The following is a 117,341-nucleotide window of genomic DNA, read 5'->3' on the forward strand; positions in this document are numbered from 1 at the left end:
TTTTTGACACTGCAGACCTCATCACGACTTGGGGATGTCCCAAGGGAGGCAGAGGGGACCGTGTAATAAGAAGGAATTTGTGTGTGTAGCGCAGAGTGTGTTTGAGCATGCACATGTCTGTCTGTGTGTTTCTTATAATATGACCACATAAACCCGTTGCCCCATTTTGGGTTCAAATTGAAGGCACTTGACTCAGACGAAGGAACCTTACCAAATGAGACAATGGTACTAATGACTTAAAAATGTTCAACATCGGAAAGCAGAGAATGAATGTAATGGAAAGCAAATGTCTCAAATGAGCTGAGTAAGTTGAAGCTGGAATAGGTTTATAAGTGTCACAGACAAGAACGGACACAGGACTCAATAGCATACGTTTCTCAGTTTTTATTGAAAAGAGAGGGAGAGTAAGGCTTGCTTGCTTGATCCAAGGACTGACGGAAAACGGGAGCGAGCGAGGCGTGAGTGACACTTCCGTGTCGGACGAAGACAGGCGGGAATGGTAAGTCGTTTGGCCGGGGCTGGAGATCAGAGGTGATGTCGAGTTCGTAATCGGGGTCGTAGGCAGGAGGGAGGCAGGAGGCAGGCAGGAAACAAAGCAAAATGGGTCAGGTAACAGGGGCAGGCAGAACGTGCGTAGTCAGGTCCAGAAATGTATCAAAAACGAAGATCAGACAGGATAAAGGTATAGCAGGAACGGAGTCAGACGGGAGTGCTCACTGAGTGGAATACAACAGCTCGCAACGATCTGACAAAGACTGAGAGAAAGCCGGGGGTTTAAAAAGGGAATGTCCACCAATCAGCTGGGTGGGCTGTTGGCGCCAATCAAGCCGCCGCAGGTGCACCAGATTGGCAATCACGACAGAACCCCCCCTCAAGGGACAGCTCCAGAAGTCCATGAAAAAAGACAAAAATAATCCAACAGGCAAAAAAAAGTAAAAGTAATCCAACAGACAAAAAAGGAAAAAGAAATCCATCAGACAAAAAAATTAATCCACTCCTCGGAACAGACTGAAGCTCCATTAGCATCAGGAGGAGAAGCAGAAGCAGGACCAGGTGGAGACAGCATCGACGAGCGGGCGGCCCTAGGACGACCTCGGCGAGGAGCAGGCTGGTCAGGATGCTGGCGATGGAACTCCGTGATGAGAGAGCGGTCCAGAATTTGTCGGGCGGGGATCCATGAGCGCTCCTCCGGACCGTATCCCTCCCAGTCCACCAGGTACTGGAAGCCCCTTCCCCTTCGACGAGAGCGGAGATGGCGTCGCACCGTGTAAATGGGGTCACCATCCAGAAAGCGCGGGGCCGGAGGAGGAGGAGTTTCAGGTACCAACGGACTCTGGCGGACAGGCTTGATCTGGCACACGTGAGAGGTAGGGTGGACCCTCATGGTACCAGGCAGGTGAAGTCTAACCACAGTGGGACTGATGACTATTTCCACCGGGAAGGGGCCCAGGAATCGCCGAGGCAGCTTCTTCGATTCCACCCGAAGCGGAAGGTCCTTGGATGACAGCCATACCTGTTGCCCCACCTGGTACACCGGAGCAGGAACCCTCCTACGGTTGGCCCCTTTGGAGTAGGTTTCGACCGCCCACAGAAAAGTAGCGCGTGCCCGGGCTCAGGTGCGGCGACAGCGCCGGGCATTAGCAAACACCGAAGGGCAGAAGACATCACCCTCCTGGCTGGGGAACAGGAGCCATATACGCACTGGAAGGGGGACATGCCAGTGGACGAGCTGATCAGGGAGTTATGGGCGTACTCCACCCACACCAACTGTCGTGCCCAAGAGAGAGGCTTCCTGGAGGCCATACAACGAAGCGCTGTTTCCAATTCTTGATTCAGCCGCTCGGACTGACCATTGGACTGCGTGTGAAAACCAGAGGAGAGGCTGACCGAAGCCCCCAGAAGACGGCGAAACTCCTTCCAAAAGCTATAGGCGAATTGAGGACCTCGGTCGGAAACGATGTCCTTAGGTATCCCATGGAGCCGGAAGACGTGTGACTGGACCGCCTGAGCTGTTTCCTTAGCGGAAGGGAGCTTGGGGAGCGCCACAAAGTGTACCATCTTACTGAAGCGGTCCACGATTGTCAGGACGGTCGACATCCCTTCCGAGGCAGGCAGTCCAGTTAAATAGTCCATGGAGATGTGGGACCAGGGGCTATTGGGAACCGATAGGGGGTTGTAGCAGACCAGCAGGGGGTCGTTTAGCCGCCTTGTTTCTAGCACAGGTTTGGCAAGCCCCGACGTACTCCTGAAAGTTTTAAAATAGCACAATGCCCCGACTGAAGTAGTGAAGTCAGAAGGGTCCTAATTCATTAGAACTGTGGAACGATTAAGTAAAAAGTTAAGCAAATGCAATAATGTGGCATTTCTTGCCGAAAAAAGGAAGTTATGGAAAGGAAAAACATAAATAGGAAATTAATAAATTGAGAAACTTTGCTTTTGTAATGTCATCGATTAAATCAATTAGGGATCAATGAAATGAAAACCTGAAAGTAGTATTTCTGCATTAATGTTACTTTGCCTTTGAAAATGTAGATCACCAAAAAGTAGAAATTTTGGCTCAAGAAGAAACCGCGCTGCAAAACTAGTTTGTGAAAAATAACTGTAACTGGGCCACAAATGAACGGAGCACAGCCTTTCATCAATCTCTGGGTTATCCATCCATCCATCCATATCTGCACCACTTATCCTCAGTGCTGGGGTGCTGGAGCCCATCCCAGCCATCTTCGGGCAGTGGGCAGGGGACACCCTGAACTGGTTGCCAGCCAGTCGCAAGGCACACAGAGACAGACAATTCACTCGTTCATTCACACCTAGGGACAATTTGAACCGGTCAATTAAACTGACCTGCATGTTTTTGGAATGTGGGAGGAAACCGGAGTGCCCGGAGGAAACACATGCAAACACTGGGAGAACATGCAAACTGCACACAGGAAGGTTCGATCTTATGACCTCAGGACTGTGCCGCGGACGCACTAACCACTCATCCGCCATGCTGCTCTCTGGGTTATTTTGTGAGTTATTTAAATAAAATAGTAACATCTTTTTGGGGTAGTTGTAAACAAGAGACATTTTTTCTTAGTGCTGCTTCAGACAGAATAACCCAGATATTTTTTTTTTTCACAACACGTCCCACATATGTTTTTTGAATTTATATTTTAAATCAGTTTATTTGGGGGAAAGGATAATGTAACCCAATTTTGGGTTTTGTTAAGTACAAAATGACTAAACTAACAGATTTGAGGTTTTGTTCCTGCAAAAAAAAATCCAGAAAGGTAGATTGAATTAACCCAAGCACTGGATTAATCCACCCCAATTACTTATCCAACTGCTTTTACAGTGTACTCTCCAGCATGACAAGCATGAGACGAACATTTGGAATAGTATAGGATAAGTACAGAAAACATAAAAAGATAAATTCTGTATGGAAAAGGTGTTCATTCATTTCAGTGTGATTCCTTTTCATCGAAAATGTGGACTTCTGGGAAAAGGGGGGAGTTTATTCGCCCCTTTTTAAAGTGTGATTTTGTGGTGAAATGTGGACATATTGAAGTTTAAAAATTAATAAACATAGCATGGCATGGCAGAAATTGGAAAAATTAGGCTGCCTAATTTGACCACCCGCTGAGCGTCTGCCGCTGCTCTTTTTTTCCTCTAATTCCCTTGCCTCTGTCTTTGTTTTGCCTGCAGATAAAAATCTCCAGGCCGGGGGAGAGGAAACAGAGACAAGCGAGGAACTCCCATCTTTTGGTAAGGTATGACTTTATCCTCAGCCTCATCCCACTCTGGTGGTTGGCGGCGCTGGCCCCGCTGTTCTCTTAGGGAATGTTGACAGTCCACACATGTAAGGGAGCAAGATTGAAGACGATGGAGGGGGGACGGAGGGGAAAAAAATGACTTCACCGCTGTGTCTGGACTGCCCCCTTTTCCCCCCTCAGCCTCTCTCTGTCTCCTAACTTTTTATTCCTCCCTCCTCCCTTCTTCTAAATGATTCGGGAAGAGAGTGAAGGAGCATTCGGAGCGGAGAGCGTCACAGAGGAGTGGCTTGGGTCGGCGCAGCCAGACCAAAGGGAAGCATAGGGACTGAAAAGGATGGAGTTTGCCGGCAGGTTTGTTGAGATTTAGGAAGAAAAAAAGGGGCATGAGGTTTCCATCTGGTGGGGAGACACTAAGGAAGCAGCGGATTGAGGACGAAGCCATGCTTTTAAGGAACGTTGCACTGAGCTTTCAGGACGCAAATTCCAGCGCTTTTAAAAGATCACAAAATCCTCAAGCATTAGGTAAAAATTTCATTTTGTGGATTTTGGGGGGGATGTGGTACACTCTGAAAGAATGTAGCTATTTGAAATAAGAATTGTTTTACTTGGTGTGCAAATATGAAAATATGACATTTCTGTTTGAAGCTGGAAATGTTCTTTTCTGATAAGTGAAATTGGTATTCTTTAACGTTGAGTTGAATACGGAAGGATTAGTTCAAAATCATCAAGTCTTTCACAGGCATGTAATTCAACATGGATTTGTAATTTCTAACTTGTTTTGGGGTTTGGCTAAAATAGAAAAAGAATGATATTTAAAATGTGTATCTATTGCAAATTGCAGATAATTTTGGTGGTGTATATTTTATTCATCAAATTTTTAAAAATTAATTCACGAATTGAATTGTAAACTAATATTTAAACTAAGATGAATTTACAGTATTTTTGACACATATTTTTCACACATAACTGGCACATTAAATCGAGACACAATAAGAATTACAGAATACTCCTGTAGAACTGTTGAGCTCAATATATACTTAAGGTACATATCAATGCCAAGCTGCAAGGATTGATCATTCGATCTACATCACTTATCAAAATCGCAGAACATTGTATTCAATGGGAATCGAACCCGAATAGTGACAGTGAGTGTTGACACTAACACTAAACCACAACTAATACAGATAACATATAAAAAGGCATTAGAGCTTATTCTGTTGCCACACTATTTTTAGCTAGCAACATTTTTACATAGTGCATTCTGATAACATACGACAAGGCAATGGAGCTTATCTTACTATCACACTAGTATTACTCGCAGTCCCAGGAGAACTGATTTGCATGGTGCATTCTTATAGGTTAAACGGTCTCTCCACTTCTTCAGCTGTACGTCAATAACCTCTCATGTATACATACGTAAAAAGGCTTCTATAGTATTTTGTTGAAAGACTTTCTTTTTCCTACATTCGCTAAGATTTGTTGTTGAAAAAGTGGTGAGACTGTTTAACCTATAAGAATGCACCATGTAAATCAGTTCTCCTGGCACTGCGAGTAATACTAGTGTGATAGTAAGATAAGCTCCATTGCCTTATCGTATGTTATCTATTACACCGGTGGTCTAATGGTAATGTGTTGGCGTTCTTACCGTCACTTTTCGGGTTTAAAATTCGTTGCATACAAAGTTTTGCATCTTAGGTCAGTAAACTTTATTGATTTGATCAATTATTGCACAATCATTGCTCAAATCCAGTGATATACAGTAAAATCTTGTATGAAAAACCTATAATTACTGTATACATTTTCAATCTCACCCAGCGTATTCTGTGGCGTGTATGGCGCACCGGTTATAAGGCGCACTTACAAATTTCTGGCCAAATAGGGTTTCTTTTATTTGCACTTTATAGTCCTCAAAATATAGTACTCTAAAAGATGAGTATTTGGTTTATTTTACCAATTCGTTTAATTTTTGCTTGTGTGAAGTATTAATGAAACAATTGTTGTCTTGTGCATAGGACAAGTTGATCTCCCGTGATTCCTCCTCAACCTCCGCAAAGAGAGCTTCCTCGGTGCTAGTTACAATGTGGTGGCCAATGTCCACGTTTACCTGGACTTGCTGCTTTCTGGTCTTGTGCGTTCTGGATGAACAAATCGCGGGTCAAAGTCATGATCGCCCAACCCGCCCCGTGACATCCTCATCGTGGGCCGGCAACTTGTCGGAGACTGCCGAGAGGAAAGTGGCGCGCCTGGGTGTGGCCTTCAAGCGAAACGTGCGCCAGCTCCGTGACAAAAGCACCTGCCTGGACTTGGTCTTCTTGGTGGACGAGTCGTCCAGCGTGGGGGCCGGTAACTTTGGTAGCGAACTGCGTTTCGTGCGCAAGATGCTCTCCGATTTCCCTGTGACGGCAGAGAAGACGCGCGTGGCCCTCGTCACCTTCTCTTCCAAGAACCACGTGGTGACTCGGGTGGACTACATTACTGCAACCAAGCCTCACCAGCACAAGTGCTCCCTCTTCAACAAGGAGATTCCGTCTATCAATTACAGAGGAGGAGGCACTTATACCAAAGGAGCCTTCCAGCGAGCTGCGGTGAGTTAAAAAAAACAGGGTAAGGAAAAATATATGGTATAATACCAAAGGTTGCATAGCAACTGTTGAATCAGTTCTCATTAGAACTCCAGTGGTCCTGTTTGCAGGGGTCAAGCAGCTAATTAACCACCACCGTTTAAATGGTTTGTGGCCGCCTGCAGGTACTTGGCACAAGAGGCCAGCAAAGCACTACCATTGTTTGAATGAAACTCCTCAGCTCACTTCAATCATGGTCCTTGGTGACAACATGCCACACAAAGGTGGACCAAGGTGGAATGTGTAGTTTGAGGTGTCCCTATAAAGTTGAAAGTAGATTATTATCTATGAGGTATGTGTTAACGATGCCCAACTGAGTTCAAAGAGCCTTTATACATATTTTTGCAATACGCTTATCAGTTTTCATCTTACTCTTAGCAATGCTGTTCAGGACGCACAACACATTTTATGTAGAAGGAAAGATGGCTGAGGTTGCGAAGTTGGAGATTGAGTTTTACTCATCATCTCAGCTTTTTGTTAGTGTAGCACGAAAATAGTAAAAGTAAGAATAGGTCTGTTTTGAATACAGTACCGACGCCAAACAAACCCCCCCCCAAAAGATGAAAAGAGAGTTTATTTGAGCGTCTCTAAGAAATTCACTTACTTGCACGCGCTTTATGAATGAGCTGACTGAGGCTGCCATCGTGACTTACAAGATGGCAGGAGCGAGTTACAAAGTTTCAAATGTCATACAGCATTTTTTAAGGTAGTTCAAATGTACTTTTTAGCAGCAATGTCATCAAACCACATTTTTGTTGTGTTCACTCTCATGCCAGAATACTGGCTGAGGTGTAAAACCGCCCTAATGTTTTTGGAATTCTGGTTGCAAAGACTCTATGTCATACGAGTTTTGTGAAAATTTAAAACAATTGTATTATCTTGTCAAGGTCCTAAACTATGTTCTATAAAAATATTGAAACAGCCAAAGACTGTATTCCAAGATATTCTACTGGCATTTATCTTATAATTTATCTATGATTTTTATTAGATTATATGGTAATTGTCAACTTTGTAAAACCCTTGGGAATCTTGCTTGGCAATTAATAATAGGTGGATTGGTGTAAGGTTCCCGAGATGCAGACAAACCTATTGATGTTTTTGAGAAAAAGGTCAGTTACTGTATCATGTTTTGCTCCACTTTGTAAACCATTTTCACCAAATTTCATACCAACTATATCACACAAAATTGTTCTGATGTAGTCTTTTTCTTCCTCAACATCAACAAGATTTCTGTCATAGTTTACAATATGCACAGTTTACAGTATGCCACTTGTGACTTTAGCCTCAGCCTTTGATCATTATTATTAGGTTTGGTACCTGATTACCAAAAAGGTGTCAAGCTGTATTCCTTTTTTCTTCTCGTGTTGCCATCTTGTGAATTCGCCCTGTTCTCTTGGTTCAAAGGTTAGGCTGTTTTCGTTTTGTTGATTTGGGCTGGCTGAAACCCCCCACTGTGCACGCACGCATTTGCACACGTGTTGAAGTGGACATATGGCCTGGTTCATCTGTCAAGTCCACTCGTCCCAGCTGTGTAAGTAACTTGTCTTGGTGCTATGAAGCTGGTGGTTTATAAACACCTCATGCCTCAGTCTGCCTTCACTCAACCTTCACTCATCTTTTTTATCTCAGATAGCCAATGAATATACCAATACACGTTGTTCACTTTGTTGTCTTTGCCCTGGATTGCCCCATTTTTGCAACGATTAGCCTTAGACCATATCCATTTAGCTAACAGCTTGGCCCTCAGGACAGTTCTCAACTAAACTAGGCTGCTTAAGTCAAATGCTGATAAGAGACTCCTGGCCTATGTCCAGCTCCTAAAAACCACAACAACACCCAATGCAATTGGGGAAGAAACCCTTCTAGGGGGTTGAGTGGAGGGGTATTGTTACAGTATTCACAAAGTCTCATCGATTCAAAAACTGTAATAACTCCCCAATCGATTCACTTATTCAATACATTTTGTTGAGCAAGACTCTGGTTTTTCATGTGGTGAGTGTTGGCTGTTCTTGGAACAGTGATGACAATAACTGATAATTGCGTAATAATAATAAGACGGCTGTGTTTTATTCCTTTGTCGGCTCTCGGAGGCTGGGATCCATTAAGAGGGAGACATTTTTCCACCGGGCTTGCATGTAAAGACATGATCCTTTAGTCTTCTTCTGTCTTATGTCTCGCTGTTGTCATAGACGGTAAGCGTCGTCAGCATGAATCGTAGTCATGTGTCACTTTTGCCTGCCTCTTTTTTTTCTTGAATTGCTTGTGGAAAGAATGCCGACAGAAAATTAGCAGACAATATAGAGAATACATTTTTCCCCTCACTCGGAAATGTTGACATTTTTCCTCATTTAATGTGCCTTGTGATAGTAAAAATGTGCAGCATCAGTAGTTATTCCTTTTTTTACGTAAGCGTGACGGGAGTCGGCTGTTTTCTCTTCCAGAAAGTGTAACATTTATACGTTGTCTTTTTTTACGGAAAATTAATTGTAAGGTTTTTTTTTTGTGAAGTGCAAAATGAATTCATCCCGAATGTGCATTTCCTTTCTGAAAGCGTAATGTTAAAACATTTTCTTCTTTTTATCAATTGCAACTTCATTAGCCGATATTCTTCTTTAGAAGGTCCTACTGCTGTGTAGCCTTTTTGTCACAGGTGACCTGGGTTGTAATTTTCAAACCGACGTTGGCGACAGTGGAGTGGGAGAGGAAATGGGAAAATATGAGGAAAGGACTGAAGGGGTCAAGAAAGAATGTGATTTTTTCTCAAGCATGTGATGGTTGGGTGGTGTGTAAATCAGGGTCAAAAAACATGCTGCAATTTTTTATTGGCAGATCTGCTTGACTTTGCTAGACAGTTTTTTAACTGGCAGGTGGGAAATTTCAAATTTCCCTGCTCCCACAACAAATGCTTCAATCTAACCTGGAAAACTCTCGGTTCATTGATCACACAAAAATTTTACTGTGCATCTTTCTTTGTGGGTGTAATTAACAGTGCAGTTAAGTGGGAAGTTGTCAACACGTGTCATCAAGTGTGAACCGTCGACTGTAGTAAAAATGGACACCACCTCGCCTGTGTCACGTAATCACTTCAATAAATCCTAACCGGCGCTAAAAATATAAATGGCCAGTGTGGGCCTTGCCAAAGCCTCTGCAGGCCAGGCAAAAAAATGTGACTTTCATTCCAGTGAGTCAGCACAACGTCTCCCATTTCTCCAGTTTCTGTGTTTTCCGTCCAGACTCAAGACGGCTTTAGACACTGACTGCAGTCTGCAAGCTTAAACAAGACTCACAATATTTGCAAGGTCATAGGAAACAGATATGGCAGCAGTTGATCCACAATACCTATAGTTCAAGGTCACATGCTATAAACTTGATTGAAAAAAACATTTCAGGGCTTGTCCTATTTAAAACGGAAAGATTAGAAATCGCAGTAATAATCTCTGTGTAAAATAATATCAACGTGCTATATTTTATATCAAGAAACTATATTTTGCATTAGAATCCTAACTGATTACAGTATTTAGCAGCTCTAACTGTTCTCAAATGTGCCCGATTTTTAGGTGCTTGTATTTTGAGCGTGTTGGGCAAATTTGGCAAACTGCGTAGTAGTTCATTAAAAGGCTGACTATGGCTATTTCTATCGCTGCCGCGATTATCAAAATCTTATTTCCTATATGCGAAGCTCGCCAGAAGGAACTGAATGATGAATCACGTAGCTTCACCAGTTCCTAAGCGCATCCTTTGCATCACATGAAAGCAAGGTGCAGGTCTTTGATCTCACTCCCTCGGGTGAGGCCCGAGTGCGATAACATGATAAGGTCTGCTTCCTGTCTCGCCAAATGCTGCTTCCCGCCATCTTGGCCTGAATCATTTCCTCCCACTCAACCTGTCAAAGCCCCACAGGCTGCTCTCCAGGATTGGGGTGCTTCACCTTGCCGCCATAAAAATCTGGCCATTGAGGGTAGAAATTATCTCAGCGGCCGCGAGCATACACACGACCTCATTGTTTGACAAATGATTGTTACTGTCCTGATGGAAGCAGAATATTTTCCAGAAATTTGGGCCTAGTTTCCAGCCTGGAAGTTTCTCAGACGCAAGGACCCTGAGGTCTCCTCACTCACCACTGTGCAGATAGTTTCCATCTTTTCAGACATTGCATTGCCATGTGTATTTTTTTCCTGGAAACCCTACTGTCACCTCACCGGTCACCCGTGACAACATATAACCCGTACAAAATACATGGTGTCTGGTGTGGATGGTTTCTGTTGATGTTTAAGTAAATTGGCTGTCTAAAGGATTATGATTACCATAACATGTCAGAAAGTCTCTGGAATATGATACCTCACTACTCCAGGCAAAGCACAACTGTTGCCCAGATAAAACTCCTTAACTTACATTAGCTATTTCCTTGCCACAAGGATGCCACCACATGGTGGTTAAGCGCTTATTTCTTTCAAATGAAATATCAATCGAGTTATTATAGTTATTTGGGACACATATGCCAAAAAATGGTGCACTTTTGTCATCACATCACCTAAACAAAGTTTCTTATCACAAAGATGACAACAACTAAGCGCTAATTTTGTTCAAATGAAAAGCCTCAACTCACTTTGACATTGTTCTTAGGCTCTAAAATAACATACGATTTTATTACTTTTATTATTTCTTTTATTTCACATTATTAATAAGGCAATGCTGAGCTGGCCAAGGTTGACTTAACATCTGTAAATTTGATTTATCGAGAGGAGTCGAGCTAGTAGTACTATGTTTACTTCTCTGTGAACTTCTTGTCACATCGTTCTTCACACGATACGCTTTTGCTGAATGCTTTTTCTTCAACTTAAACTGAAGCTTTTTGGATTCAGCTAGCATGTATCTGCGGTGGTACACAGTAAAAGAAACTCAGGTCAGGCACAGATCTGCTCACGGTGAGGTCACCCAAGTACGACACTTGTGAAGGCCTTTGACCCGGAGAACAGGGAAGCCCATTTATCTATTTCAAAGACTATTGACTGTCCTTGGTTAGCGTTGAAGAATGAAAAGTGGAGAAATTCCGTTTCTAGGAGGACATATTTTAAAAACCCGTGAAAATTAGTGGGGATTCCAGTTTTTAGCCTAGACTTAGAATCCAGGCCCGGTGTCACTTACCCAAAGTGTTTTCCTGAGTCTGCTTTAGTCCACAATCATCAGCCACCCAAGCCTTAGTTCTCTGGCAACCTATTCTGCCACTAGACACATATGCAGGCAGCTGATAAATAAAAGGTGTCGAGGTGTCTGGCGCATACACGGTGTGAATGGCGGCCAGGCTTTGAAGGCAAATACTTTGTTGGCAGGGTCAGGGGGTCTCCAAAGGAAGTGGCTGCCTGTCAGTGAATTTGACAGCATGGACTGCCATCCCCAATTGAGTGTGGCTGTCTTGAACAGCATCGCTCAATGAAAATCCGCCAAATTACTTGCCTTCCATAAGTTTGAAAGTCAACTTCCATAAACTCCTGATACCGATCTTGAAGAAATTAATTGAACAGCTTGCAACTATAAGTGTGATTTATGCAAAAATATTACAAGGTTGCTTAGTAACTCGTTCAGACTCCTCGGAATGTTTAAATCAAAAGCAGCGCCATTAGAGGGTTGCGTGTTGATGTTTGTGTCAGTGAAAGTGTAGAGTAGAGCAGATAGCATGTCAAAATAAGCACTCTCACTTCCGAAATAAGCAAGGGGAGGAGGGACGGGGGGTTTCTCAACGGATGTGGTTGGATTGCTATTGCAGGCTTTTGTTGTTTTTATTGGATGCTGGATTTGGTGGATGCAAATAAAAAGGAAAAAAATGAATAAAAAAAAGTCCACAAGTCACTGGACTCTGTAGGAAGTTTTTACTGCATATCTTTGTCTCCAAATCACATACAAAGATATGTGGTAGTTGTCACCAGCTCGCTATCACACTCTTGGACTCGTGCCAACACAGCTAACAAGAGTTACTTTTCCTGCATCATCTCAAAGAATACACTGGAAGTCAAGAGATTATATATTACAAAACCATGCATGCTCTTCCTTTCATCTTCTTTTTACGCCAATTGATTTTTGTAATCATAACATAACTGCACCGTATTCGTGCCGCAGTTTTTGGTGGTTTGAAGTCTAGGAAATGTATATTTTTCAATAATATTCTTTAAAAAAAGAACAAGTCAACAAAAGTATATATATAAAGTACATCAATATATGGTTCCTCTTTTAAAATAGGTTGTATGTTTGAGATACATTTTCATTTCAGTTTTTGGGGGATAGTTTAAAATGAATTGAAATTACATTACAACTGTTCCACCTGCTTTTGGCAAGTCTAATATCTAGTCTGCATTGCTCCAACACTTAGGAGGAAGAATAGGAAAATTCACATACTTGAAATTTTTAGTCATTACCTTTGTTTATTGCTGATGTGGACTATGTATATTTACCCAATGCAACATCTACAGCAGCCTGGTCTTTATTTTTTTCTTCACGCTGAGGTTTTTGAGTTTTTACTTGCTGTATGCAGGTTTCAGATCAAAGGATGTTGTAATTGTGGCCTGTGTAGTCCTTTGAGACTGTTTGTGATTAAGGGCTATACAAATACATGTGACGTGATTTGACCCTGGTACAAATAGGATGCCACATTTGTTTTTGACATGAGTTGAGACACCAAATTGTGGGATGCGCCAGGGTTCGTGGCAGTTGCTTCGGCTAGAATGCTTATCCAGGTGCCACGTCTCCCTGAACAGAGTAATCCAGACTTCTTCAGTCACCAAAACAACAATGCACTAGTTTGTTCTGATGGCAAGCACATGGACGCCTGCCTATACTCCTCGAATAAAATTTTCAAAGACAGAGAGATTCCTCACTTTACGGTTATTCTTCTATTTGGCACTTGAAATAAACTCCAGCTGTCGTCACTGCTTTTGCTTATGATATACTTATTTTCTTCTGAGAGAAAATGAACAAGCTGCATTCAGCACAATAATTTTGTTTTAAACATCTTCATGTTTAATAGCAGTTTATTTTGACATTTTATGCACCGCTACCACCCGGCCTTGTTCCCCCAAAAGCTTCAGCACGACCAGCTGCCCTCCTTTTCTTTTCTCGGTCCCTCAATTTGCGGCCACTGTAATTACGCTTGTGCTGCCAGAGGCCACTTGATGTTTTTTGCCAATTAGACAAGAAAGCAGTGCTTTTTGTCGCCCCCCTGACACACCCTTTGTGTTCTTTCCTATGATTGGACCCATGTGAAAAGCAACTACCGTAATTTCCAGACAACTGAGCGCTCTTAATTAAAACTCATGCTCAAGTTAAACAAAGAAACTCAATATTGTCTTTGAATAAGTCGCACTGGAATGCTTAAACTACCATAAAGATTCACGTCCATGTTTTACATTCTAAGCCCAGCGCACACCTAGCGTCAACCAGGTTAAGAATTTGGCATTGATGTTTTTGACTGCAGAACGCCAACCGCGGCGAGCCCCGCACACCTGCCACCGCTTTCACCTGCGTCATTTTCTGTAGTATTCTGAGTCGTTTATGTCTTGTGTTTTGGGATAAGGTGACCATTCAAGATGGTGATTACGAAGAAGAGCACATATTTACTACTGCAGCGAAAGAAAACGTGAATGAGAGGCGCTTTGTGTAAAAAGCCTTATATTTCTAGTTCACAGTGCCAGATTGCAACATAGATGTGTCTCTTTGTTGTTATGTGTGCTTTCAGTGATAATGGACCAAATTGCATTCACTTGTTATGGTTTCTTGAGGATTATCGAAACTTGAGCGACCTAACATCGACCCCATTGATGGATAACTTCCAGTGATGTTAAATTCGGATGTATAAATTGAGGATTTGATTTGGTTTAAAAAGTTGACGTATCGTGATAATGTTGTAAATATTGAATAAAATACTGTTAAACCTCCAATTTTGCTCCTGTTATGTATCATAGCAACAATGATGGCACAAGCATGGACTAATTTCTCTCAAAGGTTATCATAAATGTTTACACATTATTTAGAGCTCAGTCGTCGGAAAAGAGAAGCTTACAGTTTTTCTCAATGCCACCACAATAAAATTAGTATAAGCCGCACGGTGCGTCTTTTTTCAAGCCTTAGTGTTAAATATGTAACACAACTGTAGCGGCTTGTAGTCCTAAATTAACGGTACACATATCAGTGATTATTTTCTCTTCCTTCTTGTGAAAGTTATGGAAGAATGTTAAGCGTAATACTGAATATCATACAGTGATTTAATTACGGTTCAAAGTTTTCTTAACCGCCTGGGTTGTCAGGGCACCACTGAGGACGCAACTATGGACAGCTTTCTCAAATGTTGATGGTTCATGGCCTGTTTTGGGGTCGTGGCAAAGTCTATTCCATCGATGTTTTTTGCCCAGTTCTTTTTCTGCCTTCCTCTCCTCTGGCCCCTTTGGACCGTTATTGCCAAGAGATTTTTAAATTAATCTCTTCAATTCACTTTGACATGGTTCATTATTAACTGAATAGTGGCAGAGCTCTTTGGACAAAGCGTAAGCCCTCAACTCGCTTCAAAATTAAACTCTGTTTTAGTTGAATGTGGTTCTTTGCCACCAAGATGCTACTACATCTATTTATAGCAATGACTTTGTTCAATTCAAACATTTTCTTCTTATTTGAAAGCCGCTCCCAAAGTGGAGCAAGATGGTAAAGTTTTTATACAGAGAATCCTTCAAGGTGCTGTCTGGAATTTAAAAATGTTCTACCTATTGACACCATTTATGGCTTGAATAATCATTGCAGTCTCTGTCAAGCTGAGGGGCTTGCAAATACATGAATTTCTTAGGTGCGCTTAAATAAACTCTTGTTTTTTCATCTTCTTTGAGGTTTGGGTTGGTTTTGGGTTGGCATTTGGACTGTTTTTGAAAGTCCTTTTTTACTTTCACCGTCTTCATGCTACACTAACAGAAAACCGCGAGCACGATTATTAAATCCTTCATTGCCTGCCTACCCCCCGCCCCCCTGCTTTTTTATGTGTTGTGAGTCCTGAACAGCTCTGATACATGTAGGATAAAAGCAGATAGGCACAGTGGAAATATATATATATATATATATATATATATATATATATAGGCTCTTTGAACTCAGTTGGGCATTGTTAACACATACTTAATAGAGGAAATATTTACCTTCAAATTTCTAGGGACGCCTCAAACGACACACACCACCTTTAACTCACATTCACAAGATGGTTTACAAACACATTTTTTGAAGCAAACCACAGTTCAAAGAGGCATTGCTCCTTGGCACCAAGTGACCAAAAGATGGTACCCCTTAACTATTTTGCTCAAAAGAAAACACCTCAATTCTCTTCAACATAGTCCTTTCACGTCTAGATCAGTCGTCTTCAGTTGTTGGGCATCTTTCAGTCACAACCCTTCTGAATGTTTATTAGGACATTGGCCAGTTCGCAAGGGAATGTGAGCCCGTCGTACCCCTGAAAATAAAGGGTTCACTGAATTGGACATCCTGTCTAATTGTATGTGGTGGATTGTAAGTGCAGGGCTAAAGTTAGCTTGGGAAGCGTATCTGCGTCTGCCCAGTATTTTGAGGCGGTTTTCCACCGCCACTGGTGAGCAGCTGCCTTGTCTGTCAAAGAAATCATCCCAGATTTGGGACTCTCTCAGTTTGTCTCACCCATTGCTTCTGCTGAGGTGGGAATTTAAAGCAGCCTACAACTGAGGGTTGCTTTTAGTGGTCATATGTGACGTAGGGTGATATTTACTCCACTCCTGCTCCTATCACCAAAACCTGGCCTCTCTGCTTATATAAAGAGAAGTTTGTGTATAAAATCTAGCCACACTGCTTGTCAAACTAAATCTAGCATATCCATAATAGTTTTGGATCATTTATTATGTAATCTTTTTGTTAATATTTATTTTTTGTATTCTGCAAAATGCGCAACAAATATTTTACAAATCTTTTGTTTTAATAGTTTGTTTTATAGTTTTTCATAAAATGTACTGTATTTACTTTACTACAAGGCGCACCGGATAATAATTAAAACTACAGTAAGGGCTGGGGTTGCAAAAAAGATAAAAAAGTACAGTATTTGTGTCTTGATTGGTCAGTGGAAAAATAGCACTAATCACAATTGCATATGAGTGATCATTCTGAACTGAATTCGGAGAAAGGCATGTTTAGAAGTAATTCCGTTTTCATGAAAGGGATAAATAAACCCTTGGCGGCATGTGTCACTTACAGTGCTTAATTTGAGCTGTGAAAAAGTGAAAAAAAAATATAATACAAATTTTAATCACTATGTTTTGACATTTCTCTAACAGATCTGGTACAGTGACTATAAATAGTGTGATAATGAGATAACACCTAATGCCTATTCATTTGTCGTATGTATCTCTCGTGGTCTGGTTGGTAGGATTCGTCGGCACTCTTTGTTTTGGGCGGCTTTATAGCCCCGAAAATACCGTACCTAACAACCTTGATCTCAGTTCAGTTTGTTTAAGTGCTGTTCCTCATTCCTTACCAATGATGGATTGGGTTGAAAATGACTTTATATTTTGTCCTTTAGCAAATCCTGCGTCATTCCCGTGCAAATGCCAGCAAGGTCATATTTCTGATCACCGACGGCTACTCCAACGGTGGAGACCCTCGTCCTGTGGCCGCGGCTCTGAGGGAGCGTGGCGTGGAAATTTTCACATTGGGTATCTGGCAGGGAAACATCCGGGAGCTGCATGACATGGCCTCCCACCCCAAGGACCAGCACTGTTACCTGCTGCACAATTTTGCAGAGTTTGAAGCGCTGGCTCGCCGTGCGCTGCATGAAGGTAAGACAATGGGCCAGTTTAGGTTCCTGTGATATCATCTTTTTTTTGTAGGATGGACTAAAACCGTTTTCCATCATTTTATGACAAAATTCTTCGAACGAGCTGACCAACTTAACATCTGTTGAACCTCTTGACAGAATTTTGGATGGGTTGCACAACTCTTTCCATTTATGTCTTTTAAGGACATTTCATAGGTTTTCTACAATCGCATAATAAGAATCTCTTTTCATTTAAAATAGAGATGGTTAGGAAGTGTTTTGCCTACAAATAGAAACACTCGCATCCACCTAAATCGTGTTTTCTGCACTGTAAGGCATACCGGTTTATAAGGGGTACCCCTTAAAAAATTGTAGCTTGTGAATTTTATTTCATATATAAAAGGCACACCAGAATTAATAATACTGTAAGGGCTAGGGTTGCCCAAAAACAGAATCACGGCTTGGGTGCTTCAGATCCTATTCACTTGACTAGATCACTAGGCATACATATGGCACATGAAAAGGTACTAGGTCTTATCTCATCATCACACTAGTTTTAGTCATGGTACCAAATTGTTGATGAGAAGATTGTCAGAGGTTTATCTATTTATCCCTGAGTAGGATTTTTCATGAGTGTATTTTTGACCAGTAGCAAACGGTTCTTCAAAAAGTCAGCACGTGCAACGCCAGCTCAACCAACACAAACTAAAAAGTATATAATATGAGAGGAGAAATATTAAAAACATGCACAAATATAACTGCCACGTTTTCTTTCTACTGTGTAGTTATGCCACAACTTTCATCTTAGAAATATCTTTGTAGAACTTATGCACCACATTGCCCATTAAAGTTTACAGAAATCTCATAACAGGAAGTTTTTTGTGCAGAATTTTAAGAGGAAAAAAATTTAATCAAATTTGGCAAAAAGACTGTGACATATATGTATAAAACGTGGAAAAGCTGTAAATCTTGAGCCCCAACTTGCGGTCTGTCTGAAGCCCAAGAGTTGGGAGACACGGTCATAAAAGATCAGAGGCAGATGTGGAAAAGGCCGTGAGAACTGAAAAGGCTGCTTCGGCCTTGTCATGAAGTGGGCCAGAAAGCCTCAGTGCACGCTTGGAGGCTTTCAGCTGCATGCTCTATCGCTTGTCACATTAATGGGAAGGAGACATCTTAACATTCGATGTGTTTTAACTTAACACCTCTGTCTTGTTTCCTAAGATCTCCCCACGGGCAGCTACACCTTGGAGGATCTGTCCCAGTGCTCGTCCTTGTGCGAAGCGGGCCACGACTGCTGTGACGTGATGGCCAGCTGCAAGTGTGGCACACACACCGGACGCTATGACTGCATCTGCGAGAAGGGATACTATGGGAAGGGTCTGCAGAATGAGTGCACAGGTATGTCACATAAATATGGGTTTGTCCCCACTGTGCCGCAGTTGTCGCCGGATTTTTCCGTTTAGGTTACTTGATGACTGATTTTTACCTGGGATTGTTCGTGACTGTTACAAGATGCTTTCCAATATAAATTAAACAAACCTCAATGAACCATTTTATTGTTCTCTGCTGTATGTTATGCCAGAGTTCCTTCATTCATTAACGCAGCCAGTTTAGCCCACGTTATGAGGCCCATTGTAAGGATATGATAGAAAAAAGGGGCAATAATTAAAATCTTTATTAGTAGGTGTTGTATTCATTTTGTGGTGTGTGTTTTTTTTTTTCCTTTAGTAAACAGTATTTTTCAGACTGAAAACCGCACCTGTATATAAGCCCTTTATTTAGATAAAAACAAAACTAAAAAGATAAACAAGCTGCACTGGGCTTTGTACAGGCTCTTGAAATCCTTGAAAATGCTTGAAATCTAATGTTGTGTTTTCAAGGATTGAAGTGCTTGAAACTTGGGTTAAGTGCTTGTAAATGCTTGAAATTGTTGCAATATTTCTAAACAATCTGCCTAAAAATGACACCGACACTTCTCTCTGGTGGCTTCATTTTGCCATTGCAGTTCTCATTCCATCTTGTTTAACTCCAGCTGGCGTTAGTACGTCATTGCCCCTTATGTGTAGCATGCCACATCTAAACAGGGCACTATGAAAAAAACGAACGGAATAACTGTCAGATCTTACTGTGTGCGTTTGCTGTTGTGACAGATAGTTACACGATGTAATAGACTGGATATTTAATTATCTTCCAAATATAACAAAACATAAAAGTTTAATCTTTGAAGGTGGTGATCTCTGACTCCCCATTATACGGACTGTTGGTATGCCTGCCAAGAGTCATCTGTTTTGAAGAAGTTTTGTGCTGCTTCAAAATGTTTGCTGTCTTTTAGATGTCAATAGTTATTACACACTGTACTTTTAAAGCCTGCTTCTTACGCAGCAGTGCCAAGTTGCGAAAATGCTGGGGACTTTCAAACTGTGTCCCTAGTTTGTGCATGCGAGCCGTTTTTGAACATGTTGAATACGTGATCCATTCCTGTCAGAAGTGATACAGCAATTTTACGTACACATACTTATTAAACTAAGTGGTTATTGACACACAGGCGACGAAGTGGAGAAACTGTTTACGCGAACAGAATGCACTATGCAAATCAGTGTTGTTGCTGTGCGGATAAAAATAGTGTGATCATGAGATAAAGCGATGTTTATTGATAAGCTCAATCATTGCTAAAATAGGGCATGTTCGTAAGACCTTGTAGTAATGCATACCAATAATTACTGAATGCATTTCTAATTTTATCCACCGTATTCTGTGGTGATTAAGGTGCACCAAGTTGTAAGGCGCACTAACAAATTTTTGGCCATATTGGGGTTTTTAGGCTCACCGTATAGTCCATAAAATACATTTAATACACACACAATGAAAATAACTGATTTACTAATTTAAAATACTTGGGCCTTTACTGTTTTTTTAACTTAATAACAAAGGGCAAACAGTGTGTGAAATAACTCCAAGTCAAAATTGAGCTGAAGTTCTCCTGTCTAAAAGTGTTGTTGCGTACGTCAAGGCTCAGCTTTTTTGACATTCTGAGAAAAACACTGCGGCCAAATTCAATCCTCCCCTTTCTACAGTGTGTTTGTGAGTGCCTGAGCGTGTGTTTGTTTAAGAGCGGCTTTTAGGTGGGTCAGCTGTCTAGACTCTTAAGTTTTTTTTTTTAATGTCTCCCCTTTTTCCCCAAAACGTGCAAGAACATCAATGCTGTCAGTGGGGTTGTAATTATTATTGACGGTGCAATATGTTTGGAAACCTTATCTAAACCTCCACTGTGTATGGCAGAATTGTTTATTGGCCCACCCGAGCCAAGAGAAACAGACACTTGTAAAAAACATTAGTGGAATTCCAGCAGATAAAGACAAAAGGCAAGGCACTTTCTAACAGAATTGCCGGACTTTGACAAACGGGGACTTTGTCACCCCTAGAATTTTTGTGATGGAGAAGACTTGAGAAAGTTCTGTGGGATGTGAGTCAATCAAGGACTGTGACCTCTTCTAGATTCTGTCTGGAATGACAGTTCTGGATTGTGTTTCTGTGGGGTATGGTAAACTCACTCAGTAGCACCCCCTGGATACCTGAGCTCCCGTACATCGATTTAAACCAATTTCACCAATCAAAACATATTAGTACAGGGTTACCACAGATCCTTAAAATATCTTAATAGGCATTTTATTCAGAATTCTAGAAATAAGACCTTGGTTGGCAGTAAAATGTCTTAAATCCAATTTTCGAAAGTCTTGAAAATGTGAACACACAAATCTAATTATTTGTTTGAACTAAAAAGATTATGTAAAAAAGTCATTTTTAATGCCTCATGACAAAAATGCTTCATGAATGTAGCAGAAGAGTTCTATGAAATTTGTAGTTATTTGCCAGTTTTGACTAAGGATCCAAAATGTTTAAACAGCACAAGATGTCACAAAGAGCCCTTACTGTTTATGTAACCACTCCTTAGGTGAACATCCTTTTTTTATTGTTTTCCATGTGTAAAACTTTGGAGAGTGTTATGTTTTTCAGATTGAAAGTTTTTAACTGGACCAAGATTTGATTTAAAAACAAAACAAAAAGACTTTTGTTTAAAATTGACTCCAATTCATGTGGTGTTTTTTTGTTTTGTTTGTTTCAATTGTGTTGTTCTGTCAACTTGGTCTTTAATTTGATTTAAAAAGGCATCAAAAAGTCTTAAAAAGTCTCAAATTTAACTTGCCTTAAGCTTTAGGAACCCTGTAGTGTTTTGGTTTTAACAGGATCCATAAAAAAGTTTAATATCAGAATTTGTGCTGGAGGTCTGCTTCATTGTTGATTTTGGTCACCTGGTTACAATTTTTTGTTGCAAAAATAATTAGCTCCTTAGTCTGAAACTAGTTTCAAAAGCAGTTTAATTGTTGCAAAGTTTGTTTGACGTGTCTTTTATAACATAGGACCTACAACAAAAGTCCCAAGGAACTCTTTATGAAACAGAACTCTAAGAAGGCAAATTCTATGAATAAGGTCCAGTGAAGGTCACGATGCAATTCAGAGCCCACGTTGTTGTTCAAAGCAAACATTTCCAAAATGAGCACTCGTTTTGAACTGTCTCCAAATACCCCCGAGTTTTCCCCAGCCAGCACACAAAATAAAAGTGGCTTTTTATTTTCAGTAATTTACAGTTGGATGCTGTAATAAGTCAAAGATCTGCACCTAAGGAATGGACCTGTTACATAAACAGTAAGGGCTCTCTGTTACATCTCGTGCTGTGTAAACCTTCAAATTCCCCCCACGGCATCAATAACTATAAACTGTCTGGACAGCGTGCCTGTCTCCTTCTAACGTCTTGCTTCTCTGCGGCCAAAACCAAAGCCTCATTTGCGGATCCGTTCTTATTCTTGTGCAGCAGTGAAAAAAACAAATCACGCTGTGAACTTAAGACCTTATTGAGACCAATAATTGAAGTGTTATGGAGAGCTCTCTGTCCTTGTTAAATAACACATACAGGTCTGTAAAAGACTTTATTAGATGATTGATGCAGTTTTTAACTGTTCCTGAGTCAGGGCCAGGTACATGCTCTTGCCCTAGAAAATGTTATGAAAACACATATATATCCATTGTGGCTGAGATTTACATTTGTCAACTGTTTGTCCAAAGAAGGGAGCTGAATCCTTATCTAGAAGTCTCAGTAAAGGTACATCAAGGATTTGTATATCTCAGGGCATATATTAGCTTGTGACTGTATCATTAGTCGCTTTGACTACCTGTTTAAGGTCCAAGACATAGCAGTTGAACAATGGTCCTTGTGGGCCAAATTCACATCTTAGTGTTTTCCCTTCTCCTTCACGCCAGATTTGTTAGCAAGTTCTGCAGAAAACTGTTCAACAATCTTGTCGATATCATCAACTGTGTTTGAAACCGTAGACAAGGGCTTGTACCCCTCTCAAACAGACTCCATTACCTGTGCCTTTTGGAGTTTAAGGTGGACTTTTTTTTCACTCAAGAAAAAGTGTCTATCGAGTATGGTTCAACGTCGAAGATCAGATGATTGAGAACAGACCTCTTTCGATTTCAAAACGTTTATTTACACGGTAGCCTGCGTACACGGTTGGCCTTTTTGTCACTTATTTCCCAGCACACTGCCATTTATAATCAAGCTCACCAGACTGGAGAGCTGCCCATGTTTGTACAGTTGTTTAGCGGTTGGCTTCACTCCCACCGCTGAACCCCAATGTTCCCGTAGTCTGTAATAAGAGAGTGGGATCTGCGTGTTGTCCTTAGGAGTCTGCAAATGCTATCAATGCTCAGAACGTCTTGATTTTCCCCCTCAAAATTGCACTTTATTAAGTTTAGGATGGGAGACAAATTGATCACGCTTATTGAGTCCCTTTCCACAGAAGGTAGGAGGTCATTATGTCAGGCCTGATGATGAATGGCGTGTCGGATCCAATGTATATTCAAGCTGTGTTAACACAAAACAAAACAACGGTTTTGGTCTCTTTGCCGGTCAGTCCCTGGCTTGAATGTGTTTTGCAGGCCAGACTATACACTTTAATTGTGATTTTCCAGTGTCTATTTATGCACATGTTAAGTCTCTGTTCGGAGTGGAACGTCTTTTGCTTGCAACACTCTGGAATTTAGGAGTTGGCTTGATAGAATGTCTGCCGTGAGAGGGTTTGAAGGCTTAGACCACAACCGAGCAGAGTGAGCATGCCTAGGTAGTCAAAAAGACAAAATGTATCAGAACTTCAAAAGGAGTTCACCCTAAATGACTCCTTTGTCCCCCCAACATGATTATTTTCATAGGTATGTCCTTCAACCATTTTAAAGCATCCAGATTTCACTTTGATTGGTGATGTTTAATTATTTCAAATTTGCTGCCAAGGTAGTTTTTTTTTTATTTGGCTACAAAGCTGCTGGACACACTTTTGAATTTCCTTTATAAGTCCTTGCGACTTCATCATTTAGTCTGTTGAAATGAAATGAAATGATTTGCATTTATATAGCACTTTTCAAGTCAATGACTTCCCAAAGCGCTTTACAATGTGCTCCACATTTCCCAATAGCAGCCTTGCAGCCATGTAAGGCGCTAACCTGCTCATTGGGGGCGTTAGGGGTTCAGTGTCTTACCCAAGGACACTTCGACATGTAACACAGACGAGCCGGGAGTTGAACTGGGATCCCTTGATCCCAAGACGAGCGCTCTACCTCCTGAGCTACCCCTGTTGTGGTAGACTTGGCAACCAATTTTTATGCTGATTGGTGATTTTTATTTATGACTTTTGAGTTCTTTATTATTTAAGTCGGTGAAAAAAAATAGTGGTTTCAAACCGGAATAGAGTTGTTTTTTACTGAAGAATAAGGACATTTTTTGTCATGATTACCAATGTGAATCACCTGTGCCCGGTCATCTGGCGCCAACCCCGACGGGCTCTGATTGGCTCCCGTTCCCTATTCAAACCCAGTCCTTTAAGTCCCCTGTTGTCAGTCCGTCTGAGAACCTCTGTGTATACAAGGCAAGCCTTTTTTGACTCCGACTCCCGCCTGTCCCGTTTTTGCTCCCGTTTGTCTCCGACTTAAGACCCGTTTTTTATCCCGACCACGTCTGCTCTCCCGTCCCGGCTTACGACCTGTTTCTGACCCTGACCACGTTTTTGCTCTCCTTTCCTGGCTATCGACCTGTTGTTCCGATCCTGACACCTCCATCGCCCGCGACGGAAGATCCACTTCCGTATCCAGATCACAATCCGATTGCGAGAGCGACTTGCTTCCCGCGTCCAGCGAGCATCGGATCGCGGGCGCTGCCCTTCCTCTTCCTATAAATATAATTGTGAGAAAACGTTACGCCATTGGGTCATCCCTGTGTGCTGGTTGAGACCTTTTTTTCCTAAAATTAAAAGACAAATTTTTTTACATTTCACTTGATTTGAGGCCTTTGTTTTATGTGAAAATGCCTCTTCAAGCCAAAACGGAGAACATTTTGGTCAAATTGTATCTACTAGTCATTTAGGGGTTTGATTTGTCGTGTTGTATGGATTTTGCATTTATAACCAAACAGTCTGGAACATATTTACCATGAAAAGGTTTTTTTTTCAATATCTGTAAGCTGATACTTGCAGTCACAATGATCAACAACATGTAGGGACACCCATATGACCTAGGGCAGGCAAAACTAGTTGCATTTTGGTTCCCGGACAAATTCTGGGAAATCTCAGATTAGCCATCGACGCTCCCAAAGATGAAATGGCAGAATTTCGATTTTCCATCTGGCTTCGGCTGCTGAATATAATAAACCAGATGATGACTAGGACCAGATGTGCACACATATTTCCATCGGTAACATCAAATTGGGAGATTTGGTGCCTTGCAATTAGGTAATTTGTGTCGAAGATAAGAGGTGGGAAGCCGCGTTTGTAATTGCACCGTGTGGATTGCTGTGTGTTTTCTAGCATGTGTTTGTGGATTTTGCGGGCGCCGGCCAACCAATGTACACAGTGAGACCTACGAATATGAGCCTCGGAGTTAAAACCACCCTGCCTATGTTGGTCACTGTGGTGCCTCCAGATAAACTTCAGTGTTCGGCCCAGTCTTTTTTTAGGCTAGCCTAATCGAAACGTTCTTGTGTGATTGTAACGTTGCTCTTTGAGTATGAACTGGTCTGCATGCTGTTTGTGCTTTTTTGTTTTTTTCTTCCTCAGAGAGTAATTACCCTACTCGAGTGGTGAAATCTAGTCTATGTTGGTTTGGGAAGTTGGAACTGCTTCTTGCTTGGGAACTTGTACTGACTTAAAACTTAAACCCATTCAACTTAGCAAAGTTCTTTGTAGACTGTGTATAAACAGCCAAATTGTAAGTTATTTTCAATTGTTTAACCAAAGAATGGTACCCAGTCAAGGCAGAAAGACTTTTCTCTTTCTGCTCATCTGCCCTATTTCCTCTTGAAATGTGTCTGGCTGCTGTGTGATTGCGAACTCTGCAGCATCCAAACACAATGGCTGCGAACCCACCTTGTGGCCTGTGGTGTGCTGATACATTTTACAAGAAAATTCATTCTTTCGCCGTTCATCACTTCCTGCGAATCCCTCCCATCTTGGCTCTATTCCTCAGGAACAGGCCAGAAAGTCTGCTCTGATGAAACTGTGTGTGTATTTGTGTGTGTGGATCCATCTGTTCTACGCATGGTAAGCCAAAACATGCAACCTTTCGGGAGTTGTGGCCCCGAAGGGGTGCTTCATAGCAAAATAACACACTTCCTGTACAATTTCAGCCATCAGTCCTTGAGTCGATCAGTGTGTTGTATTATGACAGACTTGTCTACCAATTTTTTGTGTGAAACTGAGGTCAAAGGCTAACATGTGCAATTATACCTTCTCAGGTCACATTTGTCATGGAATGTGACCCCAAAATATTGCCTCATTTCAAATCAAATTACCCGCTGCCAGTTAACTTTTTTCTAACTATCCCTGTCTGCTGCATGAAACCAGAACTTTTAGGTTTTTGTTTAATAATAGCCATGGGACGTTAAGAATTTTCATGCATCGTCGAATGATCTTTACGTCCATGTATTTTTCCTCCTAGGCTTATTTATTCGGTTAAAATTTTGATCCAACGTGTGTGCTTTGCCTGTGAATGGTAAACTTTAGCCATCAGTTCTTTAGTCTTTTTTACTGCATCCTCAATGGTAGTCATGTCCACCCCATTTTGGGTCACTTTGTTTAAAATGGTGTCAGGGAAATAACTTTCAAATTTTTTCAAATTTCATAAATTTCAAATTCAGGTATGAATCATTTTTTTGTTGTGCTATAGGACACATGCTCACTTAGGGTCTATTGGTAAACCTGGTGTGTGTGGGAGGGTTAAAATCTTCTGACTTTAAAGGTCCTATTCAAATCAAAATGGCTGACTTCCTCTCCAATTCATTTTCCAGTCATGTCTGAAATTATCCATTGGCTTTCATTCACACACACGTCCTTTTGACTTGACCGCCACTAAATGAGTTGTAATAAAACCAGTGTGTTGACTATTTACCCTCCATGCTACACATAAGCCTTAATGTGTGGACGTTGCAACTACTGTGAATTGCAAATAAGATGGAAGGAAAACACATAATATGTCTCATTGCTTAAGGGCTACAAATCCCATCAAATATCCCCTGTGGAGAGTTTTTTTCCCTTCGTATTTTTCCAACTCTCAAGCATGTTTAAACATACGCGTGGGTGTGGACTGGCAGAGTTTATGACTGACGATATTAAGTCGTCTCCCCAAAAGGCTAATCCTCTGCATCCTGTTTTTAATCAAGTTTGATACAAATAAAAAAATGACCTTGGTGTTTAAATCAGCTTTGATGGCTCGATAAACCTACTTTTTGGCGTTTTAAGTAACGTGCATCAGTGTTTTATCATCTGTTCTTTGGTTTTTTAAAGTATGCCCTCCAAGCACCTACAAACCAGAGGGACTCCCTGGAGGTTTAAGCACCTGCCTGCCATGCCCAGACCAACAGCACACGTCGCGCCCTGGCAGCACCTCACTCGCCGACTGTGTTTGCAAACCAGGCTACCAGCGCATGGACTTGACTTGCCAGGGTAAATGGGAAGGAACTTAAATGTGCACACCATTACCGTATTTTCCAGACAATAAGGCACACGCAAAACCTCAAAATCGACCAGAAATAAAAATATAACATGCATCTTATAACCCTGTGCACCTTATATGCAGACAAAGAAATCATAGAAGCGTTACTATATTTGTACAATTATTGACCAGTCAATAAATTTTAGCGCTGACCACATTTGTATAACAATGGTGGCATTGAGGAACCAACAGGATAGCAATGTTAAGAACACCAAATCTTAACCACTGGACCAAGACATAGATGGTTGCTCACAATTGCACATTGTTTAAATGCCATCCAAATTAAACACAAATACTTTTTGTCACTAATCAGGCCGCAGGGCACCCAATTTGATATGCATTTCTAAAATAACAATTTATTATGTAATTACTATGCTGTTACTACGCTATCAAATGTTTAATCAATAGAAGTACGGTATAAATATACTCAGTCAACCACTAAATAATATTCCTACTTGAATATCACATTGACTCAGCACTGGTGAGGTATTTTCAGAACAGATCCTCTGGCACATCAGCTGTCCACAGGGGTCACCCGCTTGCCCGCAGGCACCATGTTTTAAATCTGGTTTAGAGAAATGAGAAAACAAAAAGTGATTAAAAACCCGTATACATTTTTGTTTCACTTTTTCTTACCTCAAACTAAGTATTGTGAGTAAGATTTTTTTTGAATATATGCGACCATTAATATCGTTTAGGACGACCAAATTACTTCCCACAATGTCTTTTCACACAACCGATCAATAAATTCACAATAAGAGTACTTTTTTTTGCAAACTTAGCCTTTACTGTAGTTTCAATTGAATGTCCCTCATAGTCTGGTTTGCCTTATATATAGAAAATATCACAAATGACAATTTTCTGGGGGTGCACCATATAGTGCAGAAAATACGGTATTTTGTTTTCCTATATTCACACATTTTTTGTGGTATTCAAGATTTTCCTTGACACATTTTCACAAATCCTGATGTCTCTCAATCATTATTATTATTTTTTTAACATTCAAGTGGTACACTGCTCTCGGCTGTCTCCGCCTCAAAACGGATTTTTCATTCAAAACGTGTGCAACAACCACTACGATGCCGCCTGCGGCATCAAATGTCAGCCAGGGTTCGACCTACATGGCACTAGCATCCGACTGTGCCAGGCAGACGGTACCTGGTCGGGCTCACCAGCTTTTTGTAAACGTGAGTTTAAAACCTATTTGGGTTTTTATTGTTGTCAAACAATATGATGTGATTTTAAGTTCTTAAGAATAAAAAAATGCAAATGATTGTAGTACCTTTTTTGAAAATTCACTGTCATGTCCAAAAATATTTTCTAAATTAAGATATTGTGTAATTTGTATTTTTTGTCAGTGACCCCTCTTGTCTGATTTAAATGTCATGACAGGTTTAAAGTATGTGGAAGTGTAAAATAAAAGGGCTGGGGTATGTAGTGTGTTTTGCATCAATTTTACAAGCAGTAGACAGACAGGCGTTTCGTGCAGACCCCCTCCCTCGGGCCTTAAATACTGGGAGGTCCTGCCAAACGACTGCATATAACATCATATGAGCAGCGCTCCCCATTCATGAATATGATGTCACCTTGCAATGTTTCATGTCTTTTTAGTCACATCGTTGAAAATGACCTTTTCTACATGAAAGGGCTTCTTGTTTCATTTGCGTCCCTTCCCTTGCTGACTTGTTGAACTCCCAAACACTCATCTGCACGAACTTCCCCTCCCTTTTAACATTCCTTCCTGCTGGTGTGTCCTTCCTCTTTCCTGAGACCCCTCTTTAATTGGACCCTGCCTACCTCTTCTTCCCCTGGAACATCTGTGAAGCAGAAAGCGCAAAAACGTCATCATCATGTTTCCGTCTGTATTACCACATCCGTTTTATCCATTACTGTATGTCGACCTACTATTAGCAGCTGATCACAGGGTACTTCACTACAAACAACCATTAGCCTCAACACCTGTGAAAAACTAGGAATAAGTGGGTCAATATATTACAGTACAGTCTGTAAATGGAGCCCTGGGTCGCAATAGACAATCATCCTTGGAGAGCTAAAGCAGAAAGCCAAGCTGAACTTGATGGCCTTGTACACGTGGCTATTAAGTCCAGAGCTACAGGAAGATCTATTCTGGAATAAGAGTCCAAGAGGCACAACAAAACAGAGTTTCACTTCATAATTTTTTAAAATATTTTTTAATATACTGCTGCTAGAAATGACCGAATTTATATTTTTTCCAATTGACGAAGAATAGTGACTTTATTTGTTAGTATTTGTAAATATTTTTATAATGTGAGATAAATTGATGATTGTAATAGTTTAGTATTAAACAGGGTTGGTACGGGTTCTTAAAATCCTTGAAAATTCTTGAATTTATTGCTATATTTTCAAAGTTGGAGAGTGCTTCAATTTTTAGTAAAGTGCTTGTAAATGCTTGCAATTGTAGCCATATTTCTCAAGTCTGCTGAAAAATGATGCCGACACTTTGCTTTGCCATTGCATTAGTTTGTACGGCATTGTCCTCTGAAGCAAGAGGAGAGGTGCATGCTCCTTCTAAACAGGGCATTAGAAATGTGTATTAGTGCAAGGATTACGTATCAATTTTGAACATTTTTTATGGACAATGCAAATAAATTACGGTAGTGTTTCCCAGTGGTAAATTGTAATGGGGAGAATTTCCTAGAACTGCAAATTTAAGCTACTGGACATATTACTGTCATTTTTACCTAATGAAAATAGCCTTTGTACAAACCCTATGTCGAAAAAAACCCACCCTAATAAGAGTATTTTGTACACAGGTAAGGACTATTGATTATGTCTGTGTTGCCAAGTGGTATTATAAGCACTCACCTGTCCTTTTGTGTTTGTATTGTTTTATTTTGGTTGGAATACCTGTGCAGCACGGTCCTGCCCGGCCCTCAGCAAGCCCCCCCACGGCTCATTTAAGTGTAGCAATGGCAGCGCCTCCTACATGGCCGAGTGCAAACTAGAGTGCAACCAAGGCCACCGTGTGGAGGGGGACCCCAGGATCACTTGCCTGGCCAATTCCCAGTGGAGTGGACCTCTACCTCGGTGTGTGGGTAAGCCTTATCCCTCTCTCCCTGCCTCCACTCAACAATCCACCAAGCTTCATTTTCTTCCCCTTAAAGAGAAACAAATGACAATGATTTCATTCATACACATGGTGGTTAGCTAGCCAGTGTGATTTTAAACTGACATATTCAAGTAGGATTTTACAAAAACGTAGAAGCAATTTTGGCATACTTTTCAGAAAAATGTAGTTTAGTTTCGTTAGCTAGAATATTTTAAAGGCATTTTTGGGACTTTATGTACTTAAAGGTATTCCTAAATTCCTAAACATGCAAAATGTGAAGAAATAAAACATAGTTTTTGCATAAATATATTCAAATTATTTTCCCAGATAATGCATTTTGAAGACAGCAAATTTTATCTTTGTTGTCCTGAGTTGTGACGTCATCGGAGGAATACCAGCATCCTAGCAAACCGGTTGCCATATTGTCTTACCTGCTAATTAGTCGAAGAAGTTGCGAGTTTTTAAGTGCAGTTATGTGGAGGATGCTTAGGCATTGTGACGCAAGTGGTTGCAGTATAACAAAGGGAGACGAGCAGCCATAAAGGTATTAATCGGCAAAAAAAAAAAAAAAAAAACACGGAGAACTTCCAATGAGGGTTAACTGGGACCGGTCAACAAAAGGCGGATGCAGCTTCGACGGAAAAGCGCAAGGCTGGCTGACCAAAAACCAAGCAGTGAGTGAACTGGGAACCAACAACGAAAAGGGCAGAGCTACGGTGATAAATGTAAAGCTCGCTGGGAACAAACAAACAGACAAAGGAACACAGCAAAATGCTGCTAACAATCACAGCTCACTGTAATCGCTGTTGTGTTAATGGGATTGCCATTTTTAAAGTGGTGTGTTCCTTCAATGTCATCACAGCTCTATAGAAAACAAGCCAGATGGGTCAACTTTGAAACTAAATTCCTCAAGTCCCCCAACGTGAGGACTATTTTGCAACATATTTGCATAATTGGAGAGAGGACTACTAAATGATCAGTGCCTAATTAAAGAAAAAATGTTTTAGAATACTTTGAATTACTTGCTTGAGTCAATGCAAATGTTAAGAATTTGGCTGGATTTTGCGAAATAATATAAAGCTATTTAATCACCATTTCCCTGACCAAATGAAGTGTGCTCTGTAATATAAACGTTTGTGGTTGGCCTCTTGGAAGCCCTCCCCCAAAAATATTGGTGTGCTGGCAGTTTGTTTGTCAGTCTACGCTTCCGCCTTGAATCGTGGAATTCGGGCTCCAAGGACTTTTGTTTGCACAGCGCAGTAAGGCGATCACCTTGACCTCCCAAAGAGGATGACGAGATGTTAGTAAAGCCCCCATTCATGGCTAAACGCTGATGACTTAGACGGGAACGCTAGCATCCGAGAATTGAAATCAAATGCATCCACTTCTTTTTACGGCTTTTAAAAAATCGCCTTGTTGAACACTTGGATTCATTTTATTAAGTCAATTCCACAGGTGCTCACAGGAGTGTCTGTTGTGCGATTTTTTTCCCCACAAGTTTCATTTTGCCTCATTCTGTAAATTCTGAAAATAATGATACAGCGGGAAAGGCTGTATCAGAATGGCTTCCATTTTTCTGTTCATAAACAACACCTCAAATACATATGATATCATGGCCATCTACCTCGTAGAGGCGCGCTGTTCCCCGATCGGGCCCCTGAAGAACGTCCTAGTGTCACCACCCGGCTGCACAAGAAGGATGTTGTCCCCCGGCGCCACCTGCGTACTCAATTGTCGCCAAGGATACAGTCTTCATGGAAACAGAAAGGCCGTGTGTCTTGGCTCGGGAAACTGGACCGCCAACGTCCACAAGGCACTTTGTAAAGGTATTGTTTCATGCGTCCGACATACTGATAATTGGCCGAAATCTAGCCAATATCGGAAACATTTTGCCGCGCTCGCTCAGATGTTGAAGCGCCGTTGATCGAGTGCCCAAAGAGGATCGTCGCTGAAACCGATGACCGGCGTAGCACTGCCCATGTGGTCTGGAACCCTCCAATTGCCACTGACAACTCCAAAGAAGAGGTTTAAGCAGATTTAGGATATAAGGGTGCCATTTTTTCTCTTCTTAAAGTGTGTATGTCTTCCTTAAGGTGGTAGTGCAGGTGAAACCGGTGTACACTCCCCCGCAACTGCTCCCCATAGGAACGGAGACTATCACATACATCGCTGCTGACCGCACTGGGAACCAAGCCAACTGCTCCTTCACTGTCACTGTCATTGGTAACAGAACTTTTATTTAACTAATTTTTGACATTTTAAAATTATTCTATATTCGCAGTTTGGCACTATCTTTACATCTTGATGGCAAAGAACTTCTACCAAATTTGTAAAAGTGTCAAGAACCAGGAAGCCTTTTAATTTACGAGAAATGGGGAGTCATGCACGTTAGGAAGCGGTCTGGTGTGAAATGATAGGAAGCCAGAGGCCGACGAGATGGATACTAATTCAGACAAAAAGAGGTACCTTAACATAAAGTTAAAGAAGCTGCAAGGAATTTGGATATTTGTTACTTTCTGCCGCCAACTTCAGGCTTGTGTCATCATTACAGCCACAGTCAGCTCATTCATGTTGCGCATGCAAGTAGGTGCATTTCTTTGACATGCTTAAATAAACTTGGGGTGGCTGTTGGACCCAACATGAGGCAGGTCAATTCAAGTCATGTTTATTTGTATAGCCCTTAATCACAAGGTCATTTCTTACTTGATGAATAGAAAGAAAAAAAAGGAGAAAAATAATCGTCACTCTCCTCGGACCTAATCTGTTCCGCCATGAACAGTAAGAAAAGTAAGATAAAAACTCAGTTGGGCATTGTTAACACAACCTTAAAAGAGAAATATTTTAACTTTCAACTTCTTAACTTTCACCTCAAACGACGCAACCCGCCTTCAACAGGACGTTTTAGCTGAAAACCAAAGCTTTTCTGTCATATTGAATTTTTTAGGAAATTAAAATATTTTCAGGGTCTTTTTAGGTCAGTGACCTTGCAGCGTTTCCAGATTTTCTGGGTCAATTTTGCTCTGTGATTGGCTGGCAACCAACTCAATGAGCGCAGCTGTGAGCTTACGTTCAAAGAAAACGACTGAGTCTCTTATTCATCACGGCAGGTGCAGAAAATAAAAGAGACAAAAAGTTTAAAAACATGTCTGTAATGTCAGTAGGCAGGCGGAAAAAGCTTTCCACATGTTACTACAAGGGGTGGTGCTAACTGGGAAACATGTGGTTGAGTAAATCTCTCTGACAGTAACACTCCGCTTTTGTTTTTTTGGTCATTTTTTTCCCGGTTGTCCGTCATCTCAAGATACGGAGCCCCCGGTAATTGACAGGTGCAGGTCTCCACCCACTCTTCAGGCTACGGATGCCGGGACGGCCGCTGTTTGGGAGGAGCCGCAGTTTTCCGATAACTCGGGTATGTATGGGAACTGCTCTGCAGTGGTTTGTTTTCTGCCACTGACCCCTTCTCATCTCGTGATGGAGAAAAAAGGTCTTTTTCCAGTTAGTGACTGGAAAAAACAGTTTTCTTATGCATTTTTTGTATACAAGACATTGGACAAAAGATGGATCGTATTTGTCTTCAAGTCAGAAAAATAATACTTGAGTTGCATTGTCACTCAAATTTGTGGGCAATTGAACTCATTGTATTATTTTCCCTAACATAAATTATGTGTTTTATATTAGTGTTTGATTGAAAAGCACAATTGACAACCAAATTAATGATGTGGGTTTTTTCATTGTCCTTGTCATTGTTAACTTTATTGTCAAATATGTCACAGATGAAAGTACTTCCCCTCACCACTTCCAAACATGGAAAAAATAAGATACTAATACAAACAGCAAACAAAACTAGTTTAAAAAGTAATAATTAAAAAAAAGAAAAATATGGGGTTAGAATAAAAGAGACTCAATTTATAAGCCAGAATCTAAATAGTGCAGTTGTGCGTTGATTTGTCAAATTGTTGTTACGCATAACAACAAACAATGAAAAACTAAAAAATTAGTTTATTTCTTATGTTTTTCTCTAATTTAATATATGTGATAAAATAAACTGGTATAGTAAAATAAATAATTGTCGAATACTGTTCTTCTTTTCATTAGTTGATCACGTTTTACAGGAAAATCATTTATGCGTAAAAAAACATGTCAATATTTGTTACATATTTGGGAAATATTTTTGAAATATGTATACTGCTATAAATCAAGGTTCCTAACTGCCTGGGGCACCACTGAGGACGGAACTCTGGACAGCTTTTCCTACTGCTGACAGTTCCTAGCCAGAGTATGGGTCGTGACAAAGTTGGCCTCAGTCCATTCATTAATGTTGTGGGCCCAGTTCTTTTTATCTCTGTCTTTTTTTAGACTGTAGAGAATATTCTTGGCCAGTCCTGATAATCTAGTGACGTGATCATACCACAGCAGTGTCCTATGTGCCCACTAACAGTGTTGTGCACTGTGATTTTTGATCACATGGGCTATGTAGAGGATGCCTTCAAGTTTCCTGTAGCATCACAATTCCTAAAAAAAATACATATTTTCAAAAACCAAGCTGTCCTTGAGTGTAAACCTTTCACTTAAATCTCTGTGCATGTTTTCAAGACATGCCGCAAATGACGCCCACCCCACCACATACGTACGCAACTATGACGTTCCTCCACTACATTCAGCCGGGGCCTCAATTTGCTTCTTTGGCTTTCTGTCCGAATCCCGCTGTTGCACAGCCACCACACGACCTGACTGGTGCTTGTTTTTATAAGCCGTTGCGGTGGAAGATGACAAATCGGATTTTAAAGCGCTGTCATTTACCGTCTTGCTCTCTGTGTGGCAGTCATGTCTAAATGACTACCAATCTTTGGTAAAAGCACAATCTGTACATGCGATTGTAGAGAAACACCACTAAAAGTAGAAGCACTGAAAACCTCACATGCACGCTACTACAATGCCCTGACACCACTCACAAATAAATATTCACAAACCAAATCTTAGACAAAGCTTTCACTCTCACATACAGTTTTAGAATGCAGCAGATTCACCAACAAACACGCTTAAAAGGCTTTTGGCGACCACCTCTCTGCAATCTCCAACCTCATCCCAGTTTATATATAATAACAGGCTTCCAACAGGAGACGCACATCATCAGCCCAGCTCCTTTTTTGACGTCAGTGTTTTGTTTTTTCAGGCCCGCACCCTTATGCCAGTTCTAAATTTGGTCGCCAGACACGCACGCATACGATCTGTATATATTTGTAGAGGCTTGGAATGGGAGACCCCAGTCGTGTGTGAGCCTGGCTTCTTGCTTCTCTTAGCACCATGATGTTGCTTAAGAATCAGTATAAGAGCATTTTGTTCATGTGTGTGGTAGCTCATTTCAATCGTGCGTGACCAACAATGTCATTATCAATGTTGGTGTAAAAAAACTGTAAAATGGTCTGTTTCAATCATGTGAAAGAGCATCCCAGTAGTCTCCTTTATTTTATTTGGGGGTTTAAAGTATCTCAGTGGTGTTTATGAGACCATCTAAGTTGAGTTTGAGCGTGAAAAAACAATAGTCAACTTGAGATATTTCAGTCGAGTGTGAGAGTGTTTTAGTAATTGCGTTTAAGAGCATTTAAACAGTGGTCTGGTTTCAAATAATTTTAGTGTTGATCCATTTACAAGTGTGCCCCACAAACCCAGCCAGTCCAATAATCATTGATGTTGCTGTGTAGGAACTGGGATTATGTGGTTGCACAATTACACACACACACATCTGTAATAACCAATTTACCAATTACATTTAAACTCCGTTAAGTGTGACTGGCCAAATAAATATTTGTTGTTCTGTGTAGGCTTTGAAATTATAATAAAATAAAAGTGTGGCAATATAGGGAGCATCTGTCTTTTATTTGCTTTTTTCCATCTGGGTCTGACAGACAAATAATGTACTGTATGTTCTAAAATGTGTTTTGCCCTGGGAAGTCAATTTAGACTCAGACTGCCCCCTGCAGGTTACCAGCTGATTGTGTTGAAATTTGAGTTTGAATCCATCTTTTGTGTGTTTCATCAAGGCGGCCGTCTGACTGTGAGCAGTAGCCATACTCCAGGTTCCCTGTTTCCTGTTGGAGAGACTCTAGTTCAGTACACAGCCACTGACGCAGCAGGAAACAGCCGTACTTGCAATATAACTATCACCGTGCGAGGTAAAAAAAACATCAGCGCACATCACTCCCACATTGCGTTCCCTTGTGACCTTGTGATATGACTGCAGGGACGACTTGTGAGCAGCCGTATGTCCCAAATAACGGAGAGTTCATCTGCTCCGAGGAAGAAAACGGCGTCAATTGTACACTCCATTGTAAGCAGGGCTACAGTTTGACTCAGGACGCAGTACACAGCTACTTCTGTGCCCACAATGGTTTGTGGGACCCTCCCTATTCCCCGGACAGACCCGATTGCTCTGGTTAGAATCGCTCCAAATCCATAAATTGTTGAAAACTTTGAAGCCTGAAAATAAATCTTTTGGGGTTTGTTTTAATCAGTCAACCGAGTGGCTAACAACGGGCTCAAGCCGTTTGAAATGCTGTTTAAAGCCTCGCGCTGCGATGACGTAGACTTGGTCAAGTCCTTCACGGGGGAGCTCAAATCCAAACTGGGAAGCATTGTGAGAAGCAAATACATTTACAATCATCAACCATCATCTGCCATCCAATTATCACTTCAACACGTTTTCTCTTTTTGCAGCTCCCGAACATTTGCAGCGGGGATGATATCATCTGCCAACTGGAGGTGATGCCTCAAGGCAGTTGTCTGGAATACAACTACGACTATGAGAACGGATTTGCAATCAGTATGTTACCCAAATCATCCTTCAACCCACATTTAAATTAGGGGTGTCCAAACTTTATCCTTGAAACAAAAAAATCAAAGGACCCAAGGGCCTCTTTAATATTTTTTTAACTCGCTTTTTTAGGCTACAAAAATAGGTACATAAAGAAATTATAAGTTGTTTTTGACAGTGTTATACCATTATATTATTTACTACAGGATTAGGTTTCCACAAACAAATCTGTTTAGGATAATCCACCAGAAAATATCATTGAATCGGCTAATATCGTCCAACATCCAGTACAAAAACAGGAGCAATATGTGTAAAAAGGACCATTTCAAAGCAAGGAACCCCTCATCTACAAGTTCCACACTTTAAAATGTAATTAACTGTATTTTCCACAGTGTTACAAAGATCAATATTGTTCCTTTTTTATTCCTTTTTTTAAATATATAAAACAGATCATATTTATCATTTGGGAAACCTGAATAGAATTGAATAGAATAGAATTGTCTTTTTTTTTAATTGTTATCAACATTGAGGAATATTGTATGCAACAAGATTAGACATTGCACTTCAGGGTAAACATGGTTCAAGAGGAAAAATAAGATACAAAACTGTCAGGATAAATAATTCAAAATATTTACAAGGTAGTGCTTAGAGACTGGCCTAAGTTATACATGTCCTTTTAACTGCATAATAATGGTGCAATGAAATGTATTGTAAAAGTAGTGCGATGAAAAGTAGTGCAATACCATTTAGCAGCAATGAGTATGTAAAACTAATTCATCAGTAGCCATTGTCAGTTTGTTTTCCTGCCCTGGGTCACAAATGCACTCCAGGCCATAATTTGGACACCACTGATTTAGACCAAGAATTTTATTTCGGCATTGTGTTCATCCCTGTACTGTTATCTGCCAGTATCAGGGGGTTGGGGTCCTCAGGAAGAACAAGACTATACCTACTTTGAGTCGGGCTATTCCACAGAACCCCGTCAGCCCGCAGGTCAACAGCCAAGTCGCCATCGCACAAAGAGGCACAGGAGGATCCGGGGCCCCACCCGGGACCAGAAGATTCAGATCTTTTTCAACATCACAGGTTGACATTTTTTTTTTACACTATATATTTGTTACATCTTTGGTTATGCTGTGTAATGATATACTTGATATAATTGCTTAGGAGGTGTTGTCTATATTTATACAGTGAGAAATCCTATTGACACAGATTTGTTAGCTTTATCATCAGCTTTGGGCGCGTTACTAAAAAACAGTAATTTGTTAGAGTTACTAGTTACTTCATCTAAAAGGTAATTGTGTTACCATCCAGATTACTATCACCCAAAAGCATCACGTTTCTTTGAAAGTAACTATCTAGTTATAGATTATACTCACATTGAAGCCGACGCCCTAAAACTGCTTAGAAATAACCACATTAGAATTAGAAGAAAACATATACACCAACCTGTGAAAGGGGTGAAACATTTCTATTTTTTGCCTTGTGCAATCTCGCAAGCTTGCAAACTAACACAGCGGAGACACTCCATATTCATTTTGTATTTTGCCTTCAAAGCACTCAAATAATTCATTTTCCGGGTAATGTCCAAGTTTTTTTTTCTCCAGGCATGGTGTATTAAAAAATAATTTTACAAATAAAAATACCAAAATTCACGACTAAACATAAAGTCTATGCTCCATTGATTTCCTTGTTCCTGTATAAGTTATGCCCACTCCCCATGCGCTGCCTCCCATCTGCTCCTCGTGAGACACAACCAAATATTAGCACATAAACTGCCACCTGATTTCAGTATTTTATTTATACAGTGGGACCTCGCTACTTCGATGTTCGACGTTCGCGGCTTCAGAGCTTCGCGGTCTGTAATGGTTAAAATTTAAAAAAAAAAAAAAAAAAATTACTTTTTTGGAAGGGGCGTCGCTACTTTGCAGATTTTCACTTTTTGCAGGAATCCCCCTCGGCCGATGACCCTAGCACGGCGCGCCGTTCTCGTCTCCCGACGCGCGGTTTCGGTGCGGCTTCCGCTTCACCGCCCCCCCTAACCCCACAGGTCCTCCCAGCTACCCCTTTCTCCAGCGGCCGCCCGTCCGTTGGCCGGAGCCATCGAGGGCCATGTAGCGCCATCGCAGCCCGGGCGGGAGACGCCGGCCTCCGCGCCGAGCGCCCGACCCGCTCGGCTTGTCGCGGTGTCGTGCGTATCGCGCCAGAAAGTACCCGCGCCGCGGGTTAGGGGCTCGCTCGCGGGAGCGACCGAACGGCACCCGCGGTGCAGTATAAACCCTGTCGTGAATTTGTCTCCGATCGTCCCGGGCGGTCGTAAAATCGCCCAGCTGTACGACTCTTAGCGGTGGATCACTCGGCTCGTGCGTCGATGAAGAACGCAGCTAGCTGCGAGAACTAATGTGATTTGCAGCTGTGATTGGCTGGCAACCAGTTCAGGGACTTCATAAGTGAAGGATCAGCTACCAGGTTGCCCACTGCCCGGACATGGCTGGGATGGGCTCCAGCCCCCCCGTGACCCTAATAAGGATAAGCAGTGCAGATAATGAGATGAGATGAGATGTTTTTTTTTTGTTTTCGCGGATTTTCACTTATCGCGGGTGGTTTTGGTCCCCATTAACCGCGATAACCGAGGTCCCACTGTAGTTCTGAATAGAGCTTGTATTGTTGATTGTTTGGACTTGGATGAGTTGATGATCTGATTGAGTGGTTGTTTTAAAAAATAAAAAAATTTTGTTGCTCATTTACTCAGTAGTTTTTTTGATAGGTACTTTTTTACTTTTACCTGAAGTAATTATTCAGATAACTATCTTTTACTTTTGTTTGAGTCATATTATTCTGAAGTATTAGTACTTTTACTTGAGTAACATTTTTGGCTACTCTACCCACCTCTACTCCCAGCACTGTTTTTTTTTGTTTAAATTTCATTTTACTGCCGTTGGTGTACACAGCACTTGTAGTAAAGTAGGAAAATGTATACGTTTAAAATTATTAAAGTAAGCAGAATCTTAATCTTAAAATATTCATGTTGTTTCTTTTAAGAGTGAATAATTTATTGCCTGCGTTTCTTGCAAATTAATGGGAAGAGGAAACATATTGCATCACTAGAATAATATTGAGGATGATTATTTGCCAGAAATTCAGGCCAACCAAGAATGCTTGTGAAATTTGTCCTCTCAGCAAGCGTCCCTCTTCCGCTGTCGAGAAACGACTCGATTGAGGTGGCCAACCAGCGGAGGCTCCTGCGCACCCTGGAGCTGCTGACAAATCGGCTGAAGCGGACACTGGCCAGGCAGTCTCTCTCAAATTTCCAAGTGTCTTCAGAGATGATCGTGGCTGACACCAAGTCATTGGAGAGCAAGAAGGCATCGCTGTTCTGCAGACCTGGCTCGGTGCTCAAAGGAAGGATGTGCGGTAGGTGGGCCCCGGTAAGCACTTATTTGCAGTCCAACTTCTAGCCGTATGTGTGCCTTGTTTACAGTGCAATGTCCGGTGGGGACGTATTTCTCACTTGAGTATAATGAATGTGAGAGTTGCTGGCTAGGGTCCTACCAGGACCAAGAGGGTCAACTGGAGTGCAAATCCTGCCCTGCCGGGACTTCAACCGCCTACCTCCATTCTCGTAACGTAGCCGAATGCAAAGGTGTGCGACCTTCGTTTTAAAGTACAGTGGTACTTTTTTGTATAATCACCTCTACACATAAAAATTTCAACACACAAGTCTTTTTAACAAAAACCTTGCTTGCTTTATGAAGGAAAATTCAATCCACAACCAGTCCCAGAGGCTATCATTACAGACCGTTTGAGACTGCTCACTGTTCGTAACCGCACACCGATCACTGCCATGAGTTCGGTCCAATTTGCGCATGTGCCTTCCACCATCAGGCACCTAAATCCGCGCCCTTTGTTGTATTTGTAGAGTACCTGTATTCTGCAGCAAGTTTGTTTTGATCGGGTCTTTTTAACCACCTTTTACATCCTCTCCTTTTTGTCACTATAGCCATGAGTTCCCGGAAAGGGAAACCCTTAGGTCAGGAGTCCCCAAACTTTTTCCTGTGAAGGCCACATAACTTTTCCCTTCTCTGATGAGAGGCCGGGGTCAGTTTGTAACAGAAAAAGTGTGATGATTGCAGGAGTGCCTAAATGTAAAAATTTATTGTACATCTCACCTGCAAAATAGATGGTAAATGTCCGTCTCACACGACACCATTTACTTGTTGACATTAAGAGTGATTTATTGAACAAGTCTCATTAAATCACGTGAGGTCCCGTGAGACTTGCCTCAAACTCTCTGACCTGTGAGACTATGTCATCTAGTGGTGATATACTGGTACTTCACTTTTTCTGCTTTACAAAACAACACCAAAATCCCAAAATATAACATTTTAACTAGTCAGCAACCCTTGTTGCGCCGTATAAAATAGTTACTAACTAATAGTTAATAATAAAAATAGTTCATAACTAAGGAACATTTAATTGCAAAAGTCCAACTTTACTATCAAATACAAATACACATATATGAAAAAAAAAATCAAAATGCTTTCTGGTATTGTTCAGGGGGCCGAACCAAATGTGGATGCGGGCCTCATCCGGCCCGCGGGCCGTAGTTTGGGGACCACGGCCTTAGGTGTTGAGAAAAAAACGAGAGTGATGACAATTGAAACGAAGCATGAAATAATAGAATACTGTATTACGAGTGTGATGTTCGTGTGAGTGACAAAGAAATAATACAATCAGGAGACTGCAAGTGGCTATCACAAAGCCATGAAAGTATTTACGCAGCGCTTCACTGCAATAATTTCGGAGGGAAGATATATTTCTGTTGCAAAAAAAAAAGAGCAAAAAACAGGATGAACCAGAGAAGCTGCCGTCTACAAAAGAGATTAGAGGCGTTATCCTACAGTTTTACCCTACATATTGAAGGGGAGGAAGGGACAAATCTCCTTGGATACGTTTTTTTTTTAAAAGACCTGTAGAAAGTGATAGTGTTGCGAGCCCAGCTAAAAGGGTAAAAGAAAGTAAGGAGCAAAAAGTGAATTAAAACTAAAATTGCTGTAAAAATGTTTTGTGTCTTCAGGTACATTTAAGGTTACAGTAACTTTAATTTTAAGTTTACAATAAGTGCTCATGTATCTTCAAAAGTTGTGCACCCTCCTACTCCCGCACCTCCGCACCATACCTTTGTTACGGCGACTCGTAATAAACTCGCATTTTATTGAGCAAATATCATCTGGTTTATCTTATTCCTGTATTTTTTTTTTAATTACTATTTGAATGTGTTTCTAGTGATCAGAATTATGTGTTTTGTAGCCATTTAGGGTTGTTTTGATCCTTTTAGGAGGTTGGGAACAGGCCAATTCGTTTTTTATCATTTCGCATGTGGAAAATTAGCTTGTTTGAGCTATGAGCATTATCCTGGAACAAATTAAGCTCCTATGTAGAGGTACCACTGTATTCCTTCTTTATTAATTTGGGTGGAGAGAAATGTGCAAACACAGCGTTGTATTTTCAGGGCAGTGCAAACCGGGCAGTCACTCTCTGAATGGGTTGGAGATCTGTGAATCCTGCCCACTGGGCCACTTCCAGCCCAGTTACGGCGCAAGGGAGTGTCTCATCTGTCCTGATGAGACGTCCACTGTCACCAGGGGAGCAGTGGACGACACAGAGTGTGGAGGTGACAGCCAGCCTTTGAAAAGCAGTCAAAATATAAGGACAAATATAATTTTGCACTTCACGCCTGCTTCTCTTCCACAGTACCGTGCTCTGCCGGTCACTTCTCCCGCACTGGCCTGGTTCCCTGCTACGCGTGTCCCAGAGATTACTACCAGCCGGATCATGGACGCTCTTATTGCCTGTCCTGCCCTTTCTATGGAACCACCACGGTTACCGGGGCAACCACTATCCAGCATTGTTCAAGTATGTGGCCAAAAGCAGTTGTAGAATTTACCCTTTTTTTTCTTCTTTGATTATTTGATTAAAACTATTTTCCCAAAACAACATATTTCACATTTTTATCTAAATCACATTTCTTAACCAGTTCATCTCTTTTTGATAGGGAAGACTTTTTTTTTTTCAACAAAGACATTCCAACTGGAGATTGATTTGACAGATACCCTTCTTACTCGCACAGTTTTTTAAAGTTCATTGAGGACTCAAATGGAACATTATTATAATTGTCACGTTTCTCACAAACATTTTAAAATTAAAATTGTGCTTGAGACTCCTCCTACCAGAGCTTTTTTCAAACCATTCGTAGTATGAAAGCATACGTGACATCGGTGTACTTTGAACATGTATATATTCTTCGTCAACTGAAGTGATATTGACCGCTTCTTCTTCATTCCTTTGAGCTGGTTCCAAACTATTGCAATGTTCCACATTCTCTAATGTGACAATTTCTTTCTATCATCATCGCTTTGACATTCAGATGTATTTCCTTTAGAAATAATTTGAATATCTTCCTTTTTTTTTTAGGTTTTGGTTCCAGCTTTCTTCCTAAAGAGGAGAGTATGACTCCCGCACCCGAGGTCGAGGTCATTGAAGACTATCAAGCTAGTAGCCAGGTTTACCAGTAGCTAACTTGTTTTTTTTTCTATCTGTGGTGTGAAGTGTGTTTAATTCCAAACTGTTTGAGCAGGTTTTCCACGAGTGTTTCCTAAATCCCTGTCAGAATAAGGGAACGTGCGAAGAGGTCGGAGCTGGATATGTCTGTACGTGTATGCCTGGATTTACAGGTAAACATATTGGGAGATACGGGAGAACATTCTCAAAACAATGCGTATTACTAAGTGAAATTGGAATTTAAGAAGTATTTTGTTAAAGGTGCAAAGTGTGAGGTGGATGTAGATGAGTGTGACTCGGCTCCCTGCCAGAATGGAGGCTTATGTAAGGACGGCATGGGAGAATTCCAGTGTCAGTGCAAGGCAGGATTTTTAGGTAAGACATTTTTTTCATGTTAGAGGGATAAAAAAAACCTGTTTATGAAAAAAAAATCCAGTGGGGCTGGATCATATGGTTCTATAAAATGTATTGGAAACGTTTTCTAATCTAACTAATTGAAATGTCCTATGTTAGATAATGAGGATATTATACTCCTCAAATTATGAGTGACATTTTAAAAATTCTATAGGGGATCTCATTTCGTTAGAAACGCTGTCATTTCTTCATGGCAACTCAATGACAATTCACATTGAACTTTCCACTTTGTCTCAGGCTCTTTGTGTGAGGCAGAGGTGAATGAATGTCTCTCGTCGCCTTGCCTAAATGGAGGTGTGTGTGTGGACAAGGTCAACAGATTCACATGCAGTTGTGCCAATGGCTTCACAGGTAAGAGAGGTATTATTTACATCTTTATTTCTGAAAAAGAAGGTAATACTCTGTTTTGTGTTTTTTGATTTGCCCCACGTCTCTAGGACCTCGCTGTGAACTGGAGATCAACGAGTGTCTTTCCAATCCGTGTGAGAACGGCGGCGTGTGTGAGGACATGATGGGAGGTTACACTTGCAACTGTGTCGTGGGCTTCTCAGGGGACCGCTGCGAGGTCGACGTGGATGAATGCACAAGTGGCCCCTGTCTTAATGGAGCCTCTTGTCTTGACGGTGTGAATGATTTCAGGTGATGTAGTACATTTGATATTGGTACATTATTTGTGTACTGAGTGGAATATTGACAGTTTGGAGAATAAGACACAAACTAGGGGTGGAAAGTTGGGGAGATTTGCCTTTCAGTACTTTCCTAGATTGCAGCCTATGTTGGAAACGTTACTGTAAAAATGGAATTAGTTACAGTTCCGATCAGTTACTTCATTTAAAAAATTATTGCGTCACCCCCCAGATTACTGACATTTAAAAGTAGTGCAATACTCTAAAAGTAAATATCTTGTCACAATTTACCATAATTACTCACATTAAAGCCAACCCCTTAAAACTGAATAAAGATAGGCAAAATAATTAAAGAAATAAAGGAAAATGTGTGCACCAACCTGGGGAAGCAATGAAGCCTTCATATTTCTTGGATTGTGCAATCTTCAGAGCTTGCAACCTAACAGCTGAGACACTCCATATCAATTTTTGTCTTTTGTCTTCTAAGCCTTGAAAAATTCCCTCTTGATGTTTAAATGTTTGACATTTTTCGTTTTTTTTCTCCAGGCACGGTGAATTGCAAAAATCATTTTACTGATAAAAGACCAAAATTCAGCGTTATTTTACCGTGAATTCTGCGGTCACATGTGCCCCATTGATATTAATTTATGTGTGTGTGTCTTTGGTCGTTTGATGCATTTATCTTTTGGTTGCTGGCGGCAGGAGTGTTGAATGTGACTTCATAAGTGAATGATCAGCTACCAGTTTGCAGTAGACCTAATGATTGCTGATGGGCTTTCAAAAAGTAATTGAGTAACGCACCTTGTCGTAATGACAGCTGAGTTACATAATTTTGATCACTAACGTGTTGCAGTACTCGATGCTGAGAATGGTATTTGCGTTCCAAGAACGCGTTGCAAAGGAACGCATTAATCCCAACAGTGAGTACAGCAAATAATTAAAAGGAAAACTGTTCGCAAAAAGATACATTTAAACCACTAACTTTCCACCATTTTAAGGCTTACATATACCGCTAATGCTAGAAATGTAGTACTGATGCTACCAATAATTCTGGGGACAACAAATGGGAACACTAAAGATCAGTGAACCTAAAATTTGAGTATTTTGTAAACCAAATGCACCCATTAGAGGACATCACTCGTGACTGTGATCATCGTTGACGAGAAAAAAATTTCATTCACAGGTGTGAGTGTGTGGAGGGTTTCACGGGTCAACTTTGCGAAGTAGATGTGGACGAGTGTGATCCCAACCCCTGTGTGAACGGGGCAAGCTGCCTAGATGGTCTCGGATCCTTCACTTGCCGCTGCCTTCCTGGGTTCAACGGAACCAGGTGTGAGACAGGTACTATAGGACAGGTTATGCACACAGTTTTTGATGACAATGCCAGAATAACACCCAGGAAGGACGCTTTGAAATTGATAAAGAATCAACCAATTTACTGTATGTCCAAAGCTTTATTCACTTTGTTCCTTCCCTCCTAGAAATGTCTTCCGCCTTCAACCTCGATTTTGAGGTGTCAGGTATCCACGGTTACGTGCTAATGGATGGAGTCATGCCGTCACTTCTGGAGATCACGTGCACCTTCTGGATGAAGTCATCGGACACCACCAATTACGGCACACCTATCTCTTACGCTGTGGAGGGCAGCGACAACGCTTTTCTTCTCATTGACTACAATGGGTCAGTAATAAACTTAATGCAATGTGGGTCTCATACTGGGATGCCCAGGTTCTCGTTTACAATAATTTATTAATAAGATTTATTCAGAATTAATGCAGTATATATGTATACAGGGTTCCCGCAGAACCTTGAAAAGTCTTAAAAGGCATTGAATTCATCATTCTAAAAATAAGGCCCTAGTTAGCATTAAAATGTCTTATTTATGTAAACACTTTATTAAGATTTTTATATTTATTTGTACTAAAAAGATTTAATAACATTTATCAATTATCTTTTTAATAATTCACCAATTTACTTTGGTGGCAACATGCCATGACCACAATAATTGAACAATCAAAATAGTGTTGTGGTCTCAATCGGGCTTTTTAGAGCAGACGCTTGTCTTAGGTGTACCCGCAATACACATAGCAACTTTGAACAGAGACGTTTACTTTGGACCATGGCAAAGTGTACATTTAATAAAAAGTGGATGTCCGACGAATATTTTTCGCCATGGCTAAAAGCTGTGCAAAGTATTGTGTACAAGGCACAGTGTATTGTGTGCAAGACTTATTTGTGTTTTTTTGTTTTGTTTGCTTAAATTGTGTTTTTTGTTGACTTTGTCTTGAATTTGATTTCAAGAGTATTAAAAAGTCTTAAAAAGTCTTGAATTTAACTTGCCTCAGGCTGTAGGAAAAAAAAACATACTAAACTCTTTCTTACCTTAGCCTGAAGTTAAAACCCAAATATAGTCGTAATTTACATTTATTAACTCCCCTCCATAACAATTTCTGATGCCGTCCATGCAGGTGGGTGCTTTACGTGAACGGTAAGGAGCGAATTACTGACTGTCCGGCAGTGAATACTGGCAACTGGTACCATATCGGAGTGTCCTGGAGAAGCTGGGACGGTGACTGGAGGATCTACATCAACGGCAATCCCTCAGATGGAGGCAAAGGCCTGTCAGTCGGAACCAGTATCCCAGGTGTAGTGCTATCCTCTGCCCGCTCAATTCACATGTCGCCGTTGTATTTATGGTGTACAAGTTCAAAGCCCTCTGTCGGAATTGCCAAAAACCCACAGATTTTGATGCGGCCCCCTTAAATAATGCCAACAGATTTGTTCAATCTATAATTATACCTGAAAATATGGTCTGCAGGCTAATAAATATTATTTAAAATACATTTCACACTTTCAAACCAAATAGAAATTTGTTCTGCATTTGTACTCCTCACTATACACCACCCTAAACTTAACTACTCCAAAACATGCACAATCAATTTAAAAAATATATCAAAATGCTTCCTCAGACCAACTGTATAATTGTCCCAATGAGAAAACTGTTTTTGATGACATTTTGTCTCATAGTGATTGTCTCATCTCATCTCATTAGCCGTATCGCTTATCCTCATTGGGGTCACGGGGGGGCTGGAGCCCATACCAGCCATCTCCGGGCAGTGGGCAGGGGACACCCTGAACTGGTTGCCTGCCAATCGCAGGGCACACAGGGACAGACAACTCATTCGCTCATTCACACCTAGGGACAATTTGGACCGGCCAATTCACCTGAAATGCATGTTTTTGGAACGTGGGAGGAAACCGGAGTGCCCGGAGGAAACCCACGCAAGCACGGGGAGAACATACAAACTCCGCACAGGAAGTCTGGAGCTGGATTTGAACCCACGACAGGTTCCCATGACATGAACTGTGCCGCCGTGCTGCCTCATAGTGATTGTGAAAAGTGCAAATAGCCGAAGACATGTTCAGCAGAAATAGTTTTAGTGAAAATAATCGCCCCTTCCCCAAAACTCTTCAGATCAATTTCAGAGTGTTTTCTGTTTAAATGAAAAACCTGAACTGATATTAAAAATAAAGCCCTACGCCTGATGTGCAATATGATAATGACAGAATAGTAATAACTTGTAGGGTTTTTGGCTGCTCTCTAAAAGTGATGGTAGAGAAGGAAGTGAGGGTTTAAACACATAACAGCTGGTAGATTCTGCCAACAAAAATGGTTTCTTAATAAATACTGATCCATGAATATGACTAGAGTGTAAAAATGTGTTTCTTTGATATGATTGATAACTGCTGAGACTTTTTGTCTTGTAGGTGGAGGGGCGCTAGTATTGGGCCAGGACCAAGACCAAAGAGGCGAAGGTTTCAACCCTGTGGAATCCTTTGTTGGTTCCATCAGCCAGCTCAACATCTGGGATCGCGTCCTAACACAACAGCAGGTACGGATAGAATCGCATCACTATATTTTTCAGTACAGTACAGTGCAGGTCATTTGGATTTCACTTCAAAGTTTTTTTTTTTATTCTAATGATTATTAATTTGCGATGTGTTTTAATGTTGACCTTGGTTCAAGATTTTGAAGTGCTATGCTACTGTGTAGATCAAGGTCCTCGCAAGCAGCTGCCCCTCATCCCATGTCAGTCACAGAGGGAATGTTCTTGCCTGGCCAGATTTCCTCAATGGTGGCCTGGGTCGAGTCAAAGTGAACCTCAGCAGTGTTTTCTGTGTTGGTAAGCTTGTGACTGGTCCATCCCAGTGTACGCTTAAGATGGTTGTTCAGTCAAGAGACGGTTGCAATCTTTTTTTGTTTTATTCGTTCAGACTGTCCACAACTAGAGAATGCTGTGCCACACCTCCACGCCTCAACGGTGGAGGTGAGTCCAGGCACACATGTTCACCTGTCTTGTGATCCTGGCTTCTACCTGGTTGGGGAGCCAATTGTCCAGTGCCAAAATAAAGGAGAGTGGAGCCACCCTCTTCCCAGTTGTGAACGTAAAGAAAAGCATTTCTGGAGTGAGCTGTAACTTTATGCACTATGATCCAATTTTAGTCTCCTGCTGTTTCCCTTCATGAACAGGAGTAACCTGCGGGCCTCCTCGCCCCCTGGATAACGGCGAATTTCAGAGTGAAGACTTTCACGCCGGCGGCTCGGTCGTTTACCAATGCCACAGAGGATTCTACCTGCTAGGAGATGCCAAGTTGCACTGCTCTAACAGTGGAAAGTGGGGAGGAAATCCACCAGCATGTCTCGGTACCTTATGCCGCATTACGTTTTGTCCACACTGATAGAATCGGACAATGTGTTACTGATATGTCATTTTGTGTGTGAAATTGAGATGTTGACGAGTGCGCCCTGGGATCAGACTGCGACAGTCATGCACGCTGTCTGAACACAGATGGTTCCTACACATGCACTTGTATTCCTCCTTACAGTGGCGATGGCAAAAACTGCACAGGTAAATTAAAATGAAAAATGGCAGAAGTGCAAACTACCCACACAAGCATTCTTTTTTTTTTGGTGAGGGAAAAATTGCAAATTTGAACTTATCTGTGGTTGTTTGGACAGAGCCGGTCAAGTGTAATCAGCCAAGGGAACCGGATTTTGGTCACAGAGACAGCAGCAACTTCCTGTTGGGCAGTAAAGTGTTCTTCCACTGTGAGAATGGCTACGAATTAATTGGAGCAGCTCAGCTGCAGTGCATGGAAACAGGAAGTTGGGATGCCCCTGTTCCATACTGTAGAGGTGAGAATTGAGTTTGGTTTACAGGCACAAAATTTACTTAGATCTGATGTGTAATTTTTCTGTGTGTGGGTAACAGCCCAGTCATGCCCAACGCCATCGGTTCCTGAGAATTCTATAATGACAGGAAACAACTTCACCTACGGAAGCAAGGTGACTTTCAGGTACCCCTTAACACTATGTTGTATTTTCCCTCCACAAACCGCGCCGTTCGGTTTTTGATTTGCTACTCTTTATTTGCTACTGTTTAGTTGTTTATTTCCACCAAAGGGCAATAAAAAACTAACGTTATTAAAAGCTTTGAGATGATTTCTAAATCATGACATACATGTTTTAATTTTGCTTGCAGCTGTATGAAAGGTTTCCTCCCCCCAATCCCGTACGAGTTCAAGTGTCTTTCTAGTCTGAGGTGGAGTGGGACACCCCCAGTTTGCCATCCAGTGTCCTGCGGGGGACCACCCATTGTCAGAAACGCTTACTACACCCTGACCACAAACACGTACAAGTCAATTGTTCACTACTCTTGCGCAGAAGGCTACAGGTAAAAAACGTTTTGACATTGACATTGCAACAAAGACGCAAATGAGAAAACACAAAGCTGTAAAAATGTATTGCGAAATATAACAAAATAACACTGTCTCAATATAATCAGGATCAATAACGGCATTCTTGCGTTTACCGCAAGTCTAAAGTTTGTAATAATGCTCCTGCTATATTTATTTTTATTATGTATTGCTAACAACCTCTATATCAGCAGGTTGTTGTAGCATTTTGTGTTTATTTGAGGCCTCTGCCTATACTCATTTCATATTTTCTGTAGCAAGCGATTTTGCTCTGATGAATGTTTTTGGGATGAAATAAAGTGTGTTTGTTTGCTCCCTATTGAGGTTTAGGTGACAGTTTGTCACAAATCACCACTTGGCCCCTTTGCCTCTGAGCAAGCCATTTGAGTGACAGGACCTCACTTTGGATTTTCATGTGACAGGAAATTATTAACCTTTTAATTCAATGACAAACTTCTGTCTTTCTATGTATAAAAGACCACAGGGCCCCGAGGTAGTGGTTTGTGAAGATACAGGTGAGTGGAGCCAGCCATATCCCCGCTGTGTCAACATCCTATGTGGTGACCCGCCATCCCTGAGAGACGCTGTGACTCAAGGAGAAAACTTTGAACTTGGGAACAAAGTGCACTATGTCTGCAAGGACGGGTAAGCTCTTCAGGATTCCCCCTCCAAAAATGACTAAAATCTTTCTTAAAGCTGGAGCAAAAAAGTTTCTTAATGATAGCTGATTTCTCGTTTTTCAATACTTAGTTCTTCAACTTTATATTTGTCATATTCCCCTATTTTCGTTGCATTTATTTAATGCACATAATAATTATTTTGATATATTACTATGTTGTTGTTTTTTTGCAATGTTTTAATTATTTAGTAATTTCTGCATTCTTTCATTCCACTGTTAAGGTTTAACACAAAGAATCATTAGTGTGAGTTATTTTGTGTCCAAAAATCATGTAAATTGAGTCACAAAACATAATTTGAAAGGAAGGAATGTTTTGCTGCAATCTGGTGGCATCATGGTGCATACTACACTATGTGGAAGAAAGTAAAAGAGCCTCATTTGGACAAAAATAGCGCTTTTTCACCATCTTCCAGCATTTATAGGCAACTATAAAGAGAGTAAGACTGGACCCTCAAGGGGAAAATCCATTTTTGGGCAGTACAAAAAGACCCTCAAATCGATGTATCAATTTATGTCCACGTGGAAAGTGGGGCCTGCTTTGCCAGATTCCCAAATAAAACTCTTCGCCTTTGCTCCTTTTGACAGCTACACTATGATTGGCTCAGAGACCAGGGAGTGTCTTCCAAACGGTCAGTGGAGCGACAGCTCTGCTCAATGTGTGCCTCTGTCCTGCGGACCGCCACCTGCTATCGACCACGCCGAACCCTACGAGAGCCACCAGCTTTTCGGAGACACTGCCAATTACTACTGCACTGATGGCTACACTGCAAGCAACAACTCCAGGATGATTTGCAACGCTCATGGCGTGTGGGCACCGCCCGATGGAGAGGAGGTACCACGTTGCATCGCCAACTTCTGCCTGAGCCCACCGGAACTACCCCACGCTATCTTAGACTCTCTCGGTAAACCAAAATACGCGAGCAACACAGAAGTCAGCTACAAATGTGAGGAGGGCTTTGTGCTCAACACGACAGCAACACTGCGATGCCTTTTGGGAGGGCAGTGGGAACCTCGACCGTACGATATTGGCTGCGTGCCTGTCAGGTGCTCCAAGCCGAAAGGCATCGATCGAGGTTACGTGAGCGGAAGTGATTACAGTTTTGGGGCCGTCGTAGCATACAGCTGCGATAAGGGATTCCTGATTCGAGGGGAAAAGAGGCGGACCTGCAAAGGCAATGGAGAATGGGGTGGAGTTCTGCCTTCCTGCGTTCCTGTATCTTGCTCCTCACCTCCCCCACTGAAGAATGGCTACATTCAGGTCAGCAACAGAGCACACAATGGGTTTCATAAATCATGTCTATCACAAAAAACTGTTATTTAAGCTACTTAGCATGAGTTCATTAAACAAAAGTGAAAGTGTCGTGAAACAGGGCTAGGGAATGTGAGTACTTGAGTGCTATGGTATTTTTATTTTTCGATATCACACCGATCACTGGTTAGTTAAGGAACAGAATTCTTCTTAGAATTCTATCCTTACCGACAATCACTGCTGTATTTACTGAGGGAGACAGGAAAAACAGGTTATATGATGTTCGCAGGAGTTCAAATGTATATCTGAAATGTAAAGCAGGTGTATGCAAGTTTAAGAACCCAGGTGTTGTATTGGTAGTGCTTAAGCAGTCGCAAGGCCCGATTTAGCAAAGTATCAACAACAAGTGAGTCGGTCGCATGTTCACGATAGGCCATGGTACCATCATAAATAGCACAAAGGGTGTCACAACATACATAGTCAGCGGTATGAATTCTTCTTTTTCCTCTCAAAAGGTCCGTGGACGATTCACCTTCAACAGCAAGGTGATCTATGCTTGTAATGCTGGCTACAGACTGGTGGGTCGCCCAGAGCGTGTTTGCCAGGCCAATCGCCAGTGGTCCGACAATGACCCACCCACCTGCGTGATTTTAACTTGTGACCCCCCTCCAAAAATAGCACGTGGAGAATACAAAGGCTCAGACTTCCAGGTGGGTCGGAAGGTGGAGTACTTCTGCGATGATGGCTATGAACTCATTGGCGATCCTGTCTGGACCTGTCTGAAGTATGGACGATGGGACAAGTCGAGACGTCCGCGATGCTCACCCGTCCAGTGTCCCGAACCACAGCTGGAAGAGAAACACTTAGTTCTGAAAGGCCTGGATTTGGAGACCGGAACGGTGGAATTATCTTGCGAGGATGGTTACGTCCTTGAGGGGCCGCAGATCTTCCGCTGTTTACCTTCACATGAATGGAACGGCACCTTTCCAATCTGCAAGCAAGTGTTATGCGGGCCTCTGCCAGATGTGTCGTTTGGTAACCCTTCCTCATCTTTACTGCTTTTTACTGTTAACTCAGTTGTGACCTACAAATGTATGGAAGGCTTCACTTTAAGAAAGGAAGACTCTGTATCATGTTTGTCCAGTGGCAAGTGGAGTAATCCATACCCAGAATGCATTCCGGTCGAGTGTCCTCAGCCTGTGGAGATCTTAAATGGGATTGTTGATGTTCAAGGTCTTATGTACCTCAGCAAGGCAATGTATAGTTGTAAGACCGGGCATCAGTTAGTAGGGAATACAACTCTCCTGTGCGGGGAGAAAGGACTTTGGCTCGGAGGAGTCCCTTCGTGCCGCCCGATAGAATGCTCACCTCCCAAACAGATTGCAAACGGAAAAGTAGTTTTCACCAAACTGCAGTTTGGTCACAGTGTCACCTACTCTTGCCGCCGCGGATACCGCCTTCAAGGCCCGGAAACTGTCGAATGCCTAGCAAGCGGGGAGTGGAGTGTCGAAGCGTCAGCTTGCATGCCAATATCTTGCACCCCACCCCAGCCCATTGACAACGGTTTCGTGGAAGGTCAGGATCACGGCTTTGGCGTGACAATATTCTACAGCTGCTTCCCTGGGTTCCACCTCATTGGCCAGGACCACCTCACATGCGAGGAATTTGGCTGGTCTAGTGCCATTCCTGTCTGCGTGCCCTCCGACTGTGGTCTCCCCCCTCATATTGACTTTGGAGACTATGTCAGGGCCACGGAGATCGGGGGAGGCACTCCCAGGGATCTGAGTTTCCTCCACGGGACCACTGTCGAGTACCAGTGTCACAAAGGTTACGACCTTACCAACCCTACCAAGTTGACGTGTCAGGAAGATGGGAGCTGGAATGGAACGGCACCAACCTGTGTCCCGGCCGAATGCGTGACGCCCCCTAGCCCTGAGCATGGCCGTGTAAACGTGACCGACACATCCCGCGGCAGCATGGTCACGTACACCTGTGAGGAAGGATATGAACTAGATGGGGAGCCAGTCAGGCAGTGCATATCAGGGGAAATGTGGACCAAGGAGGCCCCGGTGTGCCACCCGGTTTCCTGCGGGGACCCGGGGCCTGTCGCTAATGGCACCACACAAGGAGGCCCCTTTGTGTACCCTGAAGTACAGCACTACAAGTGTAATCCGGGCTTTGTCCTCAAGGGCGCTGAACACATCACTTGTCAGGCTGATGGGAAATGGAATGGACAGAAACCACAGTGTGAGTTGGTGACTTGTGGCCTTCCCAAACTCCCTGATGACATAATCTACAAAGCCAAAACAAATTTATATAATGAAGAGATTGAACTCAGTTGCAAGCCTGGTTTCTTTATTAAAGGCAAGTCAGTCAGTGTTTGTCAGTCTGATGGCACTTGGAGTCATGACTCTCCTACTTGCATACCTGCTTACTGTGAAAAGCCCACTCCGATACCGCATGGGCAGATATTGGGCTCGGACTTTGGCTTTGACAGCAAGGTCAAGTACGAATGCGAAGAAGGATATACTTTAAACGGCGATTCGACTCTTCGTTGTCAGTCGGATGGGCTGTGGGACAAACCAGCGCCTAGTTGTGACGTCCTCAGCTGCGACCCACCCCAGGACATAAGCCATGGCTTTCTCAATGGCTCTAGCTTCAACCACAATGACATTGTGGAGTACGTCTGCTTTGAAGGTTACGTGATTGTCGGGGACCCAGTCCTGCGGTGCTCTGCTCAAGGATTCTGGATTGGCGCTGTTCCCCAGTGTCGACCCTGCGTCTGTGCCACCCCGCTTTTGAAATTTGGGGTGGTTCTGGGGCGCAACCGTGCCTGTGGCGACCAAGTTCACTACCAGTGCGATGACGGATACCGGATCTTGGGTCCGACTCACGCTGTGTGCGAGAAAGGAGGGGTGTGGAGCCCTGGTGTGCCTGTTTGCAGCCGCGGAAGGTGCACTGTCGCCCCACCTGCTGTTCCAAATGCAGTCCTGCAGGGCGGCAGCGCCACCTTCCCTGACACTGTTGTATACAGGTGCAGGCCTGGCTACCAGCCTAAGGGGTACCCACACCTCTCCTGTGGGAGAAATGGCACATGGGGTGAGCCAAGGATCAGCTGCCTGCCTATGAACTGTGGAAACCCTCCTTTTGTTGCCCATTCTCAAGTAGAAGGAGAAGTCTACACCTTCCCAAACAGCATCACATACAGGTAATCTCCTGCCAAGGGTTTATCCTAAAGTACTTGTTCAGTGATTACCTGTACATTTATCATTGGGGATACATTCCAGATCCAACTCTATATAACACATACTGTATTTACCAGATAATAAGTCCCTCTGTAGTATAAGTTGCACCAGACAAAATAATACATAATTAAGGAGGAAATAATATATATAAGTCGCACTGGTGTATAAATGTCATTTTAGGGGGGAAAAAACATGCATGTCATCTTGAAAGACAATTTAAAATAAAAGAGAGCAACACTCTCCATTACATGATTGACATGACTGTTAGAAATAAGTAACAATGTAACATATTATTCAGATATCTCTAGGATAAAGAACATGCTTACCAAACTATCAGTTTAACTTCAAATCACTAAATCCAAAGAAATCCTCGTCCTTCGTGTCACAGTAGTGATGCGCCGCTTCCGATTTCCACTTCTACATCGCTTACGTCAGACGTAATTTCCGCTCTTCGGCTGTATATTTCTTCTATTTGCAGCTTGTGATCTGCAGAATATGAATTTCTTTTCGGTGCCATTTCATTTAGTTACTCTCAGTTGTTGTTATAAATAACCGGTGTGTGACAAAACAATGTTGTACAACTTGGTACTGTGGGTAAAAATAGTGTGATGATGATATAAAATATAATGCCTTTTCCTATTTTATCTACATTCTTAGTGGGCTAGTAAATACACAGTGGATTTACGTTTATTATTATTATTATTATTATTATTATTATTATTATTATTACTACTACTACTAATGTGGGAGAACACCGTCAGACATTAATCCAATCTGTAGTGCAGAAAAGGTAGCGGACCACTGATTTTACCAGGCTGCTACTTCATCACAATGAGCACCAGCACACAATCAGACTACAACAATACAGTATTTTCTTATGTAGGAGTGGAGTTCAACTGCAATCAGTAAATAATTGACACCAAAGAGGTTCGTGATATTTGGTATCAGCAGTAGAGACTCAGCAAAACAGCTTCTCCTGTCACCTCAAAATCGTTACTCAGCCCCAATAGTCATAAGGGTGGCATTGAAGCACAATTTTATACATTTGTCTATAAATTGAGCACAATGTGAAAATCTCTTTAGAACCGACAGTGGGTTTATCTGGAATGTATTTTCAATGATTAGGGTGGGTACTTTCCATGTTCTAACACGTTCTTTTCATTCTCAACTTGTAGATGCGAAAATGGATATGAGTTAGAAACACAGACAGCAGCACTATCTTGCCTCAGCGATGGCACATGGTCTAAGCACAGCATCCGTTGTGGCCCCATCCCATGCACTCTACCCACCAATCACTCCATCCCTCACCTGCTTATTACCGGAAAGGACGTCACTCCTGTTGGGAGTACGCTTTCCCTCTCGTGCCACACTGGCTATTACCTGCAAGGCTCAGCGGTCGCTGAATGCCAGGTAGGAAAAAAACAAGTCAATGAAGGGAGTGGTTCCAAGCACACATTCAATCTATTGTGTTCTTGTTTTGTGTCGCAAGGTGGGCGGAAACTGGGCTCCGAGCATCACGTCTGTTTCATGCGAGCCAGTGGTGTGTGAAAATCCACCTGCTCTTGCCAATGGCGTTCGTGAGGGGGACAGGTCTAACTATGGAGATGTTATAATATACTCATGCCTGCCTGGTTTTGAGATTCAGGTGGGTGGTCACCACATTTCATCTTGGAGAGTTGAGATGATTAACCCTTTTTCAGTTGTGATTGATCCATCAAAAGGAGCACAGGCCTGCACTTAACCCATGTTCTAATATTACTTCCATCATATTGCTTTTATCTCCATTTCCAACAGCTGCACTGTAATGTTGAATTATCTATGGCACATGTGTCAAACTCATTTATGTGGCCTGCGAGACAATGCTTAGAGAAGCTCAAGAGAAAAATTAGCTGCATCACGTCACACTTGCTGTTTTAAAGATTGTATGTTCAATGGATCCCTGCGACCCTACTGAGGATAAGCAGTGCAGCTAATGAGATGAGATGAGATGTTCAATGGATGTTGACACAAGCCAGGTGGCACTCGCAAATCACCCACTATAGCTGTATTTGCTGATATAATCTGAGATCATTGAGGAAATCCATCCTCATGTTATTTTTACGTAAAATAAAAGTCACGGATGCGCTGTTTAAGGCAATGTGAAAATACGAAATTAAAAAAAACGCACATGCGTGTCTTTGCAGAGGTTTAAAGAAGCTTTGGCTCCTTTATATAAGCAATATGAAATCTAACAGCAAAGTTCCCATATTAAGGTAAACATTTTCATGAACCAAATAAAAAACACCAGGACTTTTAATTTATTAAATAAATTATTTGAATTAGTTTTTGAATGTATTTTTGTCACTTTCCAGTCTGCATGAGTTACCCCAAATTAGATAAACTGTATTAGAAACATTTTTTTACAATAAACTCTACAAAAGATTGAAACATAGTGAAGGAAAGAATATTGAGGAGAAAATAACCTCAATATTTGTTTTACGTTCAAATCTTACATCCCCAAATCATGATTTAATTGTCAGCCTCTGAAAAGACCCCCAACCCGCCACATAAGTCACACTTTTTATGACATACTTACTAGTTCAGCCCCCATGAGATTGTTTTTTCTGCCCTGTGGTTCCCGAGTTAAAATAAGTTTGACACCACGGATCATTGGGATCAATCCTCAAAATGAGACATGCCTTGCCAATGTGGTTTGAATTACTGTATATTGTATTAGCAACAGGACTGTTTCTTCAACCAATTATATTCATATGAGTTCTCAAGATCAGACTAGCTCATAGAGTTAGCAGTTTTCTGATTAATTGTTGAGAGAGAGTAAAATTTGACAGGTAAAACATTGGCACAAACGACTGACTATATAATATATATAGAATCACAGACTACTATGATGAATTGATTTTGTGTGTTTTTTCCATAAATCTATAGATCAGTATTGACTTTAAATACCATAGTTGATGTTGTAACCCATGGTAAGTTTTTGCAAATATTTCACAAGGTTTTTTTTTTTAATTCGTCATCTTCTGTAATACACAAGCAGTTTCACTCTTAGTCAACCTCGCTGATGTAATGTCCGAGCATCCTGTTACAGAAAGTCACGTGATTTTGCTACACCTCTCATTCTTTCTTTGAGCACACGCAGAGATCTGACAAAATACTTCCTTGACTGTGGGGCTTTTATGTTCTTTTGATCTCTAATGACCTATTGACTTTGTACCAGGAACTGTTTGGAAAAACTGTAATGTATTGATCATAAATAGGCTTTTATTACAAATAGGTTAAAGAGTAGGTCCTTTAATTGCACATCTTGACTTTCACATTTAAAGCTTTATCAAGGTTACAGTGGAAAAAATCAAGCAATTCTCCTCCTAGTGACATCAGATAATTAAACACAGTTTTGACTGGATGAACTACTGCTGCTAAAAGCTTAATGTCAAGTAGTGGAAAGTTTTCCTTTTCTCGGCTGTGAGCAGGTTTCAGTATTAATGCGATGAGTATTCGTGTAGCAAGGATATTCATTCGAGTAAATTGACCGAGGGATGGATATCGAATACAGTGTTTTCTATATATTTTTATGAGACCCTGGTGGGTGGTCAGTCTAGGGTGGTCCGACAGCATGGCCAGAACATAACATTTCCCGACCCAATACTTCAACCCTCCCCACCCGAAAGACAATTTTGTAGATTTAAATCAAACACATCGATCCTGCAAACTTTTAGAGCAAAATCGAGAAACTAAATCCATGATGAATGTGCGCTTGTAAACTATTAAATTAGAAATACACTAATTATAAAAAGCAATGACACAGCAAACAAGTCACACCCACAAAGCATGATAAATTAGACAGGAGTTTAATGCAAAAAATCGTCTCGTAATAATTTAATAAGACTAAAAATAACTAGTGTTGTTTTAATGACGATGCTGTACTACTGTATTTTAAGGTATCGTATCAGCGAGTAAACAAATCAAATCACCAGTATGAGTTTTAAATTTAAATATATGAAATATTTGCTGCTTTTAATTACTGCTAGGACAGGATCCCGGTTTTTCTTCAATGGTTTACAGAAGGTTATTGTGATGTGCAACTTATGAGCTAAAGTGAAGGCCTGTGTCCACCAAAGCGTTTTATTTCTCTGAGCGCATTTTTATTATTGTTTGCAATGGCAGCACTTAGTTTTTACGCTATGTAAAATGCTGGCAGTGCGACAAGGCACTGGGCAGGTTTTCTGTGCGGAAAGCTAAGCGAAACACTGTAGTAAATATTCCAGCAGCTTAATACATACAGCATATTGTAAATTATCTAATTTTGTTATCATTTCCACAGGGAGATTCTGTCCAAACCTGCCAGGCAGACAGAACGTGGAGTGGCACTCAACCGGTCTGTCTTGGTAAGTCTGTTCAGACAGGCCGCAAAGTTGTGGGACCCAATGCTTTGTTCATGCGGGCGTGCGTCGTCTCCCTAGCACAGTCTTGCGGGCCGCCCCCGACGGTCAAGAACGCAACAGTGCAGGCCACGGGACAAACGTACCTTCACAATGCCAGCTACACGTGCCACGTCGGCCTACGGCCGATTGGCCCGACAGTGATTGTCTGTCTGGTCAACGGCACGTGGAGTCTGCCCGTACCTTCCTGTGAAGGTAACCGACAAAACCCAACACGCACTGCATTGTTGGACCCATGAAATCCAAATTTAGATTAAAAAATTGTGATCCTAAAAAAAGCAGGGTTCGTACGGGTACTTGAAATCCTAGAAAAAGCTTGAATTTTAATACTGTGTTTCCTTGAAGTGAAAATTGCTTTAATTTTGGGTGAAGTGCTTGTCAATAAATCTAATAAATCTGTTTTTGGGGATTGGTGTGAATCCTGCCTCCTCCTTACTTTGATACTTTCGTAAAAAGCCTGGTGGACCTATGACAATATAGGCTGCACTGCTGTGGGTGTGATCACACAAATTTGGCCATTCGAAGCAGCTCCTTTCATTTCTGGTCTGCCAAATGACTGATGCAAGCAAAACAACCTGAAACTGTCTGTGTCATTGGTGCTGCTGTGCACTTTTTAAAACTTGAATAGAGATACTTCACCAATGACTGTGCTAAAATCAAGCTGGGATGCTTCAAACCCTCAATTTTAAAAACAGGATTGATGTATGCCATTGCGAGCTACTGGCATAACTATGCTGATGTTCTGAATGTTTGGTTTCAGTGACTCGGGACTGTGAAAATCCCAAGCAGATTCTGCATGGCAAAGTTCAAGAACACAACCTGACTACTGGCCGTGCCGTGGCGTTCTCCTGCCATAAAGGATACAGCCTGGTAGGCGATGCCCTGGTCATTTGCTTGGGGAGCAACAGCTGGAGCGCCACCTTCCCCACTTGCCAACGTGAGAAAGTTGCCAACCAACGCAAAACACAACCAATGTTAAGGTCTCTTATTTTACTTCGTACACAGCCAAAATTTGTCCAACTCCTCCGGGGTGGCAGGACAGCAAGACAGAAACCCGCAAGTTTTACGTGGGCCAGTCTGTGCAAGTGAGCTGCCCTAAAGGCCAGCAGACAAGAGGGGGCGGCAGCATCACATGCAGGCCAGACCAGACCTGGAACTCCATCAGCACTGTCTGTGAAAGTACGTTGATGTATGTTTTGACTCTAAGACAAAAAAAAAACGGAATTGCAGTCATCAATTTAATGAGGTGTCGACCAATTAGGAGTTTGCAGTTTGGCCAATGCCATAAAGGAGTGACTTTGCGGCAGTTCTACTTCGGATTCTAATTAACAACGTTGAATTGAAGAGTTTTCTCTGAAAAATCCTATGCCCTGAACCTTAGATCTGAACATTTCCTGTATATTTTTTCTCTAAATATCAAGCGACATCTAGCAATGGTTCTAAGCTCAGATTTTAAAAAGGTAAAACAGTATTTTTGGTGGAATTGCCCAAAGGAGAAGGGGCCTAATTGAATGCCCCTCTGCTTTCTTATATCTTTATTGCGGATTTTCACCTATGCTTTGATCTGAACCACTTGCATCTGCATCAAACACTATCACGACATGTAATTATCCGCTTCCATGGCGACTATTGTCAGATACACCTCTATTCTAGCTCAAGTGTGGTCAGCTTGCATATTATTTCAATCTCCCTACTGCATGCATTGTTGATGTTTTGAATTCCAGTTTAAGATTCAGGCGAATTAATGAAAACAAAAAATATTTAGATCGTACCTGTCAACGAATACATATTCTCTGTATTTTGTATGTTTGTTTTTTTGGATCATTTCTAATTGTGCACGTTCTTCATCGTAAATCCCTAATATTCGCGCGTTGATCTACATAGCCTGTTTTGCTGTGAGTGAATAGAAGCCACTTTGTGTTCATAAGGTTTATCATTTCTTATCAGAAGAAATGTAATCATTAATAAGGGGGAGCAATTGGCTGAGGTTGACAGGTATGCTTTGGAAACATATTCTAATTGGAGCCAAAAAAATAAAATTTCTTAAATTATTTATAATTTTTGTGAAGAAAGAGCAGGCCAACTGTGGTGATTAGTAACTGGTGGGTCGTTCCATCTCAGGGGTGTCCTGTGGCCCCCCACTCCACGTGGCCCACGGGGTGGTGCGGGGGGCGGTGTTCCAGTTCGGGGACGTGGCCGCGTACTCGTGTTTTGCCGGCTTCGCCATGGAGGGTAATGGAAGGAGCCACTGTTTGGAGAATGGCAGCTGGACGCCGCCTCCCACATGCAGAGGTAGATGTTAATAATGGGCGGGTGAGAAGGGATGCCCACTTTTGCCCGGGTTTATGGCCACATGTATAACTCTCTTTGATATGCATGTAGTCAGTGAATCCCGGTTTATCATGAGTGTACCTTCTTGACCATAGGTGAAAATCCCAAATAAGAGAGATTTCCTCAAGATATACCTTATTTCCTGCACTGGATTACAAGATGCCCCCAACCAAAAGTCTTTTGTAATATATTTATCATACATAAGGTGCACCGGACTATAACAGTGCATGAAATTAAGACTACAGTAAGAGCTACCATGTGTAATGCATATTTTCTGTATACTGTACCTGTAAATAATTATTTATTTCCTACCAATACCTGCTCTCTAAGGGATTTTTTTACCTATTAAATTGCATAACAGAAAGCATGATACAAATCTGTAAAGTAGGGAGACTGTAAAACGTGAACAGAGTTATAGGAAGGGATTACTTTATATCCAGGGTTGGGTAGGGTTACTTTAACTTGATTACTTTCAATTACTTTTTGATTACTCCCAATACCAAATATGCTAATAAAAGACAAAAGAAACTAAATATGAATAAACTTATGACTCACAACACATGGTAAGCTTTCTCTCCTGGCTTTGATCTCTTTGATATCCGGCAAAACTAACATAAAATGCGACAGAAACAAAATGAAAATAAATCCAAACAGCTTGCCAACATCCTTTTTACTGTTCCATGTATTCCATTACTCCCCAAGCCTGCACAAAATGTAGTAATTTTATTCAAATTGAGTTTCTTTTGTCTTTTATTAGCATATTTGGTATTGGAGTAATCCAAAAGTAATTGAACGTAATCAAGTTAAAGTAACCCTACCCAACCCTGTCTATATCTAAAGAGATTGCATTTGATAAATCGTGAAAAGGCAAGGCTCCCCAGTAGAGGAATGTAGCTGGATAAACTGGTTTTTAAATCCACAATTCAGTTTGTGTTTTGCGAGAGTGATTGATTTGAGGTAGGCTGTGAAATGAGCAAATTGGAAGAAAAGGTTATATTTTTTATGGGAGTGCTGTCGACTTTAGGGTATGAAAGAAAATAGGTGAAAGTTCCCACTTGAATTCTTACCTGGCCCTATTGTGTTTGGTGTCTCAGCTTTGTGTTGGCTGCCGTGTCAAAATGGGGGTACATGTCAAAGGCCAAACACTTGTGCCTGCCCAGAAGGATGGATGGGCCGGCTTTGTCAGGAACGTGAGTAGCACACATTTCTGACATTTTTTTCCTTACTTGCAACTTATACAAAACTCAAAGTCCGTGAAGCAATATTTTATGTTCTACATTTGATACGCTCCCTAATTGAGAAAGGAAAATTTCATGGAGTAAATGAAAGAACGTTCTAAATGCAACTGTCTCTAGTAAACTAATTTTACAACAAACTGGGAAAAAAATTCTATACACCATCCCTATTTGTTGGAGCCATGAAAATGTTTCTCCTCCGTTAGTAGAAATTTTTGATCGTTTAGCCGCAGAGCTTCTTTTTCACTTGCTACCAAGAGGCTTTAGGATTAAACATTCTACCATTAAGTTTTTGCTTGTGTGCTGGGGACTGAAAAGCAGTGACGTACGGTGAGGTTTGTCTCTGTTGAGGCACTGTAATGTTTCCAAATTAATGAACCTACATCTTATTCAACATTTGTATACATTTGCATACCTTTTGACATTAAAAAGAATAATAGATTTTATCACGCAATCTATTTTTAGGCGCAGACACAATTTGTTTCCATTATATTAAAACAAACAACATGTGTTTGTCTTGATCAGGAAGTGGCAAACTTTTACCAAAACAGAAATCAAATGCGGGCAGCACGACAGCGCAGTGGTTAGCGCATGTGTGGCACAGTTCTGAGGTCATGGGATCAAACCTTCCTGTGTGGAGTTTGCATGTTCTCTCTGTGCTTGCGTGGGTTTCCACCGGGCACTTCGGTTTCCTTCCACATTCCAAAAACATGCATGTCAGGTTAATTGGCTGGTCCAAGTTATTCCTAGGTGTGAATGAGCGAGTGATTTGTCTGTCTCGGTGTACCCTGCGACTGGCTGGCAACCAGTTCAGGGTGTCCCCTGCCCGAAGATAACTGGGATGGGCTCCAGCACCCCCGCGATCCTACTGAGGATAAGCGGTGCAGATAATGGATGAATGGATGGAAATCAAATGCAATTGTTGGAGCGGTTTATTCACTGACAAAAGACTTAATAATGGAGCTGTAAACTAAAATACTCATTTTGAGTAACAATTTGTTTTGTTGTTCAAACTTGAAAAAAAGTGATTATCTTTTCAAGAGGCGAAAAGCGGTGTTGGCAGGTATGTATGCATTTAATTGACAGAGCAAGAAAGTAATATATAAACAGTAGCAAAAAAAAACAATCACAGTAATCCCTCGGTTATCGCGGTTAATGGGGACCAATACCACCCGCGAAAAGTTAAAATCCGCAAAGTAGCGACGCCCCTTCAAAAATGCTTAAAATGTTTTTCTTTTTTAATTATTTTATTTTATTATTATTTTTTAGACCCGCGAACGTGGAACCGCGAAGTAGTGACGCCCCTTCAAAAATACTTAAAAAAAAGAATATATATATATATATATTTCATTATTTTTTAGACCCGCGAAGCTCTGAACCCGCAAACGTGGAACCGCGAAGAAGCGAGGTCCCACGAAGTAGCGAGGTCCAACTGTAAATGTGCTGCTGCTATTGAATAAATGCACCCATAGGTAATCTTCCTTTATGAAAAAAATTCAATGCAAATACAAAAACAAAATACTGGAAGACTTGACCAGCTGTTTCCTTGCTAATACTAGCACTAATTCTATTGTTTGGTGCAGAGTTGTGCGCCAAATCTGAATCCTTGCTCACATGGTTTCCCTCTATCACGAGGCAAAAGAACTGAATGCCTTACTCTGCATCTGCAAACGCTCAGCACAGTAATAGGTTCCACGAAATAATTCTGCAATATTGAAAAAGGAAATCCAAAACTGGTGCAGTTTAATGAAATAGAACTTTAACGCTGAATAAATGTAACAATTTAACATATTTTCGATTACCTTGATGACACTGCATGTCACTGCTGATCTTTTCTTTTTCCTGACCTCATCCCTGATTAAACATCCCATATACACATGTAATTGTGATAGTCCTATCCAACCAATGTGTCGCAACACCTATTTTGGGGAGTCATTAGGTGATCAAACCCCCTCCAATTCCACCCCTTCATGTTTAGAGCGCCAAGCAGGGAGCCAAGAGTTACCAATGATGGTTTAAGTCTTGGCAATGACTCGGCCAAGGCAGTAAATAGCGATCGCCCAGTCTCTGGGCGGGCACCCTACCCAGAGGCCACCAAGCTGGTCTCTGCACTTTACTGCAGACTAAAAAATAAATGGCAAATGGATATGTTCTAATGTAGGAAGAACCTAATATAAAAGGCTATGTCTACTTTTTCCGCCAGCCATCTGCATCCTGCCATGCTTGAATGGAGGGCGCTGCACGGCTCCCTACCAGTGCGACTGTCCCACCGGGTGGACTGGCAGCCGCTGTCACAGTGGTAAGCGACCGTCGGCTTGGAGATGGAGTCACGCGTTTTCATATCTTTTTTGTGCAATTCCAGCCGTGTGTTCATCACCCTGCCTAAACGGAGGTAGGTGCATCAGGCCCAACAGGTGTCACTGTAGTCCAGGATGGATTGGACACGACTGCTCCAGGTGACACGTTGTTTTTAACAATGCCTTGGTTTTGGTTTAACGGTTAACTACAAACAATGCGACTTCTAGCGCATGAAAGCCAACTTTAAATCACAATACATAAGCAGTGTGTTATTTTTTGCAGTCAAATCCTAAAAAAGATTGTCTTGTCTTTGAAGGAAAAGGAGATCAGGATACTTTCACTTCTAATTGTTCCACCCGTGCCTGTTTGGAAAGCATCTTCCGTACGAACCATCTCCATCAACGCAAAAAACATTTTGTAAATTAAAGCTGTATTTTTTCGTATAAAGAAACAACAATACTTTTGAACATATGCTGCTATATACTTGTAAAAATGGTGGATGTGTTTGTCCAGTGTATGTAAACTAACTTTAATTTTTTTAATTAAAGCATAAATGGCTGTTTACCATATGCTTTGCACACTTAGTGGGTGTTATGCATTCATGAAAACACACAGAAAATGATTTCTGACACACTCAAGCCAATGTTTCATTGAACTGACTTTATTTTCAGCTGATCAAACACTCATGACGTACACTAAATTAACAGGAAAGATGTTGGGTGGAATAAAGAGGGTTATTGTTTTTTAATGTGAGTCTTGATCAAGGCCTTTAGTTTATCTGCATTAGCCCCAGAGAACACGTCGATCTGTTAAAAAAAAAAAAATCAAAGTAACATATAGAAAACACATGTTTTTATATAAGAACTACACAATGGTTCTTGACAAAATTACACAAAAATGTTATACACAAGTTACCTTTTCTCCGTTTCTGTAGAAGTGGAAAGTGGGCATGCAGCTAATCTCGCATTTAGCGCTGATATCCTGAAATGCACAAGTAGACGTCAGTTCAGGTGGCAACTCTTACTTTCATTTGCTTCCGTCCAAAACAAAATGTGATAACAAATGATGTTTAACGAATTGTTTAACTTATTTTCCAAACGTTTTTCTCAAATTGGAAGAGCCGATTCCAGCCAATTATTGCCATTTTGACTCATTTCTGAAGACGGACCGAATATTTAGTCCTGTCGCTATATAGGCATAGGATGTATTAAAAGAAAGTGTAAACCCTTATCTTACCATTAACTAGTTAACAACAGTTGAACATGGCTAAGCTTTTTGAAAATACTCATTTCCAAGAAAATGGTCATCCACCTCTGACCATACTAAAAAAAAAAAAAACCTTTAAATTGTCTGTCCTTATCCATATGTTTGATTTTCTCACCACACTGCTTTACTACACCTACACGATGGCTGCCTACACATACTCTATTGCCGGATGCAGGAAGCAACGCTGGAAAGTGGGGGCTCCCTAAATGTGTAGACAGAAATCTGATCAAATCTACACCTGTCATCTAATGGTGATTTATCATACTGAAATAATTCCTAGAGGCTTGATACTTACTGATGAGCTGCACCAAACCCTTAATAACAACTCTTTGAAAAAAAACAACCAAGACACACTTCTTGTTTACAAGGTACCACTTGGCACTTTATGACTTATGTGTGTGTCTTAGTGTAGTGTGTCCTAGAATCCTGTTTTTTTTTCTTTTCTGGACACTGAGGGCTGAAAGAAACGCAATTTCAATTCTGTTTTTGCTGCAGAATTGACAAAGCTGACTTTGACACGTATTTTTAGGTTTTGGCACTCAGGGACAATCCTTCTGAAAACGTATTCACACGTTATGTCACTGTATGAGTTAAATGTTGAAGATAAATATTATTAACATGCCAGTTTCTAAGCAAGCAGGGGTTCCAATACCTCACAATTATCGACGTCAACTTTGAGGAAAATCACATCGGCGTTGTCCGGGTTTGTTGACTCTTCCTGCAAGGGATTTAACACATGAGATTTTATTTCACCATTGTTCCACACAACATCAAACGGAGGATGAGCGCAACTTCACCCCCCATAACCATGGCAGGAACCATCATCAACTCACTTCAAAAATCGGGCCGATCATTTTACAAGGTCCACACCAAACTGCTGTGAAATCCACCACAATCAGCTTGTCCTTGCTGTTTTGCAGGTAACCTTCAAACTGTTCCTAGAATGGAGGAACAGAATAAATTACGATTCGAATTAGCTTTATTGGCATTGATATTGTAAACCTTGTGAGCATGGTTTACAATATCCGCTCTAAATTGTATTTTACTTAACTCTATATGTTACGACTGTTTCTATATTGCTCCCAAGGGTAGAAAAAAAAATATATATTTAAAAAGGGTGTAAAAAAGATGAAAAGAAAAAAATGTTCCTAAAAATGAGGGCACGAGGGTTAAAAGAGAAACAAATAAGAATAAAAAGAATGTTAGAATAGAAAAGAAAAGTAATGAAGGGCTTGGAAGACTGGCCCAAGTTGTTAGTGCATCAGAACAGTCATGGAATGACATTAAGCAGCAATTTTCCAAATTAAGTCAAGACACTGCAGTTTCCAAACAATTTATCGATTTTAGGGTATTTGTCATTATGTGTTCCCAAAAAGTCTAAATACTTTGACAATGGATGTTAAGTTATAAAAAGCAAAGTTGTAAAGTCCATTTCGCCCGCTGACCCCGAACGCGGCATGACTCAGCAGGCGGTGATGAACTTTTTCCAGTTTAATTGAAAGAAAATTTCTCGTCGTTGAAGAGCGTTTTGCTCATGAGACGTTTAACCGAGACAAAATAAAGAAAAGTAAACAATTAGGGTAAGTTTTGACACAGTAGCAAATCAATTATAATTTCTGTATTATTGACGAAATATGTATTTGAAATAGTAGATACAGTATACACCACCTTCCTACTCAACGTGCTGTAATATTTTCAATCAAATTTCTTTACGACCAAATGTGAAATAACAGTCCAAATTAACTGTTAATGTCCACTGATAATTTGGTTTCTATAGTAAGAGCCGCAAATCTTGGCGTGATATGCCACCTGCTTCGACCGGTGACAATAGCTTCAACGTTAGCTTTAGCATTAGCTCCACAAAACGGGCTTGGCCCCACAGTTTGAGTCACTCCCATGAGTTGACTCCGCTAACACACCAAGCTGCGCCTAACATTTCGATTTTTATCCACATAGTTTCTGAAATTCGCATTATTCTCATTTCATGCCAAAAAATACGTTTTGTAGGTACGTCATTTCGCGGTCAAGATTACTACTATCGTACTTTAATTGGACGAGTCTTCTACGTCGCGAATTGCGACTACTATTGAGTTAATAAGCGGTTTGGAAAATGAATGCGTGGTCATAGGAGAGGAAAGTGTTGGGAACAATATGTATACATGCAAGCGAATGATATTTTGAGCATGTGCCGTGCAAAAGTCGGGTTACTATACTTTTTGAGACAAAAAAGGCCAACTTACCAGGGTTTCAATGACGACCACAACCATGGTGACTGTTGTCCGAGGAAAAATCCACTCGTTTCTGCAAGACGCCAGACGGGGAAATGGAAAATGACAGAGTTTCTGCGCAGGCAAGGCGGTTGCTTCGAAAGATACTCCTCCCTCCGCCAAGCTCCCTACATCACTGGAAGGAAGTCGTGTTGCATTCAAAAATAAAAGTCTAATACGGTAAGGGAAAGGTAGTACTGTACTGTAATGGCAAAACTAATTTTAGCTTGGGGGCCACATGGAAGAAAAAACATCCTCATGGGGGCCGGTGTTCTGCAAACCGTCCTACCATCAGGTATGGCAATATGAAGCCCCATTAGCAGTGAAGCCCAGCAGGCAAATGTTTCATACATAGAGGCTTTGAAATGAATCTTTTGCTTGATAATGCTATCATGTGAGCAGAATTATGTATAACATGCTGGGTGCATGCAATAGAAAAATGGGGTGTATAAAGTATCATTTTCTGAATACAATATATATGTATATATTCAGTACATGTATTTATGTATGTATGTGTCTATGTATATATAATTTGTTTTAACATGAATATGTAAAATAAGAAGGGAATATAAAGTGTGTTTTAATATTTTTCTAAACCTACAATGTCAGACATTGTTTTGAAAGTTTTTGGACACAGGTAAAGTTAAGGTGAATCCTTGCTTCTTTGCCGTTTCCGAACCACTCAACTAAATTACTCGGCACACGCTTCAGGGATTCGACCCAAGAAGTACATCACAAGTCCTACCTTGGTACCTTGGGCTGACCTGAAAGCAGCAATTTTTTTTCCTTATAATCAAGTAAAACTTGCAACACTGAAACTCTGAATTGCTTAACTTGTATTGATGATATCAAACAAGGGTTGGCATGCATACATGTGTTTTGAGATTGCCATTGTCAACAAACACAGCTAGAAAGCTACCACAGAAAAACACATCAAGCTTAAAAGATACGTAACTCAACCACATTTTGAAGCAGTTAACGATTCAAATAAGACTAAATCAAAATCGTATGTACTTATTGCCCTCAAAGGACAAAAACGTGCAAATTTCCCGTCAAATCTCTGTGAGCATTGTGCGTATGCATGTGCACGTGCAGTGGGCATTGGTAGGAAGTCTCAATGGGTAGGAAGAAATTCCAGGACACCGGACTAGAAAATTAACTACATAGAATGTGCGCCTTAGATTGAGGGCTGGGGGTCTGTTCAGAGGCTCATAATTCAATTATGGTTCAGGGGTGTAAGATTTGATCGTAAAATGATAATTGAGGATTTATTTTCCTCAATGTACATTTTTTTTTTCTTAAAAACACTCAAAAACACATTTGAACAAGTTTATTTAACTCTGGGAAACTCATGCAGACTGGAAAAATCACAAAAATAGCATACAAACACTCATTTAAATGATTGATTTGATCTCATCAGCCGTACCGCTTATCCTCATTAGGGTCGCGGGGGGGGGGCTGGAGCCCATCCCAGCCATCTCCGGGCAGTGGACACCCTGAACTGGTTGCCAGCCAATCGCAGGGCACACAGGGACAGACAACTCGCTCACTCATTCACACCTAGGGACAATTTGATGTTTTGTTAAAAATCTTTCTGCTTTTTTTAATGAAAGTGTTTGCCTGAATATGGGAACATTGCTTGAAGATTTCATATCTGTTATAGAAAGGAGCTAAAGCTTCTTTTAACTCCGGCAAATACACCCAGGTGCTATTTTTTTCAATTTTATATTTTTATTGTTACCTTTAATAGGGTGTTTGTGCAATTTATATTAAGTAAAATAACAGGATTGTGTTCCTAATGTTCTCTGGTTGATTAATGTCTGTTAGCCTATACAGCTTTAGTGGGTGTCTTGCAACTGGCACCTGGCTTTGGCAACACCCAGTGGACATATTTAAAACTACAGATCATTGTTTAGCTCATTCTTTTTTGTCCTCCTCTGCATTGTCTCAAGGGCCACATTGAATGAAGTGGCAGGCCATATTTAGTCTGTGGGCCATTAGTTTGACAAATGTGACTGATACGAGTGATCAACCACTCAGCACATACTAGTTGTTCTGTAACTAATTGGTTTTGTCAGATGTTGTTTGTTTCAATGGGGTGTAAGTACTGCAACACCTACAGATTCAGGGTGCATCATTTTGAAAAAGAAAAAAAAAATCCACAAGACCACATTTCCAAATCAGTTATATCCTTTGCAAAACTTTACCAGTTTTTTCAAAAATGCGTCTTTGTGAACTTCTGGAAAGTGCAGGAAATTCAATTGTTATGGAGTTATGCTAATGTCCCAAAAGATGTAAAACCAAACATTGAATTGTATAGTATTTCCAAACAAATCCTACTAGCTTTTCCATCAGATACAGGGACATCTCTATACATATCAGCGTTGCCCGTACAACCACACAAACAAGAGGATTATCTTAATGAATAGCATTTTTGGTAACCAGGGTGACGAGGCTCTCATCTCCTCCTCCTGTAGGGATTCAAAGCAGCCTAAAATGACAAGCAACAGAATACTAGTCCATTTAAGCAGAAACCCCCAACCTAATTGCAGCTTTTATAATCTCCGGTATTTCAAATTTGGGAATTATTTATTTGTCCAAGTGATGTAATTGAAAATTATACATAAAACTGCAATACGTAGGGGCATACCTTTTAGGAAATATCCCCCAAAACCTACTTATTCTCATTTTACTGTAAAACTAGTTCCCACATTACAAGGAAATTGCAAGTGTTTATGCAAAATATTTTTTTAAAAACATCATAGTTTTTCTGTATGAATAAGGCGACAAGACATAACACTAGTGTTGCTCCACTTAACTAAAATGTTTAACTTGATAAGCCTTTTATTATCGATACTTTTTAGCAATAAGAATCCTTAAAGTGGTGAAAAACGTTTTTAAATGTGTTTTTGTGACCAGTTTTTTTCTCCTAATTAACATGTCACACAAATGTGGCCTCTGAACAACCTTGGGTGTGTATACTTTTTATTGTCATTGTAGGTGTGCCAAGCTTCATATCAAAAAAAGACTTGAGGGTACAAAACTACGTGTTACGCAAAGACTTTGCAAACTTTACCTATGATTCATTCATTTTTAAATTTTCAACACATTTGAAAAGCAAACGTCAACAGCAACAAAAACCTGATGCTGTAATTATTGTGTTGCATTTGACAGATTTCGTATCAGACGGCCACTATAGCCTTGCCAGTGTTTTCTCCTCGCAGCATTCCCATGAAAGCAGCTGGCATGTTTTCAAAGCCTTTGGTGACGTGCTCGCGGCTATGCAGTTTACCCTGCAAGACAGAAACAAAAATCAATGATTATTTCCGGAGGAGGATGAATGCCAGGAAATTGAAATGCAACTTTTATTTTAGCGACAGACTTCTTTCAACCAGCCCATAAGCCTCTTGAGTGACTGCGGGTGTTTCTGTTCCCATCTGCTTTGCATGAATCCCTCTATCTTGAGCTGTTTGATGATCATGGTCATTTGAGGATATGAGCCTGTTTGGAAAGACAGATTCAAGCTCAGAATCACTGTTAATAAGCAGACAATATATGCAGGGCCCACAAACCACATTATTTACACTTTATTCTTGATTCTGCTACACTGGGCTAGGTTTCTGTCCCATTTTTTCATTAATATACAGGGCTCATAGACTTTTTTCGTGGCCAAATTCAAGCATTTTTGAAGAACGTTCAAAGTCACTTTTTCAACTTCTCCAGTATCATTAAATAAAGGAACCCTTAGCAGGATCACAAACACATCTGCGATTTACATATGCAACCTTTAATATTGCGTGTCCATTTATAAGGAGTCAGGACAAATGGTTTTTAGATCTTGAGTAGATTGCAAATGTATTTTTGGATTTGATCAATACCTGTGTAAATATTTTCGAGACAAATCTCCTACCTATATAGATACTGAGTAAATGAAGGTAAAATGTAGCTTACATTTTGGGTTGCAGAAAGTGCTTCCTATTACAATTTACCACTGGGAAACACTATCTTCATTTTTTTTGCAAGATTCATAATTTCCATAATTGATATGTAATCCTTTCACTAATACACATTTTGTAGTGCCCCTGTTTAGGTGTAGCATGCACCTGTCCTCTTGGGCACGATGATGCTTCATAGGGCAATGCCATATGCAGTTAACCATGAGAGAAGACATGCAATGGCAAAGCCACAAGAGAGCAGTGTCTGTCATTTTTAAGAAGACTTGTTGAGAAACAAGGCAACTATTTCAAGCATTCACAAGCACTTCTCCCAAAATGCAAGCACTTTTCAATTCTTAAAAACAACAATAAAAATCAAGGATTTGAGGATTCCAGGCACCCTTACAAACCCTGAATTAAGCTGGTTTGCAGAAATAGGGTACCTTAAATTCAGATATCAATTTATATCACTGAATAATAGAATTGTTTTTCACTGATGAAAATTATAATAGTTAAAAATTGAAATGATCATTTCCAATTAAGCAATTACGACAAATATTGATTTAAAGAAAATGTTCAAACACAGTAATCATTTATTTGAACATGACAATTTACACTTATTTTCCTGAATGCAAAAAAGTACTTGAATAATTAAAAAGGAATTTATCAAAAAAAATACAAATAAATGCAACATATTGATTTGTACAAATGTACATTAGAAAATTTATGAACCATGTTGCACTTTGATAAATTTAAAAAATTGATCTGTCCACGTAAGCCGTGCCAGGTATCATTTGGCACTTGTTCAAGTGAATGTGAAAGGAGGTGAGTATGTACCTTTTTGGGCCTCAATGTCATTGTATGAGGCTATACTTCCACACACAGCTATTCTTCCAAAATCATTCATCTGTGAAATGGCAACCGTTGAAAAGGGGCCTCCCACCTTAAGAAGGATCATAAAAATCAGTGCAAAAGGCAAGGAAAAATATCTAAGGGTTTTGCTCACATTTTCGAAAAAGCAGTCGTAGCCGTTGGGGGAAGCCTTCCTCAGCGTTTCCTCCAGGGAGGCCACCGTTTTGTAGTTGAAGGCCTCGTCAAAGCCAAGCTCTTTGAGGAAGGCCACTTTGGCGTCCGTCCCCGCTGAACCCACCACTCTGCAGCCTTTCATTTTGGCGATCTGCCCCACCACTGAGCCCACTGCCCCCGCTGCCGCGTTCACCAACAAGGTCTCGCCCGTTTTCAGCTCCAGGACTTCCTCGATTCCGTACAAAGCCGTCAACCTGGTGATATCAAAGAAGTGCAATAGGTAAGGACGACAGAAGATCAGACTTTTACACGTTTGTTCAATATATTATAAATTTAGAATATAAAAAAACATTCTTATTGTCAAGATCTTTTGTTTACCAAGATGTTTAAAAACCATTTGATGTTCAGTAGAAACGTGATATGTTCCTTACCCAGGCATGCCAACCGTGCCCAGGGCCAAGGATAGAGGGACATCCTGAGGCCAGTCGCACATAACTGGGACCAGGTCGGACCCATCTGACACGGTGTGTGTTCTCCACCCGCTGCGTCCAACAACGTGGGTCCCGACAGGAAACGCATTGTTTTTGCTCTGGATCACTCTACACGACATCAAAGTAGAGGCAACTTTGAAGACTGGAAAATCAATGTGAGTGCCTAATCCAAAACACTCCAATTCCATCCAAATGAGTCAGCCTGTTTGTTTCTCCGTTCTACTGCAAAGCACATGTGCTCTCCTCGCAACGTTTCTGTTCCTTACTTGGCAACTTGAGTTCCAATCATCACATCTCCTTCTTTCATGCGAATGCGGCTAAAAGGCCTGAGGAGAAACGAAGTCACATCAATACTACAATTTATTTCTCACGCAAAAATTGCAATTGAAAATGTGTATTTCTTTTACTGACTACTATCTTGGACTTTTTCCCCCAAAAAGGCCTTAATAAATAAATATAATACAATACATAATATTTAGATCATGGGAATTTGAAATGATTAAAAAGAATCCTGAAATAAATAACAATCCAGTAAGGGGGATGCCAGAATCTAAACTCACATAGTTCATAGTTTTGAAAGTATTTATAACCCACCTCATATAAGGGTCAACACTTAGAAACAACGCCTCCAAAAGCACCTCTGAAACAAAGCCAAGATAAGAGACACCCAAGCAAAACTGTTTATTTTAAAACCCGTTTCGTGATTTTCTTACGTCCATCTTTAAGTTCTGGAAGGTCCTCCAATCTGAGTTCAAAGTCGCTTTCCTTGGGAAAGCCGTGAAAATGCTTGGACAGGACCCATGTCTTAGCTTGAACCATGATTATTTTTTTGAGTCAACTGGCACCTGCAGGAAAACAACAACGACATGTACGCAATAGTTTTAAATTTCACAATACAATACTGCCATGCCAATCGTATCATAGTAACCTAACGGGTTTGTGGTTTGGATTATCCATGAAACCCTGAACTGTCTGAAAATTGAGCATTTGTAATGATCATCAAGTTATTTACTAGTTATTTTATATGTAAGCGACTTTACAAAGACTAGTAGGATAATCGTTTCATTGACTTATTCATTCCAAACCAAAGAATGATCTGGTCCTTGTGGAAAACTAAAGTCTGTACACCCATAGATTACATTTAATGCTTCAATGTCGCACGAGGCATAATTTTGTAGGCTGGATGTGGTTTTGAGCTACTTTCTAGCAAATCAAAAATTTCCATAAAGGATGTTTAGCAGGCGGGTATCGAACAGTAAAGATTACATGTTCCTTTTTTCTATCTAAAAGTAACCATGAAACCTAATCTTATCAAAATCCCTTTTGATATTCATTTATTTTTCCTTACCGGTTCTTATCGACCGTTGTGAGAAAACGATGCGAGTTCAGACTTGAGGACTGTTCTGATAAAATTTTACCCGAGGGGGTGGAATGAGAGAAACACGAGCAGAAAATGTTTAGCTCGCATGCAATTGGTCGAAAGCATCTGCGTCATCCGTCGAAAACGTCCCATCTTGATGATGCAAAGAGGTTCAATTTTCAAGGCGCGCTTCAAGTGGCTACTTGCTAACCCGACGCCTTGCGAATACGCAATTTTGAATCCGATTACTTTTATTTACTCACTTGGACTGAAAGCTCGTAACAAGCGGCACATCGATGTTACCGTCACCAGTAAATCGTTAGTTAACGTGGTGTGAATCAGATAAATTAATCAATTCAGTGGAAGCCGATCTCAACTGCCATTTGCAAAAGGTAACAGTAGCTTTTGAAAACATTTTTACGACATACACCCATGTATGTTATTCTTTTTTGGGAAACCTTGGATGAGCATGCATGCTTAATACTGAAATTAAATGTCTGTATAACAAGACCATGTGTCAGAACGTTTTATTTTTTGGGGGGCAACGTAGTTGTTAATAGAAGTGCTCGATTGACAATGCATAGCTGTCAACTTATATGAGTCCCAGTATTTTATCTGCTTTTTGAATGTTTCAAATAGTGTGCGCCGCACGATTTTTTTCAGGACTTTTATTACTTTTCTACTTTTTTTTTTTTTTTTTAGAAATATTTTTTAAACTTGGGTTTTTTTTCGTTAGATCAATCGCGATTTACCCATATCTGCTTAAATCCGGATTGTCTCGGTCACTTGTAGCAAACGACAATGTAATTGTCAATTGCTAATATTGTCGCGGTGAACTGGTAAATGTTATCCAGGCATATACGAGTATTTGGTTAACCAAAATAAACGTGTTTTCACAAAATGTCTTTGTTTTATACACAGTCTGTCTTGCCGTGAATACATATTTACAGCGTTGTGTTTGTAAGGTTTATTAATGCTCATTAAGGGGAGTTGCAACCAAAATTAGGGGAGCAATTGGCTGATGTTGATGGGTATGACAATGCAGATTGAACAGAAAATGGCATTGAATACAGTTTGTCACATAACAGTAGTTGACAAGGCTTGTCACGTTTATTTTCACAGAAATCTCCCCTCCCTCACCAGCCGTGAAACAACCCTGACGTCATGTTAAACGGTCGACAGTTTGTGGAGGCAATGGCATGCCTGGGCTATCCGGATGCATCCTCAATGAAGGCCTCAGAGTTCGACTGGTTATTCCACACACTCCCTGAAAACCTTCTCTTCTTGAATTTTGTGTGTCGAAACCTAAATCGTAATAATGTTTTGACCAAAGAGGAAGTGCACGCGTATCAGGACCTCCAGAAGTCCGGCAACCCCATTCTGGCTGAAGCAGATTTAGTCAAGCTACTTAAAACTGTTGGACCATCTGAAGAGAGCTGTACAACTGAGGATGGTGTGACTGTAGAAGATTTGGAAGCAGAGCTTCAGGCTCTCAGTAAGGAGAAATTACTGAAGCAGCAACATTTCAAGACACTTACAGCTGTGGTTGCGTCACGCGCGGATGTAGACTGTCGATTAGCTGCTGAACTCGAGTGTACTGTCTCCCAGCTAAGGGAGACTAAAGCGTTACTTGGAGCTGAAAACAGCAACACTAACACGAAGCTCCAAAGCCTCACAGACACTGTTGGCGAACTGGTATTGCACCTCTCCAATCAGCCGGCAGCTGCTTACACATCCACCAGGAGAAGGGACAAACATTTGCTTGCTCTTCTCTCACTTAATCCATATCTGCAACAAGAGAAACTGAACACCGAAACTCTCTCTGCTTTCACCCGGAAACATTTCTTTGAAGAGCTTGTGGAGACTTGTTCAGAGCGTCTTCAAATGTTTGATTTCAGCTGTAGTAGAAATAAAGAGGAAGAGATGAATAAAGACGAGAGTCAGAGAGAGCAAAGCAAGACTCAAATGGCCAGAGTTCAACGGGCACACATTGTCGCACAGTACCAGTTGATGCAAGCCACTGCAGAGGAGAAAAGCCTCAAGGCTGGGTTAGAAAGGCTGTGTGAAAAGTCCATCATCAAGGTAAACCTCACGCAAAAAATGTATCAGACTTTTCATTGTGTTGGCTTCACATATTTTGGTAAATCATGCACCCTGCCAGAGCATCGCCAATTCGGCCTCACTTCAGGTGCGTGAGGTGGCATCTAAAAAGGAATTGCAAACCATGGAGCAGGAGTTCAAAGATTTGCTCCGTGGGCCGGTTCCACCAGGCCTTCGGAAGTCTGCCTTCCTGTTCACTGTGCCAGCATTGAAGAGAGACATGGACCTGGAACTGGTCAGGCAAAACAATCTTAAAACCAAACAGAATTTGGTAGGTAAAATGGCAATTTTTTCTAATTACAAAATTGCATATAGATATACTTTTTTGTTTTTTTTTAATTGGTCATTTAATTTGTTACATTCATACCTTTTTTTATCAACTATGTTTTCAATAGTTTGATCCTATTTATCACTTTTAAAGCACTTTACAACCAAAAATTGTTGTGAAAAAACGTCTGATGATCTGACTCTTAAGAAATCAAAATTTCCTTTTTAGGTATGTGATAATCTCCTCCGTCAGAAGGCCTGCTTTGACATTCTCCACTTGGCTCAGCAGATTGAATTAAGGAAGTTGGAAGTGTGCCAGAACAAACTAATCAATGTTAACGGCAGGTTACTGAAAGAACACGAAACTGCGTGCTTCAGATTAGAGGCCTTCGCACAGCCTGAGTTGACAATAAACATGAAGCCCAACCCAATCATCACTAGCAAGGATGCTACTTCCACCAGGTAACACAATGAAAATAAAGACTATTCATTTTGAGGGTTACATCTATTATCTCAGTCAAATAGTGTTGCTTCAACTACTAATTTTGGCAACTTTTACTGTAAATGTCTTAAATGGTTAAAATGTCAAAGTGTCCTTGGGCAAGACACTAAACCCCTAAGACCCTTGATAAGCAGGTAGGCGCCTTGCATAGCTGTCGCTGCTATTGGAGTGTGTGTGTGTGTGTGAATGGGTAAGTGTGAAGCAAATTTTAAAGCGCTTTCGGAGGCCTTCAGTGACTTGAAAAGCGCTTCATAAAATGTAAACCGTTTATTTATTTATTTGATATCTTGCTTATCTAGAAAGGTTTTCCATTCACAGCACGGCAACTGTAATTTACCAACTATTCCTTTAGGTGGCGCATCAACACTGTTTTCTTACTTGTACATTCTTTATTTCATTTTAGACTTCTGCAGATACTTGACCACGATTCCTCCAAAGGAAGAGTAGATCATTTTCAGACGTATGAAGCATTGGAGCTGGCAGCTTGTGGCCTGAAAAACAACCTAAGGGCATCTTATGTAGCGCTGGGTGCAGCTTGTCGGGATCAGCATTTAATAGTGGCTCAACTGCAAGACCACTGCGAGGCACTTCACGGCGCTGTTAACGCAGAGTTTCAGCAGCTGGTCCTAGGAACACAACAAGTGTGTCGTACTGCTATTTCTGAACAGGAGCTTCTCAGTCCCTGTGCACAAGTGGGTATTTTGGGGGATATTTTAAGCACTAACTCTTCGATTGTTTAGGAAGCTTGTGGCATGATTCCTTTTGTTTTTTAAATTTTATTTAATGAGCCATGATCACTGTGTCAAAGCATTGCTACAGTCATGACCCACACATTGATTTTTTTGCAGCGTTAAAATTTGAAAATCCCACACATACTGAAATGAGAGATGTAGGGGGGCATCAGTGAGAGGGAAGCTGGTGCTTCAGTCTATCTGGACCATTTCAAATCGGTATATTGTGAATTTGACAGCCACTACGTGTATGCCGCTAAATTTTTAATCATATTCAAAGCATTAAAGAAGTTAAATCTTTTTGTGAAACACATTACCCTTCACAAAATAATCCACATGACATTTGGGTCTTTGGTCTGGCAAAATCAGGCCATGATTTAAAACTTGACGTATAAATTCTGATTTTACCTCTTCGATTCTATTATCTGTCCACAGGAGCTGATGGAAAAACTCAGAGAAGCTGAACTGTTACTGCAACAGTTACCGAAGAGTGTCCAAGAAATCACAGAAAATATCAAAACCAAGCGTTTTGAACTGGACCACAATATCCTGCTCAAACAAGAGAGGAAGCTCTACCTCTTCTTTTACATGGATGTCAGACTTCTGCAGAAAGTTGTTGAAGACCAAGAGCAACGAATGAAGTTGACTAGACAACAGCAATAAACGTTATCAAATATAATGAACGTTTTGCCTCCCTAATGCAAAAATTTGTTTATCTTTCAGTAAAAACTGTAAAGATTTCAATTTTGATCAATTATTAATGATTGTGATTGAAGTTAAACGACATTGCTACAACCATGTATTAATATACATAATTGAAGTCTTGTGTAAATTAAGTTCCTGGTATTTGTTTCTTGGCGGATTTTAATAAAGTGTATTGTGTTTATTTTTATCTGTTTTCAGAACTAGTTATCCACAAATTCTTGTTTTGTGTTTTTTGTTACCTGTAAATGAAAGATACCTTGTGACTCTTCTTAACATGCAGGCAATAGAGAAATTTCTGCATTGTGCTCTGATATTTTCTATTTTTCAACCAACAGACTAAAGATGTAAAAACTTAGCCCCACTACTCCTTCCATTGATGGGAAGGAGATGTAGAAAATTCCGCTGGCTGATATAGAACAAATCATTCAGAGTAATACGTAATGATGTAAAGGAGCCTTGACAGAGTCTGAGAAGTACATTTTCTGTGTGTTTTCCCCTTACATGCTACCAAAATGGAAGATTTAATTTATACTAAGTGAATAGATGCAATCCTTGAAATACTGTATTGTTATACTGTGTGAAAATGAACCCAGTTATCCAAGTAATGAAATCTTATTTTAACAAATGCAACACATTTTTCATGTAGTGCCATACACCTTTATGTTGTGTATTTTAAACCACTTTTAACACAGTTTACCTGTATTTTTTTGGTTCTATATTTTTGCATTGGTTTGAGCAAAAAGTAGTTGATGATCTAGAATAGAATAGAATATACCTTTATTGTCATTGTTACAAATGGGCTAACATATTGTGACAACGAAATTGGGCATGACACTCCAGTTTTACACATAGTGAGGGTATGAGCAAGAAGATAAAGGAACAGAGAAGATAATGTTATAAAACAAGGGGAATAAGGCTATAGTTATAATTTACATGGTATTTACACAACAATGTCAGCATGTGGGATGTTACATACAGGGTTGTCGTGATAACGTTGTATCGTAACGGTTGTGCAATATTGCATTTGGTGCAAAGTCATCATGGTGCAAAAATAGTCCGCATATACATTGGTGCAAGCATAGACATCATAGTGCAAAAGACAGAATGTCAAAACACATAATTTCAGGGTACTGTATTTCTCGCATTTAGGTCCTGATTCAATACATCCCCGCTACCAAAGTGTTCCTGAGGCTTCAAGTGCTTTTAAAGAGACCATGGAAGAAAGGTTAGCACACAATGAGAAATTGCAGCATACTAGCACATTTTTGTGTTCTAATAATTTTCATTGGCTCCCAGCAGTGGAACTGGCTCACAGGTCCTTCATATTAATCCTGGAATGGATGCTCGTGATGTTGATTTGACTCAGCCAATAGACAATGCCATGATATATTCAGGGTATTTGGACGCTGATTTTGGATTCAAAAGTCAGAACGAAATCTCAAAAAAGTGTTTTGACAACAAAAACAACTCAGATAATGAGCAAAAACGCTCCACTCCAAGTACTAACTTTCAGACTCCACATGTAAATGTGCTTATGGGCAAGAAGGACCCTATGTGGTGTGGAGAAAATAGTTGTAGCCATCCCCATGTTAAGGGCTATGTTACCTTTACCTTGCCCAGCATAAAGGATCATGTCAATGACATCACAATTGATTATGGAATCCCTTCAGGAGCTATAGACAAGGCTTCAACAGAAAGTGAAGTAGTCAAAGATCTTTTTAACAGCTTGACCCTGACAAATCACTCCTGGGAAGATGAGGGGAAGGAAACCCACCACAAGATTAGGGATCCAAATGATAATAGTGGCATTTCCAAAACAGACGTCAAAAACCCTACAAGAGCACCACTGCAAGATTTGACAGTGTCATATACTAATAGAGGTAAGTGTGTGTTATTTGATATGTGCATTAAATCTGCTATTCTACAAATGTCATTTGACCTCTCTTTCAGGGAGGCCACAGAAAAAACAGGGCTTAAAAACAGTACCTCTGAAAAGAGTCAAAGTAAGTGCCCATTGGGAACTCTAATGATTAAGAGCTGGGGTTCCAAAAGGTTGCTATGAAAAGCCTTGGTGTTTTATTTCCCTGGTTTATGAAGAAATCAATGCAGGCTAAGTAATAACGCTCCCTGGAAAGTTTTAAAGGTTATTTACAATACAAGCTACTGGACTTTGATGTTTATAGTTGGTACTGGTGTTCGTTTATGCCAATGATCAAATATGACTGTATTTTTCTTGTTATTCAGTACCAGAATAGCTCCACATTAAAGACAAAGATAAAGTTGGTCCAGTCAGAAAGTTCAACACCAACGAAGCATTATGCCAGGCATCTATCAGCTGCCTCAAAACCAGAAGCTCACACGCGAGGATTTGGAGAACAAATGGTTACTATTCACAGTGATGGGGCTTTCACTAGTGAATTCAAACTTGACTACCTGACCACAATCCCTAAAATGAAGAGCACTGAAACATTGACGCCAGACGAGAGAGTGGAGATGTTAGAAAATGTTACGTGTGCGAATGTGCTTCTCCTAACCTTAGAGTTCCAAGATGGGACCACACAGTTACAGTCAGAACAGGTAAGCATGAGTGGATTTCTATATTTGATAAGCGCTCCAACCTTTTATACTGCTGGTGTGTGTGTATATGCAGGCCCCTATTTGATTTTTCATTCAAAATGTGACTCATTTTCATGATAACCTGTGCTTCCCCAAGAGTACACAGGATCTTCTAGGGTCAGTGCGTGGCTTCCTTCTATGTCTTATAAATGAAGTGGAAAGTAGCAATGGGAAGCAGTCCTTCAGCCAAAACCGTCTACTCTATTACAAACTTGACTGCTGTCCTACAGAACTCAACCAGCAGATTTTCACCAGGTATGCAAATTGCATTACTCTATTTTTGCACTGTATTTATAAATGTTTTTGTGTATTTATATGTCACAGAGACCTTCTGCTGCGGATATTCTCACGAAATGCTCTCACAGTGTGCTACGGAGCCAAGGATTTCCTTAGCATTGCTTTGCAATTGTACAGGCAACACCTCAGCTGGAAACAAGGCAAAGCAAACAAGCATATAGCCCTGGAGTGCTTAAAAGTTTTAGGGGTTCTATGGACCTCTTATATTTCAAACAAAAATAAAAAGTGACCAAATCCACTTCTATGTACATACAATTGAACTTAACGGATGTCTCAAAAACCAAGTTATTCTGATTATTACTGGGTTGCTATCAGTGGCGTATAGAACAAATTATTTGAAATTTTATTACACTATTTGAATCATTTTGGAATTGTTCTCCTCCTCAAGCTACAGCTTGTGGACGGGTGCGATGAAGTTTCAAAAGTGGTGGCTGAGCTCGCCCAGAACCAATTCCAGTAGATAGAAGAATAATATGATTTACTTTTATTGTCATTCTTTGTAACCATGCACACAGAACGAAATGTCGATACACCTGGCCCGTACAGTTAAACTGTACAGGTCGATGCAGCCGCAGCCAAACAGAGCGCGGCCATTTAAGCCATTAGGTGACCAAACCCCCCAATTCCAACCCTTAATGCCGAGCGCCAAGCAGGGAGGCAATGAGAACCAATGTTGTAAGTCTTAGGTATGACTCGGCCGAGGGTTGAACCAGCGACCTCCCAGTCTTGGAGTGGGCGCCCTACCATCTAGGCGTCAAATCTCACTTGACCAGTCATTTGTAGTTCTGCTGAAGTAACTTGTACCTCAACTTTTCTGTCTCTTCTAGTGTCAGGCTGCATTATTCATGACCCTCAGGTATCAGCGTGGCTACTGAACCCTGAAGATCCTTGCACTTGCTACCAGGACCTACTTTGGAAATACAAAAGAATGTCCCCTGAATCCCCTGCCAATGAAAAAGTATTAAGAGCATATTTATATTGTGACCTATTGAAAAACTGGTGGTAAACACAATTCTGTCACAGGTGTTCTCAGACCTTCATTCTCTCTTCCATGTGAATAGCAAGCTTTGTGCTGAATTATGGGTAAAACATTCTCTTTCACTTTGTTAGATTTTCACTTGCATACACTTATACTGTACATTCGTGTTCCCAGTCCCAGGGCCTCTTGAAGATCTACACAGAAATTGAGTTGAAAATGGTTCCTATTCTAGCAGGTGATTATCTTATTTCTAGTTGGTGTTAAGAGAAAATCGTTCATCAAAACACTAATCATTGTTTTATGAATGTAACGGTAGGCCTTAAATAAACATTTGTAAAGCCATTACAATTTATTTGAACATTTTTAATCTTAAACCTTTTAATATGTATATTATCTCACATTATGAGCAAAAACATCACAGTATAATATTTTGAATGTAAATATTATTTTGTAGTGCATCATCTGTACCTTTTAACGCATTGAAATAAACATCCCCGACGATTAGGTAATTTATATAGATAGATAGATACTTTATTCATCCCCGCAGGGAAATTCACATTTCCAGCAGCATCCCTTCGCTGAGAACAATACAATAATAAAGCAAAAGGAATACAATATACAAATACCCAATGTGACGTGCTAATACCCACTGTAGCGTGTTGTATAGAGTATTTAAATAGTGCTACATAAAATGCACATTGCAATAAAAGTACGGTAATATGCAATGTAGGGGGTGTGGTTTAATGTGGGCCTTTACTCCGCCGGGTGGAGTTAAAGAGCCTCATGGCATGAGGAAGAAAAGATCTCTTCAGTCTGTCCGTGGTACAAGACAGTGACAGCAGTCTGTACCGGTGCGTCAATTTTGTATTGTTTGGGTAGAATTCTTAATTATACGTTTATTTTATGATTGTGATTCATTTCCCCTAGAGGGGTTCAAGATCAGGCTGTTATATCAAATTATCTAAAAGCAACTGGAAAAATAAAGTCAGGTACAGTGAATTAATTGTTTTTAAATATATATCATCAATCTACAAATTAGGTTTTGTTGGGTAAACAATAGCCTTTTTTCAATTTTATACATGTGTAATATACCATAATAATAAACAATTAAAAATGTATCGTGCTTGAGTGTAATGTGCTTGTACTATTTCAGGCATGGAAAGCCAATGTATCCAGATGGACAGGGACGCTTTGGAAAATATGTCACACCTGCTGACGGTAAGCAGACCAAAGCAACAAGTGGTACTGTTCTAGCTATTACTTTTCCATGGCTGTGAAAGAGACGCAATCCGGTTGTGATCCTTCACCTCAACACATCTGGAGAATCTTATTATGTTTAGTCTTTTGTTGTATTGCTGAGAAAGGGAGCGAAACCCATGTTTGTGTGTGCTTATGTTTATCAAAGAGAAGAACAACAAGCATCATTGTTTGGGCCAAAGTGCTGAGTCAGGTGTTTTTGCACGAGTATCCGGGTGTTATTTGCAGCAGAGTTGACAAAGTCAGATTCAGATCTACTTTATTGTCATTCTAGTACACGTGTATACAGAACGAAATGTCGATACATCTGACCCGCACAGTTTCCTCGAATGTACAGATATAAGTAAAAGTTGTATTGTATTATGGCTACGTATAGTATTTTACCATAGTGCCGATAGTGCAAGAGGAGTAGCTAACCAGATGTGCAAAATGGGCATTCAGGTTAACAAGTCAGGTAAACAGTAACATTAACACTGTAACAATAACGCTGTAAGTACAATAGTGCAGAGAGCAAATGTGCAAGGAGTGGCAAGCTATAAAGAACTGCCAAAGAACTGCCAGTAGTGCAAAAAGTCAGATTAGCAGCCGTTTAGATTTAGGTTAACTATATGTTAGATTGACCATTTAACAGTCTAATGGCCAGGGGGACTAGACTACTGCGGAACCTGGTGGTCCTGCACCGCACACTGCAGTACCTCTTCCCAGAGGCTAGCAGAGTGAACAGTCCATGATGGGGGTGAGAGGGGTCCCCGATAATGTTCTTAGCATGGGATAGGCAGCGCTTCTGGCCAATGTCCTGAATGGAGGGAAGTGTAGTCCCGATTATTTTCTCTGCTGTCCTCGTTACCCTCCTCACACTACCCCAGTCGGTAGGGCTGCACGTCACGTATGATTTTTCTAAGGCTCCTCACTTTTTGCACGCGTGTGTGCGCGATTTTGTATGCATTTAATCCAGTTCTGAAGCCCTTGTATTAGATATTCCCAAAGTAGTTTGGCACTTGCTGTATGACGAGATTACACATTTTGTTCTCCAGTCTGAAAAGTCTCAGGGCTTGAGAAGGCCACATTTCGGTGTTCAGGATTTATCCCCAATCTCATTGAGTGGTATCACTTGTACATGCCCTTCATAAAATGCCCCCCTCCCCTCCCCCCTAAAAAAAAAAAAACTCGAAGAACCATGTGCCTTTAGTTACTCAACCCAACTAATACTGTTTTTTTTTTTCTCTTTTTATCTGATTTCATTTCTTAGACAAAGATGAACCAGTTGGAGAACGATGCCCATAAAGCTGCTGGACAATATTTTCTGATCACCAGCACGCTCCAGATTCGAGAAGTCAGTAACTTAATTTGTCAGTGCAGACTTCACTCGTTAGGCCTGATGAATTATTCTTCTATTGGCTTATTTAGATCTTCAGATATTTTGAAACAGCAAATTAAAAAAATGAATCTTCCTTTCAAACGCTGTCAAAGTGTTTTTTTCCTCTTTTCAACCGTGTCTGAGTGCTGCAAGTCATTCTTAAGCTCATACTTTGGAAAAGTCCCCATTGATGTACTTATATGTTATACTGTACATCATTGTGGACGCATCGCCCTGCTGAGCGTACAGACTAAACATACAGGTCTCTTTTCTCGAGGAGCTTCACTCTTTGTTTATGCATTTGTTACTTAATCCATGCTTGCAGTATTTGAAAGAACTTGTTAAAATATGTCTAAGTCATTTCAAATTTCACATTAATCAAAAATGTGGATCATGTGAATTAGACTCATTTAAAAATTAAATTAATAAATAAATGCTGCTAAAAGTAGTATTTTTTTCATGGCACTTGTTTCGACGCAATATTTTTCATTGCACGTAGAACTTAGGCCAGTCTCCAAAAACACCCTCGTATATATTTTTGCCTCTCATTTTTTGCTTTTTAGTCGTTATTACATTTTTCTCTAGTTTATTCTGGGAGTGCCATGTCTAGTCTTGTTGCAAACTATGTTTTTTATCAATGGCGATATAAACCATTCTATTTTTTTCTAAATGAGGTGTATTTCAGTCAGATTATAGTGGAAGATTGTTAGTATTTTTTTTCCTTAATTTAAAAGGTTCTTTTTGAGAAACTGCGCCTGCATGATCATCTTGACAAGAAGCTTCCTAGACCCAGCGTCATTCAGAATTATAATGCATCAAATGAAACGGTATTGGCCAGCTTTGCATATTGTTGACAAGAAAAAAATCAAGTTAAATCTTTGTTGAAAGACCACTTTTCTCCCTTTATTGCAGTTGCAAATGTTCCAGGACATACATTCTCTGCCAAACTTAATTCTACAGTACAGAGAGGTACGTCATGATATGGTATCAAGGTTAAAATCCTATAATCACAGCTTGAACTTCTCTGTAATGCCTGGGAATTGACTAATATATGAATTGTTTCCTTCAGGTCAATCAAACTAAGGCCAACTTTGTCGATTTGGCTTATGTGTGCATGATTAGTAAGGTTAGGAGGTTTTACGTTGCATCGGGAGGGCTAATAAACAAAATTCCTTCATGTTCCATCTTAAAAAATCCACAGGGCTACATCTCCCCAAAATGGTCACAGACCAATGTAGCAATTGGGAGGATTGCTTCATCAAACCCAGTAAGTAAAGCTGTCATACACTAACAACCATTCATAATTTTGCCATTTAAGTCCTATGGTAATGTATATTTTGTCTGCTTGTTCTCTTTATAACATGTTGCCCTTGTGGGATTGCTCATGAATTCAAATGATTTTTAGATATTCTCCTATCTTTGATGTTTTCCTGTTAAGCAGAATCATAATTTACCCATTTTAGCTACAACCCAAAAAACTAGTATCTTCAATTCATGTGTTCCAATCAATTCTCTTTTCAAACACATCCACATTTAATTTCTTTTTTGCTGAGTAAGGACTCACTTTTCTCCATCTTCCCTTCCTTAATCTGTTGATCGATCATGTCAAAGTGTCACTGCTTCTGGCCTGGTTCACAATGTCTGCTACCCCACACCTTACCGCAATTTTTATTGCTGCTTGGTCAGGTCTTAGTGCCATTATAGAACAAACAGAGTATTAACATTTGTAATCCAATCAGATATAAATGTGTGCCTGGATCATGTGCATGTTTTAGGATAGGTCATTTAATTTTCAACGGGAATTGATTTTCTACTGCTTTCCATTTTTACCTCCTATTTTTCTTTTAAACCAGGTCAATCAAATTTCCTTTTTCCACATTTCCATTGTTGAGTGTCCACACCCTTCTCTGCAGTCTCTTCATTCTGACCCTCGCCTCTGTCATTCCCTCCCCTATGTCTGCTGAATAATAAATGAGGGGTGGAAGCAGAGTATTTCACCCTTTACCCACCTTCCCTGGATGACATGTGACTGGACTCTCTTTAGCACACAAATGAGCAAATTTTCAGTGGATAACTACGTTTGTCTTTTTAGCACAAGTTTGTCAAGGTGGATCCGGGGTGATCATTGGTGATTGAAATCAAATTGCTGAGTCTTCAGAACACTTGCAACATGACTGATCACTTTTGTATTTAGCTTGCTTTGCAGGAAAATAGCTGCCGAGTAGTTTTGTGTCTGTCCAGCGTTTTCACAGATTACTCTGGGTTGGGCTAGTGATCAAATCACCATTTCTGCTCTTTACTGATGCATCTTTATTTGAAATCGATAAAAAATAGTTTATTTCGTCTTTTAATGTTTTGAGAAAATTATCAAATTTTCATCACAGTTCACTGCTGCAAATAACAATATATCATAATTTATGTGGTCAGCACACTGAACCTTTTGTTGATGAGCTATTTTATGTTAATCTTTTTACCTTTTAACATACTGTTTGTGATATTTCAACCCTGTAGCGGTCTTCCACTTTTGAAGGCCCTCAATTAATTATAATTGTGCACCTGATTCTTGCAGTGTTTTTCTTGACATTTAAAAGACATTTTATCATACATTATTCATATATTACTTTCACATTCACACTGTGTGGCGGTAAACTACGTATTATAGCCACTGCAGCCCTGATGTGACTTGATGGATTTGCGTGGCTGCCTGTATGCATCCACGTCCCTTATGACTCATGCGGAACATTGGCACCATCTGCACTTCAGTGTGAGTGGCAGTAGGGCCAGGTGGTTTTGACTATCCTGCCATATGCAATAGTGTAATACTGTATTTCCTGACTGATTGTTTTTGTCATTATACAGTATGTTATGGGTTGGCGGTTGAAATTCTATGGCTCGCGAGTCGTTTATGGCTCTTTTACTGATTTCATCTGGCTTGGAGATGAAATACACACATGTTAATCTCTGTATATTCCAATATTGGTGTATGGGAAGCTGATGTAAAACATCAATTACAAGGTTTGGTCCAGAATAGAGCTAAGATCTTGGCCCTGTACCTGGCCTGAATTTCAAACCGGGTTCAGGCATAAAATTTGAATCATCACATTTAGCCAGGCTGGAGCTCTCTCGCTTTTTTTCTTTGTGAAAGATCTGAGTAGCAAGCACTTTTACTTAAGTGATTTTTTGGATGACTACTTTTTACTCCTACTTGAGTGAAATTATTCTATAGTAACTGTACTTTTACTTGAGTATCGCACTTTGATGCCGCAGGTACTTTGGTGCCGAAGTGCGCGCTTTGTTGCCAAAGTGTGCGCTTCGATGCGGCACTCAGGTGCTACACGTTCTTCAGCTGCAGCATACACTTTGGCGCCAAAGTACGCACGGCGCCTAAATGCAGCTTCAGGTACATTAAATCAAGTTATTCTGTCGGGTTCGGGCTTTTATACCTGTGGGCCGGTTGGGTTGGGCTGGAGTTTTTAGGCCCGATGTTATCTCCAGACAATAATATAGAGGTCACTGGTTGTACTGCAGTTTACACTCACTGTGCCAACACCAACATTCCCCAAATTGGCAGTACATCTCTAAGAAATCCATTAAAAGGAAGACCATTAATCATTGTATGTTCACTGTTGAGACACTTTATGATGAAAACCCACAGAACAAACTGTAAAACACCAGGCAAACACCCAGAGCAATTTGATTGGGTGAGCGATAGGGGTGGGCGGTCACATAGTTGTCACATAACTGAAGATATATACTGTACATCCATATCCTTGTTTGCGGTAATTTGTGATCTTTTTTACAAAAGAACTCTGGTTGCACCTTGTTTTGAAACCATTACTTTGAACAAAATTGAGCCTCAACGATCTTAACTAACTGCGGGAGGGAGAAAATTTTGAAGTGCTATATTTATTGGTATGGGACACAATTTCTTGTATTTTCATCATTTAATAGAAGAGATAAACTGCCTGTGCTGCTGAACCAATTTTTTTACTTGTACGTTATTTTCTGTTAACCACGGTTGATTTGAGGTAACACATACGGATAGATTTGAGCTGAGTTGAGTGCTGTTGATTTGAGTTGAAATATAGTGCATAGAACATTGCAACTAAAAAAGTTTTTTTTTGTCTGCCTTATGTTCTCCCTAACTATTTTGAATGTTGGTTTCAGTGGATTATTTTCACGTTTATATTTATAAAACAAACTCAACTTGAAATCCTCCTTCAATCCAATAAGAAAATGGTGGCTAAGGGGTCAGTATCTTCTTTTTTCATTACCATCACTTTGTGTTTCCCACGCTAGAACTTGGAGGCCATCCCAAGAGAGCTGTCACAGACCAACTTGACGCACGTCAAAGGTAACATGTTCGACGTGAGGAATTTATTCAAGCGCCACAGACAAGCTTACTTAACTCTTTGATTGATGTCTGATTGTTTGATGCAATCTAAGTAATTGCATACAAATGTTTTACATTAGGTGTGATTGAGCGAGTGAGTTGTCCGTCTCTGCGTCCCCAGCAACTGGTTGGCAAGCAGTTCAGGGTGTCTCCTGCCCACTGCCCGAAAATGGCTGGGTTGGCTCCAGCAACCCCGCTACCCTAGTAGTGTTTTACATGTTTCATACATTACATAAGGGATTTATTAACCTAATTATTACACTTACATTTCTTTGGAATCCTGAAACTCACACAATCTTAGAATTGATTTGACTTTGAGTTAGAATATGCAATGGTGAGCATTTTTTTTTTTAAATATATCTAGGGCAAACACCTTTTTGACCTATTGGAGGGGGGAAATAGCATCCATTCTTTTTCTTCCATTACTTGGTGGGCCAAGCGTCAAACATTGACATCCAGAGCCACAATAAGCTCTTTTCCTAAATGTATATGTATATTTTGTGATTTATCAGCACTAACATCAGCTCCTTCGCCTGCTGCTGAAAGCTGCTTGTCATTAAATCGCTTGTTTCCATTCCTCCTATCCCACATGTCGAAGTGTCCTTGGGTAAGACACTAAACCCCTAATACCCCCAAAATGCAGGTTAGCGCCTTACATGGCTGCACAGCCGCTATTGGGAAATGTGAAGCACACTGTAAAGCACTTTGGGAAGTCTTGACTTGAAAAGCGCTATATAAATGCAGATCATTTCATTTATCATGAGCACTGCAGTACCTTATATCCAATTTTCTATGCATCAGTCAGCTATTATGTTTCCTGGTTGATGTGTTGATATGAGCAGCATAGAATATGAAATCGATGTCCAAATGGGATTTATTTTAACTATATTTATTTCTGTTGTTTTTTTGATGATAATTTGTTTTGATTCGTTTTTCTGTTGAGCTTCCACTTATTGTTTTAAATATGAGTATCTCTTTTTAAAAAAAAAAACACACAATCTTTTTTCTTTTCACATATAATGAGAACACGTAATGAACACTAAATATTAATGTCTCTCTTTTTTGACTTTATACTCTATAGGAAGTGAGCCAGATGTAAAAAGTGTTAATCCTCGGGGAGTATACATCTCTGAAAAAGGCTGGACCTTTGTTGCCACAGGTAAAGTAATGCACCCTGACAGGCTACAATCCAATTCCAATACGAAGGTCAGTAAAAATCAAAAGAACATCTTTAGAAATGAGCAAAATATAATAATGTAAACTGATTATTTGGTCATAATTTGTATTAACATTCAATTTTTCTTCCAGGCTTCTCTCAATTAGAACCAAGACTCCTGGCTCACTTCTCAGGCGACAGCAAACTTCTCCTTGTTAATGACACTCAGACTGACATTTATGCCTTTTTGGCCTCTGAATTGTGGGTTGAAGTTTTTTTTATTATTATTTTCCAGAATGAAACACATTTACATTTTATAACATTTTCACTTTCATGTTCTGAATCATTTTAAACGTCGATTTGAATATTTAGGTACGGTCGTTCAATGTTGAATTGATATGAATCAGACATATTAATTTGGACTCCACTGTAACAATAGTTATTATGTAGCATAGCAGAAATATACAGTATGTAGCGTTTCTAACTGTGAAAGGGTACTGTGTCTTTTGTCATCCAACAGGGGGCAGTATAACACCAAAACAACAGGCAGAGCCTGGGTCCTATTCTAAATGTGAAACTAAATTGTAAACTTAAGCTGATGATTCCCCATATGCAACATGTTCTACATTGTAGGAAATTTAGTGAAGTCCACTTCTACAAATCTAATGTAATGGTAAAACATTCCTGTATAGCCTTTTCTTTGCAATGGACTCACAAGCATGTGCTTATGAAACAAAGCTGCAGGAGATGTATACTGACGTTGATATAGATGAGCAGTGGCAAGCACCCTGTCAGCACTTTAGAAACCCCACTTCGACGAAACGTCATGCCACATTGTTGGATGTTTCACCACATCAAAATTCGTTCCCATTGCTTTTCCCTGGCTACTCTGTGTTTCTTTTCTGCCTGTATGACATTCCATACTTTTCATAGTACATATAGTTTCAACCATGTATTGCATTGCTGATGTGATATAATTGACACTTATTTAGGTTTTTTTTTTTTTAGGATGAGCAAGCCTCCCCAAATGGTGACACCTGACGATATAGAGGAAGCGAAGCGCATCATGTCATCTGTTTTGTATGGGGCCGGTTAGTAGAAATGTTGGGATGTCTGTACTTCTACTAATTTAAGCTGTTTGTGATATGGAGTCTGTTTCAGCTGGCCACAATAAACTGTTCGAATGTGGAAGAGAACATAAAACTCCACAAAGGCCAAATTAAACAAAAGTTTAAGCACAAAACAGATTTGCTAACCACTTAAACTCATATAATTGATGCAAATATATATGTAGGAAGTAGACCTAAAATTGTCATTCACAAATCTACTTTTTTTTTATTGTTGCCTTTTTTCAAATATTAATTCACCAACAAAATCAACCAATTTGAGGGGGCAGCCATGATGCCACTCACTGTTGACTGAAAATTACATCACAGTTCCTGACAACTGAGGTACCAACCAATCACAGCTCAACTTTTGAATTTTATCATGTGATGTCTGCTTGTGAAACTGGTTATTACTAGCAATCTGAACAACTCTAATGTAATTTCCATAGGACAGCAAAATTAACGATTTCCTTGGTGGCATGAATGAAATCTGAATGCCTCGCCTAAGCCAGTGTGGGCACAGAGAACACATTTTAAAAACGTTTTCGGAACTAAGATTTGAAAAGGTCATATTTGTGCACAATACACATTAGAATATTTTTGATCAGGGGTTACTTTGAAAAATGACAATTTTTGGGGGGTGTAAATAAAAAGGAATGTATAATGCACCTTCATGTTTACAGAAGGTATTTCTGTGTGTCACCAGTGACCCATTTCTAATCCTGAAACACGTGCTTTTTTTTCTCGCATGTATACATTGCTCTTGTTTATGACATTGTGTTGACATTTAACACCCACTCTTATCTAAGCTCATGAAATTATCATCTATCTGTCAAAACGAAGACAGGCTCCCTAATAGGCAATTGTCAACTGCTGGTTGTGTAATACAGGACGGCTGCAGCTGTATGATGAAAGAAAATGTCGGCCAAAGTGGTTGTAGGGTTCATCGAAGAAGAGTGTGAAATGATAGATAAATAGAGGGAGTCCCTAGCCAGCATAGACAGACAGCTACTGAAAAAGGGATATGTTGCCGTGGTGACGGAATACTAAGATGAAGCATTCTCATCTGGCCACTAATAAGGCCAAGGGGGAAGGGCAGAGCAACAAATCTAGGTCTGAATACAAACAACAAAGCACGTTATGTAGACAGCCAGTAATACTCTTTAATGAGTCAGTTTCCTCTGCAGATACCTAATCATCACATCTGGATAAATACTGTTAAAATATTCTCAGACAGTCTGAAGCAAATATTTGATAAAATATAGCGCTCATAATTTTATCTGTCCACTTCCAGTTCGCGATTGCCGATCTACCGCCATCAGTGGGAAATCACAGGAGGCCCGCAAATTGCGTGACAACTTCTTCCTTAAATTCCCAAAAGTAAGGGCGTTCATGCTGACAGTTATCCAGCAGTGTCGTGAACAAGGTATGTTTGTTTTTTGCCCTTGGTTGATTTTGATCTGTAATGATCCTGTACAAGGAATCGGTTGCACACTTACTGTCAGGGAAGATGAACTGCAGCAGGTCAATACCGTTTACTGTGTATTCGATTTGAATTGCTAGCACAGCACATCTGAGAGTTCAACACACGCATCTCAGAAAATACTGTTAACGCTACACTTTACAAACGTTGGCAAACAATCTTTTTAATGACACATTGAACACAAGGGGGCAACCGGATGTTGGGGTGGGTAACACATCTGTATCAACCATTTAGATGTCCTGGATTTGAGTCTTACTCTTCAATTCCTAGAGTATATTTATTCTTTAGAGCGCTCGTCTTGGGATCAAGGGATCCCAGTTAGAATCCCGGCTTGTCCGTGTTACATGTCGAAGTGCCATTGGGTAAGAGACTGAACCCCTAATACCCCCAATAAGCAGGTTAGCGTCTTACATGGCTGCAATACAAGGCCGCTATTGGGAAATGTGAAGCACACTGTAAAGCGCTTTGGGAAGTCATTGACTTGAAAAGCGCTATATAAATGCAGATCATTTCATTTAATCCGTCACTTATCACTTTTTATTTGTAAGTGTGAGTCTAAAAAGAAAATCATGTGTGATGGTCTTATGTGTTCTGGGATTGAAAGTAAACTAAGTTTACTGCGTACTTAATTATTATCAGCTTGGATTCAGTCCAGTTCATTATGAGTAACATATTATGTTAAAAGCTGAGTGTTTGATAGAGGGTGAACAAAAGAAAAGCAATAACAGAAGTACCCTGAAAGTTAAATGTAAAGTCTGTAGTAGTATTGTGGGTGTTGCATTTTTAAAAATCATTGGTCCATGGTGATTTAGAATATAAACTGAGATGAAATGAAAAATTTTAAAGAACATGCCAGCTCACACAGAATGCTGTTGAGTGCACACGGCAGGAGTAGCAACCACGGACAGATTTGCCAAGAATTTTATCTCTCTGGCCCCGTGTGAGACTTAGGCAAGTTCTGGAAATCCATTCGGTTCACACACATGCTCATCCATACCTAACATAAGGGATGATACAGTGTCAGCAAGCACATTCCAGCGTCAGTCCCAGCCATGCAAGTACACACGTGGAAGCAACATTCGCAGCATCAAAAGCGTTCTGCCTGTCAGTGCCAGAGGGGCCCAATACAAAGGTCATGACCGTACCCAAAAGTTGCATGCATGCTGTTGTGAGCTCACTTCCTACATATTTTGCCTTCAGAGTGTGTGTTTTTGTTTGCATGCGTGTGTAGGTTCACATTAATGGAAAGAGGGCCTTTCAGGTTCCATGCCCCGGTTGACTTTCCTCATAGTAAGGGATACTGGGGGGATTTGGTAGCAAAGCTGCGCTCATTGTCCCACTATTGGAATGTACTAGTGTGCTGGGTGTGGGAGTGTGTGTGTGTGTGTGTCCAAATTGAAGCATACCTGCATGTGATCATGGTTTATGTTGTTGTTGTTTTATTTTTGGAGGACTTCACATTTTGTGGGGGACAAAAGTATGACAATATTGTAAAGATTCTGGTTGTACTCCCCGAAACATTTTGCTTTTGCAGACAGTTGAGTTTGACTATGTACCCGCCTCTTGTGTTCAAACAATTGGCTTTTTTTGTAAGTTGTGGAAGGAGGACATCATTAAGCACATGGAGAATATGAAAACTTTACACAAGGAGATCAGAGCCCCAAACCTTGTTAGGGTGGCACTACCAACTAGCGCACTATGATCCCTGTCTTAATTCTGAAATTGTTGTTTTTACAAAAGGAAAATTAACACTTTTACGCAATAATCACATTTACTTTTGTTTAGGGTTTGTGCGTTCTCTTCTGGGCCGACAGCGCTTCCTGAAACATATCACTTCAAAAGCTAGAGCTCAACGCTTCCAAGCCGAGAAGCAGGCAGTTGCCTTTGTGCTCAAAGGTCCGTAAAGCTCAGCGTATTCTGCTTTCATTGGAGTAAGGCAAACTTTCAAGTGAATCAGTCCTCATAACTGCTACAAAAGTGCTTCACCTCTCCGCCTTCACAATGTTGGCACTTTGCAAAATGATCAGATGAACGGAGGCTCACTTTGGAGAGAACCACATTGCTTATCAGTCATTTAAACAATAGGCCCTGAGTGTATAATGAAATTTGTGTTGTTGTCTTGTCTGGTCACAGCCTCAAATAAGAGTGTGTGTTATGAATTATCTATGGGGACAATAGAGTTTAATGTAATTTGTTGTTCCTGTTGTACTATTGTACAGGTTCCATGGCTGACATCTGTAAAATGGCAATGATCCAAGTCTCTGAAATGCTGTCGACATCCAATACACTCTCAGCCAGGTACTTTTAAAGAGGAAGCCACCACTTATAGTGGGAGTATTCACACTAAACAAAACTAAAAATGATTTACATTTATAACCGAGTATTGGCTGTGAGTCACTTTGTAGCATCGGCTGTGGTATCTCTTACCTACTTTAAGTCATATGTAAAAGTATTATGATGCAGGGATGTGATTTTTCCGCTAATTCGCGGAATTCCGCTTTTTTTATCTCCAAAAATAAAATTTTAAAATTTCCGGTGTTTTAATTGGTAAAAAAAAACGATTTCGTCTCGACAGCATGCCATTTGAGTGTTTCCGTAACTGAAATGAAACGTACTTGCGATTGGTTGAAGTCTCGTGTTGACCAATAAACGCGCTTGTTATAGGAGTGTGCCATTGTTCATTTCTCACACGTTTTTGCCGGGTGTTTAAAGAAAGATGTCCGTGATCGAACGCAAAGATGCTCCGCGAGCTAAAGAAATTGATAAGATTGTAAAAAACAAGTTTCGATGGGACTGGTTGGAGAAGGAATTATCTACGAATGTTGGAAAGAAGACTGTGACGAATTTGTTCAATGACTTTATTCGGAAGATCGATCGTGCCGGGAAAGCACTTTGCATTTGGTGTCATGATACCATCGACTATGGTGGGAGAGGTTTCAAAGCTCTTGAAAGTCACGCAAAGAGCAAAAAACACGTGAAAGAACTCCAGTCAAGAACGACAAATTATTCCATCGCTGGAAGTTTCGGTGCCCAAACGAAAACTCCAAAACTTTACGGCCTCCATCCCTTATTGACATCACAATCGGAAGCGGTAATAAAGAGACGTGATCCACCCCAACAACCTGTACCAGTTGCTGATAGAGTCGTGAATTTTGAGGTAGGTGGTAAACTTTTCAAATTTATTTGACAGTTTTCCCATTTTTTTCGAAAATATTATAACGTAATAAAAATGGCCATAAATATTTAACAATTACAATAATAGATTTTCATGTGTACATTACACCAACACTTTACTGTAGGGCCTATACTTATTGTACTTTTTACTGCCCTGGTCCTACCTGGTTCCCCCCCCCCCCCCCAGCTAGCAATCACCCCCCCCCCCCCCCCCCCCCCCCCGCTAATTTTCAGATAATTTCACTTTGGTCAAATCACATCCCTGATGATGATATTAGCTATACAGTACAAGCTTTTTTTTAATTTGTACCAGACGCACAAGTAAACTGTAACCTTGCATACTTGAAATGTGTTGCAGACTGATGGCACAGTTCCATGAAGAACTCTTGTTTGAAGTGGCAGACTCACAGGTGGAAACATTTGCAGGTAACTACCTCTGATCTTGAATGGACTTCATTTGATGGACTTAATACAAGATTTCAAACCCTCATAAAAATGTCTTCAAACAGTTTTAATGAAACGCACTATGGAGTCTCTGAGCCACTCCAACCATCTGGGAGTCCATCTTAAAGTAAGTGGAGAGATAATATACCAAGCATACAGCTTGGATTGGGTTTAATCTATTTTTTAATTTTATTTTTGTTTTTATATCCGAGAGACTAAAATAATTTTTTCTTTATCAGCCGTGAATGAAACAAAAATGAGTGTCAACCTTCATATTCACATCGAAGAGAGCACACATTATTGTCAATTATCCATGTAGTAATTATGCATAGTGGAGATGGTGCAGTATGGGTAATAGGGACAAAGAAGAAGAGATCACGCTTGTAAAGAATAAAGACAAATTAAAAGTTTCATTCTGGATAACTTCCACTTTATTGCCAACCCCTAAAGAGATTGCATCAAAGGTCAAGAAAACATACTATGTTATATGATCATAAGAGCACATAATTTAAGTATTGCAGCTTTATATTAGAAAAGTACTTGAGAATTTTCTTCAAAGCGCGACCGATCTTTTTAATGGCCGAAATTCGATCAGTTTTTAAAATCTGAGGTATTGCATAAGTTATTTTGACGCTTCTTTTTTCACTTAATTCAATTACCAGTAACACTTTATGGTGCGCGTGTACATCCATGTGTGTGCTTAGTCTGTTTTTTTTACAGTTAAATTACTTTTTGCTGAAAAACATGAACATTTTAAAAATACATCTCAAATTATTATTGTTTGTTGTATTTTGTATTGTAGCCATCCTCACATCACACAATTAAATATATTTTAAATAAATATAAAGAAAGTAAATTAGCCTTTGTTCTATAAACAACACTGATTGCTGAGAAAAAAAAAGATAGATCTGTTCCAAAGTCTAATAAATAATTAACTGCGCTATGAAGAGAAAATTAAATTGCGCCCAATTTGTGTTTGTGTTTTTCACAGGTTCCCCTGAAGGTGGCAGTCTCTTGTGGAAAGTCTTGGGATTCCATGGTTGCTTTATGCATCCCACCATCTTAGCCAAAATCTTACATTCCTACGCACCTCTGCGTGACTATTTGTTTTAATTTAATGCTTTGTTGATGTTATTTTTGTTTTGTTGTATTAATGTCTGAGTTCATTTGTTTAGCATCTGCATCGCCATGGAAACCCTGGAGCTTCTCCCTGCATTTCATTCCATCCGTATCCGGGGGCAACGGCAGGAAATGCAAACTGGATTGCACCAGTTTTGGTCCTTCACACAGGCTTTCTTTTTCTCACGCATAGGTTTAATCTTTATATGCTTTCAATTTGTTCAAATGTACTATTTTTTATGCATAATTTACTGACAATTTGTTTCAAAAAGCACATATAACATACACATTGAATTCTTCAAGACACTTCTACCCTCCACATTTGTAGCTCTTATTTATTACTTGACATATTTATTACATTGTTATATATCACGACAATTGTTTGTCTGTATATGCTTCTTTGAACAATGCATTTATGTTCTCACAATATTTAATGGTTTTAGCTTGTGTTCAAGTTGTATGCTTTGTTGCATTTAGCATTGACATCCCTACGAAATACATGCATTCAATTCTGTCTGGAGCCTAGATTTTTTTTTCCCGACCCCCACCTTCAAAACTGAACGTTCGGGGGGAACCCCTCTTAAATGGAGTTCCTCACACAAACACGTGCATTCCACAATTACTTGTACACAGTCTCCAAATATGAATGTGTATCCACCACCCGGTCCCCATGACGGATGACTGCTTTTCTGTCTCACCTTTTTGCCCAAAATGATCTATCCCACTCAACACACTTGTATTCAAATGGCTTTTATAAATTGAAAATAGCACAACATATTTTTGTATGCTTGATTCTTTCTTTCCTTTTTTTTACGCACTAAGCTAGCATCTCTCAACTCATTGTATTTAAGCATGGGCGTGTACTTTTTTTTTTTTACCATTAGAGGCTGATGTGTCCATATCAATGTAAATATAAATTATCACCAATTTCCTCATTTAGAATACCACTCTGAGTAGAGCACACAACCTTGCACTGAACAGCGTTATGGAAATCTGGGAATTTATCCTATTGTTCTGTTCTTTTAGGAGTGGATGCCCTCCCACCACTCTTCTCCCCCGCAGAGGGAAGTGTGAGACCGGCATGTGCACATTCCTTAGGGCGCTGCATTTTTGGATAAGGGCTTTCCAAAGTCATATAGGTAGAAAAAACACAAATCCAGCCTTCAGAATTACTGACATGATGCTTGCTAATCACTAACCTATTATGTCAAGTGTAAGATGGGTCTGGTCGGCAATGACAATACTGAGCTTACACCATGGCTGCCATGCCAACTGTGCTACATGCGAGTACTTGATTGTAATTGTATGGTTTGAAAAAGCAGGTCTTTGAATAACAAAACATGGACTGTTTTGAACATGTTCAAGTTAATGCAAAGTTTTAATTGATACATTATTTGTACAGCTATATTCATCATAATGCAGGGAGCATTGCTCAACTGTTCCTAGGAAAACAGATTGGGAACTGATTCAATAAGACATAATATTCTACACAAACTGCAGCCATTTGATGTCTGGCCACTCCCATCTTACATGTAACTGCAATTTGTATTCAAAGCAGTACTTATCCCCTTTCATAAAATCTCTGTCAGGATGTCTCAGGTGTTACTGTATTCAATCATTAACCCCTGTGATGTTAGGCCCTTTTTCTCTTATTTCGACTATGTGGCATAAGTGCTTCCCCCACTCGACTAAGCTTGTTCCCCTCTCACCAATTACAGATTCCTCAGCCCCATCCCCCAACGCCTTTGCATTTCTCTACCCGTCCGCTATTCCCTCCTTCCATTCCTCGACTACAACCATCTGGTTGACCTGCCGGTCTTGAAAAGTGCAGTTGCGTGTCAGTTCCCCGGATTTCTGTGCTTGAGGCTGTTACCAGGCAACATACAGCGGTCATGACAGGGCATGTTGCTGGACATCTTCAGAGTTCAAGCAGACAGGCAGAAAAAGGGAGACGGGGTTTGTACTAGAGCTGAACAAACAATCAGCATCAAAATGTAATGCATCTGAAAAGCAATTGCTAATTTTGAAAAGGGTGAGCAAGATTAATTTTCACAATTGGTCAACCACTATCTGAATCATCATCATAAGTTAAACATAAATTCCCTTAGTATATTTCAATTTTTATGTAATAAAATGTACACTTTTTGTTAAAATGACAATACAAACAATAAGCAGATGGTTTTTACAGGAAATATTTTAAACAAATACAAATTTACTTTTATAAGCTCAGAGTTTCAAAGCTTTAAAATTCCACACTTCTGAGTATTATTTTGGTACAATCGATTGTCCCCAGTGAGAAACAAATTGGGTGTACTAATAACCTGCATCTCCTACACCAGATTCTTTCCTGTCTGCTTGGACTCACGTTCCATTTACACTGCTTGAGTTCAAAACATAACATTGTGTAACATAATTGCAGCATTTTTAAATCAATGTAGAACGTGTATTGTACTTTTGCCTATACTTGCATTTATTGCTCGAGTTAATGGCACATAGGCAGGGTGTTTCCTAAATAATAGACAATTACCACAAAAGAAATAAAAATGCAGCGATCACTTGTACTTTTGGCAATGGATTTCCACTTCTAAAAATAGCTATTGATCAGTTTCAGTAATAATACATCATGCAATGACGCCTTGAGTAAATGCTGATGATCGTCTGGGATACAAAGCTTGGTCTTTGTGCCTCTCACAAAAAAATGCAATCAAAACCTGCATTTCAATACAAGACATGGTTCTGCTACAAGTGCTGAAGTGTTCTTGACACCTGTGGCCTGAGTCCAGTGTGGGTCCTTAATTTGTTATAACCACAGTAAAGCAAGCTCCTCACCGGCGGTGGCGAGAAAAACGGAAGAGATGTCCTCCTGGTTGCAGCATAGCTCCAAAAACAATCAATACTTGTTTTATGATTGCCTCCCTTCTCCAGAAAGGGAAACATTCCACGTCACAGTCTTGTTTTAGGACTTCATTCAAATAACAGGTGGCCCAAGTTAAACAGAAAATTGTGGCCTTAAGGCTATTCACATCCCTAACCCCTTGCCATCCTTGAAAAATATATCAACTTGAAAATCTGAGCATTTTATATTCAAGCTCATGGTTGCTCACCCCATTGATATCCAGTGTCACACACATACAATGTCAGTATGTGCATTTGTGCAATTCTACATTGTGAATGATAAAGTACTGACCTTTAATTAACAGTTTTACTTTGAGTTTGTTCGTTTTCCACCTGCTATTGGTGAAGATATGCTAGGGACTATAAGCACTCAATTAAAGTATTGAAAGGGTCTCAATGTAGCATACCTTCTGGACCTATACAAAATTCAAAAAACCCACCTAATAAAAGTGATATTTTACAGTTGCATATTGAACCTTATCTACATTCTATTAGGTAAGAACTGAAGCAGCAAAAAGACATTAAAAAAAAAGTACACTTTGCACATTTTAGAGGGCATTTATGTTACTGGTGTCCCTGGTAAATATTCTTAATTCTTTGTGCAGCTCATACCAGAATTCTTTATTTGGGTATATTCTGAGTCGTGTTTTCAAACGTCATGCATGTATCGCAATCAGCTCGAGTCAAGATACTTGTGACAAGGCGGCCACTTTTTGTTAATATTACATACTGCGCGTGACAGTGATAGCACTACTCCGCACACCACGTAGCATGACGCTATACAATTTTTAAGCTATTCTGACCTTTAAATTGGTCTCAAGCTTAAATAACGTACTGTATATGTTTAAGTATTTTGCTGGAGCTTGAGTGAAACATGCCATGCAAAACACCTCCACTTCTTCCTGCTTGCTCATTATGCAGACCACTTTCAATCTAGATTGTGTGCTTTGTGTAAATCTCCTTGACATGCAACTCTTTCATGTTATCTTTTATCTTTAAAAAAAGGAGTGCAATACATGTCCATATATGTCTCTCTATATATTCATAATTATATAAAGCAGGCATATATAAATATGTATGTCATTTACTGTATTTTCTCCACTAGGGCACACAAGGTACACAGGCATGACACATTGCATTGCTTTTGCATTCTGCGTTTTGTTTGGCTGGGGGGTGAGATGTCATTGTGGGCAGTGTTGCATCAGGTTAGCCTCAACGCATGCACATTGGGATTGAATAGGTGACTTGTGTGTTCTGCACATGTACGGCGGAATGGGGATCGCGGGGATATTATGGGTATGTGAGGGTTAAGGTTCGAGGGGCCACCAACGAGCTTCAAAATGCCGTAATTGAAGCAGTGCAACAAAGCTCTGTGGCTCATGCAGAAATGGTGGGAAATTGCTGAAGCCAACAAGAAGAAAGGTCAAAGGTTTTCGGGGGAGGGCATTTGGTCTCAGCCCAGGGTTGCAGACAGGCTCATTAAATGGGAGGAAGGGAAAGGTGGGAAGAAGAGGAAGGTCACGTTTTGAGCATTTTGTGTATATTAGTAACCCCTCATCAGTTGACTGAACGTCGTTGGCTTTGTTTGTGAAAAAAAGTAAATCTGCTCTTCTTGTGCTAAAAATTCATAGATAGTGCTATCTGTCACACCACTACTCATCAGGTGTTCCCTTTTAAATTTGATACTCTGCCTCACATTTGACTAACTCTTGTTTAGGTGCTCCAGTTTGCCAGCCAGCATGCAAACACCACACTGGGAAAGCCAGAGCTGTGATGCAAATAAGCTAACCAGGACTTATCTACGCTGCTGGTAATAGATTTATAAAATATACGTTCTTGTCACTGGCATCTCATAAGCTGTTCAGAAATAAGCTTAGTTGTTTTTGTGAATTGTCACACTTGGCTGGTTTACCAAATAGTTAAAAGTAATTTGTGCTGTATTCTTGGTTTGGTTCAGGTGGCACAAAGCAAAAATATGGAAGTGGGACAGGTGGAAGATGCAACATGAAGTTAAAGTAGATCCACACATGGCAAATGATTTCCAATAATACTTTTGAGGACTTGACCTCTATAAATACTGTTTGCCTTCCTTTATAATTTCAAGCGAAAATATAATATACAGAGTTCAATTTAAGATTGTGAACTTGGTTTTGTCACTTCTAAATGATGTTTCGCATCAATGTCCAGCATTTTATTTTAGCTAACAATAAATCAACTTAGCTGATTTGTCTTGAGAGAAGTTACAATCTCAAAATTTGCACGTGGGTGGTTGAACGAGGGTCCAACACATTTTCATGCGCCTTAAACCTGAAGGGTCGAAATTGGTTTTCCTGACGCACCTTTCAGCTGAGGTTTTTTTGATCCAGCAGATAGATTTTGAAAATAGAATTTGGAGGGCTTGCAGGTTGAAGATGGCTGCCAGTTTTGTGTTATGACAAACAGCGTAAAAAACAATGTGGAGAGATCGAAATGTGTAAATGTCAAACAAAAAGAAACAAAATCTGAAGTACTAAGCAATGACAAATGTTAGCGACTTGAAAGTGAGTGATGTCAAATCAAATAAATAAATTCTGTCAGAAGAAAAGGGAGCGGGGTTTGGGGGGAGTCTGGCGGTGGCTCTTTCCCTCTGGCCCTCTCTCCTCCAGCTTGCTACTTTTTACTCCTCACGAAGCTGCAAGCGGTAGCGGCTTTGCCGGATCTGGAAGAAGAGCCGCTCAGGCGCTGAGCGGCTCATCCCGGGCAGTCTGTAGTCCTCGCTCTGGCCTGTTCGGCGAAAGCCTAGCGACTCGTACAGCTTGTGGGCAGCCAATTTGACCGCCGTGGTGCCCAGGACCACCGCCGCAAAGTTGTTGCGTACGGCGAACTCTAAAACCCGCCGACCAAGGGCCTTAGCAATCCCTTTGCCGCGGTAGCGAGAATCCACTGACATGCGCCGTAGTTCGACTGTGTTGTCGTCTTCTCTCCCTTGTGCTGCCACGATGCCGACCACACGGCCGTCCAGCACTGCTACCCAAAAACAGGAGCCTGCAAGGCATAGGTGGAGGAAATCCTCAAAATAAGCTTTTCTTTATTGTTACAATTATAATTAATTATTATAATTATGGCCATCTCTAAAAAAACAACAACCCACCAACAGCCCAACTTTTTATATTCTGTATTTTCCAGACCGTAAGGTGCACCTATCTGTCTATCTGTCTGTTTGTCTGTCTGTCTGCCCTGGTCATATCCCTCAAGAGGGGTGACCGACAGAAAGACAAACACATTCAAAAACAAAGAAAATTTTAAAAAAAGGAAAAAGCAAAAAACACACACAAATTTTTTTGGGACCATGGCCAACCCAAATGCCCAAACACCCAAACAAGTTAAGCACCTCGGCACCCAAGTTGGTCATGCTTTCGTCCCTCTAGATAAAACGGGACACAAGAAAGCGGCCATGACACTCGGGTCAGGGTGACACAACACACTCTTCGGTTCAACAGCAGGGCCCAACAGCGTTCACTGGTTTACCCCTGCCGCATCATACAGTTGCCCTGCCCATCCCTTTTAAGGCACACCTAAAAACCCTAATTTGGCCAGAAATTTGAACGTGCACCTTACATATACTGCGGGATGCGGTGGACAATATTGGAAATGCATACAATAATTATTGTAATGCGCTACCATACATGACTTGATGGTAATACCGTATTTGAGCAATGACATTGCGATGATTGATCAAATAGATAAAAATCGATGTCTAAAATTGCAAAACATTGCATGCAATTAAAATCGAAAACAACTAGTGGAGGTGAGAGTGCTGTCACATCCCCACGAGACCACCTATTCTACAACTGACGTAGAACAAAGCATTAGAACATACAGTATCTCATTATCACACTCATTTTACAATGCCAGGAACACTGACTTGAATAGTGCATTTTGATAGATTAAAAAGTATCTCCACTTCTTTACCAATGAGTGTGAGAGAATGAAGAAAACAAAGTCTTTCAACAAAATACCATACCAGGTTCTTAGGTACGCATACATATTAAACCGAGAGGCTATTGACGCACAGTTGAAGAAGTTGACAAACTTTTCAGAACGCACCGTGCAAATAAGTCTTGTGCCACCCTATGTAAAAATAGTGTGATGATGAGATTACTGGTGGTTTACCGGTAGTCTGTTGGCACTCTCACTGTCAATACGAAGTTTTGATTTTCATTAGAGTCAATATTTTGTGATTTGGGTTAACGGCACGTATTATGTATACACAGAAATCCTGACTGAAGTCTCAATTTAAAGCGTTTGATAATCTGGTGCACCTCATAGTGTGGAAAACACTTTACTTTTTCTTAGGTCTGATACTGCAATTTTTCGGTGGGTTTTCTGCAATCGGAGAGTGTGACGTTCCAAAAATACCCTACAGACCATTGGTCTGAACGCAGCTAATACCAGAAATGGGACCAGGATAAAAAATGCATGCATCCTTTTGTCTCTCCTTGTGGGAAAAATACTCACTCACACACACGCACACACTTGAGCACTCCAGCTAAAGAGTGGCATCATCTCAAAGCTTACTGACATCACAGCTTTTCAGAAAAAAATAGCAATTGGGTCTTCTGAAACGCAACACAAATCCACAGTCCTGCAAAGCAACGCTATTTTCTCTTATCCCTGTCTAGTGACAAATGGAAGGTTCTGGAGTCTTGAAAGGATCTATTATGGCTGCGAGGGTGTACATCCTGAGCAAGGGAGGAGAGGATGGTGACGAGAGAAGAGGGGGAAGGGGTGCTGTGAATACTGATGATCTTCGAGCAAGAAATAAATCAGAGGGAGAAAGACGGTGAGTGACAAAAAAGACACATTATTGACCTGTGTTTTACACACGCTTGCTACCCATGGTGTACATGGTGTTAACCAATGCAACTTTTCAAAATTTGTCTACTCCATATTTTGACCAGGGAGGGGTTGCTTTTGAGGCTCTTTGCACTAATAGGTAACATAATAGTAGCCTCCAGCTTAAAAACAATTGGCGACTACTGCTTTACATGAACCATTTTGATCTTTTATTTTCTTAAACCCTCCTACGCCTCTTGAAGTTATTAAGTTTTTCCCTAAAATTTTGAAAAGCTGCCTGGCTGCAACACAGTGTAGAAGTTGCAGACCTCCCGGTATATTTTATGATGGCTAACATAACGAGGTTTTATCCATACCTGCTATATTTTTTAATCACTTGCTGGACCTGATCCATCCGTCTCTTGCGCAAGGCAAAGTCAATTGAGGACTTTAAATAAAGCCTTTATTAAAAAGGGTGAACATGTAATTGCACACAGCCACTAAAGCTGCTGCTCATTCTTTTAAATCTCCCTCCTCCCCACTCTTGATTGACAATTATTGATTGTGTGATCAACCTTTTGTGGAGTAATCGTTTCAGTTCTATGGAAACAGTTGGGCCATTTTGATATACTATTTTGTACCTGACAGCCTTCATATTCACTTCCAACTCTATTATATCACAGTCATGGTTGCCATATACAACTTAGGCCCATCTCCAAGCACTACCTTGTAAATATGTTTGGCAATTCATCCTGATCTTATTTTTATCTTATAATTCTTTATTGCTTGTTTATCCTGGAGTGCCATGTCTAGTCTTGTGGTTAACAAGGTTCACTATATTTGTCAATGACAATAAAGACAATTCTCATTCATATTTCTTTGTGATCAATTTCCCGAAAAATAACTCGGGACTTAACAAAAGCACAAAAATCAGGCAGGATATCTTTTTAAATTATGGCTGAAACAAGCCTTCATGACAAGCACGTTTATCAACATAGTTGATGATCTTCTTTGGATTTAAAGATGACTTTGTACCTTGAGTTAATCTTGCCCCTCTTTTGTCATGTACTATTTTGTCACACTAATTTCTGAACTGAAATCCTCACAGATAACTGCAAAACTAAGGTTAAAGTGCTCCCCTCCCTACTATCTCATGTTACATTCTGCAAGAGCATTGATGCTTGAATATTGAGCAAAGAAGTTCTTTTTCCACATTGGATCAATGGTGATGCTTAACCCTAAAGGCAAGAGGGGGGAAGGAAATGGAAAAACGCTTGGAGGAAGGGCAACATATTGGCTACACACACGCACACACCCTCATTCTAAAAAGATGAAGACCAGATCTCACCTGCAGGCTTCATGTAATAAGCTTCTATGTCGGCCATGTCGGTGTGCAGGGCGTGATCCAGGTAACTGTGGATAACTTTCCCGCTGTAGTAGTAGCGAGCGCCCATAAGTGCCAGCGGTGCGCAGCAGGTCAGTGACAGCGATTTGGTCACAAAAAAGCACATGACTGCAGAGAAATGGGAAAAAACAAACCAAACCTGTCAGGAAAGAATCAGACATGTGAGACATGGGGAAAAACATAGTATACAGTACTTCCACATTGCTCCAACACTTGATAGTACAGTAAAGTTCTCCGTCAAATGATACACATTCTACAACATGCAAGTGTTGAAAATAACTTTCAGTCTGATAAATGCTCTTTGTACACAAACCATTTTCAGTGCATGAAGGCACTTAAAGGGGTATCTTATATTTTCAAATATTTTCACATCAATGCTAAAATAGAACTTGGTGACAGTCGTTGCTTCCTAACCTAGATAAATGCAAAAGGACAAGGCCAAGTGTCCCTTTAAATGTTAGGACCAGTACAGACACGGGACCCAATTGCGTTACGTTTCTCACAAGTTTTATCAAAGGAAAGAGGAGGGGCTGCGCCCAGGATTCGGCTTTTGCTAGGCGCGGGAAGGAAGTCGCTCTCGTATTCGGATTGTTATCCGAACACGGAAGTGGATCTTCCGTAGCGAGCGATGGCGGTGTCAAGGACGGAAAAACAGGTCGATAGCTGTGACAGGAGAACAAGAACGTGGTCGGGATCAGAAACGGGTCGTTAGCCGGGACAGGATAGCAGACGTGGTCAGGATCAAAAACGGGTCGTAACTGGAGACAGACGGGAGCAAAAACGGGACAAGTGGGAGTCAGGATCGAAAAAGACTTGTCAAGTATACACTGAGGTTCGCAGACGGACTGACAAAAGGGATAGGATAGGAGTGGGTTTTAATAGGGACGGGGATCCAATCAGAGTCCGAGGCAGTTGGCGCCAAAAGAGCGGGCACAGGTGATTCACATCGCTAACCATGAGTTTAAAATGATTCATTAATTGTAAAAATACATAAAAGGCTCAAATTATTAACATTTATGGGATACATATTTTTGATATTTTTACAGGTTTGTGAAAACACCTAATGTATGACCACAATTTATTTTAGAATGTATATGTAAAATATTTAATGTGTGAAATCAACTAATCTCCTAGCTACTACAGGTGGTGCCTAAAATTTTGTTATGTAAACCAGTGGTCGGCAAACCTGTACAGTACTACAGACCCGTTTGATGTCTGGCTATATTCTTGCGGCCTGGCCCAATAGTAACATTAGTAATACTAACAACAATAATAAATACAATAAGCCCAAATCCAGAGTATAAACTCTAGATCACTGGGGATCTAGATGTCATAGGAAACGGGATTAGATTTTATCATCACACTATATTTTCTCAACTTTGTACAACGTGGTACCATGAGTAAAAATAGTTTGATGGTTCAATAAAATCCAATGCCCTTTACTTTGTCAATTGCAGTCCTAGTGGGTCTCTGGCTGCCATTTAGCGCTTTCGGGCTCAGTTCCCGTCGCATACAATTCTTAGGAATTTGTAGACTGCTCATTCATTGTACAATCACATCGTTATATGCTGTACTACCATAGAACCTCGATGTAACGCGCACCCAAACTTTGAACTTCTATTGAGCTGAAAAAGAAAAATCAAAAATGTGGAGGTTGCGTTCCACAACTGTCTTGTACAGTCAAAACCCGCAAGTAGAAATCTAAAATTATTTAATTATTACTCAGGAGCAAACCGCTATCACAGGCTCAAGTATTTTTTAGCAAATAAAAGTACTATAGCATATATATATATATATATATATATATATATACGACTGTACTGTCAAATTGTAATTTCGAAGATAATATTGCTTTTTTTATTGTACAACTGTATGGATTAATGCTGCATGGCGGCTGGGTAGTTAGTGCGCAGCCCCGCGGTGCAAAGGTACAGGTTTCAGGTCCAGCTACCGCAGCCTTCCCGTGTGGAGTTTGCATGTTCTCCCCGTGCCTGCTTCGGTTTCTGCATGTCAGGTTAATTGGCCTGTCCAAATTGTCCTTAGGTGTGAGCGAGTGTGTTGTCTGTCTCTGTGTGCCCTGCAACTGGCTGGCAGCTACTTCAGGGTGTCCCCTGCCCACTGCCTGAAGACAGCTGGGATGGCCTCCAGCTCCCCCGCGACCCTACTGAGGATAAGCGGTTCAGATAATGGATGGATAGATTAAGGACACAAGCCACTTTACTTTACCTAATACTTTGTGGACATTATAGAAAACTAAATTTGACTTCCGCTTCTATCCTACAGAAACCATATATATTTTTCCATTATCCAAAATTTTGATGAAGCATTAGAAAGTTGCATATGGGTCCAGAGCAAGTGTAGCGGGTGGAGAAGTCTAACTTTGTTGGCGATAGAAAGCGCCATCTTCTGTTCAGCCAATCAGAATGCAATACACAATGCTCAATGAAAATCTGTAAAGTAGGGGAACTGCTTTAAGTAAACATTGGTACAGCAAACGGTTACTGTATACACAAATAACTGCTGTATGAGCAGAAACGAAGGCAATTTTTTTTTCTTTGTGCTCGGGCCATTACTGGTCCGCTGTCCAATTGTGGCCGACCGCTTATGTAAAGCATGCTATGATCTTTCTTTCTTTTTTTCGTCCACACACAAAAAGGCAGTTGGTTAACGTTGACTAGGATAAGTTATCTTTTTGCAGGCGTGTACACGAGCTGCAGGTCTGGCCGCCGGTTAGTGCGCATGCGCAGTGAAGCCGCCCGTGCCTTTTGTTGCCGGTGTTGCAACACATTTCTACTCGGTGCGTCAAACACCTGTGGAATTATATGGGCCCGAAAAATTGACGGGACGACCAAATGTGGCTTTTCATACCTGTTAGAAGTGCATACAAAAATTGTGTGTGGGGTTGCTGGCCAAGCCCGCGGAACGCCGTATTGGGGATCCGCTCCATGATGCCCTCGTAAAAGATGCGCCGCACATCCTCCTGATCTCCGCGCTCGAACTCGCGGATAAAAACCGCGTCGCGCCTCACGTCCTTGCACTCGGACGAGGCGGCGCTCCACATCATCGGCTCCTTTTTACTCCCGGGTATAGCATCGTGTTCGTCTGCTACGATTTTTGTCTCGCAAACCATTTTGGGAGAAGAACAATGCATGCAAGTGGCTGCCGTGTACTCGCTTCCCCCTCTACGGTGCAAATAAATATTTGTGGATGGGTTGTGGGATGAAAAAGGAGAGACGATGGGTGGGGAAGAAAAGAAGGAGGATGAGGAGGTGGAAGGGGTGTTCTGCTGCAACCCTGAGCGATTCTGGCAACCGAGGCTCGTTGCTTGGCCGTCGGCTGTATTTATAGGCGGGGAAGGGCGTGTGGCCGGAGGTCCGCTCGTTGCCGCGATTGGTGGAAGCTGGGAGATGCTGATGGAGGAGGAGAGATGCGCGGCCCCCCTCTCTCGCGGAGCTCATCCGTATAGTGATGGCAATTCCGGATATTTTTCGACAACTGGTTCTTTCAGCTCGGCTCACTGAAGAAAGTTGGCTGTTTGGCTCCTAAACAGCTCTTCACACGTTTTTTTACTTTAATCCAGCCATGTCAAACATACTGCCCTCTAGCCAGCTGCTGCCTTTTTTGCATACCTGTTAACCTGTAGGTTTTTGCCGTACAAAGAACGATTATTATGCATTTTAAGACATGTACGACGTACAAGAAAATCTGTACAGAAAAACGCAAATTTGTCAATTATGGGTACCATCCGGTATACACCGACTATCACGAAACGGCAAATCAATCAAGTCAAACGAGTTCGCCGCGGTAGCCTCTATATTGTTATTGTTTTTTTTTTTCGTTGCAAACGGAGGGATCAGTTTGATGCTACTATGCGCATGCATCTGCCGCCTCCGATTTCATGTGGCAGTTATGTAGTGAAAGGAAGTTTGTCTCTTTTTAGAGAACTGACTTTTTCGGCTCAACTCGTTAAAGAGAGACGGCTCTCAAACGGCTCATTTGCATCATTTTACAAATCATTATTGTTGTAAAAAGAAGTTAAGCAAAAAAGGAAGTATAAAAGGAGAAAATGAAAAAAGACAGGTTTGTGGTTATCCCTTTAATCAGTATATTACCAACAATAATTTAATGCAGAAAATGAATTAATAATTTGAATAAGAAAGTGTACTATTCTACTTAATTATATTTGCATGTATTTTTTCCTTCTACAGTGAACGAGCTACTTAATTTTTGAACTTTTTTATAATAAACCTCATTCATGTCGAGCAACTCAGTATCTCACAACAAAATGTTAATTAACAATATATATATGATATAATGAAACACATGTAAAATATAACATGTTAAACTACATAAATAAACACGCTTGGAAAAAAAAAATATGTTGTAAGGTTATTTTGTATTTTGTTTGGAGCCGTGGAGGTTGACAGGTATGTTTTTGGCTGATTTAATCAGGCTCTCCATAAATTTCTGTATGTCAAAAAATAAGCAAGTCGCTAGGTCAGTGCTTGTAATGTCCTGATGTGACAGTTTGATTCATTTGGCTTCATGCTGTCCGCTGCCAACATTTTTAACATAGCAAGCAGTGCGGTCTGTGCTCATCCCCCCCAGTGTTTGTAGTGAAGTGCTACATACAGATCATAAAACTTCCTCTTCTTTGCTTTTGGTATGAGACTTTGGTCCGTCTCTTTATACTGCCTTTCTTCACCTGTCTCTGCATTCGTGTTTTCATGGGATCCTTTTGATGGCTTTCTCCACTTTGTGTCTACACTTCATACTCAATGCTTATACTCTAAAGTGAGTGGAGGCTGAAAGTCAGCAAAACACTGCCAATGAGAACACCACTGTGCCCGAGTGTTTCAGAGGTGCAATTGATCTTTAATCTGGGAAATTAAAAAAAGGTCCCCGAAGTCAAACGCTCCAACGCCTCCCTTCCATTTGAGAACCACTGCTCTGGGTCATTTAAAACAAAATTATCTTTTTTTTTTCAAAGAAAATGCAAACCTAATACTCTCTCCAGTCGCTAGAGGGCAGTGTTGAATTTGTATACTGTGGCCAGTTACTCGTTACTGCCCCTGCTCCTCCGTCCTGGCCATCGACCTGTTTTCCTACTGTCTACGACTACCCTTGCCCGACACGGAAGTGCCACTTCCGCGTTGCACCATTCGCTACCTGTGACCGACAATCATCGGATCGTCGAAGCTAGTACTGCTCTCTTTCTCAATAAAACTGAGTAAAACGAACGCTATTAGGTCCTGTCTCCGTTTCTGGCTTGTGACAACACCAACAGAAACCCGATTTGACATGACAATAACTCTGTTCTAGCTTTTTTTCACTCCACAGTGAACTTTGAACCCATTTAAACTTTAAACCTTTAATGCTTACTACTCACTTACTTTTAGAGACATTGGCCTCAGTGCAACAACATATAAACAACAAAAAACAAGAATAAACTTTACATTTTACAGAAAACATAAATTTGAATGTTTACAGGTCTACAAAAAAAGATAAAATACAATTTTTGTTTAACCTTTTATGAACTCAACAAATCCAAAGTCAACAACACAGAATCATTGAAAATAATGCATGTTGACCAATCATACGACCAATGAAAGCCTCTTGAAGGGAACCGGCTTTGGGTGGGTGTTGGCTCCCAATATTCACTTCCAGGAGTCGGCTCATCGAGCCGTTTCTTTCGCAAACGACACATCCCTACATCCGTACAACAGCCCATCTGACAACATCGGAAGAGAGGGGGTTGATTGGTTGTTTGGTGCTGCAAAAGAAACAGACCTTTGCAGTTTTTGCAGCATTCTGTGAGCTGCTGAGTGTCTTACTAAGTTTATTTGCGTATGGCAAATATAGAACTTTTTTCAGGTGGTCCATTTTTCTAAACTGAAGTGTTTTTACCCACATCTGCTTCCACTCCCTCCTCTAAAACTAGCATGGATGCCTTCAGGTGTTTCCCGGTTGCGGATCCTCTGCCCTGCCAGCTGACTGGTGCACTGCAGTGATGCCACGCCCCCGAAATGTGCCAACAGCGTAACAGAGGTTCCACCCTATGAACATTTATCAAGCCCTCCTGAAGCTTGGTGTCAAAGTCCTAAGTCTTGTTTCTTCGCTCCACAACTGACGTACCCTCACAGCCAATCACAGAAAATGTTTCACTCTTTGCAAAGAAAATTATGTTTACAATCCAGCTCCATGGCAATTGCAGACTACAACGCATTCACAACCACCCACACTCAATTTTACACATTCGTCAAACTCATGGCCCGCAAGACCCTGCTGAGAGAAGCACAAGATAAAAAAATAGTTGCATCGTCGAAAGAATGACTTACGGTTTTAAATATGTTAAGTCAAGTCATGTTTATTTGTATAGCCCTTTCACTGCAAATCGTACAGCCCACTAGCTGTTTTATTAATCTACCAGGGAACATTGAAGAAACCCATCTAAATGTTATGTCACATAAATCAAAGTCATGGACACATTGTTTAATGTCATAATCACTGATGCGATCACCTATGGCTCGGACTCCGATTGGCTCCCTGTCCCTATTTAAACCCACTCCTGTCTCTCGCCTTTTGTCAGTCCGTCTGCGAACTTCAGTTCACACTAAGCAAGCCTTTTTCGACCCTGACTCCCACCTGTTTTTTGGTCCCTTCTGTTCCCCGGCTTCGGCCTATTTATGATCCTGACCACGTCTACTCTTCTCCCCTGGCTTACGACTCGTTTCCTACCCTGACCACGTTTTTGCTCTCCTGTCCCGGCTACTGACCAGTTTTTCCGTTTGCGACACCGCCATCGCTCGCCACGGAAGTCCCACTTCCGCGTTCAGAGCGACCTGCTTCCTGCGCCCAGCGATCACCGGATCGTGGGTGCAACCCTTTACTCTCTTCCAATAAAACTGAGAGAAACGCAACGCAAGTGGGTCCTGTCTCCGTTCTGGTCTTGACAGTTTAAGGCAATAAGAAAACCACAAACCTTGAAAAAAAGAGCACCTGTATGTCTTTGTGTCATTTAAAAGAACCTCTAGCTCTCTTTCTATAACAGATATAAAATATAAAAGCAAATATTTCATAATCAGGTTAAGCGCATCATGAAAAAATAAAAAGCAGAAATGCTTAAATAATTAAATCAACCATTTAAATTAGTTTTGTATGTTAGTTTTGTAACTTTCCAATTTGCATGAGTTTCCCAAAGTTAAATAAACTAGTCGAGTCATGTTTATTTGTATAGCCCTTAATCACAAGAAGTCTCAAAGGGCTGTACATATTATATAAAACCTACATGAGGGCAAGGAAAAATTCAAAACCTCAGCATGAGGAAATTAAATGTTGAGAAGGGGCCGCACATGAAGTGATCAGGAAGATGTGTGTTATAGCTATTTAGGGTAACTTGGACGCTTTTGGGAGGCCGAAAATGAAATCATTTGTTTTCAGTTATTTCGGTAGAATTTGCTCGAGATACGAGCAGTTCTAAATATGAGCAAGATCTGTTAACAAAATAATTTTGTATGGAGAAACTGAATCTTCTTGATCATTTTTAAGATAATTTATTCCTCAAGTCTAGTTATTAAACACTATAAGAGATGATTACTCACTAAGGGAAAAAAATATTGAGGAAACCCCTTAATAATCGTTTTATAATCAAATCGTACATCCCTCAATTACAATTGAATTGTAAACCTCCTAAAAGACCCCATCCATCCAGCTAAGGCATACTTTTTAGGCTATTATTTTCCTGTGCGGCCACCGTGGGTGTGTTTTCTACCATGTGGCCAAAATGACTTTGACACCCCTTCACACATATGACAAAGGCCTGGGGGGCGGATATGGCCTGCAAGAAAGTTTTTTTTCAGCCACTGAAATTATCTTGATCCATTATTAATTAAGTGTGAATTTCCCTACGGGGATGAATAAAGTATCTATCTATCTATCTATCTATCTATCTATCTATCTATCTATCTATCTATCTATCTATCTATCTATCTATCTATCTATCTATCTATCTATCTATCTATCTATCTATCTATCTATCTATCTATCTATCTATCTATCTATCTATCTATCTATCTATCTATCTATCTATCTATCTATCTATCTATCTATCTATCTATCTATCTATCTATCTATCTATCTATCTATTGTATCATTCACCAGGAATCGTTGATTATTTTTTACACTGTA

The 117,341-nt window shown here is 40.6% G+C and overlaps 6 protein-coding genes and 1 pseudogene across 14 annotated transcripts; 4 read left to right on the plus strand and 3 right to left on the minus strand.

The window, feature by feature from the left end:
- Positions 1-5,773: 5,773 nt before the first annotated feature.
- svep1 (sushi, von Willebrand factor type A, EGF and pentraxin domain containing 1) lies at positions 5,774-66,577 on the plus strand. Of its 5 annotated transcripts, XM_088347610.1 has the most exons (49): positions 5,774-6,340; positions 16,944-17,199; positions 18,399-18,575; positions 27,065-27,223; positions 28,280-28,459; positions 30,170-30,349; positions 31,995-32,189; positions 32,270-32,388; positions 32,457-32,586; positions 33,665-33,772; positions 36,405-36,536; positions 36,605-36,796; positions 36,876-36,997; positions 37,078-37,183; positions 38,084-38,260; positions 40,355-40,588; positions 40,656-40,817; positions 42,687-42,848; positions 42,929-43,090; positions 43,649-43,737; positions 43,812-43,908; positions 43,997-44,110; positions 44,387-44,500; positions 44,587-44,788; positions 45,959-46,116; positions 46,257-46,455; positions 47,244-47,419; positions 48,544-48,668; positions 48,830-48,959; positions 49,051-49,221; positions 49,307-49,480; positions 49,566-49,685; positions 49,796-49,972; positions 50,049-50,133; positions 50,319-50,510; positions 51,010-51,177; positions 51,797-52,469; positions 52,976-55,668; positions 56,881-57,115; positions 57,195-57,350; positions 60,027-60,090; positions 60,166-60,339; positions 60,905-61,081; positions 61,150-61,323; positions 62,266-62,436; positions 63,570-63,665; positions 65,914-66,009; positions 66,073-66,166; positions 66,325-66,577. In XM_088347610.1, exons 1-49 carry the CDS (start codon positions 5,834-5,836, stop codon positions 66,353-66,355), a joined length of 10,785 nt encoding a protein of 3,594 aa, XP_088203736.1. In that variant the 5' UTR covers positions 5,774-5,833; the 3' UTR covers positions 66,356-66,577. The 5 variants fall into 5 exon arrangements, with proteins under 5 accessions (XP_088203736.1, XP_088203732.1, XP_088203733.1 ...); XM_088347606.1 differs by lacking the exons at positions 5,774-6,340; positions 63,570-63,665 and having other exon boundaries at positions 17,108-17,199; XM_088347607.1 differs by lacking the exons at positions 5,774-6,340; positions 62,266-62,436 and having other exon boundaries at positions 17,108-17,199.
- LOC148356526 (5.8S ribosomal RNA) lies at positions 39,511-39,630 on the plus strand (annotated as a pseudogene; the record flags this gene model as incomplete).
- A 71-nt stretch (positions 66,578-66,648) lies between the features above and the next one.
- txnb (thioredoxin b) lies at positions 66,649-69,681 on the minus strand. The gene is made up of 5 exons (XM_088347617.1): positions 69,515-69,681; positions 68,108-68,212; positions 67,927-67,992; positions 66,924-66,989; positions 66,649-66,814 (listed from the first exon to the last, which is right to left on the minus strand). The coding sequence occupies exons 1-5, from the start codon at positions 69,539-69,541 to the stop codon at positions 66,743-66,745; spliced, it is 336 nt and encodes a 111-aa protein (XP_088203743.1). The 5' UTR covers positions 69,542-69,681; the 3' UTR covers positions 66,649-66,742.
- poln (polymerase (DNA directed) nu) lies at positions 68,727-100,814 on the plus strand. 4 transcript variants are annotated; one of them, XM_088347611.1, is made up of 27 exons: positions 68,727-68,854; positions 69,625-69,721; positions 81,808-81,883; positions 81,955-82,538; positions 82,609-82,661; positions 82,903-83,235; positions 83,372-83,529; positions 83,599-83,711; positions 84,399-84,523; positions 84,595-84,654; positions 84,725-84,785; positions 85,704-85,768; positions 87,057-87,140; positions 87,899-87,991; positions 88,077-88,133; positions 88,234-88,290; positions 88,366-88,431; positions 91,464-91,518; positions 92,639-92,716; positions 92,866-92,974; positions 93,722-93,804; positions 95,114-95,245; positions 97,088-97,198; positions 97,522-97,600; positions 98,835-98,902; positions 98,986-99,047; positions 99,912-100,814. In XM_088347611.1, the coding sequence occupies exons 3-27, from the start codon at positions 81,873-81,875 to the stop codon at positions 99,984-99,986; spliced, it is 2,772 nt and encodes a 923-aa protein (XP_088203737.1). In that variant the 5' UTR covers positions 68,727-68,854; positions 69,625-69,721; positions 81,808-81,872; the 3' UTR covers positions 99,987-100,814. The 4 variants fall into 4 exon arrangements, with proteins under 4 accessions (XP_088203737.1, XP_088203739.1, XP_088203741.1 ...); XM_088347613.1 differs by lacking the exon at positions 88,234-88,290; XM_088347612.1 differs by lacking the exon at positions 68,727-68,854 and having other exon boundaries at positions 69,122-69,721.
- On the minus strand, positions 72,510-76,505 carry LOC148356529 (prostaglandin reductase 1-like). The gene is made up of 9 exons (XM_088347893.1): positions 76,342-76,505; positions 75,707-75,838; positions 75,588-75,633; positions 75,260-75,319; positions 74,934-75,101; positions 74,483-74,756; positions 74,314-74,419; positions 72,924-73,042; positions 72,510-72,834 (listed from the first exon to the last, which is right to left on the minus strand). Exons 2-9 carry the CDS (start codon positions 75,810-75,812, stop codon positions 72,724-72,726), a joined length of 990 nt encoding a protein of 329 aa, XP_088204019.1. The 5' UTR covers positions 75,813-75,838; positions 76,342-76,505; the 3' UTR covers positions 72,510-72,723.
- Positions 74,865-80,963, plus strand: haus3 (HAUS augmin-like complex, subunit 3). 2 transcript variants are annotated; one of them, XM_088347892.1, is made up of 6 exons: positions 74,865-75,148; positions 77,476-78,435; positions 78,515-78,724; positions 78,950-79,182; positions 79,626-79,914; positions 80,389-80,963. In XM_088347892.1, exons 2-6 carry the CDS (start codon positions 77,518-77,520, stop codon positions 80,614-80,616), a joined length of 1,878 nt encoding a protein of 625 aa, XP_088204018.1. In that variant the 5' UTR covers positions 74,865-75,148; positions 77,476-77,517; the 3' UTR covers positions 80,617-80,963. The 2 variants fall into 2 exon arrangements, with proteins under 2 accessions (XP_088204018.1, XP_088204017.1); XM_088347891.1 differs by lacking the exon at positions 74,865-75,148 and adding an exon at positions 76,489-76,745.
- A 584-nt stretch (positions 100,815-101,398) lies between the features above and the next one.
- Positions 101,399-112,539, minus strand: aspnat (aspartate N-acetyltransferase). Its single transcript, XM_088347616.1, has 3 exons — positions 112,023-112,539; positions 109,098-109,262; positions 101,399-105,958 (listed from the first exon to the last, which is right to left on the minus strand). The coding sequence occupies exons 1-3, from the start codon at positions 112,303-112,305 to the stop codon at positions 105,591-105,593; spliced, it is 816 nt and encodes a 271-aa protein (XP_088203742.1). The 5' UTR covers positions 112,306-112,539; the 3' UTR covers positions 101,399-105,590.
- Positions 112,540-117,341: the final 4,802 nt, after the last annotated feature.

The sequence above is a fragment of the Urocampus carinirostris genome, chromosome 11 (genome assembly GCF_059441175.1).
Source record: "Urocampus carinirostris isolate Australia breed hairy pipefish chromosome 11, RoL_Ucar_1.0, whole genome shotgun sequence".
In the NCBI taxonomy this organism is placed as follows: Eukaryota; Metazoa; Chordata; class Actinopteri; order Syngnathiformes; family Syngnathidae; genus Urocampus; species Urocampus carinirostris.

Coding starts and splice junctions, on each gene's coding strand:
- svep1 (XM_088347610.1), top strand. CDS start 5,834: ATGTGGTGGCCAATGTCCACGTTTACCTGGACTTGCTGCTTTCTGGTC. Junction 44,501..44,586: donor TTGTGCCAATGGCTTCACAG/GTAAGAGAGGTA, acceptor CCACGTCTCTAG/GACCTCGCTGTGAACTGGAG. Junction 49,973..50,048: donor CCCTGTTCCATACTGTAGAG/GTGAGAATTGAG, acceptor TGTGGGTAACAG/CCCAGTCATGCCCAACGCCA.
- txnb (XM_088347617.1), bottom strand. CDS start 69,541: ATGGTTGTGGTCGTCATTGAAACCCTG. Junction 66,990..67,926: donor TTGACGTCGATAATTGTGAG/GTATTGGAACCC, acceptor TGTGCATTTCAG/GATATCAGCGCTAAATGCGA. Junction 66,815..66,923: donor TCTACAGAAACGGAGAAAAG/GTAACTTGTGTA, acceptor TTTTTTTAACAG/ATCGACGTGTTCTCTGGGGC.
- LOC148356529 (XM_088347893.1), bottom strand. CDS start 75,812: ATGGTTCAAGCTAAGACATGGGTCCTGTCCAAGCATTTTCACGGCTTT. Junction 75,634..75,706: donor TCCAGAACTTAAAGATGGAC/GTAAGAAAATCA, acceptor GCTTTGTTTCAG/AGGTGCTTTTGGAGGCGTTG. Junction 74,420..74,482: donor ACGACTGCTTTTTCGAAAAT/GTGAGCAAAACC, acceptor ATCCTTCTTAAG/GTGGGAGGCCCCTTTTCAAC.
- haus3 (XM_088347892.1), top strand. CDS start 77,518: ATGTTAAACGGTCGACAGTTTGTGGAGGCAATGGCATGCCTGGGCTAT. Junction 78,725..78,949: donor TTAAAACCAAACAGAATTTG/GTAGGTAAAATG, acceptor TTTCCTTTTTAG/GTATGTGATAATCTCCTCCG. Junction 79,915..80,388: donor TTCTCAGTCCCTGTGCACAA/GTGGGTATTTTG, acceptor ATCTGTCCACAG/GAGCTGATGGAAAAACTCAG.
- poln (XM_088347611.1), top strand. Junction 83,236..83,371: donor CACAGTTACAGTCAGAACAG/GTAAGCATGAGT, acceptor TGCTTCCCCAAG/AGTACACAGGATCTTCTAGG. Junction 98,903..98,985: donor ACAGGTGGAAACATTTGCAG/GTAACTACCTCT, acceptor GTCTTCAAACAG/TTTTAATGAAACGCACTATG.
- aspnat (XM_088347616.1), bottom strand. CDS start 112,305: ATGCATTGTTCTTCTCCCAAAATGGTTTGCGAGACAAAAATCGTAGCA. Junction 109,263..112,022: donor TTTGTATGCACTTCTAACAG/GTATGAAAAGCC, acceptor ATTTCTCTGCAG/TCATGTGCTTTTTTGTGACC. Junction 105,959..109,097: donor TTATTACATGAAGCCTGCAG/GTGAGATCTGGT, acceptor TATGCCTTGCAG/GCTCCTGTTTTTGGGTAGCA.